Genomic DNA, 141,886 nt, shown 5'->3' on the forward strand with positions numbered 1-141,886 from the left:
TGTAAAATGTGCACGGCCCCCATCTTACATGTCATTTCTTCATTCGATTAACAAATATTTAGTAATTCTGTGCCAGGTTCTGGAGATAAGGTGGAGATAAGGTTGTCCCCATCCTCGTGGATTTATCTGTCTAAAGAGGGAGACAGACAGGAGATGCTGACATCACAGATGGTCAGGGCAGAGATGGGGGAAATCCAGACTTGTAGAAGCCCAGAAGCCCACCTGACCCCTATGGGGGGAGGGGGAGGTCAAGGAAGGCTTCCTGGAGGAGGAGACATCTTAACTGAGACCTGAAAGATGTACGGAGACAGTTGTGAGGAGGTGGCTGGGAGAAAGGGTGGGGGGTGCCCCCAAAAGAGGAAAAAGCATGTACAAATGCTGAGGTGACAGGGAGTCTGGAGTATTCTAGATCAGCACCATCCAACAGAAATATAACACGAACCCCAAACATGAGTCACAACGTCATTAAAAATTTTTTAGTAGCCACATTAAAAAAAAACCCATTTGAAATTAATTTTAATAATATATTTTATTTAACCTGATATATCCAAAATATTACCATATTAACATGTGATCAATATAAAAATTATTAATGAGATATTTTACAAATTCTCTTTTTTGTACTAAGTCTTTGAAATCTGGTGGGTATCTTACACTTCTGGTGTCTCTCAATTCACACCAGCCACATTTCAGGTGCTTGAGAGCCACACGTGCAGCAAGACCCTTGCTACTCAAAGCACTGGCATCACTTGGGAACTTGCCAGACATGCAGAATCCAGGCCCCTCCCTAGCCCCACTAACTCATGAGTCTGTATTCTAACAAGATCCCAGGGGACTTAAAGGCGCATGAGTTCGAGAAAAACGGGTCCAGTTCTGCCCCAAACACTTCTGTGGCTTCCTACCACCCTCATGATGAGTGCCCAGCTACTGACCTTGGCAATCGCTCACTCATTCATTCATTCATCACCACTCCCGAGCACTGACTGAGTCCCAGGCCCTGCGCTAAGTGATGCTGGGGACACGGCACGGATAAAGACAGACTTGATTCCTGCCCTCATGGAGGGCCCCCCCCCCACCCCGGCCATTAACTGAGAAGTACCCAAATCCCTGCTTTATTTTGACTACTACAGTAAGGGTGGCGAGCTTGAAGTGGTTACAGAGTGCAAGTTCAGGAGGCCTGACCTCGTTTGAGTGGAGGGGGCATCCAGAAAATAATCCAAATAAGGGAAGAGGCCACGAGCAGATTAAATGTCCCACTGCAGAGAGCAGGCCAGCCAAGCCACCCCAGCCTGTCCATAGTCACTAAGAGGGATCGTTTTCAGGTTTCAGAGCGACAAGGAGAAAGGCCTGGGGGATAGGGTTACAAGAGTCGAGCCAGGGACAGAGCCCAGTGATAGTATCACCCCGCGCACAGATCCATCTGCATTTGGAAAACGAGGAGAAAGGGAACAGAGAATCAGGAAGGTGGTCAATTTGCCAGCAGGGGAAGAACTTAGGGCCAGGGACTGCAGGCGATCTTTTCTATAAAAAAGGTCTTTTAATAAAACATACCTGGATTTGCCCTAAATTAATGGCGCAGGGGAGCAAATGTACAGGATGCGGACAGAGCCAGAGTGGCCACAAGGGCTGAAGCCGGGAGACGGGGACGCTGGCATTCATTAGACTTTTCTCTTTGCTCTTGTGTTTGTTTGACATTTTCCCTAGAAGCAAAAAAAACTTAAGCGTTGCTCTTTCCAGATAATTGGGGCTGTTGAAAAAGATTTTGGGGCGCCGGGGTGGCTCAGTCGTTAAGCGTCTGCCTTCGGCTCAGGTCAGAATCCCGGGGTCCTGGGATCGAGCCCCGCATCGGGCTCCCTGCTCTGCGGGAAGCCTGCTTCTCCCTCTCCCACTCCCCCTGCTTGTGTTCCCTCTCTCGCCGTGTCTCCCTCTGTCAAAGAAATAAAATCTTAAAAAAAAAAGAAAGAAAGAAAAAGATTTTAGCGGATGGAGAAGGAAGTAATTTAAGCCCTTCCTTGGAAAAGAAGAAAGTGCATTATCAGAACTGTGGGCGCCTCCTTTAAGAATGGCATCCGGGAGGAAGGTGGTCGAAGGCAGACAATGCGTGAGCAGCCAGACTCGGGTTCAAATCCTGGTGCTGCCACCTACCAGCTAGGGAACCCGAAGCAACTGACGTACACTCTAAATGCCCCACTGAAACCCGGGGGGTGACAAGAGCAGCTGGCTAAGGGCTGTGCGGCTTAGTGAGCTCACGAGCGTAAAGGGCTGAGGACGGCGCCCGTGTGAGGAAGGCGCTGTGTAAACGCGGGCCGTGGTTATTATATAAAATGTGGGTTATTATATATAGTGGTTATTATATAGTGTGTGCCAGCCAGATTCAAAACCACAGGATGTCTCCAAGCGCATGCATTCCTGGTCCCTTTACACGGAGCTCACTGTCCCAGTAGTCACGGGTATCAAGTACCAGTAAAGACGAGAATTCTCCCCACGCTGATATACTGCAGTAGCTTCCTTCCCACGGAGAAAACCCCGTTATAGAGGCCAGCTGTTCCAGATGCGTGGGTCACACCAGTTAGATACATTACATAAGTTGTGTTTACAGTCACTGTGAAAATCAATAGCAGAAAATCCCCTCGGTGGATGTGATTCAAACGAAAGCTTACAAGCACTCCTCACAAGTTCATTCCGGCCTGATGACTCTTAGAGTGGACAGAGAAGCAGACCTGTTCTGGTCCTGCCGCTGCAGGATGTTTAAAGTAATAAAATGACTCCTGGAAGTTTGTTTCCTCTTAAAACTCAAACACGAGGGGATTTTTTTTTTCTCTTGTTAACTTTTTCTCCCACAAGAACTATTGGTGTTATGTAGTGTTCAATAAAAACGCAGTCACTGCAAACATTTCTTAAAAGTAAAGGCTGCTGACCCCTTCCGACCCTCAGAAATAACCACTGGTTACATTTTTACTCATCAGCGTTACAGATGATGATGTCTGGGATCCTTTCAAAATAGTCTGAGTGGGGAGAAAGTGGGTGGAGTGTGGCTTGGGCAGGACTGGCTGGACTGAAGGTGGCTGGGGCTGCAGAAGGATCTGCAGAGACCCGGTGATAGTGCCAGTCATGCTCGTGGAAACAGAGGCTGAGTGTGTCTCTGGAGCTGAGGCAGCTGGGGAGACAGGCTGGGGTGAGGGTCAGGGGCCAGAGCACACCAGGCCCTCAGGATCAGTTAGAACCTTGTCCTTGGGACACTGGAGAAACATGGAAAGGCTTCAAACAGGAAGACATGGTCAGATCTGTGTTCCACAAAACTCCGTCTAACTGCCAAATGGAGGTGGGTTAACGTGAGAGATAGGTGGCCAGGGAGGAGGCCAGGCAGAGACACGGTGGGAGAGGCGGGGTGGGGCCAAGGCAGGGCCATGAAAGGGGAGAGGAGGGCAAGTAGAAGAGACATCCAGAAAGCCCAGTGGACAAGCCATGGAGGCTGATGGGTGGCGCTGGGGGGAAGGGGTGCTGGGGAGGGAAGCATCAAGGATGAGGCCCAGGGCTCTTTCTGGAGGGGCCGCCCTTGGAGGAGCAGCAGGTCTAGAATTTGGGACTCGGAGAGTGTTAGGGGCCCAGGGGTCACTCAGGGCTGAAGGTGGGGCTTCATGAACCCTCAGGATGCCCAGGTGTGGGTCTCACGGCAGAGGTTAGGGAGTGGGTGTCACCAGCACAGAGACAGGAAACAGACCATAAGAGCAGGAAAGATGGCCCAGGGGGTGGGAGGAGAGAAGAGCTCCCAACACGTAAGGGACTGGTGAAATCAGAGGAACTTCTTGCAAAGCAACAAGACAGAGGAGAAAAATCAGGGGACAGCAGCGCCACAGAAAGTGAGGGGAGAGTGTCCTTCGAGAAGGACATCTTATTGTGCCAAGACAGCCCATAAGATGAGCACCAGAAGGTGCCCACTGAGCCAGGTTCTCGTTGTCAGATAAAGGAGTTCTAAAGAAAGCAAGGTGGGGAGGCAGGAGCGAACCCTCCAGGGCTAGACCGGAGTCAGAGATGGCAGGGTGGACTCGTCAGCGTGGCCACAGACACCTATCTACACACACACACACACACACACACACACACACACACACACACTCAGAAATGTCCACACCGGTGTGTCCACAGACATATTTCCGAGCTCTGTGAGCTGAGAGGGACTAGAAGCAGGGACACCCCAGCGATGAGCACGCACAGGGTGCAGACTTGGTTTCCGCTACCATTCTCCAGTAAAACGAACCAGGGCTCCCTGGGGGGAACAGCCGACTCTAGGGCTGGGGCTTCTTACGGTGCCAGGGAGTAAGGAGGTGCTTGAGGGGGAAAAAAAAGGAGTCAAGAACACAGGAGCCAACCTGACAGGGCCTCTATGGCCAAACCTGTAACAACGTGAGTGAAAACATTAATTATGATAATATTGGGTTATACGGAAAGAATACGATATATACCCACGAGTCCGTACTGATACAAATTAATGACTGTACAAATAAAATATGTTTTAGTATATGTGCTGCCGAAGCGAGCACTGTACAAATAAAATAAATGGGGTAGGTAGAAGAATTCCAAATAAAAATACGCGGAAGAACTGAGGGAAAGAGAAAAGCATCACTAGAACACCACAGTAGGGGCGCCTGGCTCGCTCAGCCGGTAGAGCAAGTGACTCTCGATCTCAGGGTCAGGAGTTCAAGCCCCACGTTGGGTGTAGAGCCAATTAAAACAAACAAACAAACAAACAAACAAACAAAAAACCCAGCACCGTAATAACCGCCCCAGGCAAGATCCACTGATGGATGCCAAAATCAGGGGGAGGAACTCTGAGGAGAGACAGGACATTTGCACAGCCTCGAAGTACCTTCCCATATTCATCAATTACTGTGGTGGTTTTCATATGTGAAGACAAAGTCTTTGACATTTTTCCCTCCAGGAACCGAAATTGAATTCTCCTCCCTTTGAGTGCGGGCTGGATCCCGTGACTTGCTCCTGACACACACAGTTAAGGAAAGGGCAGAACCCTGGTGGATGCCACCTTCAAGAAACGAACTCCCCTGCGTCTGAGTGGGATTCTTCCCCGAGCCTATGATCCCAGTCTAACTGGGAGAACCAACGGTAGACAAATCCAGACTGAGGGACATGCTACAAAATACCTGACCAGTACTCCTCAAAACTGCCAAGGTCATGAAAGACCAGGAAAGACTGAGAAACCGTCACAGACTGGAGGCATGACGGACAAATGCAACGGGGTATCCTGGATTGGATCCTGGAACAGAAAAAGAACGTTAGTGGCAAAGTGGGTGGGATATGAACAAAGTCCGGAGTTTTGTCAGTACAACGCTAACCAACGTTCACCTCTTGGTTTTGATGGATGTACGGCTGCTGTTCTGTAAGATGTTAACATGAAGGGGAGCTGGGTGTAGGGTATATGGGAAGTCTCTGTACTATCTTGGCAATTTTTCTGTAAATCCAAAATTATCAAATAAAACAATTTTAAAGTATCTTTTTCTGCTGACTTGGTGCTAAGTCCCCACAGCGGAGTCCCTAGCTCCCTTCATCTGGCTCGTCAGATCTCACCTCATGCCTTCTCTGCTCCGGGAAGTCCTTCCCGTTACCTTAGACTGGGTCACGTGCTTCCTCTGACCTCCCGCCACCCCGTGTCTCTCTCCAGGAGGGGCGATGAGTGTCTCCCTGACTGCTCTGGGAACGCTGACGGTGGCAGAAGCTGCACTGGATCCCCATCACTTCTCCCAGCCCGACCCTGGCCCTTCTGAGACCCGTGCTGGCCAGACCCCCCCTTCCTGGTCTCCCCTGCCGCATTCACCCAAGGCAGGGAGCATCTGACAAATGGCCTGTGCCCCCTACCTACCAAAAAGGCCAAATCATTCCCTCTGCCCACACACCTGCCCTCCACACACCAGCTGTCAGAAACGCTTTGTAACTGTGAAAACTGCAAGGGACCGCCCAGTCCCCAGCTCCTCCCGGCACACAGACCTCACTGTGGGAACGCTCCAGCTACAGCAGGCTGAGCAGGGATGGACGCTGGACCCCAATCCACTTCTCATCTGCGGAATATGGAACGGGGACTGAGGGGCTGCAGGGGCCACAGGGCCTGGGAGAAGCACGACAGCAGAGTCCCTGCCCCATGTTCTGACTCTATCCCGCTCTCACGAGGCCCCAGTCCGCTCCTTTCCATCATCACCCGCGACCAATCTACTGTGGGCTCTGTCTTCAAAATGTCTCCGGCGCACTGCTCAGTCCCACCTCTGCCCTGGTTCAGGCCACTGTGGTCTCTCACCCAGATTCCTGCAGCAACGCCCCGTGGACACCCCCCTCTGCTCCCAGATCCCATCTCCACCTCCACTCTCCCTTAGTAACCTCGTTCTGGGGCTCAATGCCATGAAGATGGCAGTGACTCCCCCACGTCTTTATCTCTAGCTCAGATCTGGCCCCTGAATGCTAGACTCATATATACCACGTGCTCAGCGAATCCACGGGGACGCTGAACAGACCCACAGCCTCTCTGGGTCTTCCCCACACCGTTCCTGGCACTCTCTCCTCCCTCTGCACAGGCTAAAAACCTTAGAGTTGTTGACTCCTCTTCCTCACCCCACACCTGTACCCCAATCCTGCCCACTCTTTCTTCAAATTATATCTTAAATTTGACCCCACCTCTGGCCAAGCCACCACAATCTCTCAGCAGGACTAGTGCAGTAGCCTCCACGGCGGAGCCCTGCTTCCATCCTGGTGCCCACATGGCAGCCAGACGAATCCTCTGAAGATGTTAGATCACATTGCTCTTGAGCCCCAAATCCTCTGACTGCCTGCCCCCCTCACTGTGAATCGAATTCAAGTCTGCCCATCACGCCCGCATGCCCTGGGCCCCCATCCCCTTCCCACCCACTGGTTCAGCCCACTGGTTCACTCTGGTCTAGTTCACTCCTTCCTGCTCCTCCAACACACCCCACATGCCTCGGAGCCTCTGAACTTGCTCTTTTGTTTTACTTGGAATGTCCTTAGCAAAACATACGCACAGCTGGCTTCCTCCCTTTTGGGGAGGTCTCTCCTCCATTAACGTTTTGTCAGATAGCTGGTCACTCTCTATCCCTCCGGCTACCAACCTCCCTAGCTCTGATCATCAACACTGATTTCCTTAACCATCCACCTGCCCCATGAGAATGGAAGTTCCAAGGACCGGGCTTTCAAGGCTCTTGTTTACTATTCTGATACCAGCACCTGAAACAGTGCTTGGAATGCAGTAAGTGTTCAGTGTCTGATGAATCAACAAATAAATGAATAAAACCCAAGAATCAGTTAGGATGTTGGTTCCAAGCAATAGAAAGCCCAATGCAACTTAGTGTAAATGACAGAGAGACTTACTGGTTTCCTTAATGAAAAAGTCCAGAAGTAACTCACTCAGCTCTCTCCGGGTGAGGCCTGACCCAGCACTTCAACCGTATCCCCAAGGACCTGTCTGTCTCTCCACTAGAACTTCCAAGAAATCGGCTTCACCCCTGTGGTCCTCAGGTCACTGACTACGAGAACCCTGGCTGTGTGCTTCACAGTAATTATCCCTGCATATGTTAGGCACCTGCTCTAGCAGAGCCTGAGACAAATGTTGTTAGAATCTCCATTCTACAACGATGACACAGAGCCTTGGAGAGATGAAGTCATTCATCTAAAATCACAGCACGAGGGAGTGGGTTAATGACGCTCACGTTCATCTCACCGCCCCTTCCTTACCGATTACGGGCATTTTCACGCTGAGGAATAATAGCTGTTACATGCTCGGTACTTAACTCCGTGCCGGGCAGCTTGCTAGGACTCTGTTAACTTCTCTGTGACCTCGTTTCCTCCTCTGTGTGACGGGAATAACTATATGCCCACATGGGGCGACTGTGGGGCTTAAATGAGCCCATATGTAAAACGGTGAGGATCTCAGAGAGCTTGTTTCAGGGAGCTGCTGCTGAGTAACACATCATCCCAAATCACAGTGGCTTAAAATCGCAACAACCATTTATTCGCTCGTGATTCTGTACTTTGAGCAAAGTGGAGAGGGCAAGGTGAATCTCCATTCTACGGGGTGGCAGCTGGGAGCTGGGCGAGACTATCCAAGATGGCATCACTCATGTCTGGCCCGTCAGCTAACACAGTGGAGCCGCTGGGGGCTGGCTGGGCCTCTCTCTGTCCACATCTGTCTCCACATCTCTTTCCAGCAAAGTAGCTGGACTTCTTTGTACAGCAGCCCAGGGTCCCAAGAGAGGGAAAGCAGAAGCTGCTGGCCTCTTAAGGCCCCCAACCAGCACAGCATCACTTCCACGGCACTCTACAGGTCAAAACAAATTACAAGCCACTCTAGATTAAAGACGGGGAAGTCTTTTCTACTGACGGGAGAAACAGCAAAGAATGTGTGGCCTTCTGTAGAGGCAGCTTTTTAAATCGCAGGAGAGCAGCCTTGTCACTGGTCTCGCTACTTCAATACTTAACCCCCTATCGTCAGTTCCCCCACACGACAGCCAGAGGGATCGTCTGACATACAAAACTGACCGAGCCTCCTTTCCCGGCTTAAAGTCCTTCTGTGACTTCCCACTACACATGGGGTAAGAATCCGAACTCCTTACAGGGGCTACAGGACCCGGCCTCTTCCTCCCTCCCCCCACCCCCCCCAGCCTCTAGGTTCCAACCAACACACACACACCTCTCTCCCTCACCTCTTTATCTTTTAAAAGATTTATTTATGAGAGAGAGTGTGGCGGGGGGGGGGGGGTGGGCAGAGGGAGAGGGACAAGCAGACTCTGTGCTGAGCGCAGAGCCCCATGTGGGGCTCGATCTCAGGACCCTGAGACCATGACCTGAGCTGAAACCAAGAGTCGGACACTTAACTGACTGAGCCACCCAGGCGGCCCCACACTCTTACCTCTTAATGGAGCGCCTTAATGCCTATACCTTCATCACTTCAACCCCACTTCCTAGGGTCCAGATTAAATTTCTGGCCAAGTGCTCTTATGGCCCTCTCTACCTTTCTTTGTAATTTCATATCTGTGTGATTAGCTGAGGATTTGAGCTCCCACCCCTGAGACTGTGAACCCTCTCGGGACAGGGAAACTGTTCTGTTCTCTACTGTGTTCCCGATGCTGAGCATGGGGCAGAGGCAAGATGAAATACTTGCTGAATGCCTGAGACCTCAGAAAACTTTAAGGCAGTCCTCCAAAGTTCTGTGGAAAAGGCATCGGCAGAATCCCTAGGATGTTGGATCAGGATCTATGTCCTGAAAGCACCCACTGACCCATCCATTCAGTAAATAGTTATTGAGCCCTATGTGCCAGGAGTGCTTCTAGATGCTAAAGATAAAACATGAAGTAGACAAAAGCCCCTGTCCTCATGAAGCTTATGGTCTGCTGTGGGTGCAGAGGAGAGACAGACAATGAACACGATAAATAACCTATACAGTGAGTTAAAGAGTGATGTGATTAATGCTAAGGAACAGTTAAGAGAAGTTAATAAACAAATGTTAGTGATATAATTCTAGAATGGTGGCCAGGGAAGTTCTCAAGGAGAAGATGGTATCTGAGTAAAGACCTAAAGGACACGAAGGTGAGCCTTTACTATCTGGAGAAGCGTGTTCCAGGTAAAGAGAGTAAGTGCAAAGGCCCTGGGGTGAGTGTGGCTGCAGTAGGGTGAAAGGAGCAGGCAGAGGTGTAACACGGACAGATCATGCAGGGCCTTGCAGGGATCGTGGGCCTTGCAAAGGCCACGGAAAGAACACTGGTGATTACTGTGAGACAGCTACAGGACAGTACTGGGCATAAGAGAAATGTGACCTGATACAGGTATTCAGTGTCTCCCTGGCTGTGTATGAGAACAGACTGTGGGGAGCACAAAGACCACTGAGGAGACTGCCGTGATAGTGTAGGCAGGCCATGAGTGGACAGGAAGAGGGTGACAGGAGTGGAGGTGGGAAGAAATGGTCAGGTTCTGAACATACTTTGCCGATGGACTAGACATGAATCTAAGACAATGAAGGAGGCAGCACTTACTGAGAATGTGGGAAGAACAGGTTTTGGGGGAAAGACTGGAGTTCAGTTTGGTCAAGATAGGTCTCTGGATGATTACAGGTATTTTGAGAGAAGATATATCATGTGGGTAGTCAGTCAGCAGGTCAGGGAGAGGTTCTGGGCTGGAAACAGAAATGTGGGACATACATTTCCATGCTTATCCTAAATTCCTTAAGGGACCTACATGATTTGGACCCTGCTGATTTCTCGAAGCTTATCTTGCACCTTGCCAGGTTAATGGTTCTCTCTCTCTCTCTCTCTCTCTCTCTCTCTCTCTCTCTCTCACACACACACACACACACACACACACACACAATCCTGGGCCTTCCACTTGCTAGCTATGTGATCCTGGGTAAGTTATTGAACTTATCTGCCCTCAGTATCCTCCTTTACAAAAGGGAGATCATAATAATAGCATCTGCCTCCTAGGACTGTTCATTCAAAAAAAATTTTTTTTAATTAAGTATCTACAATATGCCACGTGCTGTTCTACCTGCTGGAGATACCTTTTTCCCTGCCCCTCTCTGCCTTCCCTTTCCCCGCAGCTTGTAAGCCATACACCCTGTCAACGCAGCCTTCTGAACGTCTCTCCTACCCACACCCTTTCTTCTGTCCCAACCGAGACTCCTGCCCTGGTTCATTCCCAACACCTCTTGCCCAGGACCGTGCCACAAACACCACCCTGGGCTCCCAGGCCCTAGAATCTTTCCCATCAGTCTATTCCTGGATGGCAGCAAATTGGGCCATGCCCCTTGCCTTCCTGAAATCCTCTCGTGGCTCCTCGATGCCCTTAGGACAAAGTCCAAGCTCCCTGAATGTCCGACAAAATCTTCCACGACCGAATTCATACAGAAGTTTCAATTAGATCTCCAACACCACATCTCCCGCAATTCACATTCACACATCAGGCTGTTTCTCATCGCCGCCTGTACGCAAACCACCGCACCACGGCCACCGCGAACATCCTGTCTCCAGGTCTCAACTCCGACAGCTCCCGCTCCTCCCGGAATGTTTCCCGACCCGTGCCTCGCCTGGGTTCCCTCCACGTTCCACCCTGCCCCCCTTCCCGAACATCCGCAGGTCCGTAAAACGGCGTCTTCGCCAGTCTCTCCTACCGACCGGGGCTTCCTGCGAGCTAAGCCAGACACCGCGGCTCGCGATGCTCCGCGCGATGGGGCCAATTCGGGCCTCAGAGCTTACCTCTTGCTCTGTGACCACAGACACCTAACTGCACGGTCTCGGGGAGCAGCACAAGTGGCCCACCGGCCACACGCCTGAAAGAATCAACACCCGCGCACACCCTTGCCGACGCCACCCAATCACGGCCTTCTCCTCCTCCACAGCCCGCCTCCAGCATCCGGGCCCCCGTCCATCTCTGACTGCCTACTGGCTGCCCGGGAGCCCGTCCCTAACTCGCGAGCGAAAAGAATCCTGGTCTTTGTAGTCCCCTGACGAAAAACGGGAAAAAGGACTGACAACATAGAACTCCACTTCCCAGGAAGCGCCGCGCCCCAGTGGCGGGAGAGGGTAGGTACCTTTGAATCAGGAGGTTCTTTTTGGCCAGTTGGGAGACAAAAGTTTCCAAATTGCTATGGAACCAGACCCACTTACCTGGAACCCCGCGAATATATTTCTGCCCGGGAATCCCAAAATGCTTTGCTCCGTCATGGCTCCACAGGGTGAGACCAGACGTGGGGGGTAAATTCTGTACACACTGCCTGCCTGCCATCTCCCAGATGGCACCAATAAGGCCTGCTACATGCATTCAGCACCTACTAGATGCCTGCCTGGCATAAGGAGCCACTCCTGTGCAGACTCTGTGGAAGCCCTGGCTTATTAGGGCAGATCCTGATGTTTTCCAGAGACAGGCCAGAGCTGGGCCTTTCTTCTTTCAGGGTCTCTGTTTACCATGGAAAAGACAAACGTGGGCTACGATCCTATCCAGATCTCTGTCTAGGATTCTGTAGCCCCAGACCTCCTGCAGCCCCATGTCTGCACCAATAGCCATAACTTCCGCAGGGACGCATCCCACATGACAAAGCTCTTCTGGTACCCCCTCCCCAAACACTGTGCCCCACCACGCCTCTGAGGGCCAGGTGAGGTGAGCCGAGGTCCTGCAAACGCTCAGGCAGGCATGTGAGAAAGCTCTTTACTGGGGGGTACAGCAAGGAGGAGCAAGGCCATCTCCCCCTACCTGCCCCCACCCCCTCCTAGGGCCCGACGGTGAAGGGGGTCTCCCCCGCAGACACCGGACCACCACTGTCTTTGGTACAATAAATAGAAAACAAGGGGGGGAGAGGGGCCAAGGGTCCAGTCCTTGGGGGGGGGGTGCGCCTAGACCCCTCTCCTTGACCCCCTGCCCCAGGCCCCAGTCAGTGCAGGCCTCACCCACCCCAGCTGGGTAGCAGCAATTCCAGTCAAGGGGAGAGATGAGGATGGGAGCCCAGGGCCCCCAGATGGGGGGGGTATGGCTTCAGGAGGGGCCCCAGGGAGGGGGCTGGGTCATGAGCTGGCTGCCGTGCTCTGGGGTACACCACGGAGGCCCAAGCGAGGCCCCAGAGTGGCAGGGTTATCAGGGGGTGGGAGGGGTGGACGACCTCCTGTCATCCGAGTCCGGAGGGCTGAGGCAGCCGGGTGCTGGGGGGCAGGCGCTGGGTGAGGTGGGGAGCAGTCTGGAGGGCCGCCCGCCAGGCTCACATCCATCAGCTCTGGGGGTGGTGGTGAGGTTGGTGATGGGGGACGGCCAAGGCATCGGGGTTGAGGGGGTAACTGGGCCCCGGCCCCCGGCAGTGACGAGGCGGAGGCAGGGGCCTGGTGTGTCTTGTGGGGCACATCACCCCCTGCCCAGGGGCGCAGCGGCTGGGAGGGTGGGACCTAAAGGAGCAAAGGAACAGTGGGTGATGGAGACCCAGGTCCTGAAGTCTCAGATACCCCACTACCCACCGCCCAAGGCCCCAAGGCCCCAGTACCTGGGGGCTGTTCATCTCACAGTCAGTGACGGGGGGCCCAGGGCCCCCACAATATCGGTTGCTGTATCGGTAGGTCCGGTTGTCACTGGAGGAGCCGCTGGAGCCTCCTGGAAGTGCCAGGGGAGAAAATAAGGAGAAGCCTTAAGTGAGGAGAGGTGATGGCTGGGCTTCTGGGTGGCTGAGTCTGGTTCGTGACCCAGGCCCAGGCCTGGGCCTTGGGACTAGAGCCTATTTGAAGGATGGGGCCCAATTTTGAGATTACAGGTCAGAGTTCAGTTTTGGGTACCAGAGTCAGAAGCAGTTTTAGAAGCGTGAGCCCAAGCTGTTTCAGAGATCAGGTCACGACCGGTCAAAACTCTCTTTGCCCCACCCATTCTGGAGTTCAGGATGGCACAGCTTCACAGCTCTAGGTGAGGGCCCAGTGGGGCAAGGTCCCCCAGGTCAGGCCGAAGCAGAGCTGCCCGCTCCCACCCCGTTCGACCCCACCTGGCACTGGGCACCCACCAGAGCTGGAGATGGAGCTGGCGGTGCTGGAGGAGGGACAGGTGTCAAGGGGTGCGGGCGAGGTGGAGGCACTGCTGCCTGCCGGGCCCGTGTTGGTGGCCTCATCAGCCGTGCGGCGGAAGAAGCTGTGCTGCAGAGCCCCCAGTGGGCTGATGCGGGCGGCGGGCTCATACTCCAGCATGCGCAGCACCAGGTCCTGGAAGCGGAGGTAGTCGGCGGGGCTGTGGCCCGGCTCCCCCGCCCGCCGGCCCCCGGGCCCGCCCGTCTGCACGCCCAGCACCTCCTGCAGCCGCCGTGTCCCGGGGCCCTGGTAATCCTGGCAGGGAGGGGGTGGGAGGGGGGGCAAGAGAGTGGCCGTCAGTGGGCAGGAGGGGCAGGGAGACACACACGGGGAAACAGAGGCACGAGAGAAAAAGTGGAAGGAGAGAAGCTAAGAAGAGTTGTGGGGTGGGTAGGAGAGATGGGGTGGGCCAGGACAAAGGAAAGGACAGACAAGGGGGAGAGGAAGTAAGGGAAAGACACAAGGGAGAGGAAGCAGGGAGAAAGGAAGCCCCAAGTGTGAGAGAGTGAGGGGCCACCAGGGTGGGAGGAGCGGCATGGGGCAGGGGCCGCACCTTCCTGAGTTCCTTTGTCCTTCGTAGGGTCCAGCCACCCCCAGGCAGCCGTTCAAAGTACTTGCGAGCCTTGGGTGCCTGGTCCAGCATGGGGGCTGGTGGGATACCCAGCACCTCCACAATCCGGTTCATCTGGTCCACCTGTGAGCAGGTGGGCAGTCAGGGTCAGCAGGCCAGCCAGGCCTCCGCCCCCTCCAGCACACCCCCTCCCTGGGAGCACACCTCATTGGAGCCACTGAAGAGGGGCTCTCCGGTGTGCATCTCCACCAGGATGCAGCCCAGGGACCACATGTCAATGGCCAGGTCGTAGGGTGTGCCCAGGAGCACCTCAGGTGACCGGTAGAAGCGGCTCTGGATGTACTGATAGATCTGGGGATGGAGCGGGGGAGAGAGCAACAGTCAGAGGTCCCAGGCTCCCCGAGCGGTGCCGCTGACATACCCAAAACCAAGACAAGCTTCCTGCCACGAAAATGGAGCATGGGGGTTCCAAACCTTGAGGTTATCAGCACCCACTTTCCAGGAGCCACTACCATCATTTTATTCATCAGCCTCAGAAGTCTCTGCTGGCCTAGTCTGACCCTCATCTCCAACCCGAAGCCTGACTCTGGACCTCTCTTGGTCATCAGAGGTTGGCAGGCTGTGAGCCCAGGCCCTTCCCACCCACCCGATCCAGACCCTTCTCAAGCCATCTCAAATGCCTGCTCACACGAAGCTGCAAAACTAAAGCACCCGGCCCCCCACTCCCTCCTCAGTTTAAAGAGCACAGGGCAACCAAAACTTAGCCAAGTGCCACTCCTGGCTCAAAGCCAACCCAACTCCACCCTGCCCACCTCTGACAGTCTCAAAACTGGCCCTGCCTCTCCAGCTTCACTCTTCCTTTCCTACTGGGTACTATACCCTGCGGCCCTCTCCTTTACCTCCCCCATCCACCGGCCTTACAACTCTGTGCCACCAATGCCCCATCCCAACACTACCCTTCGGGCACCGGGCACCTCGGGCGGCACCCTACAACCCCAACCCCAACCCCAGCCCCGCCCCGCCCCTCCGGCGCCAGCCAGCAGCTGGCCCCGCCCCCGCCACACCCACACCGCGAGCCCCGCCCCCGGGCCGGGCCGCGCCGCACCCGCTGGCCAAGCTGGCAGGAGCTGCCGAAGTCCACGATCTTGATGGCGCTGCGCTTGGGGTTGCAGAGCAGGATGTTCTCGGGCTTGAGGTCGCAGTGAATGATGCTGAGCTCGGGCGTGGCCAGGAAGAGCAGCGCCGTGCAGAGCTGCTGCGCCAGCTTCCGCGTCAGGTTCAGTGAGACGCCGCGGAAGTGTGTGTTGCGCAGGAGGTCGTACAGGTTGTAGGAAAGCAGCTCGAACACCAGGCACAGGTGGTTCCGGAACATGAAGTGCCGCTTCAGGTGCACTGCGGGCAAAGGGATGGAAAGGGGCCGACAGAGAAGGTGAGGCTCAGAGAGGGCCAGTGGCGGCCTTATTACTGTGTACTAAGAAGAGCGGTCGGAAGCCGATCGGGGACTCTGCTTCTGCAGCGCTGGCCAAATTGTGGGGTGCCCACGGGAAGCGGCTGCTAGTCAGGGTGTTTTCTTTGTTTGTTTTTAAAGATTTTATTTATTTATTTGACAGAGACACAGCGAGAGAGGGAACACAAGCAGGGGGAGTGGGAGAGTGAGAAGCAGGCTTCCCGCTGAGCAGGGAGCCCGATGTGGGGCTCGATCCCAGGACTCTAGGATCACCACCCGAGCCGAAGGCAGACGCCCAACGACTGAGCCACCCAGGCGCCCTAGTCAGGGTGTTTTTGTATGGTCTAGAACTTGATTCACATCAAGAGAATGATTTCCTTGATTAAGAGAAGTTCATTCTCTTCAAGGCTCTGTCAAACTTTCTGATAAAGAGAACGTTTCCCTTTGGTGCTGATGGGTCTTTAATGCCCTTCTACATTTCCTCATTTAATTTTGTAACTTTTAGTCTCAGTTCTGCTTATTTTTGTGGCAGCGGACACTCGTTTTCCATTTAGGGTAAGGATGTGTATTTAAAGAAACACACTCTTTCTGTCCACTTGCTTTTTGTAAGAGGAATCGGTATAAGAGGAAAAAGACTGACATAGCCGTTGAGAGTACAAGCATTGGAGCCCCGTGCCTGGTGAGATCATAGCCCCCCCCCCACCCCCACCCCCACCCCTGAGTGCAAAGCTGTGCCCTTATGCAAGTGATAGCACCTGAATGCTTCTGTCTTCTCCAAGCTGTGGGCCAAGATACCCCTTCCCCCCAGGGCTGTGGTCAGACTGAAACCAGTTGATTCATGTCAAGTGCTTACATTGGAGCCTGACCCTTAGCAAGCACCCAATAAACTCCGACCAGCACCATCATGGGAATAGCGCAAAAGTTATGAACATAGGCAGCAGGAGAATCACTGATGTCAGGGAATTCCAGACTGGCCCCTGCCCGGAAGCTGCCAGCCCCACCCTGTCCTGGGTGTACCGCGGCCCCTGGCCTCACCTATGTAGTACTTCATCTCTGTGTCGTGCTGGTTCATCAGCTCCAGCAGCCGCAGCTCAATCTGGGCCTGGTTCAGGAAGGCCTTTTTGTTCTTGATGATCTTGATGGCCACCAGCTCCTGGGTCTGATGGTCATAAGCTTTCACCACCTGCCGGGGCGGGGCGTGTCACAAAGTGAGGAAATGGGGGGGAGCGGGGCGCCACTTTCTTGTGGGCCAACGTCAGCGGGTCCCCGTGCCCTCTGAGTCCGGGGTCAGGGTGGAGGGGGCCGCCCACACCTGGCCAAAGGAGCCCTTGCCGATGAGCGAGTCAATCTCGTAGCGCTCCAGCCAGCGCTCGCCGCTGCGCACAATGTAGTCGTGGTTGTCATCGTCATAACCATGGTTCAGGACCTTCTTCTCCTTCTTGGTGCTCGGGTCCTGGGGCGGCGCTTGCTGGGCCCGCCGCTTCTTCTTCGCATAGTACACCTGCCCGGCCGGTCAGCCAGAAAGTGAGGACAGCTGCATGACCTGTGCCAGCAGGCAGGGCCCCCCCCCTCCCACCAGGCCCCCAGCCGGGCCCCCGGCCCCGCCCCCCGCCCCCGCCCACCTCATTGATGTGCTTGTAGGTCTTGATGAGGTCCACGGAGAGCTTGCGCAGCGGGGCTGAGGTCGCATCCCGGAAGGCCAGGGGCAGCCTCCGTGGCAACAGCCGCACATCAGGCAATACCTGCGGGGTCGGGGCGGGGGGTGGGCACTGAGGAGAGGCCTTCACCTCCGACCACAGAACCCTCTGGGCGGCTGGGTCATTGTTACCACACACAGATCTACTTGGTTACTGGGTGACAACCCCACTGGGATAGAAATTCCCCAAGGGCAGGGACTGTCTGGTTCTTGCTCTATCTGCAGTGCCTGGAGCAGGGCCTGGCACATAGTGGGTGGTCATCAGAGATTTGCTGAGTGAATGAATGGTCAACTGTTTACCCCTGACCTTTCATCCCACACCTTTACTCCTTTCTGAACCTCTGTGGGAGAGATCAGATAGAAAACGTGGGGTCTGTCCTTCCCAATCCTTTGCCTGAGACCATCCATTCTGGGTGTCCCATCTTGAGGGCTGCCATCATGCTTTACCCTCATCCCGTGGGGTCTTCCCATCCCTCACCCCCAACTCTGCACATTTTTGCCCAGTCTTTCGGGATCCAGCACCCTGGACCTCCTACTCCATCCTGCGTCAAGCCCTACAGTTCAGAGCCTTGACAGTCTCCACCCCTGAATATCTTTACTCTGTACCCTAAGATGCTGCTGGCTCCAAGATCCTTTGGGCTCAAACTTCACCCCCTTTCACCCCACCCGCCCATCTCTCACTATGGACCTTTCTTCCTTTGTGAACATTTATTGAGTGTTTCCTAGGCGCCAGGCACTGTTCTCAGCATTTTACATGCATTTCATTAACTTGTTTAACCTCACAGCAACCCTGCAAGGTAGGTATCATTCTTGGTTCCATTTTACAGAACAGAAAACTGAAGCAGGGAGAACCTGAGTCATTTAACCACCATGTCAGGATTTGAACCCAGGCTCTCCAAACAGCAACTCCTCTATTATCTTCTACTCCAGATGGGCCCTTCTGCCCCCAGGAGACTGCTCTGGGCAGCCTATCTTTCACTCCCAAGACCCTTCTATCCCCAGCCTCCCCCTGCCCCAGGCATGTGAGGAGCCAGCTGAATGCATACCTGCGTGTGCTCCTGGGGCCCCGGGAAGCCAGAGAAGGGACCATGGCCTGGTGGGACGGCCATGGTGGGCTCAGAGGGCCGCAGGGGAGCGAGGCCTGGAGCGGGAGCCCGGCCGGGGGGCGCCTTCTCGCATCCTGCACCTCGGCTGCCACCGCCGCTGAGACCTGAGAGCAGGCGGGAGGCAGGGGAACAACATGGCACAAGCGGATGTGGGGGGACGGGGCCAGGCGGAAAGAGGTGGACATCAGAGAGAGAAGGCAAGGCACAGGGGCAGGAGAAAAAGGACAACAGGTGGCAATGAAGAAAGGGGACAGAGAGAAGTGGTAGGGCAGGGGGGCGGTGGTGGCACAGCGAAGTCCCTCAACAAATGATTACCAAATAAATGAGGTAGGTGGCCCAAAGAGGGGAACATGTGAAAGGGGATGATTGGAAGCCAGGCAGGGGGATAGGCCATGACAGGAAAGGACAGAAAGACACCAATAATGGGGGGAGGAAGAGAAGAAAAAGAAACCACAGACAGTAGAGGGAGGAGGCTTCAACTCTTTGCTTCCCATTTCTGCTTGTGGCCCTCCCCAGCGCCCCCCCACACAAGATCCTGCCCTCCTGCAGTCTCCCCTGATTGTCAGGATCGCCTGTCTTATCACAGCAAGGTCCCTGCACTTCAAGATCTACCCTTCCCAGTAAATCCCTCAATCCAGAGAACTCTAGGATCCCCCCAAACCACATGAGAGAACTCTGGGCCCCCTCCAAACCCAAAGCAGAGTCCTCTGCAGGCCCCTAAAACCACATCAGGGTCCTGGGACCACACCAAGGCTATCTGGTTATATAGGGTTGTCCCTATATGAAAGAGTCCTACCCTATGACATTCTCATCCATCAGGGCACTCTCTTCCCAGGGGACCCTCCCCCTATCGTGCCAAGCCCTCATCCCTATTCCCTTTCCTCCCATATTAGGGACTCCCCCCGCCCCCCGCAGGTACTTTCTCTTGCCACATCAGGGATCTTCCCCATATTAGCCCCGGTCCCCCTCCCAATCAAGGCTCACTTTTCCTGATGGGAGCAAAGAGGAGGCGTCGTCTCTTCGCTCGCCCTTCTCTCTCCTACGCTGTATCTTCCCCTCCTCCCCCCATCCAATATTCCTACCAGGGCCCTTTCTCCAGTTACTCCTTTCTACATCAGGGTCAATCCACAACTGTGCCCATTCCTAGAAGGCCCCCAGAACCAAATCCCCCAAATATCACAGAGAGTTCTCCCCTCCCAGAGTACCTGCCACACCAAAATCCTCTCCCCACAGGCCTTCTCCCATGTCAGTCCCTTTCTCCTATGCCAAGCCTTGCCACTCCACGATCCCTCCTCTCTCTTGGAACTCCCCCGCCCCTCACCCGAAACAACCTCTTCCCTGGGGCCCTCCCACAGCAGGACCGACTCTCCCAGCACCCACCCCCTACCCGGGTCAGGGCTGGCGCGGGGCCCACGGGGGGCTGGGGCGCGGTGGAGCCCCCAGTGGGGTGGGCGAGCGGCCAGCATGGCGGCGGTGGCGGCAGAGAGGAGACGACCGCCTGTCCCGGCCGGGCCGGCCCGGCAAGCCCCGCGGCGGGGAGGGCAAGCGGGACAGGCGGCCCGGTGGGTGACAACAGCAGCCGCCGCCGCCGCCGGGGGCGGAGAGAGGAGGGAACGAGGGTCAGCCCGGGGCACGCGGGGGAAGGGGAAAGCAGGTGGACGGGGGAGGGGCGGGTTAACCCTCGCCCCGCCGGCCCCGCCCCGCACAGCCACCCGCCCCTGGGGACCCAGGCGTCCCGCCCCCCACCCTGGAGACCCGCCCCGGTCGGCGGAGCCCCGGCGGGCGGGGCCGGACACAGCTTGGCAGTCCGCACCTGCCATGGCAACAACCGTGCCATTGGCCGATGCTTCCAAGAGCTCAGCCAATCGCAGTTCAGAACAGCTGTTGCTAGGCGACGACGATGCAGCCAGAGGAGCCGAGCCCAAACAAAGGGCGGGAGCGGGGCCCCGCTACCCCCTCCCAGCCTCCCTCCCAAGACTGCTCCCTCGGGCTCGGCCCCTTCCAAGAATCCGACTATGAATAGCTAGGCACGGCCTGCACCTGCCCGCCGCCCCCCTGCTCTCCTCCCTCGGCCTCGTGCTAAGTCTGGCGGCGACGCGGGCAGGGCGGGTCCGTACTGCCCCCTCCCCGCGAGCTCGTGCAGCCCCACCTGTAGCCGCGTTGTTACCTGAGGGCGCGGGCAAGGGGACTCAAGCTGCTCGGGAAGCCCGAGCTCAGACCTGCCCACTGGCTGAAGGTATCCGGCGGACGCGGCGAGCCAGGGCCCCGATTACCCAGTAATGCAACCAGCAAAATGGCGACCACAACAAACCGGCCCCCCCACCCCAGGCTCCGCCCCCACCCCCCCCAATTCGCTTCCCCCACGTGACCCAGGGTAACACTCCGCGCCTGCGCCCAGCGGAGCTTACCGGCAGACATACACAGTAAGCTACCAACCCCGCCCAGGCGCCGGAACCCGGGTTACGGCTGCGCAAAAGGCAGCCAAGAAAGGAGCATGCGCACGACTGACCGGATGAGCTTGCCCATCCCCACCACCGGGCCAGTTGACGAATGGCGCATGCGCTCTGTGGAACGGTGGTCGCTGAGCGATCAGGCCCCAGGAGTGGTGGATGAAATTTTTGTTTTTAGGTAGGCCGGGCTTGAACTCACAACCCTGAGGTCAAGACCTGCTCTGAGATCAAGAGGTCCACGCTTAAGGGACTGTGCCACCCAGGTGCCCCTGGATGAGTCTTTTAATAGAAAAACACACGTGAAACAGTAGCAACACAATCTCCTGGCAATCCAGATGGTGCGGGGCTTCAGTTCTTCACCTTGGGAGGTGGCCTGTGAGAGGAAGGAGAGAGGGGATTCAGAGCTTATCGCCATCTGGGGCACTCCTACCAAGTGCTGACCCGCAGGGCTTTGTCTGGGTGGGCTGCCCGCCCCTGCTCACCTGTACACACCCACCACCACTGCGTGGTCTCTTTCATACGGCTCTAAGGTCAACTGCTCCTGGGGCTTCATGTTCTCCTGCTGCATCTTCTTCACTTCAGAGGCAAACACAGCCTCAGCAGAGGCCGTGGAGTCAATGCAGTTGGCCTGCAGAAGAGAGAATTTGAAGCTTGCAGCAAGGCTTTGGGCTGTTTTCCCTTTTTTCTGCTCTTTAAACCACAAGTTGTTTTCATTGGAAACTCAGTGAAACTCAGGTTTTGGAAATGTAGGGAAAGACTTCATTAGAGAAGTTTTCAATTTGGTTTGGATTTGGAACAGGAAGACTTCAACAGAGACCTATTTATCTTAAAGCCAGTGTTTCAATTTTACACCCGGTTCCCGCCCACTTCCTCTTCTTTAACAATGTAATAACGCTGAGAATACTAAAACAAATGCAGCAAAAGGCTAACAAATGGTGAATCTGGCTGAAAATCTTTATTTCAAAATAAAACGTTTTTCGAAATGCATCTAGCACTCATCTAAAATTTATTTTGTACCAGACTTTACTCTATAAACACTACTTATTGATAAATTTAATGCTTACATCAACACTAAAAGAGATATGACTAATATTTCTACTTGACAAGTGAAACAAGCACACAGGTTAGGTAACTTGCTGAGTCACAGAGCAAGCTGGAATTCAAACTCAAATGGTCAACTCAGCAATCATGCACTCGACCACTACTGATCATTCTATCGCCTATTTAAACCCGAAGTCTTTTTAGTTTTGTAGACATTTTTCATCATGTGCTATTTGACTAGGGGTTGGGGGGCAGGGATAGAGGCTGGGAATAGACTACCTGGATTAGGGAGGATGGAGGCCCCCTTGTTTTTGACTAGCTGCTTGGCAGTTACAAAGAAGGTACTACCATCCCATCTTAGACTCCTCTAAGCCCCGCACCTTAATAGAAATCACAAAGTGTCCTCCGTTACGAAGGAAAGTGTGGGCATTCAGGGCTACGATCCGGGTCTGGTCTGGCTGGGCCACATCGGCAAAGATCACATCCACCATTGCTAGGGAGAAAGAAGTGGCAGTTACAAGCTGGATCCACCCCATCTTCCCAGCTCCTCCCATGAGGCCTGTGCCCCATCACCATGTTTCTGGCAGTCTTCCCTGCTTCCAGTCTCCCTTCCCCCATTGATTCCCTCCCTCCACAGTGCCCCCAGGATGGGTCCAAAACCCAATCACACCATCCATTCATTCCTCTTGTAAACCACGATTGCCACCTCCTCTGTGGCCAGCCCTGGGCCGGGTGTGGGGGACAGAGACAAGTCAGACCCGGACCCTGCCCTCGAAACGCTCCCAGGTCTGGGAGGAGACAGACACGTCATCAATAAAGCAAGTAAAGATGAGCACTTACAGGCAAGAGTGTCTGCGGGATTGTCAAAGGAAAATAAGTTGGAGGACAAAAGGGTATGGTATGAATGCATGGGAAAAAAAAAAAACCCCTCAAAATCAGCGGAATGTGAGGTATTATTTTTAAGCCAGTGTGACTGAATAAAACAAAAACATGACATAATGAAAATTGACTTTTTTAAGGTGGGAGAAGCAGACATGAAATTGCTCATACTGGTTACCTCTGAGGGTGGTTTATAATGGTTTTACATTATACATCCAAAAAAAATTTTTTTTTAAAAACACAGTAATATTCATAATGGGCCCCTCTGGGCCAGACCACACTCAGTTTGTGCTTTCTGGGTTATGATCACCCCAGATGATGAGGAGGAGGACCTCTGAAGGGGGCTGTCATACGTAAGCCAGCGGCAGCATAAAAAGTACCATGTTTTAGAGGGAGGCAGGACGTATGGGAGTACCCAGGGAGAGGGGCAGGAGAGGTCGAAGGAAAGGAGGTCAGCCTCTCAAGGGGTGCCAGACACCCAAGCTCCACAGCCTCACCTGGCTCCCCTCACCCTCTTCATTCCTACAGACTCAGGAGGCCTGCTCATCTACTGTGATTCCATTCCAGTCAGGGCTCTGGCTACCTCTTCCAGAAAACCTGGAGTGGCCTGGCCTACACCACCTGAGCTAACCCCTAGACCCCTCACCGATGAGCATGCGGTATTTGTGTGGGTGCCGAGCATCTTCAATAACAGGAATAATGTTGGTCCTCTTCTTGGCTAAGTTAATGAGGTCACGGCCAGAGCGGTGGGAGAACTCAACTGCATAGACTAGACCGTCCTAAAAGAAATCAAATAATAAAAACACCGATACCAGTTCTTAGATGGAACACCACTTTGGGCCCAAACACTACATGTAGCATCTATTCAAATCCCCGAATCAAAACCCTTTTGTTTGACAACTATTGTTGCCAAGGGTTATTCAGTCCCTCTGCACTTGATCTGAGAGCCCAGTCCCCCAATACAGGCTTCAAACCAGGAAGCCAGGGCACAGCGATGAAGTCCTAACAGCTAAGAATATTTACAATGGGCCAGGCACTGCTCTGAGTACTTTACAGGAATTCACTCGTTTCTCTTCACAGCAACCTGATTTTCCAGGGTGGTAAACTGAGGCTCAGAGAGTTTAAGTAACTTGCCAAAAGCCACCTCACTGTTAAATGCCCGCACCAGAGGCTGGGATTTGTAACCACTAAATGACACAGCCTACAGTCATGCGGAGGAGCTGGGGGTCCTGAAGTGAGATGTGGGGGGGCCCGCTAACCAGGGAGCCTGCACAGCGACACAGAAATGCAGGCCCAGAAACTGACATCTGTTTTTTTCAGAGAAACCAGAAGACCAGATTTGGAGGCATACATTTTAAAAAATTCTTTTTTTTAAATATTTTATTTATTTATTCATGAGGGACAGAGGGAGAGAGAGAGGGAGAGAAGCAGAGGGAGAAGTAGGCTCCCAAGGAGCAGGGAGCCCGATGCGGGACTCGATCCCAGGACCCTGGGATCATGACCTGAGCCGAAGGCAGACGCTTAACGACTGAGCCACCCAGGCACCCTGGAGGCATACATTTTTAAAGAGGGCAACCAAATCCAACTGTCTCCACCCTAGGCCCCTCTAACTGCACTTACCCCAACACACGTCTCTTCCCTCCAGACCAAGAACTCAGGAGTGAGACTAAATGAGGCTTTGGAGACCAGATGCTTGAAGCTGCTCCTTCTACCACAAGCACTCTGAAGGAAGGGCCTAGCCCCAAGCCACACAGTGCAGGGAAGCAGCCAGGGCCAATGACTCCAGGCTGGCTGAGAGGCAGCCTCTCCTCTCCCTTCCACCGCACCACCTGCCCTTACTCGCCCCTCCTTACCCCTCCATCCACTCACCGCGCCTACGATGTCAGAGACGTGGGAGACAGTGGTGCCTGATGCAGCCCCAAGGTAGAGCACCTTGGCCCCTGGCTTGATATGGATCTGGTCCACGCCGCCCAGGATTGCTGCTGCCAGCTTGGAGCGGAAGGGGTTCCAGGCACGGTACTCAATTTTGTCGTCTCCCTCCTGGGCCGGGAGAGATGGGGGGGGGGGGGAAGTCAGTGCCAGGCTTTTCTGCTTGACCCTACTGCCCTTAGCCCTAGGGCCCTGGGCGCTCGTTCATTGTTCAAGAAATGAACATAGGTGGACGTCGGTGACCATGACAGATGCAGTACCCGCCCTCTCATGGAGGTTACTGACTCAGGTAGAAGGGGCAGGGACAGACAATAAACACAGAGATAAAAGATCATACCCGTTACCAGCAAGACCTGTGCGTTCATTCACCAAACATTCGCTGTGCAGCATATACTGTGGGTCAGACCCTATGCCAGGCACTAGGGACGCACAGTGTATGAGACCAAGACCCTTGTCCTCAGGGATAAGTATACACTGAACTAACACATACAGTACCGTAGCCAGTGACAGCTGCTAAGGCAAAGATCAAGGAAGGAGGACATGAAGTAGGAGGAATGGGCTGAGGAACATGGGAAAATGAGACAGGGTAGCCAGGGAAGAGCCCAGAAGGAGACATTTGCAGTAGAAGGAGGTGGGGGCCAAGCAAGTTACCTGGGGAAGCACATTTGAGGCAGTAGGAAAGGCAGCAGAAAGCCCCAAGCAGGAGTGTGCTTGGCCGTAAAGAAAATGACACGGGATAGTAGGGCAGAGTGTGGGCAGGAGGGCTGCTTGTGACAGACTGGGTGGCGCAGGCGGCCTTGTGAGGAAGGGAACGAGCCACACACAGCCGGAAAGCAGTGTTCACGGCAGAGGGAAGAGCAGGAGGTCTGTAGAGCTGGAAGACACTAGGCCAGGGGGTGGGCAGCGGGAACTGGAGTGTGCAGGGTCTCCTGGGCCACACCGAGGACCTGAAGGCAATGGGGATCTGACTTATGTATTAAGATGACCCCCCAGGCCCGCGGCTGGCATGTGCAGGACACGTGGTGGGGGCGGGGAGACCAGACCGCGGGCTACCCTGTTAGCTGGGGCCCTGGGCTCACCGCAATTGAGACTCTCTTCTCTCCATAAACCGATTCTCCAGGGACCAGATTTTTGGTGACAAGTGCATCTTCCTTCCCTCGACAAATGAAGACACCTAAGCGAGGAGACCAGCACAGGGTGAAGACTCCGGGGTGCACCCCACCCCACCCCACCCTCAGCAGCTCCCGGCCCTCCTCACTCACCTTCATGCCGATGAGGTTCCACCATCACATTCTTCCCCGACTGGTTTCCTCTTTTCCCTCCCCGACCACGACCCCGGTTGCCACCAGACTGGAAACCTCCACCTACAAGGCAGAGAGGCAGTGAGAGAGGGAGATCCCATGATCTCTTCCCTCCCCGAGCCCCAAGCCCAGGCAAAGCCTCCTGATCATTTCCCCTCCATGCCCCAACGTCACTCACCACCTCGTCCTCCGCCTCCTCGGCCTCGGCCCCTAAAGCCGCCACCACGACCTCTGCCCCCGCCAAAGCCTCCTCGGCCTCCACCACGACCACCACGGTCACCAAAGCCCCCTCGGCCACCGAAGCCGCCCCCACGGGGGCTGAAACCTGTAGTGGCCACAGAAAGGGGAATCAGAGAAATGAGGTTGGAGAAGTTATGTCTCATAATCGCACCGGGCGGCGTCCACGATATCCACAACAGCAGAAAAAGCAGGACTAACCCAGACGTCCATCGGCAGAATGGGCAGAATAAGCAACAATGACAAGGATCTACAGTTATACACAACAGATAAATAGATCTTAGGGTCATAATGTTAAGTGAAAAAGTAAGTTGAAGAAAACCACATCCAACACAGTATCTTTTATAAAGCTCAGCAACAACTAAAATTAAACAATGTCATGCTATAACCCACCTGCTATGCCGCTCCCCCCAGAGGCCAAGGGGATGATAAGGCAAAACTCACAGTACTGGGGATTTGGGTGGGGGGGAATACCTAGGTAGATGTAGGTTACTGGCAATGTTCTGCTTTTGTTGGTCAGACAGTAGATTTGCAGAATCCACTCTATTTTCAGTGTTAGTGTGAAGAGGCGAAAATACCACGCGTGTGCGCACATCATGGCAGTAGGGTCCCCCAGACCCTGGACACATTTCCATGCCCTCCCACTCCTGAACTTGGGTCTGGAAGCAAAGGGCCAATCCCCAAACAGAGGAGAGGTGGGCATGATGTCTTTCCTGCTACCCGATCTCCCTGCTCGCAAACTTGCATAAGTCTCTCCTAGCTCAGGGAGGAAAAAAACAAGAATAAAAAACCAAATTGTCCTTTTTGGATGAATGACAGTGCATAAGCAATTTAGGGCTTGTCAATGGGACTGAAAGTTGAAGGAGAAAAAAAAGATCCAAGGAGACGATTTTCATCACCTTAAGTCAGAGCAAACCTGTTCACTGAGCACATAACAATGGCGGAAGTAGATGGAATTCTGGTGCCAACAGATTCAGTATCTGACTTTTCTGTACCAGTGTCCTAAGCTCCGCAGTACTTTCAGCAAAACACGAGTTATAAAACAACAGTGTGAAAATTAGTGATGCTTTAAAATGATCTCACATGATGTCAACTATTTAATAGTAAACTTGCCACAGTTTGTTTGTTTTTTAAAAGATTTTATTTATTTATTTGACAGAGAGAGAGAGACAGCGAGAGGGAACACAAGCAGGGGGAGTGGGAGAGGGAGAAGCAGGTTTCCCGCTGAGCAGGGACCAGGATGCGGGGCTCAATCCCAGGACCCCAGGATCATGACCTGAGCCGAAGGGCAGATGCTTAACGACTGAGCCACCCAGGCACCCCCAGAGTTACTGTAAAGGTGCGTTATTATATTCATGTGTTATGAAAGCTTCACGCATTGCAATGGCGTTAAAGATGAAAATGTAGCGGCGCCTGGGTGGCTCAGTGGGATAAGTGGCTGTCTTCAGCTTGGGTCATGATCTTGGAGTCCTGGGATCAAGCCCCGTATCAGACTCCCTGCTTGGAGGGGAGTCTGCTTCTCCCTCTGCCTCTGTTCCCGACCCCACCCCAGCTCTTGTGCACTCTCTCTCAAATAAATAAAATCTTTAAAAAAATTTTTTTAAACGATAAAAATGTAGAACTTTTCACCATTATTACTAATTTAAGTGTTATAAATTAAGTTTCAGAACTCCTGAGAGTTGTCTACCTTAACTCCCTTACTCCCTCTACAGTCTCCTGTCCACACGGCAGCTAGTGATTGACCTTTTCCAAACCACAAAACTGGATCTCTTCATCCCCCTGCTAAATCCTTTCAGTGGTTTTCCATCACATTGAAAATGCAACCAAAACTCCTTTCTCTGGCTTCCAAAGCTCGAAATCAGTGGCTCTCACCTTTGACTAATCCCTGGAGCCTAGAGATCCTGATTTAGGTGTCAGGTGTAGGGGCCTGAGCATAGGGCTTTTTAAAGTTGCCCAGGCGATTCTAAATGTGCAGCCTGAAGTAAGAACCACCATCACACGGCTCTGGTTTCCACTGACTTTTATGACCTCACTCTTTCTATGCCAGGCCTCATGCTCTTCCTCCTCAAACTCCCTCTCCAGCTTCTAAACCTTTTTATACCTGCTGTTCCCACTGTGTGGCTTGAGACATTTACTGGGCTCACCCACTTCCTCACTGCACTCAGGTCTCGGATGAAACATTCCTTCTTCAGAAGGGCCTTTGGGCTCCCTACCCTTCACCTGGCTTTCTTGTTTTTCCTATCAATCAACACACGTGGCACATTTTATTTTATTACTGCCTGATTCCGGCACCAGATTCAAGGCCCCAAGGGACCAGGATGTGTTTCAGTTTTTCAAGATTTTATTTATTTATTTGACAGAGGGAGAGAGAGGGAACACAGCAGGAGAGTAGGAGAGGGAGAAGCAGGCTTCCCGCCGAGCAGGGAGCCTGATGCGGGGCTCGATCCCAGGACCCTGGGATCATGACCTGAGCCGAAGGCAGACGCTTAAGGACTGAGCCACCCAGGCGCCCCAGGGACCGGGATGTTTTAATTGTTTTGGTCACACTGCATCCCAGCACCATGCACAACACTTGGCACAAGTGTGGGCTCAATAAATATTAAGTGAGCTGAGCTGTCTGCTGATGACTCTTAAACCTCTGGGTTCTGCCTCAGGGGGAAAAAAGCACCCTCTCTGTTCATTCAGGAAGCAGGCGATGACATGGTGACCAGAGCCGTAGTCCCCTCCCCTCAAGCAGTTCATGTGTCCCATACAGGATGATGGAGATGCCACTCCTGACCCTAGAGAGTAGGGAAGGTTCATGGGAATCTTGCAAAACTTTATCTGTAAGACAGAGATATGGTGATAACACAGTGCCCACCAAACAGAGCTGGAAAGAATAAATGACTTAATACACACAAAGCACTTCCCTCAACACACTTCCTGGCACACAGTTTGAGTATGAGTATTCAAATGAGGGGACGGAGAGTCCCCCTGCCCTCCCTCTTAGGGAAGACACCACTAGGCCTAAGAGACTCTCAACCCAGGCCTGATGGAACAGAGATCCGAGAAGTGTGGCCATGGCAGGGGGCACCGGGGGCATGAGTGTAAACTTTCAGGCCCAGGTACTCAAAACGTATCTTAATTCATTTCAGGTCCTGGGGAGCTTCCAACAATGTACTAAAAGTACCCACTCCTCAGGGAAACTACATGTTCACACACAGTTTTCCAGAAGTTTTGGGAGGAGGTTCCATGGACCCCCTGGTTTAAACCTTGCTCTCCTCCCACAATCTTCCCCATCTCAAAAACTGGACACTATCCTTCCAGTTACACAAGCCCAAACCCTGAGGGATCCTTGACCCCTCTCTTATACCCACATACAAGCTGCTGGCTCTATCTTCAAAATACATTTCCAAACCATGACAATGTGTCAGGCGGGTCCACTGCTACCACCCTGGTCCAAGCCACATCACCTCCTCCCAGATCACAGCAACAAGCTTCCCACTGATGCACCTGCTTCCACTTCTACTCCCCTGAAGTCCTTTACACACACAAGCCAGAAGGATCCTTTTAAATGCATCCATCAAGGGCGCCTGCATGGCTCAGTCATTGGGCGTCTCCCTTCTGCTCAGGTTGTGACCCCGGGGTCCTGGGATGGAGCCCCGTATTGGGCTCCCTGCTCTGCAGGAAGCCTGCTTCTCCCTCTCCCACTCCCCCTGCTTGTGTTCCTGCTCTCGCTATCTCTGTCAAATAAATAAATAAAATCTTTGAAAAAAATATTAAAAAATAAAAAGTAAAAAAAATAAATGTGTCCATCAGACTCCATCATGTACCTGCTCACAATCTCCCCAAGTCTTCTTCTCTCAGACTCAAATCCTTAGGGGAGAGCTGACTCTTTTAACAACTTCTGCAACTTTATATCCTAACACAATGAGGGAAGGGTTGGGAGGAAGGTGTATCCTCCATTTCTGGGGGAATCAGATTATAGGGTGCCTGCAGGCATGCCAGGGTCTGATGGAGATACACAGTCCAGCACCACGCCCCCCCATTTCAACAGATCTCCAAATGCTGAAGAAAAAGGGAGTTTGGGAGCGGATACGTGGATCCACAAACCCAGCCGCCCCCCCACCCCCACCAGATGACCCCATCTCTCCACACATGGAGGGAAAAGAAAAGGGAAGAAAAACGAAGACCTGCACTAAGAAACAGACTTTATGGGTCATAGTGGGAAGATTTCCCCAAACGCTAGCGGAGCAAGTTGTGGGGAGGGGCACGACCTGATGGCCTGATTTAGAAAGACCTGAGACACCAGGGAGAAAGACCCTAATTTTGTTCCTCTTGAGAACCATAAAGCTAACAATTAGAGACAATACTATTATGTTGTATTTCCCTGTGCTATTTTCCCCCCAGTTTTCTTGAGATATAACTGACACATAACATCGTGTAAGGCTACTGTGTACAACCTGTTGATTTGTACATTTAAATACCACAAAAAGATTACCACAATATACTATTTTTTCTTAACACGATCTTACTAAATCAGGAGCCATTTTACTGATAAGAAAACAGACTCAGAGGGTAAAGCCACTTGCCCAGGTCACACAGTAGCTTAAGAAGCAAAGCTAGTACTGAAACTTTGAACTAAGACCTTTCTGCTGTCAAAGCCAGGACTCTCATCAATCTGCCACGAGGGAGGTGGGGGTGGGCTCATCAGAATCTCGGGGAAAATCAAATGAATAAAATCACTCATGTCCTGTGACTATCTCCCTCCCCCACCCCATGCTAAGCCTATCTTGGGCTTGTGAAGGTTCATTTCAGCGCGACTTGAGAATCACGATCACTCAAATCTCAGAGACCCGCCTCTCCGGAGAGTAGAGAGCGGGAAAGTGGGACAGAGAAGGCCACACACTATCAAACCGGGAGTCCTAATTCACTTGGGCCCTCTCTGAGAAGCCTGGTCTGGGAGCTGAGGGAACGGTCATTGTGGCGGTGATACGGGAGGCAAACGGGGGTCCTCTCCGACCCCAAATCGGGACTCTTCACCTGTGAACCAGGACATTATCCCCAAATCCCACGGCCTGAGATCCAAGCCCCCAGATGCCTGGATCCAGACTCTGGGTCAATGCTCCCGACTGCCACCCCCAGCCCAATAACCAAGATCCCTAATCACGGTCTCAATGAGATGAATCCTAGTTCAGGAACCCCCCATTCCAGGCCCAAGACCCTCGACTCACGACCGCAACCTCCGAAGCCGGCCACAGACCTCCAGACCAGGAACCCGAACCCCCGGCTCAGCATCCATCACAGGGCGGAACCAAGCCCGCCTTTCCACAGGAGACAGGAACCAGGACCCCGACCCCACAAGGGACCGGATCGCCTGCCCCTAGGCCCCGCCCCCCCGACTCCGGTCTGGCACCCCGATTCCCGCCAGCCCCAGTCCCTGACCCCGGACCCCAACCCCGGCCTGCACCTGGCTTCATGGCGAGAGCTCAGCTCCCCGGCTCCGGACTCTGCGGCGTCCCAGACTACACGAGTTCTGTGCTTTCGCACGTGGAAAGGAGCGCACGCGCGGCGACGTACGGCGCGTGACGCAACTTCGCAACCCCGCCCCTCGGAGCCCCGGCTGCGCCCGCGGCCCAGCGCGCGCGCTGTAGGCGGGGTTTCGCAAGCCTCTCGGGGCCCCACCCCCCTCGGCCGCTTTGGCGCTGTCTTTACGCGCTGCTCGCGCAGAGATCGCTAAGGTGATCGCGCTTCCCGCTGCCACTTCGCGCGTGCAAGCCTCCCGGTAATCAGGGTTCGTCAGCAGGCCTTCGCACGCCCTGTGCCCTCTTCCCGTCTTCTCTATTTCTTTCTTTCTTTCTTTTTTTTTTTTAAGATTTTATTTATTTACTTGACAGAGAAAGCACAAGCGGGGGGAGCGGCAGAGGGAGAAGGAGAAGCAGGCTCCCGGCTGAGCAGGGAGCCCGATGTGGGGCTTGGTCCCAGGACCCTGGGAACATGAGCTGAACCACCCAGGCACCGCATCTCTTCACTATTTCTAATTAACTTCCTAAGGTCCCCTCTACACCCAAAAGCTTTCCCTGATCCATTCCCTCCCTAAGAACAGGGAAGACTCTGGGCTCGCATTCATGCACTTGATAAGCATTTATGCACCGAGCACTGTTCTATGCGCTGAGAATATAGCAATGAACAACACATGCAAATCCCCACCCTTCCGGAGTTCATCTTCTAGTGGGAGAAACAGATACCAACCAAGATATTAGAAGGCAATAAAAGTGCTTTGGAGGAAATAGCAGGGAAGGAAGATAGGACTGTTGGAGGAGGGGTGACATTTCTTAATCCGTGGTCAAAGAATGTATCAGGTAACTTGAGCAGAACTAAAAGAGGTAAGGAGTGAGGTATGCACCTATCTGGGGAAAGAAAGTTCTAGGTAGTGAGGATTGTATGTGCAAAGGGCCTGGGGCAGGGAAAGTATGGAGGGTCGAGAAGCAGTGAGGGGTGTGGTTGGGGCAGAGTTAGCAGGCAGAATGGAAGGAGATGAGAGCAGGGAAAATTGTGTGGGGCCTTGTGTGCCACGGGGAGGACTTTGGCTTTTACTTCTGAATGAGCTGGAGCTATGGAAGGTTCTTGAAGAGAGAAGAGCTGTGATCTGGCATGGGAGCACTCTGTCTGTAGGTGGGAAACAGAGTGTGGGAGTGGCGGTGAGAGCAGGAAGACCAAGAAGGAGGCTGCTGCAGTGAATCAGGTAGCAGACAAGGATGGACAAGATCAGGGTGCAGGCAGAGCAAGGAGGGAGCAGTGAGCAGATTCTGCATAAGTATTGGGAATTTTGTGCCTTGTAGTTTTATAATATTAATATTTAGCTTCATATTCATTCCACAAAGCAAAACAAGTGCTACTCTGAGAAATTACTAAAAACCTCCAGGAGAATGCACTGGTCTGTTCCATTCATTGCTGTATCACCCAGTACCTAGAACAAGGCCTGGCCCAGAGTGAGTGCTTCATTTGGTTGTTCTCTCTCTCTCTCTGTCTTTCTCTCTCTCATACACACACACTGGCCAAGAATTTTCGGAGATTATGATTTTATTCATTTTAAAACTTTTTTTTTAAAGTACGACATGCTTACAGAAAAGTGCATGCAACTGTACAGCTTTACGAGTTATCACAAAGGAAAGGACCCATACTACCACCACCCAACCCACAAACAGAACATTACCAGTACTCTAAAAGCCCCCCTGTGACCCTTACGTCTCTTTCATTATGTACCCTGTTCCCACTTTGCTTTCTTCACTAAACATATCCTGGAGATCAGCACAGTACAGTGTATACAAATACGCCTTATTTTACCTTCATCTGCAGAGTTGTCCATCATGTAGATCAACTAGTCCCCTACTGATGGACATCTGAATTGTCTTTTTTTTTTTTTAATTGCAGGGTTGTTGTGAAGCTCAGAAATACTATAGATGAATACCCTGACATATTGAATTATTCAACAATGTACATTTCTTTTTCTGTCAATTGCCTGTGTATATCCTCCACTCATTTTTTTTTCCTAATCAGACTTACTGATTTGAAGGAGCTCTCTACATATTGTGGATATAACTCTTTACTAGGTATGTTGCAAATCTTTCCTCCAGGTTAATCATTGGCCATTTATTCATTCAACAAATATGTACTGAGCATCTACTATGTGCTACGTGCTGGGAATAAAGTGGTGAATGAGGCAGATGTAGTCTCTGCCTTTGAGTTACTTCTAATTGGGCAGAAATTCAAATAAAAGTTATCTTAAAGTGTAATAAATGCTAGGAAGGAAAGAAGCAAGCAGGCAAACGTCTGGGACAGAGGGTAACAGAGGGAATCCACTTTAAGTGAGGTGGCTGTGGAAGGCCTCTCTAAGGTAATAACATGTAAGCTGACATTTGAAGGATGAGAAGCAGCTAGTCATGTGGCAAGTGGAAAGAACAGCATATCGCAAAGGAGAGAAGTGGGAAAATTTGTCATGTTCAGTACATTGAAAGATCAGGTTCCCGAATCATAATTGGCAAGGACAGCGATTGGAAATGAGTCAGAAGAGGTGGACAGGGGACTTATAGGATGAGGTGAAGAATTTGATTTTATTGCAAGAGAAATTTATAGCCAATGGTCCCCCTTATACATAAGAAGAGTCGAGTAACGGTGAGAATGTATTACAAAAGGGGAAGAGCAGATAGGAGGCTGTTGGCATTGTTAGCATGAATGAGGGTGATGGTTGCACCAGGTGGGTGTAAGAAAGGCAGAATTCAGGGCGCCTGGGTGGCTCAGTTGGTTAAGCGACTGCCTTCAGCTCAGGTCATGATCCTGGAGTCCCGGGATCGAGTCCCGCATCGGGCTCCTTGCTCAGCGGGGAGTCTGCTTCTCCCTCTGACCCTCTTCCCTCTCGTGCTCTCTGTCTCTCATTCTCTCTCTCTCAAATAAATAAATAAAATCTTTAAAAAAAAAAAAAAAAAAGAAAGGCAGAATTCAGGTATGCTTTGATACAACCCAACAGGATTTGTTGATGAACTGCGTGGGGGGCAACGGGAGGGAAGAATCAAGAACGATCCCTATTTTCTGACTGCTACAGTGAGTATTGGCAGTGCTATTCACGGAGGTGGGGAAGGCCATCATGGGAAGGGTGGGGGACAGGGTTGGAAAGTTCAAATTTTGACTTGTGGATTGGATGGACACATTAAATCCTCACTCCAACTCTCTGAGGTATGTACTTTCATGAACTCTGCTTTAAATATGATGCTGTTGGGGCACCTGGGTGGCTCAGTCGGTTAAGCGTCTGAATACTTAAGCATCTGAATGCAAACCCTTGGTTTGGCTCGGGTCATGATCTCAAGATCTTGAGATGGGAGCCCCAAATCATGCTCTGTGCTCAACAGGGAGTCTGCTTGAGATTCTCTCCTTCTCCCTTTCCCTCTCCCACTGCCCCTTCCCCTGATCACATGCTTTCTCTTAAATAGATACATACATACATACATACATACATACATACATACATACATACATACATGAGATGGTTTTGAGCGAATGTTTGAGTTCCTTCAAAATTCTTATGTTGGAACCTAATCCCCAATGTGACAGTATTTGGAGGTGGGGCCTTAGAGAGGTGATTGGGTCATGAGGGTGGAGCCCTCATGAATGAAATTAGTGCCTTTATAAAAAGGTCCCAAAGGAGCCCCCTTGCCCCTCTGCAATGTGAGGACACAAGAGAAGACAGCCAACTATGAACCAGGGAGAGGGCTCTCGCCAGGCACCGAGTCCACTGGTGCCTTGATCTTGGACTTTTCAGCCTCCAGAACTGAGAAATAAATTTCTGCTGTTTATGTCATCCATTCTATGGTATTTTGTTATAACAGCTGCACAGACTAAGACATAGGAGGAAACTGAGTGACAGCGAAATTAACTTGTTGGATTATAAATGATAAAGCTAGAATGTATTCATCCCTCTTTCCATTTTTGACTCCTTCCCTCCATCCAATTGTTTTCCTTCTCTTCATCTACTCTTTTAATTACCCCGTCCTTATCTTCCCATTTCTCCACCCCATCCACCCATCCATGTCTCCTTCCTCCCTCCCTCCCTTTACTCTCCCTTCTACCCACCCATAATCCATCCACCCATCCATCCATCCATCCATCCACACACCCACCCATCCATCCGTCCATCCACCCACCATAATCCATCCACCCATCCATCCATCCATCCACCCACCCACCCATCCATCCATCCACACACCCACCCATCCATCCATCCATCCACCCACCATAATCCATCCATCCACCCATCCATCCATCCATCATCCATCCATCCATCCATCCATCCATTCATCCACCCACCCACCCATCCATCCATCCATCCATCCACCCACCCATCCATCCATCCATCCATCCACCCACCATAATCCATCCATCCATCCATCCATCCACCCACCCATCCATCCATCCATCCATCCACCCACCATAATCCATCCATCCATCCACCATAATCCATCCATCCATCCATCCATCCATCCACCCACCCATAATCCATCCACCCATCCATCCATCCATCCACCCACCCATAATCCATCCATCCATCCATCCATCCACCCACCCATAATCCATCCATCCATCCATCCATCCATCTTTTCACCCCCCAATAAATATTTCTTGTGTGCCAGACGCCCCAGGCATATCTGGTAGCTGCTGTGCAAGAAAGAAAATCAGGGAGGAGTAGGCATAAGACAGACACACTGGCATGCAGCTTAGCCTAAGATATTTATTCAGTGCTCTCACAGTTGGCCTCAGTGGCTCCTCAAAGGGGTAGAACAGTGTAGGGGCACACAGGGACACTGTGCAACCTCCAATTATTGCAATCTCCAGGAGGGTCAGGTCGTGAAGTCCTCATTCCTGGTAGATGACTGATCAGCTGTCACTGTAAGAGACAGACTCTTAGCACTTCCTCTTACAGACTGAGTACTTACCCCGACTGCCCCCTTCCCATGAGGACCCAGGTGCCCCTGCCCCAAGTGGCCTGGCTTCCATGCTATATCCCTCACCATGGGGAGAAGTCCTGCGCTCTCCAGCTCTGTCATCATCTTCCAGAGTCATCCCCATCATTGGTCTGGTCCCCGTCAAAGTTTCCGCAGACCCCACACAGCTTCCCGGCATGGTCTTCGCTGACCATCACAGCCAGCTGCCCTTTGCCGCCAAGCCACACCTGGACCCCTGCCTTCTGATTAACGCTCACGGAGCCATCGGGATTCTTATATATGGACACAGACGCTGATAACTCAACTGGGAGAGACACATGGAGACCATTCACCTGGTGGTGGTAGGGGAAAACAGAGGTGAGGCTAGAGCCACAAAAATACTGGAGGGTTACCGGGATGGAGACTCCAAGGAAGACGACAAGTTCAAGGAGCAAAAGCAGAGACGCAGGTGCCAAAAGAGACAAAGATATGGATGGAGGCACTGTATGGAGAGAGACATACATAAGCTAGCTGGTGATCTGGACAGATGATTGAAAGGACAGATGGGTTGACAGAGAGATGGGTCAATGGATAAGTAAGGATGCACAAAACATTCCAAGGGCAGCTGGGGTGGGGAGGAGCACTTTGTACCAGACAGATAAACACACAATCCAACCCCAGCATCATCCTTTCTGGTTCTGCTTTTCAAAATAAAAAAACATTTGTTTGTGTTCTGTAAGTTACTGGTTCCCTAACAAAAGCAACTTCATGCCTTATTTTTTCAGTGCTGATGTCTAAAGACAATTAATGACCTAGAAAGTATCATAATCATGTGAGAAAATTACTGTTTCTCTGTCATAAGCTGTGGACTCAGTAACCTTGGGAATCATATGAGCTTTTTCCTTTAAATAACGGTTGTTTATTTTCATTGATGAGTTAATCCTTCTTGAGCTAGACTTCCTAGAGAACCTTCTTTGAAATAAAAGTTCTTTTTTTCTAAATGATTTCTGTCTGAGTCTTCCTCTGCCAGTTGATTGGAAAGATAGATAGATATTATCTGGATGGATGGATGGATGGATGGATGGATGGATGGATGGATGGATGAATGGATAGATGGGTGGATGGATGGATGGATGGATGGATGATGGGTGGGTGGGTGGATGGATGGATGGATGGATGGATGGACTGGTGGGTGGATGGATGGATGGATGATGGGTAGGTGGATGCATGGATGGATGGATGGATGGACTGGTGGGTGGATGGATGGATTGGTGGTGGATGGGTGGATGTGTGGTCGGATTGTTGGGTGGATGGACAGCAGGAAAGAAGGAATAGTGGAAGGGAAAATGGAGGGAAGGAGAGGGGGAAAGGGGAAACAGAGGTAGAAGAATAGATGGCTGGAAGGAAGGAAAGAGAGATAGATGTAGCGAAGGATAGTTGGAGGGGTGGATGCAAAGTTTCACCAGGCCTCAAGCTTTGGAAGTAAAAGACCTGGGTCGGAATCATCTGTGTCACTCAGCGCATGGTCTGCTGTTGTAGTGGGAACAGAGCTGAATGTATTCACAAAAACAACCTTTTCCTGGGAATCCTCTTTGGGTGGCCAGGCCCCATTCTGGGTACTGGGGACAAAGTGACAATTAAGATGGACAGGACCACTGCCCACTTGAGTATTATATTCTAGGGATGGCGAAAGGCAACAAACACAAACAAATAATGGATGACTTCAGAGAGTGAGAAGTGTCTTGAAGGAAATCAAAGAGAGCGATAGCATGGAGACTGGGATGGAGAGGAGGAACTTCTGTAGGTGGTCAGGAAAGGCCTTTCTGAAGAAGCAGTGCTGGAACCGAGACCTGGAGGACAAGAAGGTGTCAACTCAGACCACCTGGGAGAAGAGCCTTGCAGCAGTGGGAACAGCACACGTGAAGGCCCGAGGTGGGGACAAGCTTGGTTTGCTGAAAGGTCAGCCTGGCCTATCATTAGTATAGCTAACAGAGGATGGAGTTACTGGAAACGGGGTTGGAGGCCAGCAGGAGTCAGATCACACAAAGCCTCATCCTTAGGCCAAGGAAGGGAGGTGGCTTGAGTTTGGAATGCTGCTCTAGGAAGCCACCATAGAGTTTTCCATCTGATCTGATTCCCAGTTCTAGAGCATCTGTCAGCTCTGTAGAGAACTGTTTCTCTCGATAGAGGGGCAAGGGGAGGTCAAGAAAAAGTGTGTTAACCTGAATTATGGATCAAGGAGATGGCTTGAGAAAAGGAATGAGTGGTCCAGATTACCCGAAAGAGAGAATGCAAGCCTCCCTGTTTCCAGCAGGGCTGTGTCTCGGCCCATCTCCATGCGCTGGTGGGGGGATGCAGACCATCCACTGAGGGGGGTGTGTGTGGAGCACCAGCTGTCTCTCTCCACTGAACCCAGAAGACCCCAGTGGATGTCTCTGCAATCAATAAACAGGTCATAAAAATAGGGATATGCTCCTCTAGGAACTTCAGTGTGGACTGACGTCTGTGTTTGGGTCTGGGACTCTCCCATGCGGGCCATGAATGACTGGACCGTAAGTCAGCCATCAGTCCTCAGTTTGGCCAAACAGATTCTGTGTCAGAAATCTGGAATGGGGGTGGTGAGAACCATGGGGTTTGGCAAATGCAAATGTACATGAGAGGAAGTCAAGGGACAAAGAGAGGGGGCACCAGGGCTGGAACAGACTCTTGGAGGCAGACAATGATAGGCCGAGGGGGTCCCAAAGAGAAAGCTGAGGGACAGGAAGAGGGAAGGATCAGTGGCCCAGCATTATCAGAGTCCAGGAGAAGTTCCTACTGAACACTGCACTTGGACACGATCGTGGCCCCTTGTATCCACAGTTATCCCCAGCACTGTGTTCCCACCAACATGGTTGGGAACTGAGTCTGGTGCTGGTGGGTTCAAAGCCTGGATCTCTCCCAGGCACTGTCTGAATGCCTTGAATGAATGATTTCACCTTCTTGGGCCCTTGTTTATCCTCTGTGTAAAATGGAGATAATAGTCCCTGTCTTTGTGGGGAACCACAAAGAATGAAACTGATTTGATGAATATGAAGTCCAAAAGATAGAGGTACAAATCCAGATAATACCGCCAGGGCACCTGGATCCAGCTACGCCTGAGGCTCTACCCCTGGATTTTCTAGTTCTGGGGGGCCAAGAAGTTCCTTTTTGCCCAAGGCAATCTGAATTCGGGTTTCTGTTGCTTACAACCAAAAGAGTTTAGATTGACACTATGACCAAAACGACTAATTGACTTGAGCGTGTTTTCGCTGCTCAAGAACTCAGCCGGAACAGAGAGACTAAGTTTGAAATACTGAGACAAATACCAATCCAGAGACTAAACTACAGAGATCTGGATAAAGAAAGCACAAGGCAGATGGGCAGCCAGTATTGTAGGGGCACGGCAGCAGGAAGGACAAAAGCCCAGGGGAGACGTGCCCCCATGCCCAGGCTTACCCACACTCCGTTCTCTGAGCTCAGAATCACCAGCCCATCCTTGAAGAAGATGTGAACCTGGTTCACAGGTCCAATTTTGCCTTGGCAGGCCTGGACAACAGCCACCACGCGGAACCAGGGAATGGTGTCTGGTAGCCCCGCGCAGCGGGAAGACAGTTCGTAGATGCCCTGGGAGTGGAAAACTCCATGGGACCCATCGAAGGTGGTGAGGTTGGCATCCACAGAGAGGGAACAGAGACCCTGGGGGGCCCAGCAGTTCTGGGCCCCAGCCCGGACCTCACAGACCCGGTCTGGCCCACAGCTGGCTGCCTTGCACGTCAGGCTGGTGCTTGGGGAGCAGGAACAGTGCTGGCGGCAGTCTGAGCTCAGCAGTGAGGAGTTCACCTGTGCACAGAGAGAGGGGCCAGGTGGCCGGGGTGTGGCAGATGGCGTCCATGGCCACAATCTCCCAAACCCTCTGCATCTACATAGAGTGACTTGGCACCAACTTCCACTGAACCATGGTGTTTACTTCCCCTTTCCCCAGGAATCTGGGTTCACCTTAACGCCATGCTTGGCTTGTTATAAGGCAGCAGAAGCAACATCGCCCCAGGTTCAAGGTTGGACCTCATGGGACCACACAGCTTTTTCTCCTTCTCTTTCTCCCTCCCTCCCTCCCTTCTTCTCTCTCTCTTTCTTGGAACCCTGCCCATAAGAACAAGCGTGGGCTAGCCTGCTGGAGGATGAGACTCCACGGAACAGAGACAATGATCCCAGCTGTCACATTGTATGCCAGGCAGCACTCAGCGGACCCGCCGCAGGGCTAGAGATGTATGAGTGAGCCCCCGAACAGCGGAGGAACCACCCAGCTGAGTCTAGCCCAAAGAGCAGACTCCCAGAATCATGACCTCAACAAATAGTTGTTTTAAGCCACTATGTTTTGGGGTAGTTTGTAACCCAGTAAAAGCCAACTGATACCAGGTAGGACAGAGAGCCCAGAGTCTTGACACCCACAGCCCAGACCATGGGGCCCCGGGAACCCAACTCTGGGAAATAATTTTTTTTCTCTGACTGGCTACTCTCTCTTCACTGCATTCTCAAGTTCGTCCTCATCTCCCAGATCCTTAACTGCTACTTTGCTCAGGGCGCAGTCCTTAGACCTTTTCCTTCTCCCTCTGTGTTCACTACCTGGTGATCTCATCAAATCTAATCAAAAAGCAGCGTCTGATCCTCATTTGGACTCTGGCTCGGGGGGGGGGGTGGGTGATTGTCCTAGAGGACATTATTGGGACCACCGATGAAATTCAAATGGAATCTTTATAATATTGATTCAGTGTTCATTTCCCAATTTTGAAATTAATCACATCATAATCATGTAAATGAATTTCTTTATTCTTAGGAAATGCTAAAGCACTAAGGGGTAAAGGGGCACTATGTCAGCATCACTCTCAAATAGTACATAAAAAATGTGCATATATACTTATATAGAGAGGATGATAAAGCAAACGTGTCGGGGCACCTGGGTGGCTCAGTCAGTTAAACATCTGCCTTTGGCTCAGGTCATGATTTCAGTGTCCTGGAATCGAGTCCCATATTGGGCTCCCTGCTTAGCAGGGAGTCTACTTCTCCCTCTCCTTCTGCCCCTCTGCCCCCTTGCTCGTTCTCTCTCTCTCTCTCAGATAAATAAATAAAATCTTAAAAAAAAAAAAGCAAACTTGTTGAAAGGTCAACAAGAACCTAAAGGAAAGGTATATAGGAGTTCTTTGTATGATTCCTGCACGTTTCCTTAAGTTTGAATTCTTTAAAAATAAAAGTCTGAATAGAGAACCCAGAAATTAACCCTCAACTCTGTGGTCAACTAATCTTTGACAAAGCAGGAAAGAATGTCCAATGGAAAAAAAGACAGTCTCTTCAACAAATGGTGTTAGGAAAACTGGACAGCTACATGCAGAAGAATGAAACTGGATCATTTCCTTATACCATACACAAAAATAGACTCAAAGTGGACAAAAGACCTAAATATGAGACAGGAATCCATCAAAATCCTAGAGGAGAACACAGGCAGCAACCTCTTCAACCTTGGCCACAACAACTTCTTGCTAGACATGTCTCCAAAGGCAAGGGACACAAAGGCAAAAATGAACTATTGGGACTTCATCAAGATAAAAAGCTTTTGCACAACAAAGGAAACAGTCGACAAAACCAAAAGACAACCGAGAGAATGGGAGAAGATATTTGCAAATGATGTATTAGATGAAGGGCTAGTATCCAAAATCTATAAAGAACTTATCAAACAACACCCAAAGAACAAATAATCCAATTAAGAAATGGGTAGAAGACATGAACAGACATTTCTCCAAAGAAGACATCCAAATGGCCAGCAGACACATGAAAAAATGCTCAACATCACTCGGCATCAGGGAAATACAAATCAAAACCTTAATGAGATACCACCCCACACCAGTCAGAATGGCTAAAATTAACAAGTCAGGAAACGACAGATGTTGGTGAGGATGCGGAGAAAGGGGAACCCTCCTACACTGTTGGTGGGAATGCAAGATGGTGCAGCCACTCTGGAAAACAGTATGGAGGTTCCTCAAAAAGTTGAAAATTGAGCTACCCTATGACCCAGCAATTGCACTACTGGGTATTTATCCCAAAGATACAAATGTAGTAATCCAAAGGGGTGCTTGCACCCCAATGTTTATAGCAGCAATGTCCACAATAGCCAAATGATGGAAAGAGCCCAGATGTCCATCAACAGATGAATGGATAAAGAAGATGTGTATACACACACACACACACACACACACACACACACACACAATGGAATATTACACAGCCATCAAAAAATGAAATCTTGCCATTTGCTACAACGTGGCTGGAACTAGAGGGTTTTATGCTAAGCGAAATAAGTTAATCAGAGAAAGACACAATTATCATATGATCTCACTCGTATGTGGAATTTAAGAAACAAAACAGAGGATCATCGGGGAAGAGAGGAAAGAATGAAACAAGATGAAACCAGAGAGGGAGATACTTAATCATAGGAGACTCTTAACCATAGGAAACACACTGAGGGTTGCTGGAGGGGAGGGGGGTGGAGGGATGGGGTAACTGGGTGAGGGACCTGAGGGAGGGCATGTGCTGTAATGAGCACTGGGTATTATGACCTGTACTCCCGAAACAAATAATACATTATATGTTAATTTAAAAAATAAAATTGAAGTCTGAAAACATTAAAGGAAATGAATGAATGGAACAAAAGAGCTAAATACCATCTCTATACAGATGGCTTGCTCATCTGTATCTCTAGCCCAGACTTCTCTGGTGAATGCCAGACTCATAAATCCAAGAAACCTTCTAGCACAGGCAGAGTGGTCAGGGCTGGGATGGAGGAAGCACTGGGGTAATACCTAACCCAGCCTAGGGGATCAGGGAGAGCTTCTTGTAGGCAGTGACCCCCCAGAGGAAGGAGAAGTTTGGCATTTCCTTCCCCGGAAGTCTTGCACTTCCAGGTCTTCTAGCCTAGCTTTCTGACATTAATAAAATGATGTGGATAAATGAGGATAGAATGTGGTCATTCATCTTTCCTTTACTTGATAAATATGCTTCTGAGCAGGTAGGATGCCTAGTCATTCAGGGGTGGGTCCGGGCTGCTGGGGTGTGAATCCCAGCATCACCACTTGCTGGGTCAGTTCTGGGCTGACTTCTCCTTGTCACAACGGTGCCCGTCTCACAGGGTTGTTATGATCACTAAATGAATTAACACCTGTAACAAACTTGGGGCATCGCAAGAGCACAGAAAACATCAAGCACAAAAATAAATCCAATTCACTTTCAATCTCCATCGGGAGACAATTGCCAAGTTCACCACCTACTGTGCTATTGTAAATTGCTGGTATTTTTACTGTATGATGGAGACAGAGGGTGAGGCCCAGTGCCCAGCGGGTGCCCTTCAGGCACAATGGCACCCAATCCTCAGACACCTATAGTGCCAGGATGATGATTAACCCCATAAAGAAAATGAGGCTCAGAGAGGGGACTGTAGGAGGCCAAATAATGGTCCCCCAAATATATCCACCCCCAATTCCTGGAACTAGTCAATGTTACCTTATACAGAAAAAGGGTGTTTGCAGATGTGATGAATTAGGGATCGTGAGATGGAGAGCCTGTCCTGGATTATCTGGGTACAACTTAAATGCAGTCACGTGTATCCTTACAAGAGGGAGGCATAGGGAGGTTTTATGACACACACACAGGAGGAGGGGAAATGTGACACAGGAAGAGGGGAAACGTGACCCAGAAGCAGAAATCGGAGGTGGCCACAAGCCAAGGAATGCCTGCAGCCACCAAAAACTGGGGCGGAGAGCAGGGCAAGGAATGGATTCTCCCCTGGAGCCTCTGAAGAGTGTGCCATCCTGCCTACACCTCGATTTTGCCCCAGGAACCCTGATTTCCGACACCGGCCTTCAGAACTCTGGAAAAATAGATTTCTCTGGTGTGAAGCCACCAAGTTTGAGGTCGTTTGTCTCAGCAGCCTCAGGAAACTCATACCAGGACTTTACGGGCAGAGTCCCCGAGCTGGGAAATGGAGGTGGCCCCTCTGTCCCCATCCTTGAAGAGGTCGGTAAAGAAGCCCCAAGTCTCCCTCGAACTCCTCCACCCTCCCTGCCCGCCGCCAGCCCGCCCTCACCGGCAAGTATTGGCCGTTATGGGCGCAGCCACAGTTCTGTACGGGGACGCAGGTGCCATGCGAGAGCAGGAAGCGGTCGTCACACTCGCAGCCCTCGAAGCAGCGGCTGGTGCAGCCCGTGAGGCCCGAGAGGGCGGCGCAGGAGCCCTGGCAGGAGCGCATGCAGGTGGAGTAGTGGCTGTGGGCGGGGCACTGGAGGGCTGCAGAGGGAGGAGGCGGGGCGGGTCAGGCCTGCGCCCCGACACTGACCCTGGCCTCCCAGCACACCAGGATCTCGATTGGCAGTGCTGGGGATGCCAGCTAGGAAGACAGCCTCCCTGTGGAGCTCATGTCAGTGGGACCGATAGTGATGGCTCAGCGTGGTCAGGGCTGCATTGGGGAAGCAGAGGCAGAGGGGTCCAGGGCCAGGAGGGGGGCACAAACAGGGAGTTGTAAGGACCCAGGGGAAGCCTCCAGGGTGAGGCCCTGGGCTCTGGCTGAGCAATTGGCAGGTGGCGTGCCTGCCCCAAGATGAGGACTGGGATCAGGGAATGGGGTAAATGCTGATGTCATATGGGAACACAGCAGGTGTGAGGGACCCTAAGGACACCCAAGGGCAAGTGTCCAGGAAGCCGCTGGACCCTCGAGACTGGCAGTCAGGAGAGAGATTGGGGCTGAAGACAGATAGTGTCCACTGTCAGCACTGAGGACAAATCAAGAGCCATAAGGGGTGGATAATGGCTCTGGACATAGGTGCTGTCCTGAGGAGAATGAACAAGACATGGCCCTACCCTGGGAGCGTGAAAGAAACATACCCCTAACTGGGGGTATCTGAGAGGTACAGTCCCGGCCTGGGGATCTGAGGGGATATGGTCCCATCCCGGGCGGTCCAGATGAGCCAGACTCAGGCTTTCTCATGTGAGCTGCGGACCTGCCTGACTAGCCCTCCCAGGTCCCCACAGAAAGGGCTCAGGATGAGCCTTGAGGAAGAACTGTGTCTGTGATTTCAGGACAGTGGGCCCCTGAAAGGAGTCTGAGAAGGACCAATCAGGGGGAAGGAGGGAGGCCAGCAGGGTGTGCTGCGGGAGAAGCTGGGTTGCCTGGGCGGGGGGGCCTGCCAGAGGGAGGGACTGCTCCTGAGATGCAGACGGGACAGGAGCAGGTCAGGGGTTGTCCCTGAGCCAGGTCTGGAGTCTTCCAAGGGCCCTCCCGGACACTCACGGCAGAAGCTGTCTGTCCTCCAGGACTTCACAGTCCCACCGACCGCCTGGCAGCCCGCTGTGTAGGCTGCCAGGCTGCGGCAGAGGAAGGTGGTGTTGCCTTTGTGGAAACACAGGTCGTACACGCATTGGCGGAAGTACTCAGAGGGGTTCAGCACCGCGTGGCAGCCTGCAAAAGGGCCCTGGGGGTCCCGGATCTGACCGCAGGCCTGGTTGCTCTCATACGGTGCCGTCTCCTGGGCCAAGCACACGGGGCAGCCGCTGGCCCCACAGCCCTCGCCACAGCCCTGGGAGGAGCTGGGGGCCCGCCACGTGGCCCCAAAGGCATCCACGCTGGGGGCCTCGGCGCCGCTGGGCAGGACAAGGTCGTCGGTCCAGTTGCCGTTGAAGTTCCCACAGAGGCCACAGACCCGGCCACGGAAGGGGCTGGGGATGGATATGAGGACATGGGCATCGCCATCAAAGAGAAGCCGCAGTGCTTTGGTGGTCTGCAGAATCACATTCCGGCCCTCGGCAGTCACTCGCACGCGACCCACAGCCACAGGCAGGGCCACAGCCTTGTCGTCCATGGTGACCTGGGTGGAAAGGCCAGGGTGGTCAGGGACTCACAGAACCACAGGTGAGGCAGTCCCCTCAGACTCCTGGGGTGGAGCTATGTCCCTCGCAGCCCTTTGGGGTCAGACCATGTCCCTCAGACTGCCCGAGGGTGGGACTGTGTCCCATTCAGACCCTCAGATCTCTGTCCCCCTCACTCGCCTTGGGGCGGGGTCACAGCTCCCTCAGAACCCTCAGGGTGGGCCCTATCCCACTCAGCCCCCCAGGGTAAGGCCACGTCCACTCACCTTTGGCCCCCGAGCCAGTCTCACAACCTGGCTAGCCACAGTCACCACCAGCTGTTGGAGATTGCCGGTGGCATCCTTCTCAAGCACGATACTGAAGTCCTCGTCCTCAGGCTGTGGGTGGCAGACTTTGGCCAGGACATAGGAGCAGGAACCGTGCAGGTCATAGACACGCCCATCGAGGGTAATGTAGTGGAGGCCCCCACTGGCCACGCAGCGGCCACAGCCTGTAGGGTGGCAGGCCTGGACTCCATCCTCTACTCGGCACTCCTCGTAGGGCCTGCAGGCCGGGCCCTCCTGGCAAGTGACTTGGCCGCCCGGCCCACACTCACAGCGCTGCTCACACTCAGGGCCTGGGTAGAAGGACTCGCCCAGCGGGTAGTAGCGGCCCTCGTGGAGGCAACCGCACTGGCCCACGGGCACACAGGTGTCGCCGCTGAGCACGAAGCCGGCATCACAGACGCAGCCCTCCCGGCAGCTCTGCACGCAGCCCTCGGGCGCAGAGAGGCTCGGGCAGCTTACAGGGCAGGAGTCCCCGCAGAGCTTGTAGTGGCTGTTGGCAGGGCACAGGAGAGCTGTGGGGACCGAGAGGGAATGAGCCAGGCGGGTGCAAGGGAGCAGCACAGGGGAGGCACAGAGCGGGAGAACCTGCCCAGGTGAGTGTGAATGGGGTGTGGGGACAAAAGTATCTGTGTCTCCAAGAGGAAGCCACCTGAGTCTACCCGGCCGGCGGATGTCTGACCTGGAGCCTCTGACAAGGTTGGTGTCAGCCTGATTCTGACCATGTGTATCTGATTGGATGAAGCTGACAGGATAAATTTGACCAAGGCAATGTGTCTGAGGGGAACTGCCCTGGATGATCCCACCATGAGCCTGTATATATCTACCTGGGGCTACGTCAGGGTCATGATTCTACCTGGGGGTCTCTGCCCAAGTGCTAACCAGGAGAGTCCCTGTCTGAGGTTATCAGACTAATTCTATCTGACCTTGTGTATTTCAGTGTTTGAAACAGTGTAGGTGCATGGGACTAACTCTCTAGGTCTCTTTCACCAGGGGTATCTGAGAGAATCTACCTGACCAGGTGTACCTTGCTGTGTAGCTTTCGCAGGCTCAACCACCCCAGTCTATCTAAGTGGGATATCAACACATGAATCCCTGAGAGGATACTGGACCTGGGGTTTCTGACCAGGTGTATCTGAGTCTCTCCCATTGGAGTAGGTGACCTGGTGCATTTCAGTGTGTGAATGCCAACGTGGTTTTCTGGACAGGAGCTATCTGGCTCAGGGGAGGCAAGGTGGTGCCTAACCCCATGATGGAGGAGAAACTCTTGTCTTAGAGCCGCGAAAAGGGGGAGGAGGGGAGACCCCCATTATGTGGACCAGGCATGCATCAGTACTCACGACAGAAGTCCGGCCGCCTCCACTCGCCGAGCTGGGCCCCCGCGGCCTGGCAGACTGTCACGTAGGCTGCCACGGCAGGGCAGAGGCCTCCCGGATGGCCCTGGGCCTGGCAGGCGTCCAGCAAGCAGGCCTGGAAGTACTGCTCTGGTGGCACAAGGCCGTGGCAGGGCGCCAGCGGGCCGTCGGCGGCGGAGATCACGCCACAGGCGTCCCGGCCGGCGAAGGCCCCCTGCTGCTCGGTTGTGCACTGCGGCGGGCACGGCCCGGGCACGCACTCCCCGCAGCCCGCCTCGCCGCCCACCTGCCAGCCGGCGGGGTTCCCGCCCACAGCCTTCAGGTCGTCGGCGGGGTCCTGGTTGTAGTTCCCGCACAGGCCACAGAGGGCGCCCGCGTACGGCGCCGGCACGCGCAGGCGCACGAAGCTGTTCCCGTCGAAAGCCAGAGAGAGCCCGGCGGCCGCGGTCACGACCACGTCGGCGCCGCTCACGTACGCGCGCAGGCGCGAGTCCAGCTGGTAGGGCAGCGCTACGAGCTTACCGTCCACCTGCGGGCACGGGGTAGGGGTGGGGGCAATGAACGGTGCGGGTACAGGTTCGAATTTTGACTCCGCTACCCACGCGGGTGGGGAGGAGGGGAGGGGAGGGGAGGGGAGGGTGGATCCATGAGCCTGTGATCTACCCTTTGTAATAATAATAATGATAGCAGCAGTAGTAGTAATAACGAGCATCTATAGACACGATGCCGCTGCTTCCTCACACTACCCTCTGAAGCAGGTACTTTCCTTAGACCCATTTTATAGTGGAATAAACTAAGGCCAAACTAGAGGAATTATCTAAGAAACGGGGAAGCCTCTGCTCCAAGCCCTCCTGCTCCAAGGCCTATACTCCGAACCCCTGCATCATGCCCCGCTAACCTGTGAAAGGTAATCGGGAATGGCAAACTCCTAACTGTCCCAGACAACCCCAGGGCTGGCATGTGCTCCCGTCTGGCTCCGGGCTCCTCACCTGCAGCTGACGGGGCCATTGGGCACTGAGGGTCAGGCTGTGTTTGTAGATGTGCAGGGTAACACTGCGAGTGTAGCTGACCGCCTGGCTGCCCCGGTGCTCGTTGACTACAGTGACGGTGAAGTTCTCAGCCCCCGTGGGCAGTGCATTGCAGGGCGTGCTCAGCAGGTACTCGCAATTGCCTTGGAAGTCGAATCGGTGCCCATCCAGGGTGATGTAATGGGGGTCACTCCAGGCCTGACACTCCGCTGTGCTGACAGGCTCGCAGCCATGCTGGCCCGAGGGCAGCAGGGCACATTGTTCACCTAGCCCGCACTTGGCAGGCTTGCAGACCAGCGAGCCACCCCCAGGCCCGCAGCGGCACCTCTGGGAGCAGGTGGCATCAGCCCAGAACTCGCTGCCAGCTTCGTGGTACGTGCCGTTGGCCCAGCAGCCACAGCCACCATCCAGGGGAACACAGCGGTCGGCACTCCACACGAAGCCCGAGTCACACTGGCAGCCCTCGGCACAGGGGCCGTCACATGGCTTTGGCGTCGTGGGGGGCGCAGGGGACGGGCAGCTGTCCGGGCAGGCTGGGCCACAGAGCTCGTAGTGGCTGTTCTCGGGGCAGGAGATCTCTGTGGGTGTACCGAGGAGTGGTAGGGAGAGAAAGAGAGGGAATGGTGTCAGGGGGGTAGGGTCAGAGGATTGGGAGGAGACAGAGACAGAGGGACAGACAGAGGGACTGAGGGAAACAGCAAGAGACACTGATAGCGAAGGGGACACAGAGGAAGACCCAAACAGAGAGAGAATGAGAAATGGAGAGGCAGAGAGACAAAGGGAGACACAGAGATAAGTGCCAAGAGACGGAGAGACAAAAACAGAGACCGAGAGAGCAAGAAACAAACAGAACGACTCAGAAAGACCCAAGAAAGACCCATCCAATCTGGCAGAGACAGGACCCCTCCCATTACCCCGAGCTCCTGCTCTGCTCCCCAACACTCACCACAGCCAGCCTGCTCCCTCCAGTCCTTAATGACAATCCCTGCGGCCTGGCAGGCGGCAGCATAGGCAGCCAGAGCCTGGCAAAGGATGTCGTGGGCCCCACCGCCTAGGCAGACATCCAGAACGCAGCCCTTGAAGAAGCTGTCGGGGTCCACGTGGGCATGGCAGGCAGCAAAGGGGCCTCCCGCGCCAGGGGCCAGGGGTCCACAGAAGCCAGGGCCCTTGTACTCCTCCACCCGGTCCTCAGGGCATGTTGGACAGTTCCCCTGACATTCATCCCAGCACAGCGGGTCCCAGCCTGGAGCGCGCCAGCTGCCGCCCCAGACAGGTATGGAGGGAGCCAGCGTGCCGTTGGGGAAGGCTCGGTCGTTGCTGCTGTCACGGTCCATGTTCCCGCAGAGCCCAAATACCTCGCCATGATAGCTACTAGGCAGCGTCACCTCCACTCGCCAATCCCAGTCATAGCTGACCTGAAGCCCAAAGTCCGTTACCAGCAGCGCTTTTGATGCGCCCTGGGTCACCGAAATCCGGCCCCCGGCCACAGAGACAGGCAGCGCTGTCAGCACACCGTTCACCTGGGGGGAGAGGAAGGAGGCAAACAGAGCTCACTCGAGGTGCGGAGGCTCCAGCTCTGGCCCCCTGCCTCCCTCCCTCATCCTGCCATGGCTGGCAGGTGCCAAGGCCTCCCTTACGACTGACTGATGGTTGTAGGTCATTTGACAAGCATTGCGGACATTGCTGAAGTCCAGGCCCTGGAGAATGAAGCCTCAGTCTACTGCTTTTTCTGGGTCTCTTGCTCTCCATCTCCCTCCCTTCCTCTCCTCTCTCTCTCTCTCTGTTATCTCTCCCTCTGTCTACATCTGGACTTATTTCTCTATATCTAGGCTTATCTCTCTCTCTTTCTCTCTCTCTCTCTGGGTCTTTCTCTGTGACTCTCTCACTCAGTGATTCCCTCCCTCCCTCCTCCTCTCCTATGCATCTCTGTGTGTCTGGACATCTCTTCAAGTCACTCAACATTTATCTAGTGCCTACCCTGTTGCATACTTCTCTCTCCCCCTGTGGACTACCATTCATCTGCAACCATGGACAGGAAGGGTGGCCCATCTCCCCCCAGCCCTCGCCCCTCTCCCCATCTCCCTGAATTTCACTCCAGTTGGAGGCTTTGGGCCTCTAATTTATTCCCTCACAAACATTCACGGGCTCTCAGCCAGATCCCCGTTTCACAGATAAGGAAATCGAGGCCCACCAGAAGTCACTCGCCCAACATCACGCAGCTCACAAGGAGTCTGGATTCGAACCCAGGTCTCTAAAAAGGCAAGTGCTGAAGTCCTACATCAAGCCCTTAGCAAAGGGCCGGGCTCGTTTAATTTGCAACAGAGAGGTGACGATTGCTGTAACTATTGTTTTGCTGTCCTTTTGTTTCAGGCCTCTGCCAAGACAGAGCCTTCAGCTCCTAACTGAGGCTGGCAGGACCCCTCGCCCCCACCAGGGGGCTCCAGGGGTCATGCTGCCGGACTCCAGGGGTCATGCTGCCGGACTTACCCGGACTTTGCCGATCTCGCCTTTGTGGATGGAGATATTGAAGCCGAGGGCAGACACGGTGACGAGCCTCACATAGGACACAGCAGGGTTGCCCCGGTTCTCATTCTTGGTGGTGACGGTGAAGGGGGTCAGGCCCTGGGAGCTGCCTGCTCCCTGGGAGCCAGCTGCTGCCAGCACGTAGTTGCACGTGCCTTGGAAGTCGAAGTCCCAGCCATCGAAGGAGTGGTAGTGTGGGTCGCCCCATAGCCAGCATGTGGCCTCATAGTTGGGCACGCACACAGCCTGGCCAGCTTTCTCCTGGCAGGTCTCCTGTGGCCGACACGTCACACCGTGGCATGGGTCTGGAGACAGGGAGAAAGGACATTCTGGGGCTGCCCAGCCAAAGGACAGCTGCTCCCCAACATCTGCCCCAGTCTGTCCCCCAGGCTACTGTACTGGTGGCTGAGGATGGATATCAGGGGCCTCCCAGCTGAGACCCACGCCGGGCTGTTTGCTGCCTGAGACCTTGCAGCCAAGACCCAGACTGTAAGGTCCTTACATTGGAACCCAGCCCCAAGGGCTCCCGTTATCTGCGATGTCAGCCCTGAGGGCATCCATGAGAGGGCATCCACAGCCCCAGGGTTTTCTGTGTTCCAGACCTGGGCCCCCATTTCCCCATGTGCCTGAGCTGTCAGCCTTCTGGGGGCCACCCCCTCTGAGACTCCGTCCTGGAGGTTTCTGTGCTAAACCAAGGTGCTAGAGGAACTTTCTGGTGAGAACGTAACCCCAGAGGCCCCAGCGTTTGAGATCCCGACCTGGGATTCCCTGTATCTCGTCATGGCCTGGGGACCCCTCTGTGTAAGACTGTGCCTCCCTTGGGTGGCTGCCTCTGAGACCCTGGCCTTGGGGGATCTCATTTCTAAAGCCCCGTCTCTGAGGGTCTCTTTGTCTAAAACTCCGTCCCTAGGGCCACTGTATCTGTGACCTATTTTTGAACCCCTGTGCCTAAGACTCCAGCCTTAAAACTTCCTCCGCACCCCCACCCCACCCCACCCCACCCCCGCCCATTTTCAGTGTATCGCCTCTCAGTTCCAGATCCACCAATAGAGGGCTTTGTCGGGAGAAAGCGCTGGAGGGTCGAGGGAGGGGGAGCAGCTTCCGGCTGGGATTCACGGTGCTCTGCTCTCCTTGCCTGCAGGGGACGCACTCAGCCAGTCCATGGCCCCAGCTGGCCTGGAGAGTCACTTAGGCTCTGGCCCACAGCTTCCCACTGAGTTTTGGGAATTTTGCGAGCACCCCACCAGGATCTTCCTGCCTGCCCGCTCCAGCCTGCACAACCTCTAAGCCAGTAGGCTCTGGCTGCATCTTCCAGTGACATCTGTCTCTCGGCCTCCCTCCCTTCCCTGGGTGCCCTGCTTTAGCTTTAGGGGCGGGGGCTGCTCCTGACATCTGCTTTTCTTTTGTTCGTTCATGTTCTTCTTACCCCCTCAGTACTTGATTACAAGTAAATTCTGTAGATTAAACTCTGCACTGACGCTACTCTGTGGTTTCTGTCTCCTGATCCAACTCTGACTGCTATGCCCCCGACCCCTGGGAGTCCCCGTGAGCCTGCCCAGCAGCACTGAGGGCCTCCGTCAGTTTTGGAGGTCCCATTCCCTTGTCTTGGGGAATAAGGAATTATGCTCTGCCCTTCACCCTAAGAAACCAGTCCTGGGGGGTGGCTCTGTCACTTAGACTTAATCGGGGAGGGGGGGTCCCATGTCTGAGACTGTTTCCCTATAAATCCTGATCCTCCTCTTGAAGAGGGCCCTGTATTGAAGACCCCAGCCTTGGTGGGGTCTCTGCCCAAGACCCCTACCTTGAAGGGGAGATGGTGTTAGAAGCCCCGAGCCTAATCCTGCATACCAGTGGTCAGCGAACATTGGCACAGCCAGCTGCCTGTTTTTTACAAATATCAGAGTTTCGTTGGAGCCTCAGCTCCTCACTTACATAGCCTACAGCTGATTTCATGCCACGATGGCAGAGTTGGGTAGTTATGTCTGAGACTCTAAGGCCTTGCAAGTTTAAGTATTTACCATCTGGCCCTGTAGGAGAAAAGGTTGCCTGTCCTTGCTTTATGCCGAGGGTCTCTGACACTTGCCCCAGGAAACCTAGCCCTGGGGGTCCTCACAGCCTGGATTCTACCATAAGCGTCCCTGCCTCCCAGCCTGGAGGCCCTCTGCCCCTGGCCCTGGAAATCCCAGCCCAGGGGGCCCCAGGTGGAGACCTCAGTCCTTCGTCCTCTGTGCCTCCCACTGTGAAAATCAGGGTTTCCACCACCCTCCGCTCCGGGGTCCTCGTCCTCCGTTCCCAGGGCCCTGCGCCCGGCCCCAGCCCAGCACCTTTGGTGATGCAGCTCAGGACGCCTCCCGAGGGCTTGCACCCCTGTCCTGGCTTGCAGCTGTGGGTCTGGCACACCACACCTTGCCCGGCGTGGCACACACACTGCTGCTGGCAGTTGTCGACGAGCATCGTCTGGTTCGGCTGTGGGGACAGAGGGCGACGGCCATCAGGGCGGGAGCTGACACCAGCACCTCCAGTGTTCCGGGGCCAGAGGGTCCAGAGAACACGAAAAGGGCATCTTTCAGCAAGGCGGCCCCTTGTCTGTGAACCTAAGGCACCGCATGGCCTTGGGATCCAATTCATTCATTCTTTCATTCATTCACTCGTTCATTTTTCCAAAATGCCCACTCAATGTCTGCTGTATATGAGAAGCGTTGTGACATACCAATTAAGAGCAAAAGCTCTGTAATGAGCACTGGGTATTATATAAGACTGATGAATCCCTGACCTCTACGTCTGAAACCAATAATACATTATATGTTAATTAATTAAATTTAAATTTAAAAAAAAAAAAAGAGCAAAGGCTCTGGAGCAAACTGCCTGGGTCTGAAGCCTGTTTCTGCTATTTCCAAACTGTATCACTCTGTGCGAATTACTTAACCTCAGGGAGCCTGGGTGGCTCAGTTGGTTAAGTGTCTGCCTTTGGCTCATGTCATGACCCCAGGGTCCTGGGATTGAGTCCTTCCTTGAGCTCCCTGCTCAGCAGGGAGTCTGCTTCTCCCTCTCCTGCTCCCCTTGCTTGTGCGCTCGGGCTCTCTCTCTCTCTCAAATAAATAAATAAAATCTTTAAAAAAATTACTTAACCTCTTGATGACTCAATTTCCTCATCTATAAGCTGCTGATAATAATAGCACCTACCTGTGGTAGTATAACTTACTTAGTAATACATATGAAGTATAGGGGAAAGGAAAAGGGAGTTTCTAAAAAAATAATCCAGGCTGGAGAGGAGACAAGGTGGGAGAAAATGTGGTTATCACCAAAGTTGTGTGATGGGTCCATGGGGATTTATTTCACTGTTCTCTTGACTTTTGCATGTTTGAAAATTTTTGTAATAAAAAGTTCGTCTCTATGTATAACGCACCTAAACTGTGCACGTGGCATTGAAAGCTGTAACTGGTACGAGGTAAGCACCGTCTACCTATTTGCTTTTGTTATCACTTTTTTTTTTAAAGATTTTATTTATTTGACACAGAGAGAGAGATAGAGAGAGAGCATGAGCAGGGGGAGCGGCAGGCAGGCAGAGGGAGAGGGAGAAGCAGGCGTCCCGCCGAGCAGGGAGCCCGATGCGGGGCTCGATCCCAGGGCCCTGAGACCATGACCTGAGCTGAAGGCAGACGCCTAACTGACTGGGCCACCCAGGCGCCCCTTGTTACCCCTTTCCTTTGTATGAGGAGAAGAGCAGAGAGGGCGCCTGCCCTCACAGAGCTCGTGGTCCTCTGAGGGAGACAGGCTTTAGACAAACACACAGGCAAATCAAAGAAAGAGGAGTAAGTGGGTTTGGGTGGGAGAGGCAAGCAGAGGGAGTTACCTGCTGTGTCAGAGAGACAGTCTAGACTTGGGGAGTCAGGGGAAGGTTTATAGTGGCAGGGCCCACGGCCATATGGAGAAGGGTCTTCCCGCTGCCGTGGCGGAAGGTGGCCCAAGGGAGCAAGAGTGAGGGCTGGGAGGCAGCAGGTGGGAGATGACAAACGGAACCACAGTGAGGCCTTGGGGAGGGCAAGGGCTGGGTGGGAGAGACGTTCAGGGGGCCAGGTGGGCCGGCTGTGGGGAGATGGGCAGTGGAACGGGGTCCCGCACCAGGCCCCGAGCTCTGCCCGCCGTGACCGGGTTCCTACCTCATAGTAGACACCGTTGTGGTAGCAGCCACATTGCTGGATGGGCACACAGGCCTGGCCGTCACTGAGGAAGCCAGGGTCACACTGGCAGCCCTCGGCACAGCTCTCTGGGCAGTGAGGGGGGGCACTGAGTGCCGAGCAGCCCAGGGAGCAGGTGTCTGCGCAGAGCTCGTAGTGGCTGTTGGCGGGGCACTCCATCGCTGCAAAGAGGGAGGGTTGGTCAGAGCCCCCTCCCAGGGGCTCTGCGGAAGGGGCTGCAGTGTCTGCCCCTTCTGTGCCTCAGTCTCCCCTCCCTCTGCCCCTCAGCCCCCCCCGCCCTCCTCTGCCCCTTACTCACGACAGAATGACTCAGTCCTCCAGGGACCAATGTTGCCTCCGGCTGCCTGGCAAGCACTCACATAGGCTTGGATGTTGCTGCAGAGGATGCTCTCATTCCCGCCACCCAGGCAAAGATCAAAGACACAATTTTCTAAGGGACCCTGGGGATCAACTAGCTTGTGGCAGGCGGCCAGAGACCCGGTGGGGCTGGTGAGGAGCCCACAGAACTTCCCCTGCTTGTACTTCTCCTCCAGCTCAGGGGGGCACTCGAGGTTCGGGCTGCAATCCTCCCCGGGCTTGCAGGTGGGCGGTGGCAGACACGGGGAGCCGGGCACCGCCTCCTCCCAGGAGTTACCAAACTCGTTTGAGCTGCCTGCCTGTGAGCCGTCTGGCTTCTGGAAGTCATCCTTGGCGTCGCCGTTGTAGTTCCCGCAAAGGCCACGCAGCTGCTGGTAGTAGTTGCCTGGGACGGTGACCCGCACGTTGTACGTGAGGTCGTAGGCCACACGCAGGCCGAAGTCAGTGTTGATTATGATGTCCGAGCCGTGCCGGGAGGCGCGGACCTGGCCCTGGGCCAGCACCACGGGCAGCCTCATGTCCACACCATTCACCTGGGAGGTAGGAGATGCCACGCATCAGACGGCGCACTTTGGGAGGGCAGACCCTCGTTCGAGCCCCTGCCTGACGTTGGAGATCCACGTGACCTCCTAGTCTCTGGGCCTTAGTTCCCGCCTTTGTAAAATGGGCATAATCATTGGGTCTTGCAAGTGGGTTGAATGGTGGTCCCCAAAGGATATGTCTGCCCAAAACCCCTGAATGTGACCTTATTTGGAATAAGAGTCCTTACAGACCTACTTAGGGTCACTATCTCAAGATCATCCTGGATTCGGGTGGGCCCTCTGCCCAGTGATGAGTTTCCTCGTATAATGATGAGAGCCAGAAAAGGAGACAGAGAGAAGAAAAGAGGCCATGTGAAGACAAAGACGGGGGGGAAGCCTGGGTGGCACAGTCGGTTGAGCGACTGACTCTTGTTTCAGCTCCGGTCGTGAGATCGAGCCCTGCGTCAGGCTCTGGGCTCAGCGTGTAGTCTGCTTGAGATTCTCTCTCCCTCTCCCTCTGCCCCTCCTGCTCGTGCACTCTCTCTGTCTCTCTAAAATAAATAAAATCTTAAAAAAAAAAAAACAAAAGACAAGACTGGGATGGGAGTGTTGTGGCCGTGAGCCAAGGAACACCTGAAAAACACCAGAAGTCTCTGGAAGAGGCGAGGAAGGAGCCTCCGCGGGAGCTTTCGGAAGGAGGGTGGCTCTTGCCGACACCTTGAGTTTGGACTTCTGGCCTCCACGTGGTGAGAAAACAAATTCCTGTTGTTTTAGGCCACCATGTGTGTGGTCACTTGTGCCGGCGGCCACAGAAAGCTGACACAGGGCCTCGATGGAGTAACAAGCTTCCCAGCCACCCTTCCTTCACCCCTTGCAGATCGATAATGCAGAGACGGACTCCGGAGCCACTTGCTTGGGTTCCAACACAGCTCTGCCCCTTCCCCTTCCTGCGACTCTGCCCGTGAGGCACCTCTCTGTGTCTGTTTCCTCGCCTACCGAGTGGGATCCACATGGTTACTGTCAGGATTATTTAAATTGACATCTGGGAAGTGCTGAGAAATGTGTCTGGCACGGAATGGGTGTTCCGGGAGCATTTGCTAGCATCCTGAGCTCTGATTGGGAGTTTTTCTTTTGACAAGTAAGTGGGTGCTAAGGTTTTTCGCTTTAAGCATCGTGGGTGGAGCATTAGGCTAATGGGAAATGAACTTCAAACCCCTGAGCCAAGAACCAGTGGTTTCAAGTGGAAGGCTACTGGGCGTCCAACGAAGCCTTAGAAGCCCGCCCCTGATTAACACGCTCGCTCATCATTCCTGAATGCAGAGGCGCTGAGCGTCAGAGGAGAAGGCAGGAGGAAGACATGCTCCTCAGAACATAGTCACCTGCCATACTTCCCAAGCAGGGATCTCTGTGCCTCAGTTTCCTCATCTGTAAAGTGTGGGATATAATAGTTTCCACCTCATGGAGAAGCTGGTGGCTTCAGTGAGATGCAAATGACAAGAACACCAACCACACCTGTATTCAGAGCCAACTATATGTGAGGCGCTCTCCTAGGAGCGTAAGCAAGCATCTAACGCATGGCCGGTGCATAGTGACCCCTGAAGAAGTCAGCTCTTTATCAGTAACCTCATCATCAATCCTGCCTGAGTGCAATGGTCATGTGCCTGCATTTTAGTGGGATCCGTGGGGAGATCCTTCCACTTTCCATAGGAGACCAAATCCTTCTCAGAAAAGCACCATGGTGACCCAGGGTCCAGCGCGCTGTCTCCTGGCATGTCATCCTGGGTTCAAGTCGTGCCTTTGCTGGGGCACTTTGGGCCAGTGATGGGACCTCCCCCTCTAAAGAATAAAGCAAATCATGGTACTTCCAGCTGCAAGGATGAAATGATACTGTGAATGTGAAGTGTTTAGCGCCCAAAAAAATCAGAGGTCAGCCGTGTAAAAACCGGAGCTGCTGTTACTGTGGTTGTTATGGTTGGTGAGGGGTGATGGGGTCACCCCCAGATCGTCCTCTGTTCTTGAACCTTTCCCATCCCTGAACTTGCCCAGCCTCTGACTGCTTCATGTTGCTGGCCAGGGGACCAGGGAGGTGGCTGGGGCAGGGACCAAGTGCAGGGAAGGTGCAGGGAAAGGGAGGAGGGGGTGAGCAGAGACGTTCAGAGGGGATAGGCAGGAGCAGGGAGAGGGGAGCCTGAGGAGCAGACAGAGGGGGAAACTGAGTCACGTGGGAGCAGGTCCCAGGTCCCCAAGGCCTCCTGACTCCCCGGCTCCCCACTCGGGGCTCTGACCGGCACCTCCCCCCACCTTGGGGACCCCGTGCCTCCCACATCCACTCAGAGCTCTGAGCCCCCTGCCTCTGGGCTGAGTGCTTTGTGTGTCCCACCCACAGAGCACCCTCTATCCCAGGCCCCCTCCCCTTCCTGTTCCGCTGCTGCTTCTCACCGTGACCTTCCACTGTTTCTGCTCCAGCCGCAGGGTGAAGTTAGCCACCTGGACGGTGATCACACTGACTTTCCCATTGCCCCAGGCCACGTTCTCCTGCAGGACACTAAACTGCTGCAGCCCAGGCCGGGTCTTGTAGGTCCGAGACAGCACGTACACACAGGTACCCATGAAGTCGAAGCGGCGGCCGTCAAAGGTGGTGTAATGGGGGTCTCCCAAGGCTTGGCAGGTGGCAGAGCCCATGACCACGCAGCCCAGGAGGCCACCGGACGGCTTGCAGGCCTCCTGCGGGCCACAGGCGGAGGGCTCGCAGGACACCAGGCCCCCCTCCTGGCACTGGCAAAGGGAATCACACCCAGGTCCAGGGTAGAAGGTCTGGCCTGGCGGGTGGTAGATGCCTTGGTATGCGCAGCCGCAGGAGGGCAGGGGCACGCAGGACTCACCACTGAGCGCGAAGCCCTCGTCACACACACAGCCCTCGTAGCAGTCAGAGCCACAGCCTCCGGGCACTGGGAGGTCCCCACAGGACAGCGGACAGCCACGGGAACACGCCTCGTAGTGGCTGTGGGGCGGGCAGCTCAGAGCTGTAGGGAAAGCAGCAGTGAGCTCGTGAGCATCAAGAATCTCCACTCCCAGGTGACGCACGCGCAGGCACACCCTCACTCACACACTCACATGTAAGCCATCCGGCGGCAAGGAGCCCCTCCGTTCAGTGGGGCCTGGGGCACAGATTACATCACAATTAATCTGGGCCTAATTAAGATTCTATTCCAATTTAACTGAAGTTTGTGGTTATCTGTAACGTCTTTAATGACATGTCTTTTTTTTTTTTTTTAAGATTTTATTGATTTATTTGACAGAAAGAGACACAGCCAGAGAGGGAACACAAGCAGGGGGAGTGGGAGAGGGAGAAGCAGGCTTCCCGCCGAGCAGGAAGCCCGATGCGGGGCTCGATCCCAGGACCCTGGGATCATGACCTGAGCTGAAGGCAGACGCTTAACAACTGAGCCACCCAGGCACCCCTTTAATGACATGTCTTAAACATATAAGTGCATATACAGTGTGTGTGTGATCTGTGCAATGCATTTGTGAACACAGTGGTTTTAGCTTCCTCATTCTATAGTGATATAGTAGTAGGAGGAGTAATTCTGTAGTAAATTGAAATCTTTGGCCATGTGAAGAAGAGGAAAAAATAATTCCTGTTCCTCTCTCTGAACTCCAGTCACTCCAGATTATAAGACAGGCGGTTTCCTTGAAACAAAACGAAACAAAAACCCTAAGACTGAGCCTAGTAAAGCCTCTGTCTGTGCCGAGATAATAACCACGTGTGGCCATTTAAATCTAAGTTAATTGAAGTTCAATAAAATAGAAGATTTACTTCCTTGGTCACACTAGCCCATTTCAAGTGCTCAGTATGTGACTGGTGGTGACCACACAGGACAGCTCAGGGACAGAACATTGCCAACATCACCAAAGTTCCATTGGACGGTGCTGTTCTAGATCTTATAGCCAGCTTACAAGAGAATCCAGGGACAGAGGAACAAGTTAAATAACACTATGCAGAAGCAACTAGCCAAATCCAGAAAGTAGGAAATTCTGCAGGACAAATGACTTGATTTTTTTCCCCAATAAGCAATGGCCCAAACAAAATGGATAGAGGGGCAGAAATGAGATAAAACAAGTACAGCCAAATGTAGACTGTAGAATGTAGATGGTAAGTGTATGGGTATTCACTGTAAAATACTTTCAATTTTTCTATACATTTGAAAAATTTCATAATAATGTGTAGGGCAAAAAGGAAAGGGGCTATTGCAGGATGAAAATAATTGAAGCAAAATCAACCCAATGCTATGTGTGGATCTGGTCTGGATTCAGATTCAAACAAACTGGAAAAAAAAAAACCAACCACTATTTTTAGACAATTGGGGAAATTTGAACCTAGGTTGAGTTTAGATGATGTCAGTGTTATTTTTGTTCCTAGTAACAACAGCATTGTGGTCATGTTTCTTAAAAGTTCTATCTGCTGGGGATGTTTACTGAAGTATTTATGGGAAAATTCATAGTTCTAGAATTTGCTTTAAAATATTTCAGCAAAATTGGGGCACCCAGGTGGCTCAGTCAGTTAAGCATCTGCCTTTGGCTCAGGTCACGATCCCAGGGTCCTGGGATCGAGCCCCGTGTCTAGCTCCCTGCTCACTGGGGAGTCTGCCTCTCCCTCTGCCCCTCCCCCCAACTCGTGTGCTCTCTCTCTCTCTCAAATAAATAAAATCTTTAAAAAATAAAATATTTCAGCAAAATTAAAAAACAAACAAACAATAAAACCAAAGGGGTGTTGGAGGAACCAAGAATGGCACAATACCCACAGTCATCAAAGCTGGGACTGGGGTAAGGCCCCACCCTAGGCCCCCCTCTGCCTGATGTCTGCATCCTCACAACCCAATCTTCTAGAACTGCCCCAAGGGGTACAAAGGCAAGAGTAGTCTTAAGGAAATAAGAGATCCTCAGTTTCCACAAAGGCCACAGAATGAAGCAATTAATGGTACAAGTTCAGGAGCCAACCTGCCTGGATGCAGGTCATGGTGCCTTGCTATGTGACCTCAGGCAGATGATTTGATATCTCTGTGGCTCCAATTGCTCACTTTATAAAGTAGGAATAGGAACGATCCCACCTCACAGGGTGGTGGGGAGGAGGAAATGAGAAGAACCCTTAGAAACCCTCAGGATGGGAACTGCGCCATGGGAAGTGTGCCTCACGAGCACTGCCCATAGTGATAGGGACCCTTCCTAAGATGACTGGCCTGAGAACATCTTCTTTCCCACTGTCCCTTCGGTGAGTGTGCTTCTCCCACTTTACAGAAGACAACTGTACACTCCCCACCCATCCCAAATCAACACGGTGTGCTGCCCGGGGGGTGTGGAAACCTCTGGGGACACAAAGGGACACTTCCAAATACTGCTGTGAAGTGTGGGGACAATGCATGATGAAACCTCCCTGGGTAAGGAATCAGGACCAATGTCGCTCCCAGCAAGATGGAAGGAGGGTCTGATAGAGCCAGCTGCTCAGAGGACAGGAATAGTTAAGTTTTACTGTGTCTCTCTGTGTGCCTGACTTCCCTACAACTCAAAAGGATTTCAGAGTGGAGCGACATTGCTGGGCCAGAACCCCTTCCACCCACTTATTAGTATCCTATATATGAAAATCAAAAGCAGAATTGATGTTGAACCTGGTCTTGCTCAACAGCAGACATGAACTTTTGGGGGGAAGCTGCATCCATCTCACTAAGAGATGCCTTTCCAGTACATTCTACTCTTTACGTTGAATATTTTTATCAGTTGTGTACTAATGATACTTGCAATGATAATTCACTCCACCCTTTTTTTTTTTTTAACATTTAGAGTCTGATGGTCTCAGGAATTTCTGATGATAATGAAATGTTCTTCACAGGTGTCTATATTTGTGGCGAAGTATGATGGGGATTGGGAAAGATGGATGATGGCCACGCCTTCTTCTGGGCTTGGCCATGGTCCTGGCTTTGGCTCATGGGATGACAGCAAATGGGACACCAAGCAGAGGCCTGAAGTGTGCTTGCCTAGTGGGGCTCGCCCACGCTTGCCGCTCTTTGGAACCTTCAGACCACTGTGTGAAGCAGCCTGCACCAGCCAGCTAGAAGATGAGACCGAGTCAGCAGGGACAAGCAGTCCCGGCTAAGGTCCCCCCAGACCAACCAGCCTGACAACCACCAGATGTGTAAAGTCAGGCCATTGTAGACCATCCGGCCCCTGCAGAACCACCAGCAAGACTGCAGAGATAAACCACGCTGCCCCAGACTAGGAGATCAGCCCAGGAGCCCGTGGAATCATGAGAAATAATAACTACTTGTTGTTTTAATCCACTTTTCACTTTGGGAATGTTTGTTACACAGCAAGAACTAACTGATGCAGTGATCTAAAAAGAGACTTTCATATATTTCAGTATATTATGCTAGGTTAAATTCTGCTGGAACTAAAAATCTCTAGAAGGTCAGTTCAGGAGAGTGAGATTTTTTTTTTCCTGTTTTCTCCCCCATTATATCCTCAGTGTTGGGAACACCAGTAGGTGTTCAATAAATATTTGTTGAATGAATGAATGAATAGAAGTTGAAGGAGAAAAAGAAATTATGTGACATGCATGTATATATCATGTATATTTCAACGGACAGTGATGTGCGCCATCCAGGCAGATGCTGTAAATGAGTGAAGTGGGCCAGATGGTGACCAAAAAACACTGGAGAGGGACCAGGCTTCTTCTAAAGGCAGCCCTGCTACTCGTCTCTGAATGACAGCTGCCATATAGGAAACAGACCCGGGGCCACCAGATATTTTTGGTCATCTTACAAATATTTCCTGCATCTGTGACTTCCCAGGCATGTAACCAAATCCTCCTAAGCCTCTGTTTCCTCACCTGTTAAATGGGTGCAGCCACAGTCCCTACCTCAGAATACCCCTCTGAGAGTTACATGAGTTAATGCTATGTATACATTAATGAATATTCATAAGGCCGAGCCCCCCAGCTGTCACTCCCGGTACTCACGGCAAAGCTTCTCACTCCTCCAGGGGTGCACAGTGGCCCCGATGGCCTGGCACGCAGCGGCATAGGTGGCCAATGCCTCACATAGCGGCCCAGACTGGCCTGGCAGCAGGCAGCGGTCATAGACACAGTCGTGCAGGGCACCCTGTGGGTCCAGCTTGCCGTGGCACTCACGGAAGGGCCCCGTGGGGTCCGCAAGGATCCCACACTCCTTCTTGCTCTGCAGCTGCTGGGCCACCAGGGAGTCCAGGTTGGGACACTCCCCTGGCTCAGTTGCCCCACAGCCTGGCCTTGTCTCCTCCTGCCAGCTGTTCCCAAAGGCCAGGGCATTGCCAGCTTGGCCTCCACCCCGCAGAGCCAGGTCATCATTGGGGTTCCCATTGAAGTTTCCGCAGAGCCCACATAGGGCCCCAGCATAGCTGCTGGGCACCTTGACAATCACACGATTGTTCCAGTTGTAGGTGACAGTCAGGCCAAAGTCTGTGCGCACAACTGCATCTTGGCCCTGGCGGAAGACCTGCACCTGCCCATCTGCTGCCTGGAGGGGCAGGTGATGAAGGATGCCGTCCACCTGGACAGAGATGAAGGAGGTCCAAGGGGTCAGGGTATTCATGGCTGGGTGTCCCGCCCTTCACTCACTTGGCTCCAACTATTCTGAACTCCTTGCTGTTCTCTTGAGCACACGATGCTTGGTTCCACCTCAGGACCTTTGCACTTGCTCTTCCCTCTGTCTGGCATGCCACCTACCTGTCTTCAACCTGCAGCTATCAGCTTAAATCCAAATCCCTAACCCATGGCCTTCAGAGCCTATAGGGTCTGTCTCCCCATTACCTCCCCGACCTTACCATCTCCCACTCCCCCTGCCTCACTCAGTCTGCTCCAGCCACACTGGCTTTCTTGTTATTCCTCTACTTCTCTCAGTTTAGTCCAACTCTAGGGCCTTTTCACTTTGCCAAGAACATTACCCAACACTTGCCTCCTGGCTGCTTCCCCTTCAGCCTTCAGGACTTGGCGCAAAGCCAAACCCCTTCCCTACAAGGTCTTGTTTCACTGAGACTCTGTCTACCTCTGTGCCTGCATCACCTGCCACATCGCTCACTCAGCCTCCTTGCTGTCTCCCTGAACACACCAAGAGTACTCCCACCTCGGGTGCCTGGGTGGCTCAGATGGTTAAGCATCTGCCTTCGGCTCAGGTCATGATCCCAGGGTCCTGGGATCGAGTCCCTCATCGGGCTCCCTGCTCCTTGGGAGCCTGCTTCTCCCTCTGCTTCTCTCTCTCTCTCTCTCCCTCTCCCTCTCTCCTCCTCTGTCTCTCATGAATAAATAAATAAATAAATCTTAAAAAAAAAAAAAAAGAGTACTCCCACCTCATGGCCTTTGCACTTGCCCTGATAGCTTTGATCCAAATCCCTTACAAGGGCCTAAAAGGCCCTAGATGATCTGAGCCTCACTGCTCTCCAATTTCGTTCTCCGGTACTGCCCATCCCCACCCCTGCAACTCCAGCCAGGCATTCTCATCTTCTCCTGGACTCCACGAGCTCAGTCCAGCCTCAGGGCCTTCACTGTGCCTTCTGCTTGTGACATTCCTACCCTCTTCCACGTCCCTATTCTTTGCCTGGTTGCTTCCCCATCATCCTTTATGTCTCAGCTTAAAATAGAACCCCTCTCCCCACCAGGCCCTGCTCGTCCCCACTTTTCTGACCTCGTCTCCTACCGATCTCTCTATCCCATCCCCCCAACCTCACTCTCAAGTACAGCCGCACCGGCTCTGTGCTGCTCTCCTGTACTCTTCAAGCTTGGTTCAGCCCAGCCTTTGCACCTGCTGTTCCCTGCACCTAGGAGCCACCGCTCTTCACCTCGTGGTCTCTGCCTTGTCCTTCAGGTTCTGGTTGAAATCAAGACCTCCATCATAGCCATCCCCTCCATCATCCCCTCCCACCATTCCAGCCCCGTGGGCCTCCAGACTGTTCCTCTGCCCTCTTGTTTGTTCCTGCCTCAGGGCCTTTGCACTTGCTGTTCCTTCTGCCTGGAATACTATTCCATCCACTTCTGTCCCTGCCTGTTCCATCTCTCTTCTCAAGAGGGGCAATAGGATGTAGTGGTTAAGAAAGTATAGGCTCTGGAGCCAAACAGCCTGGCTTCAAATTGTGGCTCTGTCACTCATTAGCTGTGTGACCATGAATAGATAACTTAGCCTTTCTGCGCCTCAGTTTCTCATCTAACAAGATTAGCTATTTCACAGAGTGTTGTAGAGATTGAGTTACTATATGTCAAGCATTTAACGTGTAGAAATAACTTAGTATGTATCGGCTATGATTATTCCAGACTCAGTTTAAGTGTCATCTCAGAGAGGTGGGAACATAAATATGACTCATTATGCCCTCTGTTTATCTAGAAGTTTCTCTATGCCAGACACTCAGCTTTATGGGCAAAATTTCCTTTACTCCGAGGTCATTCTGAGGATTCTGACCTAAGGCCTGTAAAGGGTTTAGTGGTGGTGCTTGGCACATGGAAATTTCCTTAGTTTTCCATTTCCAATCCATCTTCCTCCCCAGGACATGGGCCACTGTCCCAAACTGCTCAGTAATAATTATTTACTAGAGCTGTGAATCTTACAACCTCACCCACGATTTTTATCTTTTTTTAAAAGAGAAAAATCTGTGGTTCTTGACTTCTGCTGGGTGGTGGACCCAGAGGACAAAACGAAAGCCTTGAGAGACAATCACACAGCCAAGGAGAGGCAGCACCGCCCGTTTTGGGGTCCCGGGCCTTAAGCACTGGCCACAAGGTCTTCTTCTAACAGACCCCCGGCCCCACCAGGGGTTCAGAGCCCCTTCTCCTTAAGGGGGATTTCCTCCCTCTCTGCCCCCTCCCCACCTCCCCTGGCCCCGAGTCACTCACCAGCACTTGCCCAGGGGATTCCCGGCGCACAGCCACTTTCACGCCACGGGCCTCCACGCGCACGGCGCGCGTGTAGCTTACGGTCTGGCTGCCCCGGTGCTCATTTTCCACCAGCACCCGGAAGGCGGGCAGCGCTGCCGCCTGGTCGCAGGAGCCGACCAGCAGGTAAGTGCACGTGCCCATGAAGTCGAAGCGCCGGCCGTCGAAGCTCACGTAGTGCGGATCGCCGGACGCCTGGCAGCTCCCGAAGCGGTCGGGGTAGCAACCCAGGAGGCCGTTCTGGACGCGGCAGCGCTCGCCGGTCGGGCAGCCCTGCGTGTCCTTGCAGGTCACCTGCTGGGTGGCGCCGTTGCAAGTGCAGAGTCGCTGGCACCGGTCGTCCGCCCACACCTGCTGGCCGGGCGCGAGCGGGCGGCCCTCGAAGATGCAGCCGCACGACGAGGCCTCCACGCAGGCGCCGCCGCTGGCCACGAAGCCCGGGAGGCACACGCAGCCCTCCACGCACCCGCGCCCGGAGCAGTTGGCCGGCATCGCCTGGGAGTTGCAGGTGGCGGGGCAGGCGGGGCCGCACTGCTCATAGCGGCTGTTGGCGGGGCAGTTCAGGGCTGTGGGGGGAGGGGGCGGGGGAGGGGGCGAGAGAGAGAGAGAGAGAGACGGGGAGGGGGGTCAGGCCAGCGCGACGGGCCTGGTGGGGTGTCTGTCCGAAGGGCTTAACAGGACTTCCATCCCCACGCCCTGCTCCTGCCCCCGGAGCTCCCCATGGCGCTTCCATCCCTCCCGGTGCTGGGGCCCCAAACCTCAGAGACATAGTTGACTCCTTTCTTCCTTCATTTTCACGGACAGCCAATCTGTCAGTAAATCCTGTGAGCTCCATAGTCAAAATCTCTCCAGAATCTGCCCCTTTCTCTCACCGTCGTCCCCAGCCTGGTCCCGTCCCCTCTCCCCCAAGCAGCCTTTTGCCTGGTCCCCCCCCCCATAACCGCCATTCAGCCCTCACAGGCTGTTCCTCACAAGCAGCCAGAGGGGCCCTGTGAACACCAGTGAGGTCCCTCTCCTGCTCAGAGCCCTCTTGTGGTGCCATCTCAGGGAAAAGCGGGGATCCTCCTGGTGGTCCACGGAGCTCCCCATTATCTGCACCCATCGCCTGTCTCCTCATCTCCTCTCATTCTCCCTTTGGTTCACTCTGTCCCAGCCACAGAGGCTTCCTCATATGTCCTCACACTCCCACCTCAGGGCCTTTGCTGTTCCCAGGGTCTGTACTGGCCGTTCCTCAGGAGGCAGGGCGGCATGTGGTTAAGAGAAAGCTACTGGAGCCCAGACAGCCTGGGTTCAAAGCCCAGCCTCCCCTTTTAAGCTGTGTGATTGTGAGCAAATGACTCCAATCACCCCGTGCCTCAGTTTCCTCATCAGGAACATGAGATAATAATAGTACTGACCTCACAGGGTTCTGAGGAGTCAATGAGTTCATCTGTGCAGAGACAGCCCATAGTGTCTTTACTACTTAGCTGACTCCAGTGTCTTACCCTGCTCTCGGTTCCACTGTCACCTCCCCAGAAAGGCCGTCCCTGACCACCCTCTTCGTCAGCCTCTCATCACATGAACTTCCTTTCTTTTGTTCTTTAAAGATATTCCATGGTTTGCGGCTTACCGGCTGTCTCCCCAGCTAGGATATAAATTCTGTGAGGGTGGGGGTCTGGTCAGCCTCAATCCCTCACTGAACCGCCAGCACCAAGGACAGGATGTGGCCCGCAGGAGATGCTCATTCATTGAGAAATGAATGAGTGGATGGATCCACCAATCCCTCCTTTGCACCGGGCATTGGGGGAACTTGGGAGGGTGGGTGTTTACTGGGCAGTGAGGTTAGAAGAGTGACCAAGACAAGCCCCACGTGGCCTCAGTGTCTCCCCCAGACTTACTCCCCCTCTGGAGTCCCCGTCTCAAGCCCGAGGCCCGGGCCTGGACACCTCCTCTTCCCTGGGCACTTGACTTTCTGTCTCCTGAAAATTTCTTTGGGAGCCTCTCCAGGGCAGGGGCAGGTGTGTGCTGGCCCCCATGGCACCCATCACCAGCAGAGGAATGGGGCCATATAGGGCCTCAGGGAATGATTGTGGATTGAATGAATAAATGGGCGAATGAATGATTAAGTGGATAGGCACCTGACTAAGGAGCTTGGACTTTATCCAGAGGGCATCGGGGAGTCACGGAAGGGCTGTGAACGAAGGGACGTTTACATTTCTGCTTTGGGACTCGGAGTACTACCTGTCACGCCAGCTCCTCTCTCGGCCTGGCACCCATGTCCTGCTCCCCCTTTTACTGTCTCGTTCCAGTTTCTCCTACAAGTTAGGGATTGGGCATCCCTTTCTCTAGGAAATCCTCCTCGATCCCTCCCCCCACCCAGGCTGAGTTGAGAAGCTTTCCTGGTCGCCCATAGCCCCCTGGACGTCCCCCCTCCTGGCCCTGTCCACTCTGCCTGTGCCTGGCAGAGCCTAGCAGGGACCACCCTCGTGGTGGTCCCTGCCTCGGCATGTGTCTGGCCCAAACTTAGGCTCGCTGTGGGCACGGCGTGGCCATCTCGGCCATCCCTGCGTCCCTGGCACGGTCCAGCTTCAGGCTGCACCACAAGAAGTGCTCAGATATGGAGCAGGTGCAAGGAGTCCCCTGCCTCCCACCACGCGCACCCCCAGCCCCGCACCGAGGGCGTCACTCACGACAGTGGGCCAGCAACCTCCAGTTCCCGACAGAGATGCCAAGCTCCAGGCAGGCCTGGGCATAGGCGCTGAGGCTGCGGCACAGGCTGGACCGGTCCCCCTGGAGCACGCACAGGTCGTACACGCACTCCTCCAGGAAGGGCCGGGGGGGCAGCGCGCCGTGGCACACGGCGAACGGGCCGCCGGCCTGGGTCAGCATGCCGCAGAGGCGGTTGCCCTCGTAGTGCTGGGCCTGGCCTGGGGTGCAGGAGGGACAGTTGTTCTGGCAACCGTCCTCACACAGGTAGTCCTCGTCGTCCAGCTTCCAGCTGTTGGCAAACTCCACGGGGTCAGCTACCAGCTCCGAGTCGTAGGTAAGGAAATCGTCATCGGGGTTGTGGTTGTAGTTGCCACACAGTCCGCACACCTGGCTCTGGAAGCGCTCGGGCAGGCTCAGGGCCAGCTGGCTGTCCCAGTTGTAGGTGACCACCAGCCCGAAGTCCAGCTCCACTACGGCCTGGGTCCCGCTCTGGTACACGCGCAGGCGGCCCTTGACCAGGGAGACGGGCAGGCGCGAGCGCTGGTTGTCAATCTGCAGGGGGTGGGAGTGGGGGGGGCAGCGGGCGGTCAGATCCTGTGTGGTCTGGCCCTCACCCCTCGAACCCTCCCCACTCGCCGCCCCCTGCCCTGGCTGCCCTGGGATTCCTTCTTGCTGTTGCTGCCACCGACCAAGCCTTGGGGTCTTTGCCCTCACCTCCCTGTGGCCTGAAATGTTCTTCCCCTAGATGCACCCGTGGCTCACTCCCTGACCTCTGACCTCTTACAAAAGCTTTGCTCCACCGTCACCATGGCAGTGAGGCCATTCCTGACCACTCTATTTTATGTGGCAACCCCTCCCTACTCCCTATGCCCTTTCCTTGCTCTATTTTTTTTTTCCCTATAGCTTCTAACATATCATTTGCAAATTTCTCATGTTTATCATCTGCCTAACTCCGTAGACTGTCAGTCCCACAAAGACAGAGCTTTGTGTCTGCTCTGCTCGCGGCTTCCTCTCCTTCGCCTAGAACGGTGCCTGGTAGGATCACAAGTGCTCAATGAGTGAATGAAGACGATGCTGTGTTAGATAAACATTCACCGGGCACTGCCTCTGGGCCTGGCCCTGGCTGGGCGATCCGGGGAGTGATGACCGAAGACAACACACACCCTGCTCTCCTGGGGCTCCCAGTCCAGTGAGGGAGGCAGACTGGTCACTAGATCAGAGTGACAGATCAGAGGGATCAGGGCTGGGATGGTGGGAGCGCTAAACCTCTGTCAAGTCACTGACCTCTGTAAGGATCTGACAAAAGTAACAGGGCTCTCTCTCTGAAAAACTGCACAGCAGATGCAAAATTCCACACATAATTTCGGGGATTTTGAAGTCCCTCTGAGCTTGTGCTCAGTCCCTCCAGATTTCTAGAACACCTACTTTAATCCACTTGCTTATTAATCTCACAGATCCACCTGCACACCCACACAGCGAGGTGGGTACAAGAATGCTCAGTTCTGCGATATTTGCCATCGTGAACAAAACATCCATCGGTGGGAGACTGAGTTACCCAAATGACGGGGCATCCATCCAATGCAGAACAGTGCAGGTGTAAAGAACAACAACAAAAGAAAGCCGAGGCTCCCTTGATGTTGATACGGAAACAGCTCCAGAAGCTACCGTGCAGTGTAAAAAACAAAGTGCAGAACAGAGCAGACGGTACAGTACTCTTCGCTAAGAAAGGGGAGATGGAAGAATGTAGGTTTGCCTTGCTTGTATTGGCATAAAGAAACCCTAGGTGAAACCTCAAGAAATCAGTAAAACCGGGGAGTGGGGGAGGGAAGGGAGAGAAAGCAGATGAAGACAGGAGTGACAGCCAGACCTTCCACAACATGCCCTGTTTGTTTTGAGCTATGCTGATGCTTTACCTCTTAAAAAAAAAAAAAAAAAAAAAAATCGCAGCAACACAGAAGAAATTCACAAGTACTGTGCTGAGCAAAAGAATCTTCCCGCAAATGGCTTCTTCCACTGTGTGATTCCATTAATATGAAGTTCTTGAACAGGCGAAAACTAATCATTGGTGGGAAAAAAAATCAGAACTATGGTCGCCTCTAGGAGCAGGTTGGGATTGTCTGGGAAGGGGCATGAGAGAATGTTCCAGAATGATGAATAGATTCTATATCTTAATGGAGGTTGGGGATGCACATTTGTCAAAATTCCATGAACTTAAGATATATGGATTTTTATTATGTGTACATTTGATATCCAAAGTAAACAAAACTGGGACAGCCAGCTGGCCCTGAGCCTGCCCGAGCGCTTCCAGAGCCAGGTGTGAGGACTGTGTGGCAACCGCAACCACAACCACAACCCCGACCCACAACCCATACCATAAAAATATGGTATGAGGCAGAATGGTAAAGAGGTTAAGAATAGGCTCAGGAGGCACCCTGCCTGTGTTCCCAGCTCCATCTCTTACTGGCTCGGAGCCCTTGGGAAGTCGCTCATCTCTCTGGACCTCAGTCTCCTCACCTAAAAGTGTTAATAATAATGCCTCCCCCAACAGATTGCTGTGAGCATTCCATGCATTAATACATGGAAAGCACTAAGAAACAAATCCAGCACATAGCAGGTGCTCCTTGAATTTAGTGTTTGGTCACTGAAGACATTCCCCATTGTTGGACAGCTTGTTTCTTTTCTTTTCTTTTTTTTTCTTTTGCTACCCCAAACCACGTTGGCATAAACTTTTCTTCCACCATATCTCTGAGTACCTTAAAATTTCTAGAAGTGGAATTGCTGGACGAAAGGTATTTCAGGCTCTGATTTTCAAATTCCCCCTCCCCAGCCCCCACTGCTCCCTCCTCTGTACTCCCCACCCCACAGCGGAAGGCTTGGGTTTGGGGCCTGACACCCAGGCTTTGCTTCCTCCTTCTGACTGGAGGCTCATAGGTATTAAACCTGAACCCTTTGGACACTTACCCGAGCGAAGCCAACTTCCCCTCGGACCAGAGATACTGTGTGGCTGTAGGCGCGCACGTTGACCAAGCCCACGTAGGAGACCCGGCGGCTGCCCCGGTGCTCATTCTTGGCCTCCACACTGAAAGCCTGCAGGGTCTGGTCGTTGCTGCACAGCTCTGCCATCGAGTAAAGGCACGTGCCCATCATGTCATAGCGCCGGCCGTCGAAGGTGGTGTAATGGGGGTCACCTTGGGCGCGGCAGGTGGCCACGGGGACCGCCACGCACTTGGCCTGCTGATCCACCACCTGGCATTTCTGCTGGGGACTGCACTGCACGTCTTCGCAGGAGGGTTTCTGGGACAGCACGGCTGGGGAGGGGAGGAAGGGGGTGGCAAAGAATAAAGAGTCAGGGGTATCCTGCTGTGCAGAGTTCGGGCAGTGGGCTCACAACTACCCGTGGAAGAAGTGGGGAAACTGAGGTCTGGAGGCCCCCTGGGGAGATGGCTGCCCAGGCATGACCCAACAACCCCAGGTATTCTAATTCCCTAGTTTGACAAGGCTCAGCCCAGAAGAACTGAAAGGTAGTGAAGAAGGATGGGCAGGGATCATCATGGAAATGTCTATTTGTGGTTTTTCTCTCCCCATGTCCCCCTTCCTGTGCATTCCCACTCAGGTCAGAAGGCTAAGGAATCTTTTTTAAGGACAGAAAATGGAAGTCTCTGCCTTCCTGGATCAGGCTGCCTAGGTTAGAATCCTGGCTCTGCTGGTCGGGCGGCACTGGAGAAGTAATTTTAAACTCTCTATGCCTCAGTTTCCCCATTTGCAAAAAGGGGGTGATAACAGCACATTCTTCACAGGGATATTTGGGGAGGCTTAAAGAAGCTAAAATATAAGTAGGGTTTGGCCAAGGTGGTGAGTGTTACCTGTTATAATGAATCACCTACCCCTCTCCTATTTGACTGTTCAAGCCCAAAGTGGCTCTTTGAAGGTGGGTAGCTTGCACGCCTGTGGTTGGAGGGGGCATTTTTTGCCAGTCCTGGGAACTCTAATGTCTAGAGTCCTAGCTTGAAGCAGGAGGTCCACATAGGAAGAAATAGCCCTTCCTCCCCTGCCTCCCAGTGTTCAAAATTTCTTGCTTTCTGTCTGCTCATAATAACTTGCCAGATACCCCCTGAGAGCTTTACAGATGTTAACTCATTACTCCCTCACTCCAATCCTGTGAAGGGGTACAACCATTAACCCTATTTTACAGACAGGGAGACTGAGGCCCACATAGACGAGGTCACATGCCCAAGGTCACACAAGCAGAGGTGGGATTTGAACCTGGGAAGTCTGGCTTTAGCATCTGTGTCCTCAGACACCACATTGCACTGCCTGGGGACAGTTCCTCAAATGCTCTGAGCGTAAGGTTACACATAGGGCCAGGTCCTAGGGATTAACTATGTTAACACACACAGGACATCCAGAATGGTCTCCGGTATATTGAGAGAGAACTCCCCCCGCCCCACGGTAGCCATTGTTATTTATCATACTTTTAGACCTCCTGCATTGGGGTGTAAACATTCCTATAGGAGGTGGGGGAGTGGTAGTTAACCACTGGTATAGTTGCTAAAATAGCAACACATTAAAAATAAATAAATAAGGGCGCCTGGGTGGCTCAGTTGGTTAAGTGACTGCCTTCGGCCCAGGTCATGATCCTGGAGTCCCGGGATCGAGTCCCACATCGGGCTCCCTGCTCAGCAGGAAGCCTGCTTCTCCCTCTGACCCTCTTCCCTCTCGTGCTATCTCTCATTCTCTCTCTCTCAAATAAATAAATAAAATCTTTAAAAAATAAATAAATAAATAAATAAAAGATCAAAATACTTCCAGACTGTTTGATAAGAAGCTGCTGACCTGAGCCCACTCCTCCCCACAAAGATCCCTCCCTCTAGGCACCTTGGCTCTTTCCTAGGACTCTATCCCTAACCCCCGTCCCCCTGCAAAAAGCAACTGACAAAGGGCTGAGGCCAGACACCTGTCAGACACCGTGGAGGCTTATATATAGGACCCTGCTGCCGTGCTCTGGCGGGCACTGCTTCTGACTAGTGGGGACCTTGGATCGCACTGGTGGCTAAATATTTAGCGGTTCCTTGAGGGGCTTGGGTAGGGAGGAGCTGGGAAGCCTTAGGGAAGGGGAGGATGGCAGAGAGGATGGAGGTGAGGTGGGGACAGCCCCAGGGGAGCAGGTGGGTGGGGAAAAAGGAGAGGGTGAGAGAGCCAGCCAAGGGGTCACGGGTTGGACAGGGCCGGGGGCGCATTTCCCATCACTCACTTCGGCCGCAGGCACCTGCTGTCCCATAGCTTATGGCCTTGAGCAGCCCGAAGGTGAGCAGCCCGAAGTTAGTAGTGGCCTCAATCATGTGGATCTCGTCACTGGGGCCAAGGTCCACCTCGGCATAGGAGAACTCACTGCCGGGCACAGCTGTCCAGGAGAGCTTGGCCCCCATCCTCTGCCCGTCCATGGTCAGCTCGTTAACCGCCTTTGTCTGTGTTACTACCAGAGCCACACCCTCAGTGCCTGGCACGCTCTTCACCACATAGGCCGGGCAGTAGGCTGCCACATCTGGGACCAAGGCCAGGTGGGGGTCATAGGTTATTTGGCCCCTTGTGGCACCTGTGCCAAACTGCAGGACCTGGATGCCCACGTCTGCAGACAGGTAGAGCGGCTGGGACGGCCGGATCTCAAACTCTAACACATCGCCCTTCTGGAGCCCGCGGGAGCCAGCGGTGCCCCCCTGATTGTAGCTCAGCTTTGTGGTCTGGCTGGCCATGACATAGACCAGGTCGTAGTGGGCCTGGGAGGACAGAGAGGGCACCACGTAGCGGGTGCCCCAGGCGAACGTGGGGAGTAGCTGCTCCACCACGTGGTTGCAGTTTGTGTGTTTCTGGGCACAGCTGTGGCCAGAGAACACAGCCACCGGACCATTGGCTGTGATCTTCGACCCCGAGAGCTCAGCTGTGCTCTGTACCTGGGCCACCTGGTAGGGCTGCAGAGTCAAGGTCACAACACTGCCCGCTGGGTAGAACTTGCCCTGGAATGTCGCAGACCCCTTCAGCTGCATAGTGACTGAGGCCCCCGCTGCTCCCACCACCACGGCAAACTCCTTGACATTCTTGGACGAGACGCCGGGAGGTGTGAGCGCAAAGTACTCAGTGCCCAGAACCCGAACAGGCCACAGTCGCGTCAGCTCTGCTGTGTCGGGCTTCGTGTTTACAGCCTGCGCAGAGATCTCACGATCAGAGTGGACCGTCACTGCATGCTGGAAGACCTTACTGCCGACCATCTCAGCCTTGGAACTGATGTTGACCATGACTGACTGCCCCGGGTTCACTGTGACATTCTGCCTGGTACCATCTGCGTGGCAGTGAATGGAGACCGAGGCAGGGCGGTCCGACAGACTGGAGAGAAGGAGTTGGAGAGAGGCCCTGTGGTAGCTAGGCAGATAGTTCTGCAGGAAGGCTGCAAGGAAGTCCACGGAGGTCCCCTGGGTCAACCCTGGGGGTTGGGGGGAGAGAACACAGTTGCACGTCTGCTCACCCAGTCCTCTGAGAAGGAAGGCTTTGCATTGCGCCTAGATACCACATTGAAATATCAACTCGAGCTTTTTCTCCCCTCGCTTTCCTTTCTCCTTATTTGCCTACCAGCCTTTCTGGCTTTTGTTTTCTAAAAACCTGAACGGGGGCGCCTGGGAGGCTCCGTTCCTTAAGCGTCTGCTCTCGGCATGGGTCATGATCTCAGGGTTGTGGGATCAAGCCCCACATCGGGCTCCCTGCTCAGTGGGGAGTCTGCTTCCCCCCCCCTCCTCTGTGCACTCCGTCTCTCTAAATAAGTAAGTAAGTAAATAAATAAATAAATAAAATAAAAGCCTGAACACTTTGGACCTGATGGGCCAGGCAAGTAATGCAAATGTGGGAAACCATCTGGATGGCCAGTGTGCGAATCAGAGAATTCATATGCCAAGGAAAGCGGGTAGGGTTAGCCTATTATCATGACGATTTATGGGCTCTTCCCCCCCCACTTTTTTTTTATGCCAGACCTTACCATTTTTCAGGAGAAACTGGCTATTTGAATTTCCATGTGAAATCTCCAACCCCAAATTGTTTTAAGTGCTATGGGCCTCAAACTGGCTGGATTCAGGTGCCGGTTTATGACTTCCGTCTTAATGAAACATGGGGGGTGTAAAGGGGGTTAAGGGAAGAAGGAGATTATGGCAATGTGGACAATATGTCTCCTAGAAAGAGGGAGGAGTGGGTGCTTTTCAACACCCCCAACTAGGGAGAGATTCTCCAGGGCTGGGAAGAGAGGGAGGGAGAGGGGAAGGGGGAGGGAGAGGGAGATGGAGAAAGAGAGAGGGCAGGGGAGGACATCTACAAGATCTTGGAGAGAGTATGGGGCTATAGAAGGACTCTCTGCTGAATTAGGGGAGCCTTGAAAGATGTCCCAGTGTCCCACAGGGCCAGGGCATCAGGGACAATGAAGGCTTCAGAAGTGACCTAAGCAGATGCTGACTGATGACTAGACAGCTCTGAGGCCCCATCCTTCTCCGGTACTCTGACTTCACCTGAGACTCCAGTCCTGGGCATAACCCTGGGGAATCGGGCACCAAGCCCTCCAAGAACGACTTGAGTGAAATTTTCCATCACCTCAGCAGCAGGAGGCTCAGAGTCAGAGTTTTAGTTGAGTTACAGAAAACTGACAAAGTGGAAGACTTAAACCGGGGGACCGCGGATTTTATCTGCTTCTTTCTAGGACAGAGAGAGAACGGGAGGATCCCACCACAGCTCTCTACAGAACGTAAGGGGCCTCGCGCCCACCTCAGCTAGCCTGGTGTGGCGCTGGGAGATGGGGTTGTGGAGGGCATCCAGATGGAGGGTGCTGACCGTGGCAGGCAGAGTCCCCCAGACGAGAACAAGGATCTCAGTCCAACTTACCACACAGGAGGCTTGCTCCTGTCCAGAGTGTCCACCAGCTCCACAGGGAACCCATGTCTGCAGAGGGGAAAGGGAGGGGGTCATGGAAGGTTAGTCTGCCCCTCTGGCCGGGCACTCTTCCAGGGAGGACGAGGGCCACCTGGGCACCAGGGAGGTGGGCCGGATCCAAGGGCCAGTGTGCGTGTGTGTATAGGGGAGTTACATGTCCAGTGGGTCTTGTGGGGGGCAGGGAGGGCAGGAGAGGGCACGGAGGGGGAGTTAGGTGTCCAGTGGGCCCAGTGGGGGTGGGGTGGGGAAGCCTGGAGCCAGGGGCTAGAGTAGGGGACCTGATATCCCACTTCTCTAGGGGATCCCAGCCTCTCTCACCTGCAGGTCCCTGGAGCTGCAGGGCTAGCCCCTGGGCTGGGCTATATAGTGGAGTTTCGTGGCTCCTCAGACCACACCCTGGGTCACCTGCCAAGAAGATGGAGCCAACTTCCTGGAGGAGGCTGGTGATCCCAGGGCCAGGTGGAATGGGGACCCTGAAAGCCTGGGAAGGGTGGAGGGCAAGCCTGGACACCTGGGTCCTTAGAGGGGTGTGAGAACAGCTGGTGGCTGTGGCCTGGGAGCCTGCTGCACACTTCAGAACTGGAAGGGTGGTGTCCCTGAGGGAAACAGCTGGGGAGCAGGGTGCTGGGAGCCTGGGTCCCCGGGGGGTGGGGGAGTAGGGGCGGAACGTGGTGTTTAGTCTTGTTTGCTGGTTCGATGGTTGGATCTCTCCCTTTGCCTCCTGCCAGGAACAATAGCAAAGGACACATATCCGGGTTCTGGCTGCTCCCTAGTCCCCACAAGCTGATGCCTCCTGGTCCCCAGCCATCCACATCCTGTATGCAGGCAGCACTGTGGTGTCTGGGGTGGGCAGGAATCTGAGCACCTGAACCTAGGTCAGTGGGACACAATACCTCCAGGACAGCAGGACCTCCTGAGAACCTTGTCTGCGAAACGTGAACATCAAAATTAGCCTCACTGGGGACTGTAGGTGGGAGGCAGGCTCTTCTGGTGGGGACCCCCGTGGAGAGCAGGGCGGGAACTGGGGGCTGGAGCTGTGTGTGAAGAAGGATGGAGGCCCCTGTTTCCTGGTTCCACGCAGACACTGGGTTCTACTTCCTGGAGAATTATTTGTTTTCTGGGAGGTCTTTTTGCCCTGAGAAGGGACTGGCTGGGGGCACCTGGGTGGTTGTCAGTTAAGCGTCTGCCTTCGGCTCAGGTCATGATCTCAGGTCATGATCTCAGAGTCCTGCGATCCAGCCCCACGTTGAGCTCCCTGCTCAGCGGGGAGTCTGCTTCTCCCTCTCCTTCTGCCCTCCCCACCCCCAGCTCGTGCTCACTTTCTCTCTTCTCTCAAATAAATAAAAGCGAGCGAAAGAAAGAAAGAAAAGAAAAGAAGGAAGGAAGAAAAAGAAAGAAAGAAGAAAGAAAAGAAAGAAAGAAAGAAAGAAAGAAAGAAAGAGAAAGAAAGAAAGAAAAGAGAGAGAGAAAGAAAGAAAGAAAGAAAGAAAGAAAGAAAGAAAGAAAGAAAGAAGAAAGAAAGAAAGAAAGAAAGAAAGAAAGAAAGAAAGAAAGAAAGAAAGAAAAGAAAGAAAAGAAAGAAAGAAAAAGAAAAAGAAAAGAAGGGACTGGCTAAGCAGGCTTTGGGGACCCCTGTGCCTCCCATCACCCAGAATCTACCTGGGATGGGAGCCTAGGTGTCACATGGGGAGCAGAGGAAGAAACTACCGCGAGGTGGTGTGGCCTTTGGGGTCTGTTCCTACAGAGGAGCTGGCTTGACCCATGCCCTGGTCTCCTTGAACCCACTGTTAGGACTCATTGTTTGCTAGGGAGTTTCCCCAGCAGCTGCAAAGCCTGGGCACCCTCTCAGACAACACCCCATCAACTGCTGCCCCCAGGACTCCCTCTCTTATCACCAAGGCCTGTGGGTGGCTGGGGTGGGTGGGGGCTTCTGGCATCCCCCACTCAGGGGCAAGTTCCCAGAGGGAGAGATAGAGTTGAATGGGACCCAAAGTCAACCAGGAAAATGAAGTGAGCAAACAGGAGACTGGATGAAAGCCAGGGATGTCAGAAACAGTGGGGGATGGGGGGTGGCTCACGGGAGTAGGAGTTTCGCAGGGAGCAGTGCTTGGCTCCCTGAGGGAAAACGAAGGACCAGAAAGAAGGACTGGCGGGATTCATAGGAAGGAAGCAGCTTACCGCAGACCAAGGTGGCGAGTCTTCTAATCAGATACCCCATTGTGGTCTGAGACAGGAGAAAATGAGGGGCGAGGGGCAGAGATTAGGGTGAACCTCAGGGGTGATCATGCCCCTCCAATCTCGTCTAAGCCTTGAGGTCTCCCCTTGGTTGACCCCGGAGAGAAGCCTTTGCGTCCTCAAAAATCCACTCTTGGGCGCCTGGGTGGCTCAGTGGTTAAGCGTCTGCCTTCGGCTCAGGTCACGATCCCAGGGTCCTGCGATCGAGCCCCGCGTCGGGCTCCCTGCTCCACGGGAAGCCTGCTTCTCCCTCTCCCACTCCCACTGCTTGTGTTCCCTCTCTCGCTGTCTCTGTCTCTGTCGAATAAATAAATAAAATCTTAAAAAAAAAAAAAATCCACTCTTGCCCTTTGCAGCCAGAGTCCCCAGAAATGGGGTGGTAGTGGGAAGTCTCATCATTTAATATGTTGGATTTGACACTGCTTAGGACCTTCTTCTCACTCCTTTCAGGGCCCAAGGGGTGTGTGTGTTTGTGTGTGTGTGTCTGTGTGGACACACCCTGTGGCCTACTCTATCCAATCTATTCTCAGAACACCCTTATCTATTCTTGGAAATCCCACTGGAGAGAACCTGCGCACACATTTCTTTACGGTCAGAAAGCATGTCCGTCTTGCCCCTGAATCCTCACTCCAAGCCCAAACAGAGGTGTTTGTGAATCTAAACCTTCTGGCCTCTCCCTGAGGCAGGATCTGCAGGGGACAGATCTGCGCTCAGTCATACACTTGAGACCCCTGGGACCCTCGGGGCTTGTCTGGGCTTTACAGACCAAGGGCACAGCTGGAGAGAATTTACTCTCTGCAGCTAAATGTAGATTAAAAAATTATATTTTATTTATTTATTAGAGAAAGAGAGAGAGAGCGCACAAGCAGGGGGAGCAGCAAGCAGAGGAGAGGGAGAGGCAGGCTCTCTGGCGAGCAGGGAGCCCGATGTGGGGCTCGATCCCAGCCCCCAGGATCAGCACCTGAGCCAACTGAGCCACCCAGGGCACCCTGCTAAATGCAGATGTGCTGGCAATTTCTAATATCATTCCTTCATGTCTGGGTCCCACAGGGATTCCTGCCACCACCTTGGGGAACCCCTCCATCTCGCAGAAGCTGTCACTAACCTCCCTTGACCTCATTCCCCCCCCCGCTCAATACTCTTCCATGCTGCCCTGTCCCCGTGAAGGCAAGTCCACGCGCTCGGCAGGATTATCTCCATGGTCTGCCCCTGTCACTTGGCCACCCCCGTGCCATTCCTCCTCCTCGGAGCCCCCTCCTTGATATTCTGCTTGCTGACTCTGTGTCTGGAGTCCCGACCTCACTTTCTGCGTGGCTTATTTCCCAAGAACCCAAGCTAAGGCCAGTCTGTTTCATTCCTCTTCTACCACACTGACTACTTGTTCCCTTGCTTAAAGGAGATCCCCTCCCCTTTTCTCCACGCTTGAAACTGAGAGTCTTACTGCATCCACAGTCCCGTGCCTCCCCACCAATCTCTCTTCCACCCGCCGTAGTCTGACCTCCATGCTCACCAAAACTGTGTTTGCTGGGCCCTTATTTGCCAGTTGGTTCTAGCTCCTTCTGTTACATTTGACACGAACACTTTTCCCTTTTCTGTCTAATGCCCGGGCTCCTGGCTGTCTCAGTTGATGGAGAATGAGACTCTTGATCTCGGGCTTGTGGGTTCCAGTCCCACATGAGGCATAAAGATTACTTAAAAATAAAATCTTTAGTGGGATGCCTAGGTGGCTTCTAACACCACAGATTATTTAGCTTGCTTTAAAATTTTACCTCAATGGAAGGACGCCTGGGTGGCTCAGTGGGTTAAGCATCTGCCTGCGGTTCAGATCATGATCCCAGGGTCCTGGGATCGAGTCTCCCATCGGGCTCCCTGCTCAGTGGGGATCCTGCTTCTCCCTCTGTCTGCCACTCCCCCTGCTTGTGCTCTCTCTCTCTGACGAATAAATAAACTGAAAAACATAAAATCTTAAAAAAAAATTTCTCATGCCTCTGTTTTCAGGATATCACTTTCTTCTGGATCTTGTTACTTGGTTTTTTTCTTACAGTGATTCCTTTAACATCGGTGGTTCTCAGATTCTCCTTCTCTAACTGCGTCTTTTCTCTAGGAAATCTTAACCTGTGTCTACCCGTGCTAATAGAACTTTCTGTGATGATGAAAATGTTCCATACCTGGCAGTGTCCAATGTGGTAGGCAAGAGCTACATGCAGCTACTGAGCTCTTGAAATGTGATTAACGCCAGGCAGGGACTGAATTTTTAATTTTTTTTTTTTAAGTAGGCTCCACAACCAATGTGGGGCTTGAACTCACGACCCTGAGATCAAGCCCTGATCTGAGATCAAGAGTCAGACACTTAACTGACTTAGCCACCCAGGCACCCCAATTAATTTAATTTTAATCGATTTAAATTTTAATTTAAATGGCCACCTGCAATTTGTGTCTATACGGGACAGGATAAAACTCTAGCGCTATGGCTAACACAGGCCGCATTTCATCCAGCTATCTAGCTGCCTATCCATCTGTCACTAACCTATCCACCTATTTGTTCTCTTTTATACCCACTTTCCATTCCTGTTGTCCCCTTATCAGTAACCATTCTAATGTGATTCATGGGAATAGTTTTTAATGTCTCAGTGGAATAAACTAGATATATTAATAAGTTCCTGTTCTAAAACAAAAGGTCCATGGCTGAACTCTCAGTTTCCAAGGGGAACACTTTATTGATATTGTAAAAATCTAATAGAAACAGAAAAAAAGGGAAATCTGTGTATAGGTGAGGACAGTCATAAGCAGTAAAGGAGAAAAAGACAGTTACATCAAATCAGGTACTTAGAACATCCAACCTCATTGGCTGGGGAAGCCCCGTGGAGACAGCCAGGCTGGAGTCCTAGTGGAGAAACCTGGGTGGAGCATCCTCCCCTCAGGTGAGACCTTCCAACCGACTGTCCCCATTAGGACCGTGTTTATAGGGCAAATGATGGGGTCTGAAGTTAAACATTTGTTCACCTAGTTAAACATTTGTTTGCCTACGTGCTATGTGGAGTGAGCTGCATTTCTATGTTATCATGTCTTTACATATTCAAGGAGGCTAGGCTAGGTGTGTTTGCCTCCCGTCCCAGCTCCCATTCTGGGGGGCCAGCCCAGCTGGAGCCAGAGGGGATACAAGGCACAATTTATAGCTCTAGGTGTCCAGGTCAGAAGGGCCACTTCTGACCTGGAGGCCCGCTAATGTCAATGAACCAGGCTCCCAAGGTCACTTATGCAGCACGAGTCTGTACATGCAGGTCAGGGTGGTGGGTTATGCCAGGACAAATCACGGAAACCTCCGGCCATACAATACAGTGCACGAATCATAAACATATACAGCTCATTGAGTTATCTCAAAAAAGAATACACCCTCATAACCTTTACCCAGGTCAAGAAAGAGAAACATGCCTAACATGCCTAGCATCCCAGAGACCCTCTTCTTGCTTTTCCCTAACCACTGTCCACTCCCTCCTTCTCAACAGAGAGCCAGTATTTTGGCTTCTAACACCCACAGATTATTTAGCTTGCTTTAAATTTTTACCTCAAGGGCACCTGGGTGGCTCAGTTGGTTAAGCGACTGCCTTCGGCTCAGGTCATGATCCTGGAGTCCCTGGATCGAGTCCCGCATCGGGCTCCTGCTCGGCGGGGAGTCTGCTTCTCCTCTGACCCTCCCCCCATCTCATGTGCTTTCTCTCTCTCATTCTCTCTCTCTCAAATAAATAAATAAAATCTTTAAATTTTACCTCAATGGAAGGACACCTGGGTGGCTCAGTGGGTTAAGCATCTGCCTTCGGTTCAGGTCATGATCCCAGGGTCCTGGGATCGAGTCCCGCATCGGGCTCCTTGCTCAGCTGGGAGCCTGCTTCTCCCTCTCCCTCTGCCTGCAGCTCCCACTGCTTGTGCACTCTCTCTCTCTCTCTGTGTCAAATAAATAAAATATTTTTAAAAATAAAATTTTACCTAAATGGAATTATACGTCTGTGTTGCTTTGTGACTTGCTTCTTCCGCCGGGTGCTATCTTTGTGCACAAAACCATAGTTCATTTTCATTGCCACATGGAACTCCCTTGTATAAAAATTACCACAGACTTACCCATTCTACTGTTGATGGACATTTGGATTGTTTCCAGTTTGGGCCAATAGATCCAATCTTTCGGTGCTCATGTGCATCATTTCTGTTGGGGTATGCTGTGGGGTTTCTAAGGGTAGAATGGCTAGATCATTGGGCTCAGCTTTAGTAGATGTCACAAATGCGCTGCAGTTTCAACTCCCATGGTCATGACCATTCTGGTGGCTCCACAGCAATATTTGATCTTGTTAGACTCTGTAACAAAGTCATGTTAGCCATGTTAGAAGTGTAGTGCTATCGAGTTCTGGTGTTTATTTTGCATTTCCTGGAGATTTGTCTCTTGTCTTTCTGTTATTGATTTCTAGCTGATTCAATTATGGTCAGAGAACATACTCTGTATAATTTCAATTCTTTTCATTTTGTCATGGTTTGCGTTATTGCCCAATGTATGTTTTCTTTTGGCAAATGTTCCATGTATCCTTGGAAAGAATGTGCACACTGCTATGTTGAGTGGGGTGTTCTATAAATGTCAATTAGATCCTGTTGATTGGTGGTGTTATTCAGTTCTTCTGAATATTCTCTCTAGTAGTTCTATGAATTGACAAGAGTAAGGTTTTGAATTCCCTAACTATGATTGTGTATTTGTCTATTTTGCTTTCCAGTTCTTCTTTTTTAAGATTTTATTTGTTTGTTTATTTATTGAGAGAGAGCACTCCAAGGTTGGGGGAGAGGGAGAGGGAGAATTTCAGGCAAACTGCACTGAGCTCAGAACCCAACGTGGGGCTCAATCTCACAACCCTGAGACCATGACCTGAGTGGAAATTCATAGTTGGCCGCTTAACTGACTGAGCCACCCAGGTGCCCCTCACCTTTATGTTCTATCAGTTTTTGCTTTGTGTATTTTGAATCTCTATTGTTTGTTGAGTATGCATTTTGGATTGCAATGCCTCTTTGTTAGAATGATCCTTTTATCATTATGTAATGTCCCTCCTTGTTCTTAGCAATTTTTCTTTGCTCTGAACTCTTACTTAATTTGATATTAATATAGTAACTTTTGGCTTTTTAAAGTTAATATTTTCACATGTCTTTTCCTGTCCTTTTACCTTTATTCCACCAATATTGTTATATTTCAAGTGAGTTTTTTGGAGACAGTTATAGTTGAGTTATGTTTTTTAAATTCCCTCCACCAATCTCTGTTTTTGATTTTGTGTATTTAGATAACTTACATCTAAACTGATTATTGATGCTTGGTCTTAAGTTTGACATTTTATTACTCATTTTCTGTTTGTTCCTTTTGTTTCTCATTCCTCTATCTTTTTGTTTTTACATTTCTGTGGGTTATATGAGCATTTTTTAGAATTCCATTTTGATTTCTATTCTTTTTGAGTGTATTCCTTTGGACAATTGTCTTACCATTTGATCTAGGTATTACAGTATGAATATGTAATATATCATCTAAGTCTAACATCAGTATTTTACCACTTTGACTGAAGTGCTGAAACTTTACTTCTATGCATATCCATTTACCTCCCTCACTTAAAAAAACATAATTGTTTTAAGTATTTCCTCTGTCTACATTGACCACCATATCAGATGATGCTATAACTGTTTTGTTGTACTTAGAGAGGGGTATGGAGAAATGAGTCTCTACTGTCCTGTATGGAAACAGAAGTCATGACTTCTTATTCAAATAATTTATTTGTAGGTTCTTTTGATTCTCTACTACATAATCACATTGTTTATGAAGAATGAGTTTAACTCCTTCCTTTCTCATCTCTATGTCTTTTCTTTAGGCTTTCCAATACATCACTGAGTAAAAGACATGATGGGGGCATCCTGGTCTTACTCCTGATCACCAAGCAAAAGCTTTCAACATTTTGCTATTAAGTATGATGCTTGCATAGGATTTTAGTAAGTACACATTATTGTGTTAAAGAAGTTTCCTTCATTTTTAGTTTCATCACAAGTGATGTATAGCTTTATTAAATGATTCTTCTGCACCTAGCCCAGTGATGTTAATATCCATTGTTGATCATTAACTAATCATTACCTAATTACTGATCATCCAGTTAAATCAGAATTTCAGATAAACTAAATTAATTTTCAGTGTAACTATGTTCCATACAATCTTAGTATAATTTTGTAAGTATGTCACATGCAATTTATTTGCTAAATCTGGCAAACTACCTGGAGCCATTATTTCATTAGGGCATTTGCAAAATGGGGGTTTCTAATTTATTGTCCTTTCTTCATTAATTAGCTACTATCAGAGAAACATCTGTATACTTCTGTACTATCCAGAGAAACATTCCCCACATTAATTCTTTGGGTACCCTGAGTTGCAGTTAATAGAGAAAAAGCAACTTAAATGTTTCCATTTTCAGGTTTAGATGGTTCTCTCTGAAGAAAAACAAACATGGTGTATATGTATTTGACATGAATAAATAGATTTTGAACATATTTGATGTTTCAACCCATTACTGTTCTACCTTAGACCAGGAACCTCCTTAATTTATGACATGACAGGATGTTTCAGGCTCATCTTTGTACATTTCTTGACCAGATCCAGAATCAGCCATTTCTCAAAGAGACTGGATCCCTATTGATGTGATGTGGGCCAGGACGAACAGTCAAGAAAGAATTCTTAAGATGTTTTCAGTGCAAAAATTTGCTTTTATTAAAGCAAGGGGACAGGACCTGTGGGCAGGAAGAACTGCACTAGGGTTGTGAGGAGTGACTGATTATATACTTTTAAGTTGGAAGAGTAGAAATAAAGGAAGTTTCCAAAAGGATTCTCTTATGTTAAAGAAGAGTTACAGGATCCTGGACGTCTGCCTATTGTCAAGCTAAGGTTGCTTTATGTCTCTAGCAAAGCATCAACATTAAGGCAGTTGTGAACTCCTTAAGGATTGTCATACTCTGCCTATCTCAAGCACCAATCTGAGTGTTCATGTCAATTAGAAACCCAGAAATATTTTTGTGGTAATCTGGAATGTATACACAGCATTGTTTTTATGATAGCATAGGATCTACCTTGTGCATGCCATTCTATTTTGTAAAACTGCCTTACGCATTTGTGTTACTTCAGTATTTAATAGGGTAATGCTATTTCGAGATTTATGGCTTTGACCATGTAGTTATTAAGAGCTTCCGTGTACCAATCCAGTCCTAAAGAGGGAACAAAGATGGATGCTAAGTGGTCATACCAATGAAACACGGAACATATCCACTGTTGTTTTAAATTTGGAAGGTTGGTTGGGTTGGTAATTGTTTTAATAATGTGTCTGTGCATCCAGACAATATCTAGAGTACAGCAGCCTATCCAGCCTGGGGGAAGCCATGGCCACAGGTTACAGCTGCATAGCCATTGGGTCCTGTTAGGAGCCAGCCATCTAATTCTGAGTCTCCTTGTCCAGTCAGTAGCAAACCAGTTGGTGGCCTGAAGAACAATGATTTGTGAGCATATTTTTGATGGCAGCCATCATAACTGCCGTGTGCTATTTGTTGCTGTGTGTTGTTATAACCCATCATGAAATATAGCAGTATTTGGGTCATAGATCAAATCTAAGACATAGTTATATAAGGAATGCCAATCTGTGCCCTGAAATGGGGAGACCCACCAAGGCAGACCAGATGTGCTTGATATAGGCGGCAGAATTCCACATATCCAGTAAGCTTTTGGTTTTGAAGTTCTGCATAATGCTGTGCCCATCGTAAGAAGGAATTGCCAGTATAAATCAGGGGAAAAGAGAATGAGAAAGAGGTACAGCCATCATTGCCATCTGAAGAGAAAGTTTGAGGTCTACCATAGGAGTGAGGAGGTGTGTTAGCTGGCACACTGGATTCCTGTGGGGAAGGTACAGGCTTAATCCTTGATAATGATGTGGGAAACAAAGGCAGAGGGAAATGTAGATAAAATTAAATTTCCTTATAACCTGCAGCCCATTGACAAATGCTTGAGGCAACCAGAGTATAATGTTCCTCCAGGAAGCTCCCAGCTGCCTTAATGCTAATGCCTTGCTAGAGGGAAAACCAACCTGGGTTTGATAACAGCAAGACCTTCAGGATCCTTCTCTTACCTTTACTTCCCCCAACCACAAAGTATATCATCAGTTGCCCCTCACAATCCTGGGGCAGCAGTCAGCAGCTCTTTCTGTCTATGGGTCCTGTCCCTATGCTTTAATAAAATCACCTTTTACACCAAAGATGTCTCAAGAATTCTTTCTTGGCCATTGGCTCCCAACCTCACCAACATTCCAAAACTACAACAATAGGAGTCCATGAGGAATGTCCTTCAAATTTTATGGCCATGGGAATACAGAATGACCCAGGAGGGGCCCTTCCATTTTGGAGTTAAATTCCCCACTATTTGAGAATTCCAATCCTTTAAATAAACCGCGTCTCCTGGGTTTATATGGGGTGGGTTGCTAATGACTGTCGGGTTAGATTTAGGGAGGATATTGATGTGGAAATGTTGGGCTTCAGAGCCAATGGCCAACAAAGAATTCTTGAGATGACTTTGGTGCAAAAAGTTCGTCTTATTATAGCAAGGGGACAGGACCCATGGGCAGAAAATGCTGCACTAGGGTTGTGAGGAATGGCTGATTATATACTTTGGAGTTGGGGAGATAAAGACAAAGGGAAGTTTCCAAAAGGACTTTCATAGCTGAAGAAGACTCACAGGATCCTGGAGGCCTGGCTGTTGTCAAGCTAAGGTTGTTTTTCCCTCTAGCAAGGCATTAACATTAAGGCAGTTGGGAGTTTCCTAGAGGAACATTATACTCTGCCTTCCTCAAGTATTGGTCAATGGGTTGCAGATTATAAGGAAATTTAATTTTATCTACATTTCCTTCTGCCTTTGTTCTCCACATCAATGTGGTTTGCATATTTGTTTAGAGATTTATTAATTAACCCAGCCTCAAGTGAATAATTTAACAGAGTATTATAGTCTCCATCTATTGCTATGTCGACAGTGAGAAAAGGCTTTCCATACAGTAACTCAATGGGGCTTAATCCTGTTTGTTTCAGGGCATTTCTCATTTTGAGAAGCCCTACCAGTAAAAGAGACCAGTTTTCTTGAGTCCCAATGCTTAAAAATCTAATATCTACAAAGGTGTGTTATTGAAACATACTTTCTCTATAATCACCTTCATTTTCATCAAAGGTAGCCAAGCCAAGACTAATTTATTTGAAAAATAAGTCCAATTTTAACAAACTTGGTGTAATTATTTACATAAGCTCAGCAAGAATAGTGATATATCATACAGATCTTTTAAAATCTGCTTTGCCAGAACTTTTTACAAGGAATCTTTCGATTGAACTTTTAGTAGCCCCAAGACCAGAAGCCAAGCCAAATATTTGCCAACAGACATGCCTGCAATATCTGCAGATTTATGCAAGTTCCTCTTTTCAAGGTCCCCAAAATATCCTGAGGTTCCTGCACCTGCCAGAAATGACATTCTTTATTCAGCTGGTGAGGCTATTGGGAACTCTATAAGCAAGGTATAGGCCAACATTTCCAAGGGGCTTTATGACTCCACGTTTCATAAAGTCAACTTTAGTTCCTTAAAGCTGTTTGGTCATATCTGAGTCCCATGCATGTCTCTCTCAAATATGATATTCCAGTCAAAGCCTTGGTAAAATAATCAATGTTCCAATGGTGTCCTATACAAGAAAGAACAGATTGTTATTGAACTCATGCAAATGACTATGATTGCCATGGAAGAAAGAATACTTATGGATACCTTTTGATTTCAGAGGGTTCAGGTAGTCAGAAAAGTTAAAGGCTTCAATTTGTTCACTAAGGACTATTTTATCACATTTCTGTGAATCAGAGAAAGTTTCCTTAATCTGGAAGAGCAAGCATTAGAGAACTAGCAATGTTTCAAACAAGAGTCACAAAAACTATAATCATCTTCTTCAGTTCATTTAGTCCCATGTTACTAATTCTTGTTCAGTTTGAATGCAGCTTTTTAAAGTTAGTTTCAGAAATTTTTTCCATTTTAATTTTACGATTTTAAAGATATCAGATTGATGAAGGAGCAGAAGGCCAGCTAAAGACAAAACATAAGCTGACACTCTGCAACCTGCCCCCCCACCCCGACTACTGGTTGGGTTATGTGTGACATTCTTCCAGGAAGCTCCCAACTGTCTTAATGAAGGAAATGGGAAATGAATGAGGGAGAAGCCCCCACATACAACAAGAAGAACCTGGGTCTACTAGGAGGAGGAACAGTAAGAGAGAGTTAGTGTCCCCCTTTGTCAGGGATGGCCTGTGTTTCCTCCAGCAACTTGCATGTATTAGGAGGAGACCTACTTAGATAATCATCATCCAATATGGTGGGAGTGGGTTTATTAGCCTGGTTAGTGGCCAAACACATTCTGCAAGAGGCCCTTAGGTCAGGGTCCTGATTTAGGGCCATGCAGGCCTGGACATGGGGTACCACTGTCCATTTACCCTGTTTCCTGCAGAAGAGATCTGATAGATCATACTGAAGCTTAATGGCCCATTAATGGCCCATTTGTCCTTGTCTCGGAAGGAGTACTGAGGCCATGCATTGTTACAGAAGATCAATCTTTTTTTCTCCCTGAAATCTTGCAATCTGAATTGTTTTCAGTGGGTTAAAAGGCATTCCAAGGGAGAATCCTTGGGAACTAAAGAGGATCCCATGCTCCTAGAAAAGTAGAGAATGTCCATTACCAAGAAATCCCCTCCCCAACTCCTGGGTGGCATTCCATGGAGGGTATATCAGAGGTTCCTGGTGTCAAGCAACCGAGGCATCCCTCAAATGAAATCGCTATGATTACCTCCTTGCTCTGCCCTGTAAGATGGATGCCAGCATCCCCCCAAGTCCCATTGCATCCTAGGCTACAAATGGGGTGCCAGTGAATGAACGAAAATACTGTGCCATGCTGTGAAGGCTCTGAAGAACCTACCGTTTTTAACCCATAGAAAACACCAGAAAAATTTTATAAGGGGAAATTACCCAATTTTGTAATTTAAGTAGTTAGTAGGGGATATTGATGGAAAACAGTAAAGATAGAAATTCATCATGATCTAAGTGACGTGCCAACACATGTAGTCCTTACAGCTGACTTCCTTAGGAAACTGTCCAGGTTGAGTTTTAATTCATTTGGGTAGTGGTTTTGGCTAGCTTCAAGCAGAGGTCTACCTGGCCAGAAGCAGCTAGACCAGAGATATGGAAGGGATCACATTAGGCCAACGAGGAGGAAACCTCACACGGGAGTCTTAAAGTTGGCAGCTGTCCTAGTGACTTAGGTGGCAGTCCCATGCCCAAGACAGACAATTCTGTGTAAGAATAGGAATAAAGAGAGGGCATCAAGTTTCTGGGTCTTATTACCATTAGTGCCAGGGTACTAACTTCCAGCCAAAAGGCAGACCTTCTCCTCCCCATTGAGTAGTCATGAGCTAGAGGATTGCAGCCTGAGCAATCGACATGAAAGTATTTCAGTAAGACCGTACTCCTTGAAAAGCCCTTGAAATGAAAGTAAAAGAAGAGAAGAGGAAGTATTCACCAAGTTTGCACTGAGGTTCGGTGTCCAGATGATAAGACTCAGGCCCCATGTTGGGTGCCAAAATGATGTGAAGGGGCTGGAAGCGACAGTCAAGGAAGAATTCTTGACTTGAGATCTCAAAACATCTTGAGATGTTTTCAAGTGCAAAAAGGTGTTTTTAGGAAGAGGTGAGCTGGGGTTGTGAGGAGTGATTGATTATATACTTTGGAGTTGGGGGTGGGTTAGAAATAAAGGAAGTTTCCAAAAGGATTTTCATCTGTTAAAGAAGACTTAAAGGATCCTGGAGTTCTGGCTATTACCAAACTAAGGTTGCTTTTTTTTTCTAGCAAAGTATCAACATTAAGGCAGTTGTGAACTCCTTGAGGATTGTCATACTCTGCCTGTCTCAAGTATTTGTCAGTGGGCTGCAAGTTGTAAGGAAATTTAATTTTATCTACATTTCTTTTGCTTTCATTCTCCTCATTAAAATGTGTCAGGCTTTTCTTGTGCTACTTCTATGTTTTGAATCAGAGTTAACACAATTTTGCTCGCTTCAAGGTTATAAAGGAATTTATCATGTTTCTTTTAGTAATTGTACAGTTTTCACTTTTAAAAAATTTAGATCTCCAGCCCGTTTAAAATTTATCCTGGGGGCGCCTGGGTGGCTCAGTCGGTTAAGCGTCTGCCTTCAGCCCAGCTCATGATCCCAGGGTCCTGGGATCGAACCCCACATCGGGCTCCCTGCTCCACAGGAAGCCTGCTTCTCCCTCTCCTGCTCCCCCTGCTTGTGTTCCCTCTCTCGCTGTGTCTCTGTCAAGTAAATAAAATCTTTAAAAAAAATAAAATTTATCCTGATGTGTGTTGTGAGGAACAGATCTAATTTGAACTTTTTCCGCAGAGCTATCCACTTACTCCAGTACCACTTATTTAAAAAAGAAATCCTTCTTTTCTACAATGGTTTGAGATGCAACCCTCAACGTATACCAAATTTCTATATGCATTTGGGTCTCTTCCTGGATTTTCTATTCTGCTCCTTTGGTCTATCCATGCATGTGCTAATACCACATTGTTGTAATTATAGGAGTTTTATCATATGTTTTAATATCTGATAGAACTAATCATGCCCTCCTACCATGGTCTTTCTCAGAGTTTTCCTGGCTGTTCTTATCTGTGTATTCTTTTAAATAAGTTTCATAATCAACCTTTTTCTAATTTCTGATAAAAGCTTGATGGCACTTTTGGGGAAGATTGTACTGCATTTGTAAATTAACTTTGAAAGAATTGATATCTTTTCTTTTTTAGGCAGACGCTTAATGACTGAGCCACCCAGGCACCCCGAAAGAATTGATATCTTTATTATGGGAGTCTTCTGTCCAAAAACGTTGCCCTTCCATTTGTTCGTGTTTACTTTTGTGTCTTTCAGGAGTATTTATAGTTTTCCTCTTATACATTTGGCACGTTGCTTGTCAAGCTTATGCCTAGGTATTTTATTATTACTATCTGCTCTTAGGCATAAGGTCTGCCTTTCTGTTCTTTCTTCTAATTGGACACTGTTGAAGACCGCCGATTTCTGTATATTCATTTTATGTCATGATATTTAACTAAATTCTTTTATTTGTAGTTGCTTTTCCATTGATTCTTGAATATATTATCATCAAATAGAGATAGTTTCCAATTCTCATGTCTCTAACTGGTGTTGGCTCATGGATCCAACATAAAGTGAAAGAGACTGAAGATAGGGGCATCCCCATCAGAATACTATTCTTCTCAGTACAGTCCCTATCTTCAGCTTTCTTTCCACATCCTTCCCCCACTGCAGTCTAGCTTCTACCCCACCACTGTTCTGATTTGAAGCCAACCAAGGCTGCCAATAACCTCCTTGCAATTAAGTCCTGAGAACGTTTCCTGCTCTCAGAGAATATGCACCTCTTTTTTTTTTTTTTAAAGATTTTATTTATTTGACAGAAAGAGAGAGACAGTGAGAGAGGGAACACAAGCAGGGGGAGTGGGAGAGGGAGAAGCAGGCTTCCTGCCAAGCAGGGAGCCTGATGCAGGGCTCGATCCCAGGACCCTGGGATCATGACCTGAGCTGAAGGCAGATGCTTAATGACTGAGCCACCCAGGCACCCCTGCACCTCTTTTTTGAATGTTCTCCCTCCGTTGGCTTTTCTGGCATCACATACTGATGTCCACACCACAAACACACACACACACGCACGCACGCACGCACGCACGCACCCCCCCACACACACACACACCCTTGGTCTCCCACCAACCCCTCCAGTTGCAACTTTCAAGCTCCTTGTCCTCTGTCACTTCTCATTTTCAAGCCTCTTCTGACATTCTACAGTCTTCCTAAGCCTTCTCAAACCCTTTTCTGGATACCACTGACTCATGGTGACTCAGGCCCCATGATGGTTCTAAGTGACCTCCTGGCTTTGTTATATTGTTTTTTTTTTTAAGATTTTATTTATTTATTTGAGGTAGAGAGAGAGAGAAAGTGCATGAGTGGGGTGAAGGGCTGAGGGAGAAGCAGACTCCCCGCTGAGCGGGGAGTCTGATGTGGGGCTTGATCCCGGGACTCCAGGATTATGACCTGAGCCAAAGGCAGATGCCCAACCGACTGAGCCACCCAGGTGCCCCTGCCTTTGTTATATTGTAAACAAGACATCCCCCTGCCCCATGCACACAAACAGAAGTTATCAAAATCATTATTTACCATCATGTAATGGTTGAGATGAAAGGATTAAGTCAGCTGGTGCTAGGCAATGTAAACAACAGTGATAGGGAACATGAAGTGGTGACTCTTGATAATTCATGTAGAAGTCCTATACCAAGTGAGGAATTTGGTAATTTTAAGAACAGACACAGCTCTCCTTTGAGTTCCATATCTCACTGCCTCCTTGATACCCACTGAATGTCTCAAAGTCGCCTCAAACTCAGTATATCCCAAACCTCATTGTCTCCCACCACCTAGCCCAGAGAGTAATCTGCCTATTTTATTTTTTAAATCAACACACAGTACAACTGATGTGTGTGGATTTATGTTACCACTACCACAATCAGGATACAGAATAGTTCCATCATCCAAAACCCTCCCTCACGCTATCCTCTTCAGTCACACCTTCCCTCTCCCCCTAGCCCCTGGCAACTACTGATATATCTGTTCTATGTTCCCGTAGTTTTGTCTTTTTCAAGAATGTCTTATAAATGGAATCAGTCCCATGTATCCATCTGACTATGGGATATTTCTACCGGAAATGTCTCACAGGCACCTTAACCCAACATCATGACCCTCCTTCTAAATCTGCCCCTCCTCCTATGTCTTCTCAGGGAATATGCCATCGCCCAGCAGCCCAAGCTAGGAGAGTCATACTTGGTTCTTCTCTCTTTCATCCTCACTTCTAATTAGTCACTTAATCTTATTACTTATACTTCCTTTATGTCTATCCAATTAATCTATTTATTTCCAACCCACTGTTCTTTTACCAATGGATTCAGGCAGCCATCTCTCACCTGGTCTATTTCAACAGTTTTCTGGATTTTTTGCTCAAAAGTCTTACTGCCTTTGAGTCCACATCTACACTGAAGTAGGAGTGATCATCCTAACAAGCACAAAATCTTGTCAAGTCATCGCCCTGCTTAAAATCCTTCAGTGGTTGTCCTTTACCCTTAAGATCAATTTTAAACTCCTTAGATGACATTCGATAGTTTCCATAATATGCTTCCAGCTCTATCTCAACCCATTGCTCCTGGTCTCAGCCTACATGTCTCCCACACATATACTCTCACTTGCCCTGCTTCTTCTTTTAGTCTGGAGTGCCCTTTTCCTTCCCTAATTCAACTAATTCCTACTGTTCTTCATGTCTCTTTGGTTATAATCTCCTGGCTGGGCTAAGTGCCATTATTTTTATTTCTGTAGGAGAAACCTGAACTCTTCTCTAATACTTACCCCTGGTAGAGTAGTTCTCAAAGTGGATCTGCATGTCCCTGAGGTCAAAATTATTTTCATAATGAAACTAAGATGCAACCTTAGATACAACTAAAAGTATTCCAGATTTTTCACTGTGTTGAAATTTGCACTGATGGTGCAAAAACAATGGAGGATAAAACTGCTGGCCCTTGTCCCAAATCAAGGCAGTGGCACCAAATGTCTAGAAGTTGTTGTATTCTCCACAACCACTCATTCACAGCAAAAAACCCAAAACAAAACAGACCAAAAAAAAAAACCCTGAAAACAACAAAAACGAGTTTCACTTAACAATGTCCTCGATGAAACAGTAAAAATTATTAATTTCATTAAATCTCTATCCTTGAGTACATGTCATTTTAATATTCTGTGTAACAAAATGCAAGGTATATGCATAAAGCTGCATATTGATATATGATGAATTGTCTGAAGAAAAAGTATTTGATCATTTGAATTATGAACTGTATTAGTAGCTTTTGTCATAGTACAACTTTTTTTTTTACAGAAAAAACAAAAAACTATGGTTATACAGATTTGAGTATCTGGCAGATATTTTCTAAAACATGAACAGAGCTTGCCCATTTAAGGAAAATAACTAATGAATTTATTACAAATGATAAAATCTGAGCCTTTCAGGGGAAAAAAACCATATCTGAGCTTAATAGTGTTCCAAACACAGCTTTTCTGGTGAAATCAATATGGGTATTTATGACTATGACTTTTTTGATATTATATAATAACATATGTCAACATATGGAAAGCTGAATAACTTAGTAAGCCAGTATTTTCCAAATGCCTGATGCATGTTGTTATAAAAGTATGAATAGGTAAAAGATCCATTCAAAGTTCAAGATAGACTGATGGATTCCTAAGTTTGTTGATAGAGTTTCAGACTCTACATTGCAATGAATCTTTAAGAAAAAACCATTTGTAGGGCGCCTGGGTGGCTCAGTTGGTTAAGCGACTGCCTTCGGCTCAGGTCATGATCCTGGAGTCCCAGGATCGAGTCCCACATCGGGCTCCCTGCTCAGCAGGGAGTCTGCTTCTCCCTCCGACCCTCTTCCCTCTTCCCTCTCATGCTGTCTATCTCTCATTCTCTCTCTCACAAATAAATAAATAAATAAAATCTTAAAAAAAAAAAAAAAAAAAAAAAAAAAAAGAAAAAACCATTTGTAGTTTTGGTGTAGTATTAAAGAAGATTCACATTTATCTGAAAAGATTATTAAATACACCTCTAAATCAAAATTACTTCTATGTGTGAGGCCAGATTTTCTTCATGTACTTCCAATGAAACAACATATTACAATACATTGAATGCAGAAGCAGATATCAGAATCTAGTTGTTTTCTATTAAGCTGACATTAACGAGATTTGCAAAACAATGTCACTCTTATCAAAAGACTTTTGTGTGTGTGTACTTATGCTTCTCATTAAGATTGGTTGAGCCTAAAAAAAAAAGATTGGTTAAGCCTACTATATGTAATCTTTCACTGATTACAACTGAAAGCTCTGGCCAGAATACATAAAGCAACTACCTGAGGACACTGAAAAGTAATTGAGAGTAGGCAGATAGTAAAGGGAAGTCAAAATTTGAAAAATGACTGATATTATGGTGAGGTTTCTGTGGGTATTTTTTTTCCTCCGGTACCTCCCTACTTTAACCAGAGAGTGATCCAAATCCCAGACCTGGGCAGCAGATACAGATAGAAAAAATCTGAGAAATACTCTCTTACTGGTCAGAGAACTGGGAGGGATCACATATAAACAGAAAGTATGTGGGGACAAAGTAGGGAGCTAATGGGAATATTAAATGAAAAAAAAATTCAAATCCAAAAGAAGGCAGAAAGGGGGAAAGAGAGGAAAAAACACAAAGAGAACAAACAAAACAATAAAATATAGGCCTAAATCTAATTTATCAAAAATTATATTACATGTAAATGATCTAAGTATACCAAATAAAAGACAGAGGTTGTCAGATTAGATTTAAACTACATGCTGTCTACAAGAAACTCTATTTTTTTAAAGGATTTTATTTATTTATTTGAGAGAGAGAGAGCATGAGTTGGGGGGAGGGGCAGAGGGAGAGGGAGAAGCAGACTCCCTTCTGTGCAGGGAGCCCAATACAGGGCTCCATCCCAGGACCCTGAGATCATGACCTGAGCAGAAGGTAGATGCTTAACTGACTGAACTGCCCAGGTACCCTAAGAAACTCACTTTAATATAATGCTGTAGGGACGCCTGGGTGGCTCAGTGGGTTAAGCATCTGCCTTTGGCTCAGGTCATGATCCTAGGGTCCTGGGATCAAGTCCCACATCGGACTCCTTGCTCAGTAAGGAGCCTGGTTCTCCCTCTGCCTGCTGCTCCCCCTGCTTCTGCTTGCTCTCTCTCTGACAAATAAATAAAATCTTTAAAAAATATATAATGATGTAGACAGGTTAAAAGCAAAAGGATGGAAAAAGATATACTACTCAAAAACTAGCCAAAATAAAGCAAGAATCATTCTATTAATGTCAGAAAAAAAGTATAATCAGAACAAGAAAAATTGTCAGGATCATTATATAATGATACAAAAGTAAATTCACCAAGAAGATTTAACAACCCTAAATGTGCCTGCACCTAACAACAGTGCTTCAAAATACATCAAGGAAAAAACTGATAGAACTAAAATCAGAAGTAGATAAATCTCCAATTATAATTGGAGATTTCAACACTCCTCTCTCAGGAATCAATAGTACAAATGGACAGGAAATCAGCAAGAATAGAGAAGATTTAAACAATACTATCAACCAACTTGACCTAATTTATATTTCCAAAACATTACACCCAACAATAACAGAAAACACATTCTTTTCAAGTGCATATAAAACATTCACCAAGATAGATCATATCCATGTCATAAAATGAACACTTTAACAAATTTTTAAAAATTTGTTTTAAAATGTTTTTCAATTTTTAAGAATTGAAATCATATAAAATACGCCTATACAAAGTATGTCCTCTGGCCACAATGAAATTGAAGTAGAAATCAATAATAGTAAGATATCTGGGATACCCCAAATATTTAGAAATTAATCACACACTTCTAAATAATCCATGAGTCAAAGAAGTAGTGTTAAGGGGAAATAGAAAATATAAAATATTTTTAATGGAATTAAAAAAAGTATCAAAATTTGTGGGAGCAATTGAAGCAATTTTTAGGGGTAAATTTATAGTAGTAAACACATATATTATGAAAGAAGTTCTTTTTTTTTTAAAGATTTATTTATTTATTTGAGAGAGAGAGACACAGTGAGAGAGGGAACACAAGCAGAGGGAGTGGGAGAGGGAGAAGCCGGCTTCCTGCTGTGCAGGGAGCCTGATGAGGGGCTCGATCCCAGGACCCTGGGATCATGACCTGAGCCGAAGGCAGCCGCTTAATGACTGAGCCACCCAGGTGCCCATGAAAGAAGTTCTTAAATCTAAGTCTCTACCTTAAGATTGCAGAGAAAGAAGAGCAAATGAAACCCAGAGCACTGAAGGAAAAAAATAGCAAAGACCAGAAATCAATGAAGTTGAAAAAAATAGAAAAAAAAATCAATGAAACTAAAAGCTGTCTCTGATAGATCAATACAGTCAATAAACCTCTGGCCAGACTGACCAAGAGAAAAAGAGGGTAAAAAAAATTACCTATATTGAGACTGAAAGAGGAGATATCACTACAGAACATATATGAATTAAAAAGCTAATTAGTGGGGCACCTGGGTGGCTCAGTTGGTTAAGTGTCTGCCTTCGGCTTGGGTCATGATCTCAGGTCCTGGGATCCAGCCTCACATTCAGCCCCCTGCTCAGCAGGGAGTCTGCTTCTTCTTCTCTCTCTGCCCCTCCCTCCCCCGACTCATTCGCTCTCTCTCAAATAAATAAACAAATAAATAAACAAATAAAATATTTTTTAAAAAGGCAATCAATGAAAGTCATCATATTGACGAACTAAAGATAAACACTGTGTGATCATCTCAATAGATAAAAAACATTCAACAAAATTGAACATCCAGTCATAGTAAAAAACAAAACAAAACTCAGCAACCAAGGAATAGAAAGAATCTTAGAAACTTCTTTAACTTGCCAAAGTGCATTTAGAAAGATAACGTTAAAAGTCTGAATACTGGGGCACCTGGGTGGCTCAGTCGTTAAGCGTCTGCCTTTGGCTCAGGTCATGATCCCAGGGTCCTGGGATCGAGCCCTGCATCAGGCTCCCTGTTCAGCAGGAAGCCTGCTTCTCCCTCTCCCACTCCCCCTGCTTGTGTTCCCTCTCTCACTATGTCTCTCTCTGACAAATAAATAAAATCTTAAAAAAAAAAAAGTCTGAATACTTGGGCACCTGGGTGGCTCATTCGGTTAAGCTTCTGCCTTCTGCTCAGGTCATGATCCTGGAGTCCCGGGATTGAGCCCCATCTCGGCCTCCCTGCTCAGTGGGGAATCCGCTTCTCCCTCTCCCCCTCCCCTGCTCTTGCTGTCTCTCTCAAATAAATAAATAAAATCTTTAAAAAAAGAACAACTCCGAATACTTTCCACTTAAGATTGGGAGCAAGAAAAAGAATGTTTGCTTTCACCACCTCCTATTCAATATTGTACTTAGTTCTGGCCAGTGCAAGCAAGCAAGGAAAAGAAATAGATCCACATATGCATAGTTAGTTGAATTTTGACATATTTGCAAGACAATTCAGTGGGAAAAGATAGCATTTTCAACAAATGATGCTGGAATAACTGGGTATCCATAGGCAAAAAAGATGAACTTTTTTTTTAAAGATGAACTTTGATCAATACTTTGTACCATATAAAAAAACAAAACAAAACAAACAAAAACCTCCCAAAACTTCAAAGTGAATTCTAGATCTAAATGTAAAATATGAAATTACAAAACTTTTATTTTATTTATTTTTTTAAAGATTTTATTTATTTATTTGAGAGAGAGAGAGAATGAGAGAGAGAGAGCATGAGAGGGGGGAGGGTCAGAGGGAGAAGCAGACTCCCTGATCAGCAGGGAGCCCGATGTGGGACTCGATCCTGGGACTCCAGGATCATGACCTGAGCCGAAGGCAGTCGCTTAACCAACTGAGCCACCCAGGCGCCCGAAATTACAAAACTTTTAAAATAAAATGTGAATTTCCATTATTCAAAGAATTTTTAGATAACAACACTGACAGAATGATCCATTTTTTAAAACTTGATAAATTTGACTTGAAATAAAGACTTTTTCCTCTTAAAAGACACCAACCATTAAGAGAATGAAAAGGCAAGCCACATATTGGGAAGGTATTTGTAAATAACATATCTGATAAAGGACTTGTGTAAGTCTTATGGACTGAATGTGTCCCCCCAAAATTCATAGGTTGATACCCTAACCCCCACTGTTACTGTATCTGTGAGAAGGTGGTAGAGGTTTAATGAGTTCCTAAGCATGGAGTCCTAATCCTATAGACATGGTACACTTACTACAAGAGGAAAAGATGTCAGAGGTCTCTTTCTCTGTTATGTAAGGACACAATAAAAAGGTCATCTATAAGCTAGGAAGAGAGCCCTCATCAAGATCCAAAACAGCTAGCACCTTGATCTTGAACTTCCCAGCCTTCAGAACTGTGGGAAATAGATTTCTTTTGTTTGAGCGGCTCAGCCCGTGGTATTGTGTATGGTAGCGCAAGCAGATTAAGACACCAGAATAAATAAATAACTGTTGAAACTCAGCAATGAGAAAACAACACAATTAAAAACAGGCAAAAGATTTAAACAGACACCCTACCCAAGAAAATATGTGGACGGTAAATAACCACATGATAAACAGTTCAACACTATTAGTCATTAGGTAAATTCAGGTTAAAATCACACGTATTAGAATGTCTGAAATGGAAAGACTGATTTCAAAGTCCAGGAGCATTTGGTGAGGATATGGAGCAGCTAGAACTCATATCGCTGATGGGGATGTGAAATGGTAAAACCACGCTGGGAATCAGTGTGGTGGTTTTTTAAAAAGTTAAATATACACCTACCCTAGGACCCAGCCATTCTACTCCTAGGTATTTATCCAAGAGAAATAAAAATACATGTCCAACTTGTACATTCATAGCAACGGTGCTTGTAATAGCCGAAGTCTTTTACTCAATACAGTGGAATACTCAGCAATGCAAAGGAGGGACATGTGACACACACAATAACATGCATAACTCTGAGAATATGTATATGGAATGAAAAAGTATGTGCTGATTCCATTTACATAAAATTCTAAAAAAATGCAAACAAATTAGAGTTTTCTGGGATGGAGGCAAGGAGAATAGAAAAAAGGGCCTGAAAGAACTTTTGGGGGTAATAGATGGGTTCATCATCTTGATTCTGAAGATGGTTTTGTGTGTGTGTGTGTATACATGTACCCAAACTTATCAAGTTGTATACTTTAAATATGTGCAATTTATTACATATCAATTATACCTGTTTTTATAAAGATACTATTTTATTTTTATTATTTTTATTATTTTTTAAAGATTTTATATATTTATTTGACACAGAGAAGGAGAGAGCACAAGCAGGTGGAGCAGCAGAGGGAGAGGGAGAAGCAGACTCCCCACTGAGCAGGGAGCCTGATGCAGGGCTCGATCCCAGGACCCTGAGATCATGACCCGAGCTGAAGGCAGACGCTTAACCGACTGAGCCACCCAGATGCCCCGCAATACTATTTTAAATAGCTTGAAAAAATGAAATAGGTTTGCTTTATTGTTCTTGGCAAATACTGTGATTTTACAAATTGAAGATTTTGGGCAACCCTGCACTGAACAAGTCCATAGGCACCGTTCTCCCAAAACACTTGCTCACTTCATGTTTCTGTGTCACATTTTGGTAATTCTTACAATATTTAAAAACTTTTCATTATTATATCTGTTATGCTGATCTCCAATCAGTGATCTTTGTTGTTACTAGTAAAATTGTTCCGGGGCTGGGGCGCCTGCGTGGCTCAGTCGTTAAGCGTCTGCCTTCAGCTCAGGTCATGATCCCAGGATTGTGGGATCGAGCCCCGCATCGGGCTCCCTGCTCTGCGGGAAGCCAGCTTCTCCTACTCCCCCTGCTTGTGTTCCTTCTCTCACTGTGTCTCTCTCTGTCAAATAAATGGATAAAATCTTTAAAAAAAAATTGTTTCAGGGTGCCTGGGTGGCTCAGTCGGTTAAGTGGTTGCCTTTGGCTCAGGTCATGGTCCCACAGTCCTGGGATGGAGCCCCGCGTCCGTCTGTCCTCTGTCAGGCTCCCTGCTTAGTGGAGAGCCTGCTTCTCCCTCTCCCTCTGCTTGCCGCTCTGCCTACTTGTGCTCTCTCTGTCTCTCTGTCAAATAAATAAATAAAATCTTTAAAAAAATAAAAATAAATAAAATTGTTTGGGGTCACCATGAACCCTGCCCACATAGGACAGTGACCCATCCTACAGTAGCCCCTAAATGTTCAAGTGAAAGGAAGAGTCACGCATCTCTCACTTTAAATGAAAAGCTGAAATAATTAAGCTATTGAGGAAGGCATGTTGAAAACCAACATAGGCCGAAAGCTCAGTCTCTTGGGCCAAACAGCCAAGTTGTAAATGCAAAGGAAAAGTTCTTGAGGAAAATTAAAAGTGCCACTCCAAATAAAAGATAAAAAAACAAAACAGCCTTGTTGTTGATATGGAGGAAGTCTTACTGGTCTGGATAGAAGCTCAAACCAGCCACAACATTCCCTTAAGCCAAAGCCTAATCCAGAGCAAGGCCCTGACTCTCTTCAGGTCTATGAAGGCTGAGTGAGGTAGGGAAGCTGCAGAAGAGAAGTTTGAAACTAGCAGAGGCTGGTTCATGAGGTTTAAGGAAAGAAGCCATCTCCATGACATAAAAGTGCCAGGTGAAGCAGCAAGTGCTGATGTAGAAGCTGCAGCTAATTATCCAGATCTACCAAAAATAATTAATGAAGATGCCTGTCATAAACAAATTTTCAATGTAGACAAAACAGCCTTTTATTGGAAGAAGATGCCATTTAGGATTTTCATGGGTAGAGAGGAGAAGTCAATGCCTGGCTTTCAAGCTTTGAAGGACAGGCTGACTCTCTTGGTAGGGGTAATGCAGCTGGTGACTTTAGGTTGAAGCCAGTGCTCATGGACCATTCTGAAGATCCCAAGGCCCTGAAGAATTATGCTACATAAATGGAATAACAAAGCCTGGATGGCAGCACATCTGTTTACAACATGGTCTGCAGAATATTTTAAGCCCACTGCTGAGACCTACTGCTTAGAAAGACATCCTTTCAAAACACCACTGCTCATGGACAATGCACCCAGTCACCCAAGAGCTCTGATGGAGATGGACAATGAGATTCATGTTTTCATGCCTGCTGACACAACATACATTCTGCAGCCCATGGATCAAGGAGTCATTTGTCTTTCAAGTCTTATTAATTAAGAAATACATTTCTCATAAGGCTATCGCCACCATAGTGATTTCTCTGGTGGGTCTGGGAAAAGCAAGTTGAAAACCTTCTGGAAAGGATTCATCTTTCTAGATGCCATCAGGAACATCTGTGATTCCTGGGAAGAAGTAAAAATATCAACACGAACAGGAGTTTGCAAGAATTTGATTCTAATCCTTATGGATGAATTTGAGAAATCCAAGACTTCAGTGGAGGAAGTCGCTGCAGATGTTGTAGAAACAGCAAGAGAACTAAAATTAGAAGTGGATCCTGGGGCGCCTGGGTGGCTCAGTCGGTTAAGCATCTGCCTTCAGCTCAGGTCATGATCCCAGGGTCCTGGGATCGAGCCCCACATCGGGCTCCTGGCTCAGCGAGGAGCCTGCTTCTCCCACTCCCTCTCTCCCTGCTCATGCTCTCTCTCTCTCTCTATCTCTGCATCTCAGATGAATAAGTAAAATCTTTAAAAAAAAAAAAAAGGAAGTGAATCCTGAGGATGGGACTGGATTGCTACCATCTCATGATCAAAGTTTAACAGATGAGGAGTTGCTTCTTGTGAATGAGAAAAGAAAATGGTTTCTTGAGATGGAATCTATTCTTGGTGATGATAGTGTGAAGATTGTTGAAATGACAGGATTTAGGATATTACACAAACGTAGTTGATAAAGTACCAGCAGAATCTGAGAGGACTGACTTCAGTTTTAAAAGTTCTACTGCGGGTAAATGCTATCAAACAGCCTCACATGCTAGAGTGAAACTGTTCATGAAAGAAAGAGTCAATTGATGCAGCAAACTTCATTGCTGTCTTATTTAAAAATTGCCACAGCCACCCAAACCTTTAGCAACCACCACCCTGATTGGTCAGCAGCCCTCAACATCAAGGCAAGACCCTCCACCAGCAAAAAAGATTATGACTAACTGAAAGCTCAGATGATGGTTAACATTTTTCAGCAATAAAGTATTTTTAAATTAAGGTATGTACATTTTTAAGACATACTGCTATTGCACACATAATAGACTACATTATAATGTAAACATAACTTTTATATGCACTGGGAAACCAAAAACTTAATTCGATTCACATTATTGTAATATTTGTTTTACTGCGATGATCTGGAATCAAACTTGAAATATCTCCAAGGTATGCCTGTATAAATCGCCAAATATGTGCAGAATCTGTATGCTGCAAGGGACAAACACCAATGAAGGAAATCAAAGAACTAAATAAATGGAGAGACATACTATATTCATGGATGCAAAGACTCATTATTGTTAACATGTCAGTTCTCCCCAAATTGATCTATAAATTTAATGCAATCCAAATAAAAATTCCATTTGTTGTTTTTAAAATACATGTGTGTGGGGCGCCTGGGTGGCTCATCGGTTAAGTGGCTGCCTTCGGCCCAGGGCGTGATCCCAGGGTCCTGGGATTGAGCCCCACATCGGGCTCCCTGCTCAGTGGGGAGTCTGCTTCTCCCTCTCCCTCCCGCTCTGCCTACTGTGCTATCTCTCTGTCAAATAAATAAATAAAATCTTAAAAAAAACACGTGTGTGTGTGTATGGCAAGATATATGTGTAATATGTATGTGTATTATACACACACATATATAAGAATGCATATATGGGAAAAAGGATGCATATATAGAGAAAAAGACAATGATAAAGCATTTTTAAGATGATAACATTTGGGGAATCTGGGCAAAGAGTATGTACCATTCTTATAAGTTTTCTGTAACTGAAATAACAAAACAAAAAGATTTTATTTATTTATTTGAGAGATAGAGCGGGTAAGAGAGCAAGAGAGCACAAGCAGGGAGAGCGGCAGAGGGAGAGGGAGAAGCAGGCTCCCCGCTGAGCAGGGAGCCCGACGTGGGGCTCGATCCCAGGACCCTGAGATCATGACCTGAGCTGAAGGCAGATGCTCAACCAACTGAGCTACCCAGTGCCCCCAAAATAAAAAGATTTTTAAAGGGGTTATACTTATTGCTTTGTCATCTCTTTTTTTCTTTCAGGTGTTACATATTTTGTGAACACACGGCACACTGTTAAATTTTCTACACCACTTTTAAAAACCAAGTCATAGTCTATAATAAAAGATAGTTCAGTTTCTTTAACAAATCAGCTATTGTTAGATACTTACATTTGCTTTTCCCTGAGTTTCATCCTTATTCATCCTTTACCTCATATTCTTACTGCCTTCTCAATGTTTCAGACCCTTCCCTCCACTTCCACCCTGGGACTGAGTAAAGCTTTTCATTCCTGGGCCTTTGATGGCAGTGCTGGGGATAGAATGAGTTTAGATCAGGGGTCATCTATCCGTTGTATGAAGCCCACTTTGTTTGGCCTGCATGGTGCGTGTTTTTTGCTTGTTTGTTTGTTTTTAAGTAGGCTCCACACCCAGCATGGAGCCCAACGTGGGGCTTGAACTCATGAGATCAAGACCTGAGCTGAGATCAAATGTTGGACACTTAACCAATCAAGCCACCCAGGCGCCCTGTGGCATGGTGTTTTTAAGTGTTTGAAGTTATTGTCAAGATTTAAAAATTAGAAGATTTCACTTGAAAATCTCGATTCTTGACTCTCTTGAAACATCAGATCTGGCAACAGTGGGGCCCACATTCCAGCATGGCTCTCATGGCTGGAGTTCAGCTGCTCTCTGTAGAGGAGGAATAGGTTCTCTGCCAGCCCAGCTGTCTTTTCTTACTTATCTGCTGGCTCCCGTATGCACCCAGCCTCACGCAGGGCTCTGAAGACCCAGATCTGGAAACGCCCTCACTCAACACAAGAGCTGCTCAGGACTTGTCTCAGAAAGCAGGGTCGTTTAGAGGAAGAAAGCCCTGGACTATGAGCCAGGAGGGAGAAATTTTAGTCAGCTGGCCTGATCCTCCTGGTTCTAGTCTGCTCATCTGTTAAATGATCTAGATGGGTGGTTCTTAACTGGAAGACGGGAGGAAGGGTCATAATGTTAAAATAAGGTAAAGGTGGGTCTAGCTTTGCTCCCTCAATAAAGTGATGTCCTCCTGCTTGAGGATGACTATCTTACTTGTTGCAGATCATCTGCAAATCCAAACGATAACTATCACATGAGGTTAAGAGAGCCCAGGTTCTGGATTTGAATACCAGCTCTACCATTTTCGTGCTGTGTGATGTTGGCCAAGCGACTTCGCCTCTCTGAGCCTGGTATCTTATGTCAGACCTGAGAAAGTAGGAAGTAAGATGTTTTATCTATCTATCTAAAGGGGGATTTCAAATCCCCCTTTAATAGATTAAATCAGATGATGTGTATGAAACACTTATGAGTCCCTGGCAGAAGGTAAAGATTCTGTATAAATGTTGGTTACTTTCACTACCTGCTTCATAAGGTTGTTGTGAGGATTGAAAGATAATACAATAAGGTTGTTGTGAGGATTGAAAGATAATACAATAAAGTGTTTTAGCAAAGAACCAGGTACACAGTCAGTATTCAGGAAATGGTTACTTATAATTATTATGCATAAAAACTCCAAAGCAACTCATTGATTTATCATTGCCGAAGATGACAGAGAGAGCTCGGTGATGGTTTGATGGGACTTGGGGGAGTAAAGGAAAGGCTATCACATAGGTTTGAGTCTGAAGTCTAGAAACTGGGAAGCTAGGGAACAAGAAGCAGGAAAGGGGATGATGAGTCCCTGTTTGAAGAGATAGATTCTAAGACTTAAGTAGAAATTGGGATGCCTTTTGGGGGAGACAGAGATATGGAAGACAGAACTAAGGGTTGTCAATGCAGAGAAAGAAGAGAAGATTGGCAGTCATCGTTGTTTCCCTTTTTTTGCGGACATAAAAGTCCCAGGACTTGAAACAAAGAAGGCAGGGGCCAGATCTGATTGATTTCTGGGTCCCCCTAGCACAGGACTGTCACTGAGCAGGAGCCACTAATTCTCTCTGTGACTTAGTGGAAGTGACTTTCCCCTGTCTGAGCCGTTGCCTCATCTGTAAAATGAGGAAAAGCAAATCTACCTCTGAGGGTGTTGTAAGGATCCTGAGTTTGGAAAGTGCCCGGCAAAAAGTAAGTGCACAAATGGTGTCTGGTGTGACAACCCACAGCACACCCACCAGAATGGAAAAAAAAAAATTTAAAAGAGACAACATCAAGCGTGTGCATGAGTGGTGGGAGTGTAAGTTAGTAGAGCCTGACAGTGTCTACTAAAGCCAAACACACACCTGCCTTTTGGCCAGCAATTCCACTCTTTGGGGTATACCCAGATGTCTATCGAAGAAATGGACGAGAACTTTCATAGCACCAGAATAACCCCAAGCTGGAAAATATCCATTTTGAGGCATATTCACACAATGGAAAGCAGACAGAAATGAAAATGAAGGAACTATTCCTCTGTGCAATGTGGATGTCACAAATGGGATGTCAAGCAAAAAGAAGCCAAATACACAGTACGCACTACGTGGATTGAAAGAGACAAAGGTAATCCAGGCTGCTGGAGATCAGAAAAGGGAAAACTTTCAGAGGGGATGGCATGGCAGGAAAAGAGCCTGTGGGGGGCACCTAATGTTTGGTGTCTTGATCTGAGTACTGGTTATACTGGTGTGTTCACTTTGTGTAAAGCCATTGAATGTCGCTAATGATTTGTAGACTTCTCTGTATTTATACTAAAATAAAATGTTTACTCAACAAACACTGAGCAGTGTATCCCTGGGGCCAGAAGCAGGGGCTGTGGGGACAGACAGATCCGGGGCTCCACACTCTGACCCTTGTGACAGGCAAGTAGCTTCAAAGCTCTGAGCCTGTGTCCTTCTCTGTAAAAGGGTAACATACTGTCTACCAAGATTCAGTGAATTGAGGCACCTATGACTTAGGCAGGGCCTGGCATAGATAGGTCTGCAGGTCTCCCTCGGGCCCAACGCCTGGCACGGCTGCCTCATTTTCTCCAGCCCTGACCCTGGTTTCTACCTGATTCACTGCTAACCAGTAACGCAGGCTTGGGGCTCCTCAACCCTGATGGGCGAAAAAGAAACCAGGCCACACTTCGCTGAGGCTCGCTGAGGCTCGCATTCCCGGGGCTGGAATTCCTGAGGCTTACAGACTGTTACACTCCTACAGCTCTCAAGGACTTCCTCCGTTGCTTTTACCACCATAGCTTTCCTCTTGTTAGTGTCACTTTCTCTGATCGCTATAAACACTCCCCAAGATATATTTGCAACGACCTCCAGAGCATATGGCCCACTGATACACATCTGAAGAGCCTCAAGACTGATGTTTTACTAGGTATTAGTAAATAATCTTATCTTAGCAGCAGCTAGCCCCTCAAGGTCCTGAAAGCTTTACTTCCAAATTCCTTAGACTTACTCTATCCTTAGCACCGTCCCCCCCAAACTAGAAGGTATTTAATCAGTCACTCCTCACAAACACAAGTGCAGCTTTTCCTGCCCAGGGGTCCTGTCCCCCAGATATAATAAAGCACCTTCTTCCACCAAAAACGTCTCAAGAATTCTTTCTCCAGCCTTCGCTCCTGGCCCACAGCATATCAAAACCCCCAGGCTGGAGCCCGGTGCTTCCCGCCCCCACGCGGGGGACAATCCTCGGGCGCTGCCCACATTTAGATCTCCTAAAGGAACACCTCTGGGGAACCCCGTCCAAAGCATCTCCTGCCCCGCCACTAAATGAGCGCCACCAGCACTTGGCCACCAAGCTCTCCCGGACGGATCGGTTCCTCAACTGAAAAAGCAAGGAAGCAGCGCCGCCTACTGGCGAGAAAAACCGCGCGCGGGCGCCGCTCGAGATGGTGCCACCACGCATTACTGCGCACGCGCACCGCCCCCAGCCCAGGTAAGGAGGGTGCCTAAGCTTGTCTTGGGGGCGGAGCCCAGGACGAAGACTTCCCTTCCCTCCATCCTTCGCGGCCCAGCCAGCCCTCCCTAGCGAAGTGTTAAACTACGTTTCCCAGAATGCACTGAGGTCCTAGTCTTCCGGTAGCGTCGGCGGAAGCGGTGACTGGATCTGGCTGGGCCACACAGAGGCCGGCTTGGTCACTATGGAGGAAATAGGCATCTTAGTGGAGAAAGCTCAGGTCCGGTGCGGCCGGGCTCGCGGGGAGAGGGCGAGGCCGACCTGCGTGGGGTGCTGAGTGGCTGGGGGATTTCCGGCCTGGGTCTGGCTGGTTCTGGAGGCCTCGGTGGAGAGCTCTATGCCGCCCCGAGGCCTGGCTCGGTGGCTGAATGATGTTAGGAGGGCAGTAAGGCTCAGAACGCGCGGCGGCAGGAATGAGTGACGTTACAGGTTCTTTGGCACGGAATGATTTCGGGGGCTAGCTAGGAGTGCTTGGTGATATCGGTGGCCCGGCGGGGCTGCGGATGTGTCGGGGTGTGAGTGATAGGGGACTTGGCCGTGGGCAGAATGATGTCTCAAGGGGGCCGGGGAGCTGACTGACGTTCGGGGCTTGGCTGGTGTTGGGGGGCTTCGTAATATCTGTGGTCTCGCCGAGTGATGTTTGCGGCCGACCTAGGGAACTGGATGAAGAGTTCGGGTTCTGTGACATGAGGGATCTTTTGAGGAAAACTGGGTAATGTTAGAATGTTCGAAGGTGACTTTAAGAGCCTATAAGGAGATAGTCGTGTGATACTAGGAACTTGTTGAGGGGGGCTAAGAGACATTGGAGTGCGGTAAGGAGTTGATGTGACCTTTAGGCCCTAGTTGGGAGTCAGGTTGATATTGGGGATATGTTACAAGGGGCGTGTGATAGTAAAATACTGTTTGGGGAGCTAGTTGACAAAGGGGCCCTCTTAGAGGCTAGGTGATATCAGGAGCCTATTTAGGGGACTGAGAGGCTTGTAGAGTCTCTTTAGAGGGGCTGAATGATGTCAGGAGCCTGTTAGGGGCCAAGTGGTTCATGGTGGAGTGGGGAGGGTGCTCTAGATTCTTTCATGAGGGGACGCTCTTTTTCCAACCTGAGTTTTCTCCCTTGTTCTAGGATGAAATCCCAGCACTGTCTGTGTCACGGCCCCAGACTGGCCTGTCCTTCCTGGGGCCTGAGCCCGAGGACCTGGAGGACCTGTACAGCCGCTACAAGGTACAGTCAACCGCAGTCTGGACCCTGCACAGGGCCCAGCATGCCATACTCTCCCCACCTTCCACTGCTGCCTGGCTCAGCAGGACCGGAGACAACCGTCTGCCTTACCCCTCTCCGCTCACAGAAGCTGCAGCAAGAGCTGGAGTTCCTCGAGGTGCAGGAGGAATACATCAAGGATGAGCAGAAGAACCTGAAGAAGGAATTCCTCCATGCCCAAGAGGAGGTGAAGCGAATCCAGAGCATCCCACTGGTCATCGGACAGTTTCTGGAGGCTGTGGATCAGAATACAGCCATTGTGGGCTCCACCACAGGTGCGTGGGTGGGTGCATAGCAGAGCACCTCATTCACTCATCTGTTCATTAAACATCGGTTAACTCTTTTCCTGTCACGGACCAGGAAGTGTGCTGGGGTCTTAGGAGAACAAACAAAGCAAGGCAATGTAATGGTATTTTTCTAACTTTGATACAAAAGTAGACATATATTTTATATTCTCTCTCTACACGTGTGTATGTGTGTGTTTTGTGTGTGTTCGTGTATATATATATATATATATGTACCTAGGTGTACAGTTGACCTTTGAACAACACAGGTTTGAACTGTACGGGTCTTCTTATACATGGATTTTTTTGGATAAATACAGTACAGTACTGTAAACGTATTTCCTCTTCCTTACGATTTGCTCGATATTTTTTTAGCTTACTTCACTGTGAGGTTACAGCATTAATACGTAAAACATACAAAACGTGTTAATTGACTGTTTTTGGTATTGGTAAGGCTTCTGGTCAACAGTGGGCTATTGGTAGTTGAGTTTTTGGGGAGTCAAGTTATATGTGGATTTTCAGTTCCCTGGGGGGTCGGCGCTGCTAACCCCTGCATTGTTCAAGGGTCAACTACATACATATCCATATATAAAAACTAAATACATATTGAAAGTTTCATCAAATCATATTTAGCCTTACTATGTGTCACATACTCTGATGTTTTTTATTCTGTTCTAGCCTGTTTTTGTCTTAAACACTGTTCTGGATATGACCCTCTAAGTTGATTTCATGACTGTTACTGGGTTGGGACCGGCAATTTGAAACCGTGGGTGAAGTGTGAAGAGCTTGGGCTCTGGTAGGACTCAGTATGTGGTAGCTGCTGTTGTTAACACGGGTTTAGGCCCTGCCCTTATGGTGGTTGTCGTCTCTGTATGTTATCTGTCATTTCCTGCTTCTGGCCTCTGCTCTTTTGGAGGACCAAGCCATATTCTTGTAAAGGTGGGGAATGGAATGTAACTGGGCCTGGAATTGGACTGCTAGGCCGGAGGTGAGGTGGTGAAGGGAGGGAGATCCCCAGAATGAGGCTTGTGTCTTGGACCTGTAGGACTTGGGACAGTGGGGCTATCCCTGAGATGCCAACATGGGCAGAAGAGTAGGTTTGGAGGGAGACAGTGCAGGCAGCCGAGGACTTCACAGGGAGGGGTCCGCGAGGCTGCTAGACAGCCAGGTCTGAAGGTCAGGAGAGAGACTGATGCTGGACAGAGGTGAGCATCACCACCATAAGAGTAGAAGGTGGATGGAAGCCGTGGGCCTGGAGGCTGGGCGAGCAGGGAGGAGTCTGGTGCAGAGACCTAGGTGGGAGCAGAAGGCTGAATCAGGTGGGGTCTGTGGGGAAGGAGAGGAGTTTGGAGACATTCAGGAGGCTGGGTGGAAGAGCATAGGGACCGATGGGCTGTGGAGGGCAGGGAAGAAAGGTCCAGCATGAGGCTTGGCACTCTAGCTGGTGACTAGGGACCACGGGCCTCCCTGAGACAGGGACCCAAGAGGAGCAGCACAGTGAGTGAGGGAGACCCTGGGGACATGTGGGGGGGACACATTCCAGGAGGCTGCTGCTCACCTAGGGCTGGATCTTGAGAGACCGTCGGGGCTGGAGATGGACAAGGAAGCTGTCGTCATGAATGTGGGGATGGACTGGAGGAGGCAGGACTAGAGGCCAGGAGGGCCGTTTGGGGTCTGAATGAAAGATACTGGTGGCCTGGAGGCTACGACTGTAAGATTTGGGGGAGGAGACAGTTTTGAGGTTCTCGGCACTTCTGACTTTCCCTGCTCCCTTCCTGTCTCCCAAAGGCTCCAACTACTATGTGCGCATCCTGAGCACCATTGACCGGGAGCTGCTCAAGCCTAATGCCTCAGTGGCCCTCCACAAGCACAGCAATGCCCTGGTGGACGTGCTGCCTCCCGAGGCAGACAGCAGCATCATGATGCTCACCTCAGGTGAGAGGGGGAGCCCAGGGCCGGGGAAGCCTGAGGGGACCCTGTGGGCCCGGTTGGGAGCCCCTGCTCTGCTCTCCCACCAGACCAGAAGCCAGACGTGATGTATGCAGACATCGGGGGCATGGACATCCAGAAGCAAGAGGTGCGGGAGGCTGTGGAGCTCCCGCTTACACACTTTGAGCTCTATAAGCAGGTGAGGGGCTGGAAGTGCCAGGGAAGGGACAGCCCCCCACCCCCTCCCGCCCCGTCTCGAGTTGGTGGTGGGACTCCCTGGCTCATTCTTCTTTACCTCTGCATTTCAGATCGGCATCGACCCTCCCCGAGGCGTCCTCATGTACGGCCCACCTGGCTGCGGGAAGACCATGTTGGCAAAGGCCGTGGCTCATCACACGACAGGTGAGCCGCCGGGCCCTTCCCTGGAGCTCTGACCTTCTGGGCTCTTGGGACCTCGCTCCCTGCTTTCTCATCTTCCCCAGGAAGTGGCAAGGTGTGGCGATTAAGAACGGGGGCTGTGGGGTCAAAGCCCCAGACTGCCTCTCACTGGCTGTGCCGTCCTGGGGAGGTGGCTTCACTGCCTCATGCCTCAGTCCCCTTGTCTAACAGAAGACTCGCTTCACAGTGGGATGTCACCCATTAGTAACCATGAGTTCAAATTCATGGGTTGCAACCAGCATGTAAAAAAATGAAACTGGAAACATCAGCATCCATCCCACATAGTAAGAGCTTGTATTACTTCGTGAAACCTTTTGTGCACACATGTACACTTGTGGTTGTTTATACACGTATTTCTTATAGGTTCCAGACAAAAGCGTCTGAAAGTCGCTCTGTTACTGTTTGTAAAGCCTGAGATTCGGGTTCGGCACATCTTAAAATCTTAACATGTGTGAGCCAGGGGCAATAGAAGGCAGTGGTTAAGCAGTGGGTTTTCTGGGCCAGGCTGAGTGGGTTTGAAATCTGGCTCCCCTATGTAAGCTAGTGTATGTCACTACTTAATAAGTTAGTCTCTCTGTGACTCCCGTTTCTTATCTGTCTGGGTTATTCGGAGGATTAAATCAATATAAAGCTTCTAGAACCATACCTGGCACGTAGAGAGTGGACAAGAAATGCCGGCCATTGTCCTGAACATTCATTTGCTTAGTGGTTCATTGGACTTCTGCTCTCTCAGGCCCTGAGCTGAGCTCAGACGTGTCCCGTGTTGGAGAACCTCGCAGTGTGGCTGGGGAAAAAGAAAAACACATAGAACTCATTCAGTTACTATTTATTGAGTACCTAATGTGTGCCAAGCCACGCTCTCGGTGCAGGAGACACGGCAGTGAACAGAACAAAGTCTCCTTTCTTCATGGAGGTGATGTCTTAGTTGGGGAAGTCCTTGGACAGATAAACAGGTGAACAGATTATAGGTCACGTGGTGCTGAATGCATGATGAGAGGAAGCAGGACAAAGGGCTGCCACTTTGTATGGCAGAACTGGGGGGTAGTCAGGGAAGACTTTTATGAGGTGATGTTCACATAAAGAGATGAGGGAATGAGTCACATGGATGTCTGGGGGAGGCATGTATCAGGTGGCCAGACTATCTGGTGTGGCGGGAATGTGCTTAGTGTTCCAGGAATAACAAGGAGGCCCCTGCAGCTGAAGTGAGTGAGCGAGAGGGCTCACAGTTGGGAGGGGAGGTTGAGTAGGAGCAGTCTGCAGAGCAGTGATGCCCCGGGGAAGCAGGGAGAGAAGTGGGGTCGCCCTCACGGGAGGGCGCGTTGGTCCATTCTGGCTGTGCCTCTCAGGTAGGGCTTCCCAGAGGAAGCGAGGCATGAGTGATTTGTCAGGCACACAATTGGGAGGGAGCATCCCAGAATAGTATGTGCAAAGGCCCGGGGTGGGAAAGAACTTTTTATTGAGTTGTGAGTAGACCATGACGAAACTCCACAAGGGTAGGACCTTGTACATTCATTCTTTCCTGCGTTTCCTGCACCTGCCCAGTAACGCACCGTGGTACTTGCTCGGCCGATGTTGGTGGGCTGGCTGAAGGAGGGCTGTGCTTGGCAGGTTCCCCAGGGGTGAGGCTGGAGAGCTCAGAAGGGGTGTGAATATAGTCTTAGCACGAATCTCAGGGATTTTGCACGTTGTCCTGGGAGCAGGGTGGTTTTAGACAGGCAGGGGACAATAGAAGTACAATGCAAGCCGCATATAGAATTTAAGGATTTTAAGTGCCCACTAAAAGAAATAAGTACGAGAAGTAGGTGAACTTGATATATTTTATTTAACAAGTATACTCAAAGTACTATTATTTTAACATGTAGCAGATATAAAATCGGAGATTTTTTCTATTATTTTTTTACTATGGTAAAATATATATAACAAAGATTAGTGTTTTAACCAATTTTTAAGTGTACAGTTCAGTGGCATTAAGAACATTCACAGTGCTGCACAGCCTCCACCCCTGTCCCATTTCCAGAACTTGGGACAGAACCATGGTCCCAGACTAAAACTCCAGACCCATTAGACACTAACTGTGTTCTCCACATCCCTCGCCCCCAAACCCGATAACCTCTGTTCTACTTCCAGTGGCAAGGAATTTGACTGTCATACATGAGTATCTCATAGAAGTAGATGAATCCTACATTTGTGTGTTCATGACTGCCTTTTTCACTTAGCCTGTTGTCTTCAGGGCTCATCCTTGCTGGAGCAGGTGTCAAAATAGAATTCCTTTTTAAGACCGAATAATATTCCACTGTATATATATACCGTGTTTTCTTTATCTGGACGTTGGTTGGTGGACATTTGTTGATATATTTTACACTAGTTTGTACTAAGTCTCTGAAGTCTGGTGACTATTTCACAGTGACAGCCTATCTCATTTTGGACCAGCCACATTTCTGTTCCCCAGCAGCCACATGTGGCCAGTGGCTACCCCGTTAGAGAAGTGGTATGATTAGATAAGATTTTTTTTATGTTATGTTATGTTAATCACCATACATTACATCTCAGATAAGCTTTTTGAAAGATTATTCTGGCAGCTGGAAGTGAACTGGAGGAAGGAGAAATCTGACAGCCAGTTAGAAGACTTTGGCGTGATCTGGAGGACTGACTGTTGTAGCCTTGGGCAGAGGCCTTGGGGGTAGGGGTTGAAGAGAGAAGGTAGAATCAGGGGGTAGAAGTGACAGGATTTACTGACTGACTAGAGGGGGTTGGCAAGTGGGAGGAGTCAGGAGCAACTTCCACTTTCTTCCTGGGGCCATGGGGGCCGGGTAATGGTGACCCTCACAGGACTGGCGTTGGGGGAAGACAGGTTGAGTGTGGGACGTGCTGTAATTCAGTGACCAGGAGATTTTCACTGAAACACAGTACAAGAGATTGGGAGGACGGGGAAAGGGAGGTGGGGGGGCAGGGCGGGGGACAGGGCACTGCAGCAGTGGAGTGTGGGGAAGGCAGACAGACCGAGGCTCGAGTCAGATAACGGAGTTCAGAAGTTGGAATTTCACAGGTAACAGTGTGGACACCTGCAGAGCGGTCACGTAAATGTGTGGCCGAAGCAAACACTGGGATGTGTTTAGATAGCCTAAGGTTTGCCGTTGAGCAAGCCCCCAGGTGATGTAGGTATGGGAGAGGAGGAACACCTTGAGCTGGGTGTGGATTCTGGATGTTAGGGCGTGCGGAGCAGGCCTGCCACATGCACAGCTCTTGGTTAGGACAGAAAACCTCCAGGGCTGCATCATGGACAGCGTGGCTCCCTTCCCTGTGGTAGCTGAAAGGAGGGTTCTGGAGGTTGCTCCATGCCACACAGAGCCACATCTAGTCGTTAACAAATACATTAGACTTTAAGAAATAAGTTCAAAAGGAGAGGCCCAGAACCAGCCTGTCTTCAGCTACATTGCCACTTGTTGGTTATGTCAGAATATGTGCTTGGGGTCCTGGATTCGTGATTTGGGTAGCTGCTGGGTTGCTATGGGGTGCAAGCAGATGGCTGGTCCTCCCAGCAGGATCTGGGACACAGCCCCAGGGCATGAGAGAATGACCAGGCTACTTGGAGTGGGTGTTCAAAGAAGGGTGTTCAAAGAAGACTCGGGGGATTCGCAGTTTCTGTAAAGCAGTACAGGCCCTGTGGGAGGCCCTTCCTCATCTAACCCTTGTCATCCTGCCATCAGCTGCGTTTATCCGGGTCGTGGGCTCAGAGTTTGTACAGAAGTACTTGGGCGAGGGCCCCCGCATGGTCCGGGACGTGTTCCGCCTGGCCAAGGAGAACGCACCTGCCATCATCTTCATAGATGAGATTGATGCCATTGCCACCAAGAGATTTGATGCCCAGACAGGGGGTGAGTGATGCCTCAAAAGGGCCTGGGGTCTTGAGCGGGCTTGTACAGGATGCCTTGGACTGACCGTGTTGCGCTCTCCAGCTGACAGGGAGGTTCAGAGAATCCTGCTGGAGCTGCTGAACCAAATGGATGGATTTGACCAGAACGTTAATGTCAAGGTTCGGGATTCAGGCTGGGCAAGGGGAGGTGTGGTATCGGAATCAGGGGAAGGTGGAGGCTGGTGTGTGCAGGGGCAGGTATCATGACAGGAAAGAGGGTGTAGGGGGGACAGAGGTCTGAGCTGACCTGTCCGCAATGCCAGGTGATCATGGCCACAAACAGAGCAGACACTCTGGATCCTGCCCTGCTGCGGCCAGGACGCCTTGACCGTAAAATCGAATTTCCACTCCCTGACCGCCGCCAGAAGAGGTTGATTTTCTCCACTATCACCAGCAAGATGAATCTCTCTGAGGAGGTTGACTTGGAAGATTGTATCCTGCTCTGGAAGTGAGGGGAGGGTCCCGGTTGGGAACAGGGACTGGATCTTCATCACCATCTCCGCCTTCACTGTGACCCAGCTTGTACAGGGCGGGAGACCAAGGTCCAGGGGTGGGGGTGGTGACAAAGACAGCTCGAGGATGACTTCTGGTTCCAGGCATTTACCCCCTCATGGAGGGAAAGGGGTTTCCTTAATTCAGCTGCTGCAGATGTGGCCCGACCAGATAAGATTTCAGGAGCTGATATTAACTCCATCTGTCAGGAGGTGAGTGAGGGTTTCTCTCTGGATCCCGGCAGGGGGTGTATGAAGACCCTCTTTGAGACCACTCTGCCACAATCCTCATGTCCCACATTGCCTCCCTGGGGCTTGGGGCCTGGTCTCTCCCTGCACCGTCACTAGGGCTGAGGAATAGATTTTAACTCTCGTCCCTCAACAGAGCGGAATGTTGGCCGTCCGTGAGAACCGCTACATTGTTCTGGCAAAGGACTTCGAGAAAGCGTACAAGACAGTCATCAAGAAGGACGAGCAGGAGCATGAGTTTTATAAGTGACCCACCCCCTGTGGTGGGAGGGGAGGGGAGGGGACTTTTCTCACCTCCCCAACCTCTGTCCCAAAACCTAGTGTTCTTTTTTCTCTACCCAGGATTGGGTTACTCAATAAATATACAAGATTGAATCTGTTCAATTTCTTCCTAAAACTTTCACTCCTTTGGAAAAAACTGGGCCATGAATAGGATGTTCTGTCCCCTCCTGCTCTCCTGACAGATGAATGGGTGAGGTACAGTCCTGGGTTACGGTCTGAGAGAGAAGCAAAGAATTCAAATCAAATGACTTCAGAAATTTGGGGAAAAGAAGCAGAAATCGAACCTCAGACCACAGCCCTTGACCACAAATAAAGCCCCTGCACATTCCCCTGCCCACATTTCCTAGAGTAGGTAGAAGACCGTTTGAGTCTTTGGTGATTCCTGCCTTCCTCACACTCAGACGGAATATCAAGGAGATAGCCCTGCAGAGTCCCCAAGAGTAGGGCTGACAGTCAGAGTCCCCAAGAGTAGGGCTGACGGTCAGAGTCCCCAAGAGTAGGGCTGAGGGTTGCGGGGAGGAGGTGGGATGGCTGGGTTTTGTGACTGTCCTTGGCTCTTCTCCCTATGGTCTTGTTGGGGCACAAATGTGTGTGGTTGGACCAATTCCCATTCTCTCTTGAGGTCTCCGGTGAGACACCTCTCCCTCTGGGTAGCCTTTCCTGATGCCCTAACTTGGGAAGGAACCCTTCTATGCTCCACTGGCACCATGTCCATGCTCTGCTTGGCACTTATGCCCCCTTAGACTTCCTCACTGCTTGCCTGTCCCTCCTCTGAACTGGAAGCTCCTATAGGCAAGGAACTGTGGCCTGATCACAGTTCAAGTCCCAGTGCCTACACATGGTAGACATTCACTTAACTATTTCTTGAACAAATACACAAATGTCACTATGTATTTGGAGGTGAGATAGGAAGAAAGTATAAGGAAAAACAGTAGTCACAGGTCCTAGAGGAGATGGGGGTGATTCCTCTGTAGAGGAGCATGGCAGGTTGAGTGGAGGTTACCCTTTCCTCCTCCCTGGAACCTCGCTAAAATGAGAGAAGAGAGCAAGATGTACATTCACAAGGACACAGGAGGAGAGAGGACGCGGTAGCAACGCAGTTTTGGGGAGAGGCAGATAACTGCTCTTCTACCCAACTGAGCCTGAAGTAAAGGGGAGCCCAGAACAGATTTGCACTCGGAGATCACCAGTGCCACGTTCCGAAGGGGAGGGCTGGAAACACGGACTACCTGAAAGGCTACACAAAAATCAGAATTCATACACCAAGTGGGACTCAAACCTGGCCTGCAGTGAAGGAACGAGTTGTTATTCCAGGCCCCAAACCCCTTCTCCAGCCTGGTTGGACGTTTACTCCAGGAAAGGCTGGACCCTGGGTCTCTGGGCTGGCAGGCCTGAAGCAGGGATGAGAGAGGGCATGCGTGCGGAAGACAAGGTTAAGTGAGAGCCCCGGGCAGGCAACTCAAGGATTCCTTCTGAGGAAACCAAGCAGCACAAGAGAAAAGAGGAAAATACGTTGTTCATACACCTTAAGCCCTCATCTTTCACACTCACTAGCAGCTAATATCTAAAACTGATGAATTAACAAAAGCATAGACTTCAGAAATATGGAAGTGAATTCAAAACAAGAGGATGGGAAGTAGTCTACTCTTGGAAGTAGGGAAATAGGGGGTGAGGGTGCCATGGGAATGCTTTTGTTTTGTTATACACTTTATACGTATTACAGGACAGTGTTGAATGGAAGAACCTTGTTTCTGACCTTAGGGGAAAAACATTAAATATTTTATCATAAAGTGTATGTTAGCTGTTCATTTTCATACATAATCCCTTAATCAAACTGGGAAAGTTTTGTTTTATTTGTAGCTTATTGAGAGTCCTCATGAATGGTATTGAGTTTTATCAAATACATAAAAAGCAACTATTGACACAATCTTTTGGTTCCTTTCCTTCTTAAGATGGTGGATTACTTTGATTCATTTTAGAATGTCATACCAGCCTTGCATTCCTAGGTTAGGCCCCACCTGGTCGTGATGTATTATCCTTTATATATATTGCTGAATTCCATTTGCTAATTGTGGGTTTGTGGGGTTTTTTTTTCTTTTTGGTTTTTTTGGAGATTTTTGTGTGTATGCTTATTACTGATTTTGGTCTACAATTTTTTCCTCATGATATCTTTCTTAGGTTTTAGTATCAGTGTTGAGATGGGAAATGTTCCTACTTTCTCTATTTTCTGAAAGAGATATTAATGTTGTATTATTTCTTTCTTAAATCGTGGGTACAGTTGACATTAAAGTCATCTGAACCCGGAGTTTTCTTTGTGAGAAAGATTTATATTTTCAAGGACAATATATGCCCCCAATTTGAATTTTTATATTACAGCAGATAAATTAAAATGAAATTTAAAAGAGAAAGTTCCATTTTTAGAGAACATAAAATACTTAGGAATAAATTTAACAAAACACATACCTGAAAATTACACAATTTTGTTGTGAGAAGCTAGAGAATACCTAACTAAATGGAATGATGTGCCATAATCATGGCTGAGAAGACCCAAAAATGTTTAGAAGTCAGTTTTCCTCAAGTTGAACTATACACTCAATGGTGAATCAAAATCCCAACAGGCACTTCTGCAGAAATTGCTGTTGATTGTAAGCATGTGGAAATGCAAAGGACTTAGAATACTTAAGGGTATTTTAAAGGAAGAATAAAGCTGGGGGATTTACACTACCTGAACTCAAGATTTACTATGAAGCTAAAATCAAGGCCATGTGGTGTTGGTATAATGATAAATTGATAAGTGGAACAAAATAGAGGATTGAGAAATAGATTATATTCATACAGTCATTTGATTGTCCTAAAAAACTCCAAGGCAGTTCAATGCAGGAAAGGATAGTTCTTTCAAAAAATCGTGCTGGAACAACTGGATAAACTTGGGAAAATTAACCTTAACCTATATCTAACACCATACCCCCAAATTAAATTGAGGTGGATCAAAGATATAAAGAACTATGAAGTTTCTAGAATAAAAGATGGTAGAATATCATCATGACTTTGGACTAAGAAAAAGCCCTAACCTTAAAAAGAAAAATAAATTGAACTTCAATAAAACTAAAAATTTCTCATCAAAAGATACCATTAGGGCAATGAAAATGAAGTTATGGGCTGACATGAAATATTTATAATACATATATCCAAAAAGGGCTTCTCTTTAGCATATCTAAAGAACTCATACAACTTAATAGGATGAAAATAAAAGACAAAAAATGGGCAAAAGATGTGAACAGACACCTCACAAAAGATAGACAAATGGACAATAAGAACAACAACAACAAAAAAGTCCACAGCATGAGTGTTTTAACCATATTACTTTGGGTAAGGTATGGTGATGCAGATGAAGAGAGAGAAAGTGGAGAATTTTACAATTTATTATACTCACAGTTCCCAGGGGAGAACACAGCATGCCATGTGGGGTCGCTTTGTGGAAGTGCCAGGATCATACACAAGGCCACGGGAGAGAAGAGAACTGTGGGCAAGCACCTTTATTGCTGTTTCTGTGGGAAGGAACGATGGAGGCAAGGTAAGCAGGCTTAGGACTGCTACTTTGAATAATTTCAGCAGGCTCTGAGGAAGAGGGTCTGTCCCTGGTTGTCCAGTACCTGGTCCTGGGACAATTAAGGCAGATGTATAGTGTTCCGGAGTGTGAGCCCCAATGAGAGAGGTAGTTAGGGTGTGCACTTAACCAGCAGCTCAAGAAGAGCAACTGATTGGCCTCTAGCCAAGGTCTAAAAACATTTGGAGATAACCTATTTGTAAAAACGGTATTAGAATGGGTCCTCAAGTCACCACGAAAAACACAAAGCCACCACAATAGCAAGTAAAACATATCTACTAGAATGGTTAAAATGTGAAAGACAGACAATGTCAAACGTTAACAAGGCTGTGGAGAAACTGGAACTGTTACGCATTGCTCATGAGAGTATAAGCTGGCACAACTACTATGAAAAGCAATTTGGCATTTCTTGTAAAAATTAACCATAGATCTACACTATGATCTAGTAATTTCACTCCTGGGTATCTGTGCAAGAGAATTAGAAATATGTACCTACAGGAAACTTGTTCAAGAATGTTTATAGCAATTTTACACATAACCACAACTCTGTAATAAAAAGACCACTCCCCCCACCCCACCCCCAGTCCTTGAAGCCATAAGCAACCACTAATCTACTTTCATCACTGGATTTCCCTATCCTGGAATTTCATCTGAATGTGATCATAGAACGTGTGGTCTTTTGTGACTGGGTAAGTGTTGTTTTTTTTCCACTTGGCAGAATGTTTTTCAAGGTTCATCCCAGTTATAGTGTATATCACTACTTCATTCCTTTTTATGGCTGCATGATAGTCCATTGTGTGGATATGCCACTGTATTTGTTTGCAAGGGCTGCCGTGACAAAGTACCACAGAGTGGTGGCTTCAACAACAGAAATGCATTTTCTCATAATTGTACAGGTTCAATGTCCAACATGAATGTGTCACCAGGGTTGTTTCTTCTCCCTATGTCTTAACATGGTCTTCCTTCTGTATGGACAAGCCTCTGTCCTAATCTCTCTTTATAAAGACACTAGTCATTGCGTTAGGGCCCACCTTCATGCCCTCACTAAACTTGAATTACCTCTTTCAAGACCCGATCTCCAAATACCATCACCTTCTGAGGTACTAGGTGCTAGGACCTCAATATATAAATTTTTGGGGGACAAATTCATCCCACAACAGCCACATTTTGTTTATCCACCTGTTGGTGGACATTATTTCCACATTTTGCTATTGTGGATAATGCTGTTATAAAAATCCATTTACATGTTTGATTATCTCTTTTTTTTTTTTTAACAATGCGAACTCTAGTTTGATTGGTCTGGCTTGTTCACAGGTAAGTCTCCTGCTCAGACAACGAAAGGGCCAGCTAATGGTGAGGGAAGGCATTGTCTTCAGCCTTCCAGAGTCATGGGTCTGCAGGGCTCCCCCAGCCCAGTGCAATTCTCTGCCCTTGCGCCTAGGAGGAAAGAAGGGAAGAGCTCTTTGGGTGGGGGAGTGGGAGGCAGCTACAGGGTAATTTTAGTGCAGAGCCCAGGGTCTGTTCTTCACAGCAGGAGGTAGTAATCACATAAAGTTTTATTTCAAACTTAAAATAAATGAGAGAATTGTATATTATTCTCACTTGTTGATTTTTTTTCTTAAATTTTCTTTTTTACAAAAAAAAAGTGGGGGGACAGCAGGAAAGAAAAACACAGGAGGCAGATGAGGCATACCTGTGTTCAGATTAGAAGAAATCAGGGAGATGAGAACTAAGCTGTTACTGCTGGAACAGTAACACTGTGGCTGGCCCCAGGGCTCTCTCCAGGCATCCTGGGGGAATGGCAACAAGCCCTAGAAGGAGAGACAAATGTGGGAAGATAGCTGTCCCCAGACCAGCAGCAGTACCATTCTTCTGGTGGCCACCTTGGGCAGTCAACTGGGTTGAAAATATTTGAGGCTCCCATGTTTGGAGGCTGGGTCTCCAAAGCATGGGCCCATGGGGTCAGAGAAAAGGGAAGAGGTGTGAAGGGATGGCACAGAAGGGCTGTGTGTTCCATCACAGTCCTTCCCTGGGATCATGGGGATCCAGGGGGGCAAGGGGAATCAGGACTCTTCCCTGTTTGTCAGCCAATCAGCTTCTTCAGGAAGCCTTCCTGATGGTCCCTGATACCTACAAACTTGCCCATCATGTCCCATTCTTGATGGCCAGCACATTGGGGAACAGCTGACATCTTACACTCATAATGTGTGGTCATTAATATCCACCTTGGTCATTACCACCTTTCCGTGCTGTTTGGACACCATCTTCTCTAGTCTTTGCCCCAGAGGAAAAAAACCTGCAGGGGCCACACCACTGTGCATGGAAATCCACAAGCACTGGTGTCTCACTGTTGACAACTCAGTCTTGAAAGTCAGGTCCACCCTGGATGTTAAAGGTCACTGTAGAGACTCTGGTGGTGTCTATACTGATTAGGCTGAACTAGGTGTTCCTGTCAGGCCACCAGGACTGTACTGTGGGGTCTGCAGAGCCCTGGAGTTAAGGGGTGCCCACCTCTTCAGAAGTCTCTGAGCCATCTTCCTACAGTATGGGTAGAGAGTTGCACAGCTTGGCCCTCACCACCCATCAAAGGTACTCCTCCATTTACGAGTTTTTGTGTGGACATATTTTTTATTTCTCTTGGGTATATACCCAGAAGTGGAATTGCTGGGTGATATGAGAACACTATGTTTAATTATTTAAGGAACCGCTAGTCTGTTATCCCAAGTAACTGCACCATTTTACACTCCCACCAGCAGTGTATGAGAATTCCAGTTTGTCTATATCTTCACCAACATCTATTATCTCTCTTTTTTTTAATTCTAGTCACCCTAATGGGTACAAAATGGTAACTCAGTGTGATTTTGATTTGTATTTCCCTGCAGGCTAAAAGATGTTGACCATCTTTCCATGTGCTTGCTGACCATTTGTGTATTGTCCTTGGCAGAACATTCATTCAGAATCTTTGCCAATTTTTAAATTGGGTTATTTATATTTTGATTTTTGAATTATAAGCATTTTTTCTATATTCTAGATACAAATTATTTATCAGATATATGATTTGCAAATGTTTTCTCCCATTCTGTGAGTCGTCCTTCACTTGTTTCCAAGTTTGGGGGATTATGAACAGAGCTTCTATGAACATTACCCTACAGGTTTTGGTGTGAACATAAGTTTTCATTTCTCTAGGGTAAATACCTCAGAGTGGAATTTCTAAGTCATATGGTGTACGTTTAACCCTATAAGAAGCTGCCAAGAAGGGACTTCTGGAATGGTGCAGTAAGGATCTCAGTAAACCTTCTCCCTTCACAGATTTTAAAAAAAAAAAAAAAGGCAAAAAATTTACCATTTTAGAACACTATAAATGAACTGAACTTAAAGGCATTTATTGAAGAAACACTACTGAACCTCAATAAGAACAGTGGGATTTGTGACATTCTACCTTGGGTAACTCTCAATCATTCTCAACCAACACCAGAAACGGCAGAAACTGAGTCTGGCAGTCATCAGAGGGGACTCACCTGATTTGAAACTCTGTAAAAGGTCTATCCTCAGGGCATTATTGAAAACAATAGCAAGAGGTGTCACTCTTTGAAGGTCAGCATCACATCCGCCTAGGGCTGTGAAACGGGTTAGAAGAACTGGAAAATAAGACAGTGACAGGGGACTTTGAAAAGTTCTGACAGGGATGCCTGGATGGTGCAGTAGGGGGTTGGGCCTCCAACTCTTGGTTTCATCTCAGATCATGATCTCAGGGTTGTGAGATCAAGCCGTGATGTTGGGGTCCATCCTGGGAGTGGAGCCTGCTTAATATTCTCTCCCTCTCCCTTTGCCCCTCCCCCTTCTCTAATATATCCACTGGAATTTTTTTTGTTTTCTTATTATTTTTAAAGATTTTATTTCTTTATTTGACACACAGAGAGAAAACAAGAGCAGGAACACAAGCAGGGGGTGTGGGAGTCGAGAGGGAGAGGCAGGCTTCCCACTGATCGGGGAGCCCAACGTGGGGCTTGATCCCAGGACCCTGGGATCATGACCTGAGCTGAAGGCAGATGCTTAATGACTGAGCCACCCAGGAGCCCCAAAATTTTTTTTAAAAAGCATCTGTATACCAAACTCATAAACAAGTATATAAGCCCTAGATCTTCCTTGCAGATGCTGAATAACATTGTTCCTCAACAAATACAAGTTAGATATAAAAAAAAAACCAAACCAACCACATGAGGCATAGAAAAATAGCAAAATAGCAGACATAAATTGAACCATATCAATAGACAGGAATAGGCTGAAAAAAAAATGGAAAAAGATACACCATACAGAGTGGCCAGAAGAGAGAAGGGATGGTCACATTAATATCAGACAAAATATGCTTTAAAAAAGTTACTGGAGAAAAATAAGGACATTCTTTAATAATAAAAGAGTAATTTCCTCAAAAAATATAACAGTTATGAACATATCTGCCCCTAACAGAACCCACAGTTACATGAAATAAAAACTGACATAATTGAAGGGAGACATAGACAATTCAGTCATAGAAGTTGGAAAGTTAAACAATACACTCTCAATAATTGATATAACAACCAGGCAGAAAATCAGCAGGAATACAGAAAACTTCAGTAATACTAGCAACCAATTTGATGGAGCTGATATTTATTGAACACTCTACCAATAGAAGAATACACACTCTTTTCAAGGCAGCATGCCCTATTATTCTCTCCAGCCTAAATAATATGCTAGACCATAAAGCATCTTAATAAATTTTAAAAAATGAAATCATGCTAAGTATGTTCTCTGGCTACAATGGAAATAAACTAGAAATCAACAACTAAAGAAATTTGGGATTCAAAAGTATTTTAATCAATACATTTCTAAATACTCTAGGAATCATCAAAAAATTATGAGAAATTAGAAAAGTATTTTGAACTGAATGAAAATAAAAACAAAACCTATCAAAATGTATCAAATGCAGTTAAGGATGTTTTTAGTGGGAAATTTGTATCTTCACATATAAGTGAAACCATATGATAATTGTCTTTCTCTGCTTATTTCACTTAGCATAATCCCCTCCTGTTCCATCCATGTCAATGCAAATGGTAGGTATTCATCCTTTCTGATGGCTGAGTATTATTCCATTGTATATAGGAACCACATCTTTATCCACTCATCCGTTGAAGGACATGTTGGCTCCTTCCAAGTTTGGCTATTGTGGACATTGCTGCTAGGAATATTGGGGTCCATGTGCCTTATTTTCACTACAGCTGTATCTTTGGGGTAAATACTCAGTAGTGCAATTGTTTGGTCACAGGATAACTCTATTTTTAATGTCTTGAGGAACTTCCATACTGTTTTCCAAAGTTCTTTTTTTAACATTTTGAGGAAACTTCATCTCTTTCATTTCTAATGTAGTTATTTGAGTCTTCTCTCCTTTTAGTCAGCCTAGCTAATGATTTGTTAATATGTTATTTTTTTGGAGAAACAACTCTTGGTTTCATTAATTTCCTCTACTATTTCATTAATTGTCCCTGCTGTTATTCTATCTTCTATTTTATTTCTCTACTCTGATTTTGATTATTTCTTTCCTTCTAGCACCTATGGGTTTAGTTTTTCTCTTCTAGTTCTTTCAGGAGTAAAGTTCAGTTGTTGATTTGAAATCTTTTTAATATAGACATTTACTGCTATAAATTTCCCTCTAGTACTACTTCTGTTGCATCTCACAAGTTTTGGTAGTTTGTGTTTTTGTTTTCATTTGTCTCAAGATATTTTCTAATTTCCCTTGTGATTTCTTCTTTAACTCATTAGTTAAGAGTGTATTGATTAATTTTCACATATTTGTTGATTTTCCAGTTTTCCTTATGCAACTGAATTCGTTTCAATCTTTAAAAAATTTTTAATACTTGTTCCGTGGCTTAACAAGTATTAACTAGTTCTATGGTCTATCCTGAGGTGCCTGGGTGGCTCAGTCAGTTAAGCATCTGCCTTCGGCTCAGGTCATGATCCCAGGGTCCTGTGATCGAGCCCCACATTGGACTCCTTGCACAGCATGGAGCCTGCTTCTCCCTCTCCTTCTGCCTACTTGCTCTCTGTCAAATAAATAAATAAAATCTTAAAAATAAACATATAGTCTATCCTGAAGAATACTCTACATGCACTTGACACAAATGTATTCTATTGTTGGGTGGAGTGTTCTGTATATCTGTCAGGCCCAACTGGTCTGTAGTATTGCTCAAGTCTTCTATTTTCTTATTGATCACCTGTCTGGTTCTTCTCTATATTATTGAAAGTAGCGTGCTGAAGTCTCTCCCTCTCTGTCAACATTTGCTTCATATACTTCAGAGCTCTGATGTTTGCCACATATATGTTTGTAATTGATAGATCTTCTTGGTATATCAACCTTGTTATCAATATATTATATAATGTCCTTCTTTGTCTCTTGTAACAGTTTTTAGTCTATTTTGTGTATTAGTATAGCCAATTCCTGCTCTATCTTGGTAATTATTTGCACTATCTTTCCCAAGCATTTCATTTTTAACCCATTGTGTCTTGGATCTAAAGTGAGTCTCTTGTAGACAGCTTATAGTTGGATTCTGTTTTGTTTTATATCCATTCTGCCAACCTAAGTCTTTTGGTTGGGAGTTTAATCCCTTTACATTTAAAGCAATTGCTGATAATGACTTACTTTGCTATTTTGTTGTTTCCTATATCTTATAGCTTTATTGTCCCTCATTTTCTCCATTATTGCCTTCCTTTGTGTTTAGTTGATTTTTTTATAGTGACACATTTTGATTCTCTTCTCATTCACTATATATATATTTTTTCAAGTTTTTACTTAAATTCCAGTTAACATACAGTGTAATATTAGTTTCAGGTGTAGAATTTAGTGATTCATCACTTACATACAACACCTGGTACTCATCACAAGTGTCCTATTAACCCATCAGCTATTTAACCCAGCCCCCCACACCTACCTTCCCTCCAATAACCCTGTTTGTTCTCTATAGTTAAAAAATATAGAATGCTTCATGAATTTGTGTCATCTTTGCACAGGGGCCATGCTAATCTTCTCTGTATTTTTCCAATTTTAGAATATGTGCTGCTGAAGCAAGCACTCATTCACTATTTTTAAAGTTACTTTCTTAATAGATTCTTTAAAGCATACCATATATATCTTTAAAAAAGATTTTTATTTATTTGAGAGAGAGAGAGCAAGCACGAATGGGGGGGGGGAGCAAAGGTAGAGAGAGAAGCAGACTCCCTACTGAGCAGGAAGCCTGATGTGGGGCTTGATCCCAGAACCCTGAGATCATGACCTGAGCTGAAGGCAGATGCTTAGCTGACTGAGCCACCCAGGTGCCCTACATACCATATACATCTTAATGTAGAATTGACTTCAGAGTTATAGCAACTTAATTCCACGGACTTATGTAAATGTTACTCCTATATAGTTCCATTCCATCCTCTCACTTTCTGTGCTTTTATTTTTATACATATCTATATATGCTACAAATCCTGAGATCAAAACACACCTCAGAGATTGACCTTAAAAACTAGTCCTTCCAGAATTAAATTGGATCAGACTACTGAGCAATTTACACCTCCAAGAAATTGTTGGAAACAGCAGAGCAATCAGCAGGAAATCAGTGGAGCCTAATGAGCTGGAAATAGTACCAAATAAGTCAGATTGCTTCACAAAGAGATCAAAGGAAAGGACAGTTGGAGACTCCTGTCATCCTAGGTGACTGAGAACACACCCAAGCACAACACTGAATGCTTCACATTGCAAAGGGAAATGGATTTCACTAAAATAGCCTAGTCAAAACACAAAACAAATTAAGCAAAAAACAATAAAAGCAAGTCTGGGGGTGGGAGGAGGGATTGGTATTCAGAACTGCTACGATATGTTACCTAATATATCCATTTTTTGGCAAGAAAAAGGGACAAGAACAAAGGAAGATATGAAGACAAGGTTTCATCAAGTAGAGAATATCAATAAAGAGATAGAAATAATAAAAAGAACCAAATGGCAATTCTGGAGTTGAAGAATGCCATAACTAATATAAAAAAAAAAATCACAAGAGCTAACCAGTAGATTTGAGTTGGCAGAAGAATCAGAAACCTTGAAGATAGATAAATAGATATACAATCTGAAGAACAGAGAAAACAGAATGAAGGAAACTGAACAGAGACTCAGATAAATTTGGAACATCTTTAGATGCATCAACATATATTTAATGAGAAAACCAGGAGGAGAGAAAAAAGAAATGAGGAGGAAAAATATTTAAAGAAATAATGGTTAAAACCATCTCCAATTTTTAAAAAACATTTTATTTATTTGACAGAGACACAGTGAGAGAGGGAACACAAGCAGGGGGAGTGGGAGAGGGAGAAGCAGGCTTCCTGCTGAGCAGGAAGCCCCAATGCAGGGCTTGATTCCAGGACCCTGGGATCATGACCTGAGCCAAAGGCAGACGCTTAACGACTGAGCCACCCAGGCACCCCCATCCCCAATTTTTTAAAGAATTTTATGAGAGAGAGAGAGAGAGAGGAGGGATAAGCAGACCCCACACTGAGCATGGAGCCCAACACGGGAGTTTGATCTCCGGATCCCAAGACCATGAGCCAAGCCAAAACCAAGAGTCAGACACTTAACTGAGCCACCCAGGCACCCCAAACCATCCCCAATTTTTGGACAAGCATTAATCTATACATACCAGAAGCTCAACAAACTCCCAGCAGGATGTGTGCAGACACCCACAGATACATCATGGTAAAAATGCTGAAAATTAAAGACAGTATCTTGAAAGCAGCAAGAAGAAATCAATGTATTACTCACAAGGGTACCTCAATAAGATTAACAGCATGCTTCACCTCAGAAACAATGGAGGACATAAGGCAGTGGGATAACATATTCAAATTGCTCAAAAGGAAAAACCCTACCAACCAATCTTTTAACCAGCAAAATTATCTTTCGAAAATGATGGTGGGGCGCCTGGGTGGCTCAGCTGGTTAAGCATCCAACTCTTGTTTTTGGCTCAGGTCATGATCTCGGGGTTGTGAGATCAAGCCCTGTGTTGGGCTCCATGCTGGGTGTGGAGTCTGCTTAAGATTCTCTCCCTCTCTCTCTCCCCCTCTGCCCCTCCCCTAACCCCCTCCCTCTCAAAAAAAAAAAAGGTGGTAAAATAGATATTCCCAGGAAATAAAAAATGACAGAATTCATTCCTACCTGGCTTACCTTAAAAGAAATACTGAAGAATGTTCTTCAAGTTTAAATGAAGTAATTCTGGACAGAAATTCAAAACCAAATAAAAAGTAGTAAAAGTAATTATAATACAGTATAGCTTCATATTTCTTCCTAGGAGATTTAAGAAGTTGCATGAAAAATATTTATGTAATTGTACTGTTGGCCTTAAAATATATAGAAATTATTAGCTCATTCCCCAGGTGTGTATGATAAAATAGCTAACCTATGGTTTCGGTTATTATTTTTAATTGAGAGGAACTATTTGCTTTAACATTGCCCTCAGCCTTGAATTATCCCATATTGTTTCAAATAAAATCAGTTCTTTCAGAGAGAGCTTCAGAGCTCTTTTCTTACAGACTGCTACCCCCTCTGGGCAAAATCTCTGAACCACTATTCTGGGCATTGTGCTTGGTAGTAGCCTCTTCTCATCCTGCCTCTCTTGGTGTGGAATCTGTCCTAAATGTAAGCTGAGATGAGGACAATCAGGGTCCCAGTATTCTGGGCTCCCTATGCCTGAGTAGAGTATCCCTTCTATGTAGGGTAGGGGCTGGTGGAAGAAGTCCCAAACTACTCAACCATACTCATCAGTCATTTGGCCTCTTCAACTGAGTTGGTAAGGATGAGAAACACTTGCAGCCTCCCTCTCCCTCTGAGATATGGTAACCCTTGATTGGGAGCTGGAAGGAGAGGGAGCTCCATCTTCTTGGTCACACCTACCTAAAATGAAGCTTCTTTCAAGGAAAACTGCAGAGTGGAGGAGGGAACAGGTCATATTTTAAATGCTAGATTCTCACTGTTCTAAGTTTCAGTAAATTTTTTGATAAATATTTCACTTGCTGTATGCCCTTAGGATATGTTTCAAACTTTAAATGTTTAGTTGTTGTGGGATTTTAAATTTTACTTTCCAGCTTTACTTCTTTTACTTGAGAATGGGTCTGCAGAGATACTTTTTTACTCTATGATCTGGAAGTGGAACATAAGGTCTTAGATCTTTTCTGATCTAAACTTCAAACTTATCCTTGGAACAGAGATGGCCTACAACAATCAAAAACCAACACCAAAACCAAAAACCAGAAATAAACAAATAACCTCCAAAACAAAACAAAACAGCAAACCCTGGGGAAGGGAGAGAATCTGATTTCCAGAGTTACCACATTTATTAGATTCAAATGGCCAGTTTAAACAGTATCAAAATCAAAAGGCATTCAAAGAAAATACAAATTAATCAACAGAAATTATCCCTGAAAAATAACTAATGGCAGATATACTAGACAAAGACTTTAAAACAACTGCCTTAAAGATGCTCAAAGAACTAAAGGAAAATGTGGAGAAAGTCAAGAAAATAATGTGGGAACAAAATGGAATATCAATAGGGTGCCTGGGTGGCTCAGTCGTTAAGCATCTGCCTTCGGCTCAGGTCGTGATCCCAGGGTCCTGGGATCGAGTCCCACATCGGGCTCCCTGCTCAGCAGGAGGCCTGCTTCTCCCTCTCCCACTGCTTGTGTTCCCTCTCTTGCTATCTCTCTGTCAAATAAATAAATAAAAATCTTTAAAAAAATGGAATATCAATAAAGAGATGGAAATCTAAAAAAGACAAAAGAAACTCTGGAGCTGAAAAGTACTGAAATGAAAAGTTCACTAGAGGGATCCAAAGGCAGACTTGAGCAAGCAGAAGAAAGCCTCAGAGAACTTGAATATAGAACAATGAAAATTACTGAGTATGAGGAACAGAAAGAAAAAAATATTAAGGAAAAGCAAACAGCCTAAAGGACCTCTGGGATACCATCAAGTGGACCAACATATGCATCATGGGAGTCCAAGAAAGAGAAGAGAGGGAGGGAAAAAGGCAGAAGAAATCTGAAGAAATTATTTGAAGAAATAATGCTGAAAACTTCCCAAATTTGACTAAAGACATAAAATAAACATCCAAGAAGCACAACAAACTCCATATAAAATTAAGTCAAAGAGATCCATACCTGTGTCAACTATACTTCAATTTAAAAAATAATTGATAAAAAGAGATCCACAAGACACATTACAAACTTTCAAAAGACAAAGAGAACCACGAACCTTGGATGAGAGAAGTGAATCATTACATACAAGGGATACTCAATAAGATTATCAGATTTCTCAGCAGAAATTTTGGAGGTCAGAAGACAGTGGATCAATATATGCAAAATGCCAAAGGAAAAAAACTTTCAACCAAGAATCCTATATCCAGAAAAACCTGCCCTTCAAATTGACAGAGAAAGTAAGACATTCCCAGGTCAACAAAAGCCAAAGGACTTGGTGCTCACTAGACCTAGCCTGCAAGAAATGTTCAAGGGAGTCTTGCAAAGGTGAAATGAAGACACCAGACAGTAACACAAGCTATATAGAGAAATAAAAATCTCAATAAAGGTGAATACATGAGCAATTAGACAAACTAGTAAACAATGGTTTGTAGTTGTACTTTTTGCTTTTTATGTGATTTAAAAGCTTAATACATTTAAAGAGAAAACAATTCGTGTAAAAGCTAGCATAGTAATAAGTGCTGACATTAAGTTTTTTGGTAATAGTGTAAGTACCTGATATTAATATTTTGGTCACTGAGGCATCCATTTCAAAAGAAATCCATCTTGAATAGACATATTGCCAACTGTTTGACACAACTACTAGCAAAACAACCAGAGAAGGAATTAGGTCACCCTCACTCATGAAGCTCCTTGTTTCAGAAAGCCCTGGGTAACCTAGATAACTGATCACTTGAGTAACCTTGCTTCTCCCTTCCAGTACCTTAATTCCCACTCAGGCTTTAAATTAACCAATAAGGAGTGAAACGTGAAACCCCAGACACCCCACCCTCAGTTCCTAATAAAGGCAGAGCCCCAGGTCTGCACTCTCCCTATACCTGCAACCTCACTGTGCAGCCCTTGGATGCACCATGTGTCTTAGAGGATCTGTAATAATGCCCGTTCTTCAAAGTTCTCTGATGGTCATTTCTGAGGTATATCTTGAAGTCATAAGAACCATGGGGGCTGATCCAGCCACAACTTTGGTCCCAGTGGGGGAAATGTCTGTGAGGGCTTGCTACAAGGACTATGGGCTTGAGCAAGTGTCTCAGGCATTCCTTTTTTTTTTTTCCCCTGAGAGAGAGAGAGATAGAGAGAGAGAGAGAGAACAAGCAGGGAGGGATGGAGGGAGAGGGAGAGAGAGAATCTTAAGTAGGCTCCATGCCCAGTGCACAGCCTGATTCGGGGCTCAATCTCACAACCCTGAGATCATGACCTGAGCCAAAATCAGGAGTTGAACACCAAACCAACTAAGCCACCCAGGTGCCCTGTGCCTCAGGCATTCTTAGCCAACATCATCATTATCAATAGGCTGGAAGTAACGGGACATCTAATATTACTGTAACTTTGGTTTGTTACTCTAAATCTTGTTTTCTATATTTAGAAACAAATTAGTCTCTTTTAGAGACTAATGCATTTAAAAGATTATTAGCTTGTTTTGGGACACACAATGTATGAAGACATAATTATGTGACATTAACAACCAAGAGGTGGATACAGAGCTGTAAAGGTGCAGTTTTTGTATGTTATTGAAATTAAGCTGGTATAAATTCAAATTAGGATGTCAAATATAATCCACATGGTAACTACAAAGAAAATATACACAAAGGGAAATGAGAAAAGAACTTAAACATTTCCATACCAAAAAAACCCCAAAAAACCCAAAAAAAACCTAAACACAAAAGACAGTAATGTAGGAAGTGAGGGATGAAAAAAAATCCATAAAGCATATAGAAAGCAAATAACACAATGATAGAAGTCCCTCCTTATCAATAATTACTTTAAGTGTAAATGGATTAAACTCTTCCAGTCAAAAGACAGTGATTGGCAGAACGGATAAAAACACATGATCCATCTTAATAAGATCCAAAGACACAAACAGGTTGAAAGTATCGGGGGAAAAAAAAATTCCATGCAAAAAGTACCAAAAGAGCAAGTGTGACTATACTAATATCAGACAAAATAGACTTTAAACCAAAAGACTTGGACGAGCCAAAGCCATCCTGACACAGAAGAACAAGGCTAGAGACATTTCCCCATTTCAAACCATATTACAAAGCTTTAGGAATCAAAAGAGTAGGGTATCAGCATAAAACCAGACACATAGATCAATGGGACAGAATTGAGAGCCCAGAAATAAACCTATACATTCATGGTCAATTAATATTTGAAAAGAGAGCCAAGAATGCTCAATAAAGACAGTCTCTTCAATAAATGGTACTGGGGAACTGGATATTCATATGCAAAAGAATAAAACTAGACTCCTCTCTTATCCTACTCATAACAATTAGCTCAAAATGGATTAAAGACTTAAATAAATGTAAGACATGAAAACATAAGACTCCCAGAAGAAAACACAGGCAAAAAGTTCTGGCAATGATTTTCTTTTCTTTTTTTTTTTTGCATGACACACAGAGTACCAGTAACAAAAGCAAAAATAAATAACTGGGACTATATCAAACTAAAAACTTCCGCACAGTAAAATAAATGAGATAAAAAAATGAAAAGGCAACCTATGGAGAGAGAAAATATTTACAAGCCACATACTGGATAAAAGGTTGATATGAAATCATAAAACTCAATAGCAAAACAAACAACCCCCAGATAATCTAATTTAAAAACTGGTAAAGAACCCGAAGACATTTTCCCACAGATATTCAAATGGCCAACAGGTACATGAAAAGGTATCACTATCACTAATCATCAGGGAAATGCATATCGAAACCACAGTGAGATATCACCTCACACCTATTAGAATGGCTGTAATCAGAAAGACAAGAAATAACAAGAGCTGGTAAGGAGGTAGAGAAAAGGGTACCCTTGTACACAATTGGTGGGAATATAAATCAGTGCAGCCACTGTGGAAAACAGTATGGAGGGTCTTCAAAAAATTAAAAATACCACTGCCGGGCGCCTGGGTGGCTCAGTTGGTTAAGTGACTGCCTTCGGCTCAGGTCATGATCCCGGAGTCCCGGGATCGAGTCCCACATCGGGCTCCCTGCTCAGTAAGGGAGCCTGCTTCTCCCTCTGACCCTCCCCCCTCTCATGTACTCTCTCTCTCTCATTCTCTCTCTCTCAAATAAATAAATAAATCTTTAAAAAAAAAATACCACTGCCATATAACCCAGCAATCCCACTTCTGGCTATACGTCCAAAAAATAAAAAATGAAATCACTATCTTTAAGAGATATCAGCACCCTCATGTGCATTGCAGCATTATTTACAATAGCCAAGAAATGGAAATAATCTAAGCATCCATCAACAGATGAAGGGATAAGGAAAATGTGGTGTGTATTTTATATTGGAATATTTATATGGAATATTATATATAATAGGGAATATTGTTCAGCCATAAAAAATAAGATAAAATCAAATAAAGGGCTAGTATCCAAAATCTAAACCAGCTCTTGTTATCAAGAAGTTATCAAACTCAGGGGCGCCTGGGTGGTTCAGCCAGTTAAGCGTCTGCCTTCGGCTCAGGTCATCATCCCAGGGTCCTGGGATCAAATCCTGCATCAGGCTCCCTGCTCGGAGGGGAGCCTGCTTCTTCCTCTGCCTCTCCCCCTGCTTGTGCTTGGTTCTGTCATATAAATAAATAAAATCTTAACAGCAACAAAAAAGTTACCAAACTCAACACCCAAAAAAACAAAAAATCCAGTCAAGAAATGGGCAGAAGACACGAACAGATGATTCTCCAAAGACATACAAATGGCCAACAGCCACATGAAAAAATGCTCAACATCACTTGGCATCAGGGAAATACAAATTAATCCTCATTTTTACTGTCCTGATCCTTATATTAGCTTAAGGTTTATTCTGTTTTGTCTTATAGCTTCTTGACCAGAAGGTTCAATTTTCTCCCCCCTAAGGTTTATCAATTTCTTATGTGCCAGACACAATAAAGGTACGGGGGACAAAGTGCTGAACAACAAAAGAAGGTTCTGGTCAAGGCAATCTTGGTTTCTTATATCTTATATCCTATCTCTCTTAAGGATATTAATTCTGTACAGAGTTTAGCTCCAGCCACATTCCACAAGTTCAATCATGTTTGCATTTTAATGCAATTCATTCCTGAAAAGTCAATTTCATTTTTAATTTTCTATTGATTCAGGATTTAAATACACGATTATAAATTTTCAAAGAGGTGACAGTCTCTCCACAGATCTTTACAATGGAGATCTTTACAATGGTATCATCTTATCCAAATGATCAAACTTAGTTTTACTAACAAAGCAATGACCTGTCATTACACGCTTTCTGACTTGTTGCAATATGACATACAAACATAACCTACAAAGTATTCTCCCCTTAAAACATTTAATCTGAACCTAATGGAGCCCCTAGACCCAATTTCCTTTGTTTTTAAAAATTTCATTTATTTGACAGAGAGAGAGAGAGCACACGCAGGGAGAGTGGCAGACAGAGGGACAGGGAGAAGCAGGCTCCCCGCTGAGCAAGGAGCCCAATGCAGGGCTTGATCCCAGGACCCTGAGATCATGACCTAAGACACCCAGGCACCATCCCCCCAGTCTCCTTTGTACAGAAAATACAAAGGATAGAAGGTGGCTAAATGACACTATACAGAAACATAAAATCTAAACAAATGGCAGACAATTTTCCTGGACGTCTTAGAAAGTCAACATTATTTAAGAATTTTTGAAAAAGAAATGTTCTAGATCCGTGGCTCTCTATAGTGCATACCAAAATCCCCTGGAAAGCTAGAACAAACACAGAGGTTCAGTGGACGTGGACCTTTGTATTTTTACTAAGATCCACAGATGATTCTGATACCCAAGAAAATGTGAGTCACTGTTGCAGACTAAAAAAAGAATAAAGAGCGCTAACAACCAAATACAGTACAGAATCTGGAATGCCTTCTTAGAAGATGAACCCCTGTAAATGGCATCTTAGAGGCCAATGAAGAAACTGATGAGATAAGATACTGTGGAATTATGGAAAATTTCCTTAAGGGTGATGATGGTACTATGGCTATATATGAGGTTGTCTTTATGTTCGGGAGATACACACTGATGTAATAAAGGGGAAAGTATCCTGGTGTCTAAAACATATTCTCAATGGTACAACATAAAATATACAGAAAAATGTCAAATTGTTAACAACTCTGAATCTACAAAGGGGTATATGGGTGTTCATTCTTTCAACTTTTTCATATGTGCAGCAATTTTCAAGATAAAGTTGAAGAATATATAAATGGGTAGGTTTTATTTTGCTATTCTTTTACTAATATTTATCTTAGCTCCTGGACAGAGACATAAATTACACATTTTCTGCCAGTTGATATTTTTATAGACAAATCACTTCAAATGAACTCTCCCTGATTCTTGAACATTTCCTCACTCACTAAATCCCTAGGGTTTCTTTCCAAAATTAACTTTTTGATGTAACTTAAGGAATAAACTCTTAATGGAAATCCTCTTGTATTCTTTACTTCCCATGAAATCTTATACAGAACAAGTTATTTAAAATTTAATAATTAAGGAATGGATGAGGTTTTTCTAAACTATTCACAATAATGCAATTTCCCTGTCACCAACAATGCTAATGAAACATAAAAGCTGTTCTTTATGAACACAAGCATGTGCCAAATACTCTTTCAAGGATTTTGTGTGTACTAGAACACCTTTATTCCCATAATTGCATTAGTATGTACTCACTTTTGTTGCCATTTACAAATGATGCACAAAGAGGATAGGCACCTAATGTCACACAGGTAGTGAAATGGCAATGGTGATAAAGCATCTGCCTCAGGTAGACGTTAGCTTACATTTGTTCCAACAACAGTTTTCCTCCAGTTTGAGTTTGAAGGCTTTTCTAAGTGTATGAAATTAACATACCTAGGAAAATATCTTTTATGATTAGTAAATTGTGAACATGAAGGCTACTCTGTATTTCTTTATAAACTTTCTCACCAGAATGTCCTCTCAACACTAAGGTGTTTGCTATGACTGTAAATCTTTCCATGTCACTCATAATCAAAATTCCTCACCAGTAGGAATACTGTACTGTTGAGCAAATCTCAGTCCACGATGAAAGGTCTTCCCACATTTTATATTCATAGAATTTCTTGCCACTATGAACTCTCTGATGTTAAGTTGTTCATATCCAGTGGTTTTCCCACATTCCTCATATTCATAGGACTTCTGACGATTATGAATTTTCTGATGTCGAGTAAGCTGACCATTCACAGTGAAGGCTTTCCCACATTCTTTACATTCATAGGGCTTCAGACCTGTATGAATTCTTTGATGGGCAATAAAAACTGACCTAAGTCTAAAGGCCTTCCCACATTCCTTACATCCATAAGGTTTCTCACCAGTATGAATCCTCTCATGCTGAATAAGGTTTGAGTTACAACTAAAGGTCTTTCCACATTCTTTACATTCATAGGGTTTCATACCTGTATGAATTCTCTGATGAGCGGTAAAGACTGAACTAAGTCTAAAAGTTTTCCCACATGCCTTACATTCATAAGGTTTCTCACCAGTATGAATTCTCTGATGTACAGTAAGTTCATAATTATTGCTAAAGGCCTTTTTACATTCCTTACATTCATAGGGCTTCTCACCAGTATGAATTTTAACATGTTGAATAAGGTTTGAGCTACGACTAAAGGCCTTCCCACACTCCTTACATTGATATGGTTTCTCACCAGTATGAATCCTCTGATGTACTCTAAGTTCGCTACCACAAGTAAAACATTTCCCACATTCCTTACATTCATAGGGGTTCTCACCAGTATGAATTCGGTAATGTCCAAGAAATTGGTAGTGATGTCGAAAGGCCTTTCCACATTCTTTACATTCAAAGGGTTTCTCACCAGTGTGAATTCTCTGATGTACTCTAAGGTCTATACCACGACTAAAGCTCTTTCCACATTCCTTACATTCATAGGATTTCACGCCTGTATGAATTCGCTGATGTTCAATAAGTTGGTACTGATGTCTGAAGGCTGTCCCACATTCCTTACATTCAAAGGGTTTCTCACCAGTATGAGTTTTCTGATGTCGAGAAAGTTGTAGGTGAAGTCTAAAAGCCTTTCCACATTCTTTACATCCATAGGGTTTCTCACCAGTGTGAATACTCTGATGTTGAACGAGATTCGAGCCACGATTGAAGGCCTTGCCACATTCCTTACATTTAAATGGTTTCTCACCAGTATGAATGTTCTGATGTCGAGTAAGCTGTGTCAGAAGAGTAAAGGCCTTTCCACATTCCTTACATTCAAAGGGTTTCTCCCCAGTATGCATTCTATGATGTTCAATAAGTCGGTAATGATACCTAAAGGCCTTCCCACATTCCTTACATTCAAAGGGTTTCTCACTAGAATGAATTTTCTGATGCTGAACAAGATTTGAACCACGATTAAAGCCTTTACCACACTCTTTACATTCATATGGTTTCACGCCAGCATGAATACTCTGATGTTGAACAAGGTTTGAGACACGATTAAAGGACTTCCCACATTCTTTACATTCAAATGGCTTCTCACCTGTATGAATATTCTCATGGCGATTCAGCTGGGTGAGAAGACTGAAGGCTTTCCCACATTTCTTACATTTAAAGGGCTTCTCACCAGTATGAAATTTCTGATGTCGAATCAGTTGTATATGGAGTCTAAAGGCCTTCCCACATTCTTTACATTCAAATGGTTTCTTTCCAGTATGAACACTCCGATGTTGAATAAGGTTTGAACCACGACGAAACATTTTCCCACATTCCTTACATTCATAAGGTTTCACACCTGTATGAATTCGCTGATGCTCAATAAGTTGGTACTGATATTGGAAGGCTGTCCCACATTCCTTACATTCAAAGGGTTTCTCACCAGTATGAGTCTTCTGATGCCGAGAAAGTTGTAGGTGAAGTCTAAAAGCCTTTCCACATTCCTTACACCCATATGGTTTCTCACCCGTATGAATACTCTGATGTTGAACAAGATTCGAGCCACGACTGAAGGCCTTGCCACATTCCTTACATTTAAATGGCTTCTTGCCAGTATGAATGTTCTGATGTCGTGCAAGCTCTATCAGAAGACTAAAGGCCTTCCCACATTCTTTACATTCAAAGGGTTTCTCACCAGTATGAATTCGACAATGTTCAATAAGTTGGTAATGATATTTAAAGGCCTTCCCACATTCCTTACATTCAAAGGGCTTCTCACTAGAATGAATTTTCTGATGCTGAACAAGATTCGAACCACGATTAAAGCCTTTCCCACACTCTTTACATCCATATGGTTTTATGCCTGTATGAATACTCTGATGTTGAACAAGGTTTGAGCTACGATTAAAGGACTTCCCACATTCCTTACACTCAAATGGTCTCTCACCTGTATGAATATTCTCATGGCGATTAAGCTGGGTAGGAAGACTAAAAGCTTTCCCACATTCCTTACATTTAAAGGGTTTCTCACCACTATGAAATTTCTGATGTCGAGTAAGTTGGACAAGAAGTCTAAAGGCCTTCCCACATTCCTTACATTCATAGGGTTTCTCTCCAGTATGAATACT

General features: G+C 48.4%; 5 protein-coding genes and 1 non-coding gene across 17 annotated transcripts in view; 1 reads left to right on the forward strand and 5 right to left on the reverse strand.

Moving 5' to 3' along the window:
• Positions 1-12,196: 12,196 nt before the first annotated feature.
• On the reverse strand, positions 12,197-20,979 carry DYRK1B (dual specificity tyrosine phosphorylation regulated kinase 1B). Of its 4 annotated transcripts, XM_027618545.2 has the most exons (12): positions 19,803-20,097; positions 18,356-18,519; positions 17,236-17,355; positions 16,926-17,114; positions 16,649-16,796; positions 15,272-15,558; positions 14,371-14,517; positions 14,149-14,289; positions 13,815-13,850; positions 13,535-13,730; positions 13,031-13,137; positions 12,197-12,935 (listed from the first exon to the last, which is right to left on the reverse strand). In XM_027618545.2, the coding sequence occupies exons 1-12, from the start codon at positions 19,879-19,881 to the stop codon at positions 12,564-12,566; spliced, it is 1,986 nt and encodes a 661-aa protein (XP_027474346.1). In that variant the 5' UTR covers positions 19,882-20,097; the 3' UTR covers positions 12,197-12,563. The 4 variants fall into 4 exon arrangements, with proteins under 4 accessions (XP_027474346.1, XP_027474348.1, XP_027474345.1 ...); XM_027618547.2 differs by lacking the exon at positions 19,803-20,097 and adding an exon at positions 20,583-20,979 and having other exon boundaries at positions 13,535-13,850; XM_027618544.2 differs by having other exon boundaries at positions 13,535-13,850.
• Positions 20,980-21,116: 137 nt separating this feature from the next.
• On the reverse strand, positions 21,117-31,827 carry FBL (fibrillarin). The gene is made up of 9 exons (XM_027618548.2): positions 31,702-31,827; positions 26,194-26,340; positions 25,977-26,078; positions 25,794-25,888; positions 24,655-24,825; positions 23,432-23,564; positions 22,287-22,399; positions 21,348-21,493; positions 21,117-21,238 (listed from the first exon to the last, which is right to left on the reverse strand). Exons 1-9 carry the CDS (start codon positions 31,709-31,711, stop codon positions 21,214-21,216), a joined length of 942 nt encoding a protein of 313 aa, XP_027474349.1. The 5' UTR covers positions 31,712-31,827; the 3' UTR covers positions 21,117-21,213.
• A 4,666-nt stretch (positions 31,828-36,493) lies between these two features.
• On the reverse strand, positions 36,494-77,538 carry LOC113936551 (Fc fragment of IgG binding protein). Of its 3 annotated transcripts, XM_027619902.2 has the most exons (20): positions 77,482-77,538; positions 74,822-76,045; positions 72,532-72,878; positions 69,552-70,122; positions 66,844-67,448; positions 63,946-64,513; positions 59,376-59,959; positions 56,357-56,948; positions 56,020-56,219; positions 54,184-54,325; positions 51,824-52,164; positions 50,283-50,856; positions 49,298-49,914; positions 48,294-48,837; positions 46,897-47,468; positions 46,056-46,629; positions 44,856-45,055; positions 40,181-40,564; positions 36,794-37,059; positions 36,500-36,669 (listed from the first exon to the last, which is right to left on the reverse strand). In XM_027619902.2, the coding sequence occupies exons 1-19, from the start codon at positions 77,534-77,536 to the stop codon at positions 36,829-36,831; spliced, it is 8,925 nt and encodes a 2,974-aa protein (XP_027475703.2). In that variant the 5' UTR covers positions 77,537-77,538; the 3' UTR covers positions 36,500-36,669; positions 36,794-36,828. The 3 variants fall into 3 exon arrangements, with proteins under 3 accessions (XP_027475704.2, XP_027475703.2, XP_035581213.1); XM_027619903.2 differs by lacking the exon at positions 40,181-40,564 and having other exon boundaries at positions 36,494-36,669; XM_035725320.1 differs by lacking the exon at positions 74,822-76,045.
• A 32,168-nt stretch (positions 77,539-109,706) lies between these two features.
• Positions 109,707-118,555, forward strand: PSMC4 (proteasome 26S subunit, ATPase 4). Its single transcript, XM_027620094.1, has 11 exons — positions 109,707-109,841; positions 110,742-110,840; positions 110,965-111,151; positions 112,949-113,095; positions 113,179-113,288; positions 113,398-113,491; positions 117,235-117,402; positions 117,484-117,560; positions 117,704-117,872; positions 118,089-118,144; positions 118,317-118,555. The coding sequence occupies exons 1-11, from the start codon at positions 109,806-109,808 to the stop codon at positions 118,428-118,430; spliced, it is 1,257 nt and encodes a 418-aa protein (XP_027475895.1). The 5' UTR covers positions 109,707-109,805; the 3' UTR covers positions 118,431-118,555.
• Positions 118,556-129,067: 10,512 nt separating this feature from the next.
• LOC113936810 lies at positions 129,068-129,172 on the reverse strand. The gene has a single exon (XR_003524373.1). It is a non-coding gene; the product is annotated as a U6 spliceosomal RNA (small nuclear RNA).
• Positions 129,173-137,067: 7,895 nt separating this feature from the next.
• The window catches only part of LOC113936071 (zinc finger protein 780A-like), a 24,534-nt gene continuing 19,715 nt past the window's right edge, over positions 137,068-141,886 (reverse strand). For all 7 annotated transcript variants that reach the window (XM_027618967.2, XM_027618968.2, XM_027618963.2 and 4 more), the window contains one exon: positions 137,068-141,886. This exon is cut by the window's right edge and continues 323 nt beyond it. In XM_027618967.2, the coding sequence (XP_027474768.1) occupies positions 139,349-141,886 (2,538 nt within the window). In that variant the 3' untranslated portion in view covers positions 137,068-139,348.

This window comes from Zalophus californianus, chromosome 17 (genome assembly GCF_009762305.2).
Source record: "Zalophus californianus isolate mZalCal1 chromosome 17, mZalCal1.pri.v2, whole genome shotgun sequence".
Classification (NCBI taxonomy): domain Eukaryota; kingdom Metazoa; phylum Chordata; class Mammalia; order Carnivora; family Otariidae; genus Zalophus; species Zalophus californianus.

Coding starts and splice junctions, on each gene's coding strand:
- DYRK1B (XM_027618544.2), bottom strand. CDS start 19,881: ATGCTGGCCGCTCGCCCACCCCACTGGGGGCTCCACCGCGCCCCAGCC. Junction 17,356..18,355: donor GGCCCCAGGAGCACACGCAG/GTATGCATTCAG, acceptor CCGACCCCGCAG/GTATTGCCTGATGTGCGGCT. Junction 17,115..17,235: donor CCTACAAGCACATCAATGAG/GTGGGCGGGGGC, acceptor CCGGCCGGGCAG/GTGTACTATGCGAAGAAGAA.
- FBL (XM_027618548.2), bottom strand. Junction 22,400..23,431: donor CAAATACCGCATGCTCATCG/GTGAGGGGTCTA, acceptor CTTTCTCCCTAG/CAATGGTGGATGTGATCTTT. Junction 21,494..22,286: donor ACTTTGTGATTTCTATTAAG/GTGCGGGGCTTA, acceptor TCTCTTCTGCAG/GCCAACTGCATTGACTCCAC.
- LOC113936551 (XM_027619902.2), bottom strand. CDS start 77,536: ATGGGTTCCCTGTGGAGCTGGTGGACACTCTGGACAGGAGCAAGCCTC. Junction 67,449..69,551: donor GAGGTTGCTGGCCCACTGTC/GTGAGTGACGCC, acceptor CTCCCCCCACAG/CCCTGAACTGCCCCGCCAAC. Junction 50,857..51,823: donor GCGAGATCGGCAAAGTCCGG/GTAAGTCCGGCA, acceptor CTCTCCCCCCAG/GTGAACGGTGTGCTGACAGC.
- PSMC4 (XM_027620094.1), top strand. CDS start 109,806: ATGGAGGAAATAGGCATCTTAGTGGAGAAAGCTCAG. Junction 111,152..112,948: donor CATTGTGGGCTCCACCACAG/GTGCGTGGGTGG, acceptor TGTCTCCCAAAG/GCTCCAACTACTATGTGCGC. Junction 118,145..118,316: donor TTAACTCCATCTGTCAGGAG/GTGAGTGAGGGT, acceptor GTCCCTCAACAG/AGCGGAATGTTGGCCGTCCG.